We start from the raw sequence: 144,179 nt of genomic DNA, 5'->3' as shown, positions 1-144,179 counted from the left end.
GCCCAGGCTGCAATTACTGAGTTGGACCTGCACCCGCAAAGCACCCAAATTAAGTGAAACTTTTGCAGAGAGCAATTGCTCTGGGAAAGCTCAAAGTTGGGGCACTTCCAAGCATCCGTGTCATTTCAGTGCCTTTAGGGCAGCACCAAGGAAAAGCAGCAGCCAAGTGGGATTTTTTTCTGGGCCAAAACTCTGCTGTCAGCAAGCATTTAGGCTCCTACGTTCAAAGGTTGTCAACCAAAAATCCCCTTCAGTCAGCTGTTGCATTAGAGATGCCCCAATTCCATTTTTACTTTGAAGTCACTGGCTAATGTGAATGGCCCACCGACAGCATGAGGTTGCTAAGCGGTTGTCCTCATCACCCAGCGAGCCCTGACTTCTGTCTTCTTGCTGCAAGCTATGCACAATTCTTTTCGGCAAAGTGGAAAAGCTTTTGCAGGAGGCTTTTAATAGAACTTTCAATTCACTGACCTTGTTTGGATGCAGCTAGGATGGAGCGAGTCTACTCATAATTTGCTTAAATCCCTAGTAATCTTTTTAAGAAGTGGAAAAAAGTGGGAGTGGGGAAGGAAAAAAAAACAACACAGCAACACAGAATAGTTTAAGGTTCATTAGAAGCGCTGCATACAAGGAAGCTGCTATTATTTATTCTTTAAATATTTAAAGACCAGCTTACTATACACAGATTACAGCACCTGAATGATTGCTCATTTATCACTGTAAAATACATAATGCAATCCTCTGTGGTTGCAAAACCAATATTGAAGATGCTATCTATTTTTTCCTCTAGACAATATCTGATAAGAAAAAGCATTACAGGTTTTTTTTTCAATTTGAATCAGAACTGATGAACTGTAAGAATATGGGGTATTCATGCCAAACTAATAACAATAATTCTTTTTTTTTAAGCTCTTTTAGGGCTAGGAGACAAGAATATAGAAAGGCAGTCAGAAAATTTTAAAATTTTGGCACAGTAGATTGCTAACACTTGGGAAAATTAGAGTAAGGCTCTTGTATATTAAATAGTATTGGCCAAATAATAATAGAGTGTTTCTGTATTATATATTGTTATATAATAAAAAGGACAAAGTGAAGCACAAGCTCAGTCTTTTCTACAGTTCAACTTCTAAATGAATAAAAGAGAAAGCAGCTACTGTGCATATTTCACAAGTGTTTTAAAACTATGTTAATGAACTACAGTTGAACCCTACAGAATCCAGCTTAAATGAGTTTATGTGATGCAGGAGAGCCTCTGGAAGAAAATGTATTCCCATGTAACTAACCATGTGACATGAACTTCATTTCCCAACACAGAAATAAACACAGAGGCTTGGGCTGTCACAGTACACCTGGCCACAACACTGGATTACCATATTACAGAAGACTAGTATCATTAGCTGTGCATGCAAACACATAAATGGCATGCTGAGTCATGAAATGCTGCACTCCTGGACCCCAGGGGCTCTAAACATAGCAAAAGGTAGCAAGGATGTCCTAACGTGGCTGCCAAAATGATTTATCTTCGCTGGAGGGATTGGGGTTTGAGGTACAGTTCTAGCTTGTGCTTTACTGGAACAAGTGTCATATGGCTTTACGTACAGAACGGTGCCACACAGAAGCATGCAGCACACACAACACTGGTTCAGCATCACTTTCATTAGTCTTCTATCTACAAGAGCCAAAATACTCTTAGTTTCTTAGTGTAACAAAAATCACAAACTGCGACTGTGTGCACCATACAATAAATACTACATCTAGACTTTTTGTGCGACAGAGGCATGGCCAATTACATGCACTGCATTATCACCTAGAGACACTGAGCACAGATCATTTATGCAAAGTAGTGTACACACATTTAAAAATGATAAAATACAACCTCATCTCTGAAGAGCCTACAGACTTAATAAAATAATTAAATGTAGTTTCATCTAACAACCCTTTTCTAGAATCCTTAATAAAGTCTGTGTTCTCAACTTTCATAAAAGGTTTTCCTTCAACAAAACTTGCCTTCAAAATTAATTGTATCACATTTCCTTCTGTTTTAATACCTATTCTTCTTATAGGTATTTGCAGTGTACTTGCTATTTTGCAGGCAAGACACTGTCTTAAAAACACCCCCTTGAAATTTTACGCTACTTTGTTATTTGGCACCATACAGAACTTTGTGGAAAGCCTGAACAGCAACAGTTCTGCAGACGTGGAAACCCTGTCTTATTCTGCTGTGGTCAGTGAAGACATTTCTCCTTGCATGTATACAATCATATTCCCATTAATCAACAAAATGGAAAGGAGCCCAAATTCTGGAAGCCAGATTTCATCAATGACATCTTTATAACACTACCAGGTGGCTCTATGATTCAATATTACAAGAGATCAGCTATATAAAATGTTTGCCCATAAAGTGATTGACAGCTTAAATGCAACCCAAAGCTTTACAGAACAGCTGAAGGAAACGTGGTAAAATATTACAGTTGGAAAAATAGTGTTTTGTGTTGCTTGTAGCTGTTTCTTTGCTAAGAAACAACTGCAAATACAAAAACAAATCTTAATTTCAGGGTTCATCTGCTCCTGTTATTTGTTGAGGGTGAGAGAGAAGAATCCAATAACTGTAGTCAGTGAAGCAAACTGCGAGCAAGTGGGAGAAAACTCTGGCCTCGAGCTGGTTTTGTGGAAGTACTGCTACCTCCCAAGTTCGCGATTGCAAGAGCAGGCTGGATTGCACCTGAAGAGAAGCCAGAAACCACTCTTTCTTAAGAAATAATCCCCCAAGCAGATATATATATATATAACAGAGAGCCTTATTTCGCGCAGGCATCCTGAGGCAGGAAGAGCAAGGCAGCACACCGCACTCCTTCATAAAGGATATATTTTAGGAGGCGGCACAAAGCTCCCCAGCTTCCAACACACACCGCATTCAGGCACTTCGGCTACAATGTCGTTACTGCTCTTTATTGCCAGCAGGAGTTTTTGGGGAGAGGAGCACGCTTCTCCGCGAAAGCCGGGAAGAAACCGCCGGGAGCCCCGTCGGGGCCGCTCACCGGGCGGCTTCGCTCCCCGCCAGAGCCCGCACCGGGAAGCCCGCGGCGCCGGCCCTGCCCCGACGGCCGCGCTCGCCCCCGCCCCGCGGCGGCGCCCCCAGCGCGGCGGCACCGGCACCGGCACCGGGCCTCGGCCGCGGGGCCGCCCCGCCGCGCCCGCGCCCCTTACCTGTCCCCTCTCCCCCTGCCGGGCGCCCGCGGAAAAGTTTCCCGGCCGGAGGGCGCCGGGACGCGCTGCCGCTGCTCGCTGCTCGCCGCTCCGCGGCACGGCCGGCCCCGGCAGCCCGCGGCGCCGCACCGCACCGCACCGCATCCCGCCCGCGGCCCCCGAGCCGCCGCTGTGACTAAAATAGGCAGAAGCCGCCGGGCGGCTGCGGGCGGCGCCAGCGCCGGGGCCGCCACCGAGCGGCCGCAGCGCGCAGGCGCCTCCCGCCGCCCCGAGGGGCTGCCGGGGCGCGGGGGTCCCGCGGGGGTCCCGCCGGCGCCCTTGCAGCGGCCGCGGGCCTCTCCTCGGGGGCTGCGGAGCCAACGAGCTCGTCTGCGAAACCCGAGTGTCCCCAAAAGTGCCGTGTTTTATTTCCCAGGTCCTTAGCTGTGACTTGCAGGGGGAGGGGGAAAAAAAGGAAAGCTTTGAGGCAAACCGAAAAAGACACCTTTCGTGTTGCTGTCTTGGGTTGTCTGCAACTACTGGGATGCAAATAAGTAAAGATATAATTTTCTTCCTTTTCACCTGCTCACCTCGGTGGCGTGTTTCTTTTGAAATGTGTTGTGGAGGTACAGGGTTGTTGTCGATATGTGACTAGTGCTTCTGTTTATGTACAATCTTCAGTTATTTCATTTCAGAACAAACAAATGCTTCACTGGGAATATAGTTAAAAGTGTTGGTACAATGTCAATACAGAACCCTTTTAATGTGCTAGCCATAAATTTGTTCTGGTGATCACTTTGCATCTTGGGGAAATACAGTTTATTGATTGAACAAAACAGATTACAATTACAAGTTACTAATATACGAAAATCACTGCGTGGCAAATGCAGAGCTCCTGGTATGGCAGAAGCTCAATAACTCAATCCTGTAGTATGAGCGGTACTTATCTTTTAAATAGTGAGCCCAGAGACCCCGCTGTGCTGTCCAGCGGCCAGCCCTGAGGACACCACGTGGGCTGACACCCCCATCACACAGCCAAGCGATGCACCGGCATGACCCTCCACAGAGGTGAAGGGACTGAGCAATCTGTCCGGCGCTAGAGATACAAGGATTAGGGCCTTCATTAGCAACTTTCAGAGTTTTTCCCCCAAGACGTTTCTTTTTTTTTTTTTTTTTTAGATTTTTAGCTCCAGATTTAGCAGAGGAGAAGACACTTGAACTCTCTGAATAATTAGTTCTAAAACTTGAGAAAACAAATACCCAGAATTGTATTACCCAAAGCTACCTTGAGTTACATATATTCAAAACTTCATTATCTGATTGTAGGACTTATTATTTTTGTGAGACAGAAGTCTTTTATAAATTAATCAAGTATGTATTAAGGTTCTTATACTTAATTAAACATTCGAAGGTTTTGCAGTGTCTCTTGAAATCCTTAACCCTGCAGACATGCTTTGTGTGTGATATTGTATAACTTCCTTAATTGTAGCAGTTTCATTTGAGAGATTTCTTCACTAGCAAACCTGGGGCAGTGCTGATTCACATTGTTTCTCTTTCTCTTCTTTGTACTTGTGTGGAGTTGAAGGCACCTGATCACTTATTCAAATTCATCCCCAATTGCCTTAGGCATAAATTCACCCAATACATTTATTTTTCGTTGAGCTGATAGCAAATGGGACAGAGAAATAAATAATAAAAAAAGAATTTCTAAATTCTTTATTTGACCTACTTATCAGATGAGATTACATTATTGTAATACATCATTATTAGATCATTTAAAATATGTTCCTCATAATCTTTATCATAAAAGAAGCAAGAAAGTCTAGTAGATTTTGATGACATATCTGTGAGATACTTTTGGCAGTGTATTTAGTTGCAAGCAAAAATCAAGTCATAATTCTACACAGAAATATAGATCTCCTCTAATAATTCCTATTTTTCTTAAATCAACTCTATATCAAATATTCTCTAACCATTTTAAGACTGAAATTGCATATGACCTTCTAAATTTAGCCTGGCTGTATTATGAATATGTTACTTTAGTGTTCATTGCAGTTTAGAGAAGTATGTACTTGAAGAATAACATAAAAAGACAAAAGGTCAAAATGAAGTACTGATACACTAGCAAAGTAGTCACTGTCTGAAATGCTTTTTAATAAGCCTTAGAAAAGGCTTAGAGCAGGGAATGATTTAGGCAAGGATTTTTAAGTCAAATGTGATTTGAGAAGTCGCATTGTGACTACTTAAAGGGACCTGTTCCTAAAAATGGTTGGCATTTATCTTTGAAAATGATGAGAGATCCAAGGGAGCAATAATAAAATGGCTAAACTGCCACGTACTCAGGAGAGACAAACACAGCCGAGCATGCTTCGAATCAGCCACTTGAGGGATCAGACTGCTCTTGAAATAATTGAAACCACTTGTGCTTTTTTACATAAAATGATGCTTTTTTTTAGAAGGTCAACTAGTATAATAAATGCAAAACCAAATTATAACCAATATTATTCTTTGCAACAGTACGGCGTGATATAAAGGTCACACTTAAAGGTAAACTTATAAAAGAGACTGTGACAAAACTCAGAAATCCAGTCTTGGGGATGGAAAGCTGTTGGAGATGTTCAGGCCCTAGGTCGAGGAGGAGGCACGGCTACGGCAAACGCACTGCGTGGAGGGTGCAAATGCAACAGGCCAAACTGCCAGCAAAGGCCGGCTATAAAGAGTGGCAGAAAACAGGAGATCAGTTCAAGCTGGGCTGAACGGGGCGGCCGTGGCAGGAGCCCCCGGCACTGGCAGGTGCCTGGGGGGCTCCCCGGCCCAGGGCCACGGCTCGGGGTACAACTTCACTATCCGCAGCATGGTCCCATCTATTTCCCAGGTTTTATCCAGTGACTGCTTCAGGAGGGGCTTACAGCATCAGGCAGTTTCCCTCTCCATTGTCCCTAGGTAATTTATTTTTTTACTCTGAAGCGAAGTAATGGTGTTTCCTATATCATGCTGAACTCTAGAAGGTAGAAGTTATCGACAACTATGTTTAGGGGGAGAAGACTTTTTTTATGTTCTTATACTCTTTTAATGCTTAATAAATCTTTACTGCATTTTTTCCTTCCCTGAATTGTCCTTGGTCAATAAAAATAACTTATGAAGCAGGGGGATATGGTAGCAGGTAGCATGATGAATTATCTCTTTAAGAAGCAATGCACTTTTTCTCTGTGGATGTAATACTGTACTTTCCAGGGAGTCACAAGAGGGCAATATGTAGGAAATCTTAGGCATTTTCAAATGAAAATTAAACTCTTTATGCACTTCGAAAAGGCTTTAGCGGACTTTTATAGCGGAGGTCTCCTACAGACCCCCTCCCCCCTTTATTTGTGGGTTACGCTCAAGAAAGAAGAATCAGGACTGCATTTGGGTAGTAAGCTAGCTTTTACAAGCAAGGCATAAACCAAGGCATGTCACAATACAGTATAATCCTCTAGTTCATATCATAGGCAGCCTGCAGAGCCAAACAAAATTCAAATTGGGAAACTTTTTAAAATGCCATTCAATTAACAGCATTCCCTGTCAGGTACAGATAAAATAGTTATAATTTAAGCAAGAGTTTCTTTATGCATCAGTCAAATAAGATGCTAAATAGTTCCTTTAAGTTTTTATCTTTTTTTTCTTTTAAAGGCTTTCAGATAGTAGAATTGGAATCGAATATCCTCAGCTGCACTTCAGGTGGAAAGCGTGAGATGCTTCTCCACCCAGGCTGTCATAAATAAGAGCGTGCAGGATATTGTTCCCCGACCAAGGGACTTCCCATGTGGAGGCAGCCGACTGCAGAGAAGGGGATTCCTTCCTCAGCCTGGATCTTCCTCACCTGAACTCATTTCAGACACCAGCATCTAGAAAAGCCCAAGGAAATCCCTAACATGGGATTTCACTATAACAAAGATATGAGTCAAAATCCGTGACTGCTGCTCACAGAGATGTTTAAATTCACTCGGTGAATTTTTGGCTTTAGGCTTGTGGTAGGACCCCCTCTTTGGTGCCTGTGTGTGGCCAGACTTGCTCTGCTCCAGGGGCTGCCACAGCCATCGCTGAGCTCAATCAGTGCACCTGACTGAGGGGGTCCGGGGGGGACATTGGGCACATGCAATGCCAGCATCACTCGTGCGCAGAGGGCTGAGCCTGGCACAAAGTTCAGCTGTCGTCAAATCTAGAAGGCAGAGAAGGGCTGGCGATTTCTTTGGGCCAAGAAAGAGGGTGCAAGGAACATGTGGGTTGAAAGCCCAGTGCTTGGGGCGCTCATGTGGGAGGGGAAAGACCTGTGTTTTCAGTCTTGTTCTCAAGGTTGTTTCCACATTACATCTGAATATAATTTAATGTCTGGTACAGAAACAATTTAGGGAGTTAGCACTAAAGGTGGACTTCCCACTTCCAGGGACGAGAGCGTCATAACCACTATGCCATGGAGTCGCTGTCTTTCTCAGACATAATCCATGAGAATCCATTAGAGAAGTGTCTCCAGTCCTGGAGATACTCATAATCCAGCCCCGTGGATTATGAGTATCTCCAGGTATTCAGAAACTGTAAAATATAGCTCACTAAGTGCTCATATGGCAAAAAGGAGACATAGGTTTGAATTGTTCCAGACTTCCACCTTCTTGGGTGAGTGCTTTGACTACCACACTGTCACATAAAAGGTTGGTGGCCCACACCAGGCAGCGATGCATCTGAACTGCAGCTCTGTGAGAGCAGGAGATTCACGAGGTTGAAGTTTATATGCCTGCAGAGCTGTAGTTCACAATCCACCCCTGAAGTAGGGTGTCTGCTCAGGACTGAGAATCTAAAAAAAATAGTGTAAAACTAAAAACTCTTCAAAGCATTATGTAACTGCAAAAGACATCCATGGTGAAAATTAAAATATTTTATTATAGTCAGACAAATAAAGCAGATGCTGTCCATCACTATGTTTAAAGGCTCTTCAGACACAGAGATGTTCTCTGATTTCAGATTAATACTCCTTCTTGCTAAACTTCTGAGTTGTCATCAGCCTCCTACTAAATGTTGTCAGAAAAAGGAAGGAAACCTTTAATTTCCAGCCTAAGCTTTCATTTCAGATATCTTTGTAGTTACATAATGTTTTCAATTGCTTTTAGATATACAGTCCTTATTTTTAACTTCGTACTCTCACTGCTCATTTTTCTTTTTCACCTTCTTCCAGCTCTCTCTTCATCTCTTCCCAGAAGCCTCCTGTCTCAATCCTTACCAGTCAAGCTATTTTCACAAGCATTGTCATTAAGAATAGATAAAGGTCTTTTAAATAAATGATTATGTTTGCTTAGAAGGATTCAAATGACCAGTGTACCGACCAATACAAGAATTTTGATTGGCTAGGGAAGTCCATCTTTTTCTTAAAACAAGTTTGGACTAACTCAGAGCTACACCAATTTTAGTTAACACTCTTACAGTATTATTTAACACTTGCTTCATCTGCTGTAGCTCTCATTCTCCTCAGTGTTAAGAAGAGGTAGCTACAGAAAAAGTATTATATTAATCCCAGTGAGAAACAACGGATATCCTATGTCATCAAGTGCTAGCAGTGAACAGAACCAAGTTAAGCCTCCCTAACAGGCAGATTTGCCATAAAAACCCCTCTGGAAATTAAGACATATGACTCAGAATTTGTCAAACAAAAAGCACCCTCTCCAAACCAAACTTTTTACCTTGGAGCATTCAAAGAGAGAAAAATCACACAGCATAGGAAATCCCTGCTTGCTCCACGTAGGTGCAGAGCACTGGCACAGCGGTGTCAGGAATACTGGACTGCGATTCCCACAATCTGTCTGTATGCTGCACACACTGAAGCTCACCTGTGCTGTTGGGGGGCTAGCCAAAATTCATTGCAAATGCCTGTCCTTACATATAGTTGCATTAGTTTAGGTCTAGACTTATCTGCTGAGATTGCTATCAGAGATACTAAGTTGTGGGGCTGACATTCATTATGCTTATCATATTTTGGGTCTGAATGGTGGTTATGAATAGAAAAAGGACTTTATTCTTGTAAATACAAGTTCCTAGTATTACTAACTATATCCGTCATGATCACTATTCTTGCATTTTGCTACAGACACACAGCTTTGCAAAGAAAGCCAGAGATAGCAGGGATGCCGTTATATTTAATTCAAAGGTATAAAAATAGTAAATGGATTCTTTTGAGTGTTCACTTTATTATGTTGCTAATGAATTATAAAATGTATATCATCAAAATAAATATTCTTGAAATTGCTTCCTAATGAATCACTTAGACAATGTGCCTATTCAGTTGTGTCAATGATTGATTATATTCTTGCCTCCTTCCTGGAATACAAATGCTTTTATTAAAGCAATCTGAAGACAGTAAGACAACAGACTCATTCTTATGGTCATTCATTCAGTTGTGGATTGATAGAATATTCCTTCAGCATTTTTAGAGGGTATCTGAACAGCTGCAAGTGGCTATGACATAAATGAAAGTTCATGTCACCTTAAGTGGAAGGAGATGGAAGACATTCTGTTCATCCAGTTTTAGCTTATCAGTGCACAGTCATTAAATACTAATATTATCTGAGCAGTGTGATAAATGCAGAGTGTACCATGCCAGCAACAGGCATCATCAGATGGGAGCCTTTTTACAATGTTCTGATGCATGGAGGTGAATTATTCCAGAATATTAAACATTTCATTAGTTCTCAGCTTTGAGCTATGGCTTTAAAAGTGGCCAGCCTCACAGACAAAAATCATAATCACTAAATACACTACTTACCAATCGGGATTTATGAAGCTCAGTGACTGCCACTATGAAACAGCCTCAGCAATCTTTGTATAGGTGTCATCGTTTTTGCGAGCCTAAAAGGCAGTTGCTTATTTGCATAATGGCATTCATACCATTGCTGAAAGATTAAGATTGATTTAATGAAAGTGGTTATGAGCAGGGAAAATGCTTTTGCACTGAATTTAAATAAGTAAATCCTGAGTTTAGGTATTCCTTTCTGGCTGCTTAGCACGAGACACACAGAAAATGTTGAGTGCCATCCTTTTCTTGGCACTAATGGACTTCATATTAGTGGAAATAATTAATGATGTTGGTTTGTACACCAGCTTATTTAAGTGTCAGTAACCAGGTTACTTCAATCTAGTAATTCAACATGGAAAAAAAAGAAGCACTAGAGGATTAGTTTAATATGTTTCGTCTTTCATGATATGTAGCAACCAATTTACAGTGACAGGAAACAAGGAAGGGTAGAAGTTAAGCAGGAATCTACCACATTTGGCTATCAGATGGAGTGCTTCAGGGTGCAGAGATTAGCTAAAATTCAATGATGTTGAAGGGAAGACCAAAATAAAATTATTCCATTATGAAGCACAACCAGCCATAAAGGATCCATCCTTTAATATACACACTATTAAAAATATTTGATTCGAGTGAAAGTTTAGTAAAAAGGAATACACAGAGATATCTTGTACATATGCTATGGCAAAACAGAATCAATAACTTACAGAAGCAGATTTTAAAAATTTGAATATTTTCTAAATGTTTTGGGTGATAAAGAAAAGGCAACAGCATTTGAGCCAAAGCTGACTGAATCTGATGACAGTGGTCTTTTTCTTCGAAGTGCAACATTTACATGTGGGGAAAATGTCATGTTAAAAAACACAGCAAAGAGAACTGAATTTCTTTCACCTATTAATATGCCTCTTTCTTGTTCAAACCTGCCTTTATTCTCACACACGCGGCTCACTGAATTTAATCTGGGTGAGCTTTCTCCAAACCCATTTCGGAAAAGCAAAGCCTTTCCCTGAGCTCAGGGGAGTTTAGATGCAGCTCTATACAAGGAAAGAGCTGCAGTGAGAGCTACTCAGCCACTTTCTGCCAATTCGGTTTTGTCCGTACCGCTAAGAAGCCTCCAGCTAAGCGTCCGGTGAGCAGCTTAGAGATACGTGAATTTTCTTGTGCTTCCCTCGTTCATTCAGGCACAGATCAAAAAAGATACAAGCGCTGAAGAGCTCGTGCCCTGGCTGTGTGCTGCAGCATCAGGGCGGCTGTTTTTTCCTCCAAAATACTGATCAGGAGCTTCCCTAGCACCAGGGAGCATCTGACTTCTGAAGCTTTCCAAAACAATCCATCCTTCATCCTCTTCACCTCCAGATGCTCTACCAGATCCTGCCCACACGTGGTACCAGGACCTACCCAGTAACACAGCCAGCAAATAAGCAAGAACTGGGTTAATGAGCTCCATTGTGCTTACGAAAACGTATTTCTGTACCATGGAAATCAGCCTGAGGTTGCAAACAAAGCAGAGTATGTCAGATTTGCAAGTATCGGTACTTCATGGTTTGGGGGCTTCTTTTCCCCAAACAGGATGCATGATACTGTGCTCACTGAATTATTCTGTTTCAGACCATAAGGCACATTTTCACTGTATTACCAGTACAAGAATATTACCAAACCAGTACAATGGGATGAAAAAATCAATAAAATAAGGGAGGATGGAGTTCACAATATATATACTATCATACAAGACACACATATTCAAGCTTAGAGAAGAAAATGAATAACAATCTAAATTCAATTTGGGGATTTCAGAAATAGTTTATTCCTTCTGGAAAGTGTCATCCACTTTAACATATTCTGTTATCTTCCTCCTCTTTATTAAGGATATTGTCTTTCAATTGAGTTAACTTTCCTAGTTGCTTAATGACTTGGAATAAGTATCTCAATTAATCCTTTTATAATCTGTCTGTTTTCAGCAAAGTTTGCCCAGACTAATTCATAGTATTTGAGGATTTTTTTTTTTCTTGAGTCTCCTCTGGCATTATCTTTACAGTTTGAGGTGTATGTTTTGCCTAACACATCTAGCCAAAAGAATAACACAAACATAATCCAATTGCAGATAGATAGGCTACAATGTAGGGTACATGGGACTGCTGTCAGAACTTAAGTTGGCCAGAAGTATTTGTGGAAATGACAGTTAAACTGTGTTTTAGAAGACTGGAAATTTGGTGTGGTCATCCTACTCATTAATATAGACTGTCTGCCAAAATGCCAGAAGACTATTGCACATAGGTATTAGTGCACACAAGTAATGAATGAAATGCTACTAAAGCTACATTAATTAATATGCATATTCCACATATGCAATTAATTGCATTAATTGCGTTGATTACATAAGCAGAACATTATGTTTAGAGTATCTGAGCATGGATAACATGCTCAAATACAACAGTGATGGACTGAATATGGAAACCAAAGTGGAGTAAATAGAAAAATGCTCAAATTTTTTATGTTTCTGTGCTAAGTAGTAGACACCTTTCTGAAGTTAACACGCATTGGCAGAAACATATTAGAGAGATAGCCAAGCTAACTTTTGACTACCTAAATCGCAGAGCTCTGAGCATGCTAATTGACTCTGCTAGGGTATCTCTATGCAACACTCAGTTGTAGAGTAGATGTATCTCTAGTTAATCTGAAGCTAACTCAGAGATGTATGTGCTAGCTCAGTCCTAGAGGCATGTAGAAGTTATGACCAGATGTTTTAGTGAAGTAAGGTGGAATCTACAGGGTTAATATTCTATTTTCATTTTTTATTTGCACTGCACACAAAATATTACACAGAAAAAAAGGAAACATGATTTAATGTATCACTTTTTACTATACAGTCTATTGAATAAAGGAACAACACAGAAAAAAAACCTAAAAGAATGTTATCTCTGCAGAGCACCAAAATATTTCCCTATGTGCTGATCAGCTCTTACGTTTATCATTAAGAAATGCTGCAGCATTGACTGAAAGTCTGTAATACACAGGATATCACAAGATCCAGCTTGAATAGTGTGAGAATCTCATCCTACTGCAATTTGCTGGGAAGGGAAGGGAAGGGAAATAAAACTTGGATTTCCGAAAGTCTTTCAACACGGTCCCTCACCAAAAGCTTTTAAGGAAACAAAGCAGCCATGGGTCAAGAGGGAAGGTTCTTGTGTGGATAAATAATTTGGTAAAAGAAAGGAACCAGAGGGTAGAAGTAAATTGTAGTTCTTCATGGTGAAGGGAGATTATGAGAGGAACCCTGCAAGAAAATCTGTAGTAGGACTCGTGCTGTTCAACATGTTTATACATTAAATGGAAGAGGGGTGAGGAATGAAGTTTGCTGATGACAGTAAGTTATTCAGTTAATCAGGATAATAAAGATGATTGTGCAGAATTGCAGGAGACACTTACAAGATTGAGTGGGCAATAAAATGGCAGATGAAATTTGGTGTAGAAAAATATGAAGGTGGGGGAAAAACAATCCTAATTTTGTACATAAAAAGATGGGCTGATTGCTTCCCTCAGCAGCAGAAGCTGTGGGTTATGACAGATAGTTCCATGAAAACTATTCACGCTTGCTATCAGTAAGCAGCCTAAGAGGCAAACCAAATGTTAGGAAATTCCAGGAAAGAAATTGAGAGCAAACTAGACATCATCATCATGCCACTATATGAGTCCATGATTTGCTCATCCCTTGGACACTGCATGCAGTTCTGGTCTTTCCTTCTCAAACAGATGTAGAAAAACTGAAAAAGTTACAGAAGAGGGCAGCAAGGATGATCAAAAGTATGAAACCGCTTCTGTATGAGGAACAATTAGAGGACTAACTAAACAGTCTGAAAAGGAGACAGCCAGGGAGGGGGACTTCACAGAAGTTTATGAAAGCATGAAAAGCATAGAAAGAGGGGATTAAGATCAATTGCTCATTATTTCTTCTGGTAGAGGAATGAGGCACCATCAGGTGAAGGTGGTAGGTGGTGGGCTCAGCAGACATCATGGGAGGTTGTTCCGCACTTGGGCGTCCTTGGGCTGTGAACGCCTACTCACAGGACCTTATGGACACTAAAAGTTTACATGGTCTCAAGGGAACACAGGACAAGTTCATGAAAAACAACTTTACCAAAGGTTGGTAAGTGCAAGGAAAGCACATCTGCCACAGGAGGTCCCTGAGCTGCAAATGGCTGGAAGCTGAAAACGTACTTGGCAGCGGTATCATGTGCGTTTGCCATGGTCTTATGCTCTACCCTAGGAGTACATCCAGTTGTGGTCATGGCTGGAGACAAGGCACTGTTTTAAAGAACCTCTCTGCTCTTATGTTTTAAGAAGCAGTTTTAAACTGTTAATAAAAAGCAGAACTTATTTTAGGCCAAAAATAAGTAGTTCCTGATCTGCAGTTTGGAAACAAAAACCTTCAGTGAATAAAATAATATGCTTTTCCCCCCCCTTCCTTTACCCTGGAGCCCAGTGTTGCACCCTTCAACCCACCATTCATTCCTTGTCAGTCCTAGCTGAAAATACTCTGTGGAAACCCCTTGTTTATGTAGAAGCCTTATTTACGTCTGGTGTGTTCTCTGAACAAATTTCCACCACTCTTAGCTATAGCACAATGCAGTGTTATTAGCAACATTAGGTTCTTCAGCAAACACGGGGCTCCTTTGGCCAAAATCACATTTAAACATGAGACTGATTAGGTTTAGGGCCTGTCAAAACTTCCTCACATTTTTACCACTTCTACCCAGCTCAGCTCACAGCACTAGCTGTCCTTGAAAAATGATCAAGCAAAATACAATTGTCAAAAATAATATTAAACATCATTTCATGGGAAAATAAATAACACTATGATTTGAAGTAAAGCCATCAAACATGGTTAGTACTAAAAGGAACCTAAGGCTAACCGTGATGTGGTTACACAAAGGGCTAAGTTGTATTTAACACCATGTTTGAGGTAGCATTTTTTAGCCTGATACATTTCCTTCTCAAAGGCATATTTTGGTCTGATCAATTCCATTGCTGTTAATGATGGTGAGAAGTTTTAGAAAGCATCCCCAGGGTATAGACAATGCTGTTGAATTGCTTTCCTTCTTTCCTGAGTTTTCTTGTGGAAGGCTACAATATAACTCTTTGTCATAAGCAGTTAATTTGCATCTGTTCTTGTTTCTCATCTGTTGTTCTTATTCCACATGCCTGGAACTATCATACTTTGTCCTTGACATAATGGGTTTCAGCGCATGTGTGCAAAGTCACAGAGAGAGGATTATTAGCTTCTAAATTATGACAAGCAAGAGCAGATGAACTCTTAAAGCAAAAGATCTTATTTCCCTGAAACAATACTAGTGCTAAAATGAAATCAAATCAGAGAAGAAATTAAAAAAAATATGGAATATGAGGTATAGACAGAACTGTTTATAATTAGCTTGGGTTTCTTTCTGTATGGACCAGCTGCTCTTTACACTCTTTGTTAAATAGACCCATCATTCCTCTGTGAAAGAATCTTTTAGAAAAACAGCAAAAAAGCCTTCTTTTCAATCACTGTCTCATATACTAGCAGAAGAATATGCGCTAGAGTAGCAGATGAATAACTGTATGAAGGCAGCAGTCTCAAACAGCAAAACATCGAGGCCCACGGCTTCCAGGCACCTTGCTACGAGTGCAATCCTCTCTCGCATCAGTGCCCCACTCTCTGTGCAAGCTCTGGCTGGGCTTCCACAGGGACATCCACCAGAGTAGTGGACCCAACAACCTTTAAGTGTGAGGTGGATAGCTCACTGCTTAACTCAGTCAGAATATGCCTGTGCATGTCCAAAAGATGGCATTTAAGACTTTTAGGCACTACGAAGTCTAGGTGATTGTGATATGGAGTTAGATGGGGCCTGAGTAAAAACATTCAGGGTCTATATCTAAGCATTGGGCTAAGGTGTCTGCTGAGGCATGGTGGTAACAGCTTGGTGCCAAAATCCCTTTTGTAGCTCTCTGTTCAGGGCACAGAAAAGTAGGAGACTTTTAACCAGGCTTAGGATGAGACCTCCACTTCTTCTGAACCAGTGGAAGATACTTTGTTTGTAAAACAAATGAACACAGAAAGCATGTGAGATAAAAACAACCCAGTATCACATGGGGGACAATATACAATGATTTCACTTTACAGTTCTTTGAAGTATTCACATATGGTTTGTACAGAAAAATGGGCTCATGAAATGGACTCCAAAAGCAAAGACTCAGCACCTGAACAGATGAACTGAGCTACTGATCTTCAAAGTAACTCCAAAGCCACCCTAAAGTCCCTACTTACATTGCTAACCAAAGAGCTTTGCACTAGTGAGCTTCAGCTGCTGAGACCTCCCCCTTTTAAAAAAGTTAGCTTGGCATCAAAGTTCCCTTCATTATCATATGAGGATAAAAAACATTCAAAATTAACAAAATGCCATTTGATAAAGACTATATTCATATTTGTAGTTGCTGGACAGTTTCTATATTTGAAGCCAAATATAGGGAGTGAGTAGCATCTAAATTCTGTGTTCTTGTAGCAGCGGTGTAGTACTAAAACATATTTAAACACTTGGATTGTAAGGTCATGAGTAAGGTCTACAGGACAGGGATATTATGTGACAGACTTGTGACTGGGAACCTGCTTTCAAACCCTACTTGGGCAAAAGAGGTGAAAATAACTGAGCTTCTTTTTGGATGGCTAATGCTCGGGCAACTTGAGACTTTCCTTGTAGCAGTCTCTTAGCACTGCCCACGCAGCAGACATGCGTGTAGTGTGCATTTGTGAGCTGGGGTCGAGCTCCCCTTATGGTCCATGGGGGACTCGGGCTGGAGTCTAGTGCCTGAATAAGGGCACCTGTGGCCTTCGAGATGCCCCGGGGTATCCTGGGTGGCCTCCGGGGACCCCTCCGGAGGGTCTCCTGCAGATCCTGCCTCCTGTCAGCCAACTCTGACCTGTGTGGGTGCCTTGGACAGCCCGGGCTCGCGGTTGGCATGGGACACCTCCCTTGCATGTAGACATCTAAATTTAGGTGTCTTACCCTGGAGCTGGCTCCTGCTCCGAGGAGAGGGTGCAGTTGCACAGACACAGGGATCTAGTGCAGCCTGAGATGTGTCAGGGTGTTGGGGATGGCTGGCCAGCGCTGGCGGACACCACGCGAGCCCTGGGAAACCGGCACACTTTGGGAGCATCTGGAGGCTGCGGAGATGCCCGAGAGCTTCTCAGATGCCACTAGACACCCGTGTGTGGGCAACCGAGCTGCTCCCCTAATGGCATACCATTGCACTGGTATTTATTAGCAGTTGCTGGTTAGCTTGGCTGACACAGGACGATGTGTGACAAAAAAGATTACTTTTCTAAATAAAATTTAAAAATATGTCTTTGTTTTTTTCTGTATCACATAGAGCTGTAAGATGTAAGCATTTCCTAGCTAAGCAATATTTGAACAGGGAGGCCCTCTGTAGATGTCCTACAGCCTCCATTCTTTGTTATATTTATCTAAAACTCTACTTTTTTTTCTTCATGCTTTCAGCCCTCTATTTATGAAAGCAACTTCACTGAAAACACTCTGGAGAAAGTATAAATCATTATGGCTTCCTTGAATTTGTTGAAGTTAGGAGAATTTATATTAGGGAACGATTTTGTCCTTTCAGCTCCAGTTGTCATAGATTCGTCCTGCTGTCTCTGCTGCAATACTCCAGAGGTGCTGAACTATATGCTGAAATTTTATCATACAGTTTATTTAGAAGGTTAAGAACTATTTTTTTATTTCACAGGTTTCTGCTGAGAATTTATCAGGTTTAAAGATTTTTGGAAAATAAATTGTATTTTCTCATATCGTGGTATTTTGATTAATTCTGGTGTGAAACAAAAGTCACTGCATGTCTTCCACAGAATACACAGAATATTTTATGAAAGAAAGACTTGGAGGGATGTAATGTATATATTGTCTTAGAGTAACTGCACTGAAGTGGAAAAACATTCTTCATGTAGCAGAGGCACTGTAGCCTTTGAGACATCATTTTTTTTGTATGTAAAATACAAGATCACTTTTCCCTTTCAGTATAATGGAATTTTGACAGGAATTATGAAGGACAATTTTTCTCCCAGGTTTTAGTACATCATTGCTAAAGAAATGGAATTTTTTGCTTTTGACAAAGTACAATAGCTAATGCATTACTATGCCAGAAAAAAAAACCCATTAGCTAAGACTGAACAAATCTACAAAAGACAATGTTAACGGAGCTGACAACAGCAGTTAATCTTAATTTTTTTTTGCTGTTAGCAAACAAAAAGATATTTTCCATTTCCCTCTAAAGATGTATCCATGAGATTCATTGTAACACTATAGTAAGTGAACAAGAATGAACTAAAAATGGGATAATATAAACCAAACTGTCTAAAAGGCTTAGAAGAAATCTTCCAGTCGGCTGCTGACAACTTTGTTCTGGGTATGCAGAAGGGTCCCCTTCTGTGCAGGGCTGCCCCTCTCCTCCCCTCGACGCCCACGCAGCCTCCATTAACGTCCATGGGAAGCGTAAGGTCAGGGCAAAGGGAGCCCATGTCCTCATCTGACTGCTTGTTTTACTCCTGGAATTATTCATGCCTTTCCCCTGTGCTGTCCACGCGACCTGCAGCCTCACTTTCTAACAGAAAAGGTGGCCGCTCGGGGAAAGCGTCGCCGATGGGAAGTTTATGAGCCATTTACGAATGCGGCAGAGGTCCGCGATGTGCTGGGACTCCCACGCGGCGGGAGGCCGGCAGCTTTTGTGCGACCGCCGCTCTGTACCTGGGAACAATCTTCTTGTTTGTTCAGGGTTTTCTGAAAAATGAAGGTGATGAAGGAGGCTGAAACCCACAGTGTTTCATGCCTGTTTGAGACTCCCACCAGAGGACCAGAATTTTAGCTGCTACCTTTACCTGAGGCTGTACGGGGAAAGTGAAATCAAAAACATGCAGAATGGGGAAAAGAAGAAAATTTGCTGCTCCTGTGATACGGATCCATTACACAAAATAGCCGGAGAGGAATCAAAGTCAGTTTCTGTCCAGTGATCAGAAGCACTGGAAGAGGACAGATACAACGGGGTAGCAACTCGCAGCCAACTATGAGTTTAGTGATACTAAAACGTAACTGCACCCTGCTGGAAATACAACACAGCAGCTTCTCGATCCTGCAAAACTCTCACTGCCGCAAAAACGATAAGCAAGAGGTCACTGATTATGAATGGAAGCTGAGAAATATTCCCCCAAGTGCTACTTCGAGATACTGGCAAGAATTTTGTGGGTGGCACTGATTAATGATGTTGCATGCTAGCTCCTGTTGATGGCTTTTCCATTTTTAGCAGCAACGCAATAGGAAAAATCAAAGGATCAGAAGCAGACCTGTTCTTTAAGAAAGCTTTATAAAATTAAAGGTGGGAACATACCAAAAAGTCTCTCATAATCTTCCGTATGCTTTAGAAATGGCTTGTAAGATTATATAGTCTTATGGTAAGGTAGTTTATGAAGGACTGTAGAAGGCAGAAATAGGAGCAAATTCTTCACTGTCTGGTTGTCCATTGTGATGTGTTCATGACAAATTCAGTGAACTGATGGAAAGAACCTCAAAAAATGTTGGCAAAGTCAAATCATTTCATTTTCAAACTGCTTCTCTTTTGGGATAGATGTGTTTAATTTTTTTCCTGGTCAAATGACATGCTTTCTTCAATTCAAAATGAATTTCAGGAAATGCATTTCAGTGAAAAAAACCCACACTGAATATATTATTTTTGAGTTTGACCAGAAAACTGAAAACCCAGTGTTCTGCACAAATTTAGCATGGATGGAAAATGGAAGTTAAAGGCACAGGCCAAAACTGCACTGGCATCAATGTTAGCATCTGTAGTGTAGTCAATTAAGTCAGAAGAGAGGAGAAAAAAGACTGAAAGGAAATCACATTAATTAGATGGTAATTGTCAAATGGGGTTATAATTAAGTGCAAGCAGAGCAAAAGATGTGTACGTGTTTAAAGGCATTTCCAGCAATAAGAGCTGACATCAAAAGCTTAGTTCTGCCTTGGTCAGAAAGTAAAGACTCAGGAAACTCCTTGATAGACCCTCACATAAATCCAAGTGGTGGGGTTGTGGTAATGCATAAGTATTTACATAAAACCTTGCATAAAAATGTCTCTAACATTCTACCTAACAGAAAAAGTCTGATTCTCTCTTTCAAAACACTGTTTTTCTAAACCTTCCTCCGCATATACCAAGATAAGTCAGGTCATCACAGGTGATGAAGAAACACAAGGACCGAGCATAGAAGTGCAGGTCCTTTGGCTGAAAAATCTCATCAAGGGTGGGATATAACATTCAAAACAAAATTTGAGCATACTTATAAACGCATTCCTTTTTAAATGGCTAAATGGCTTCAGTCATATTCTGCTATGGCCCTTTTATTCAGCGGAGATTGCAAAAGCTCAAAACAGATTTAAAAATTAAGCAAAATATTTCTCTCCTTTTTGAAACATCTTCCTCACCTTTCTCCCACCATCTGTCCATGCTGAATAATCCTCACTACGCCTCATGGAGACCTGAGGGCGCTCCTGGTTAGTTCAACTTTGACAGTAAATTGCGCGTAAAACTGATGAGCCCCGGTCCAGCGGGGACTGCCTTCACCTTTGAGGCAAGGGTTACTTCCAGGTTACCATGATCTGCATTTTGTGCTTTCTGCTACAAAATATGTGGATGTTTTTCTAAGTTTCAGCCATCACAGATGGCGATGTACATTTTTATTAGCCTGTATATGTCTAACTATTTTTTAAATCCTGCACGCAACCCCAATAACATCTTGTGGCAGGGAGAGCTGCAGATTAATCATACATTGCATGAAACTATTCCCTTTCAGCATTTAAAAAAAATTTGCCTCTTTATCTTCTTTGAATGTCTTTTTGTTTCTAGAGAAAGCACAGATTTTAGTACCTAATTTACCTTCTCTACAGTGTTTATTGTTAACATATCTTTCATGCCCTCCCCTGTTTCACTCTTCTCTGAATGAAAAATTCCTAATTTTTCAGTCCTTCCTAACAGGCAGCTGATAGACTGCTTTTCATATGCGCTTTTCCACTTCTGCTCCATCTTTTAAAGACAGAACTAAGGTGGTCAATGCCAAATTTCAGAAGATGCTGCAACTTCAAAAATACATTTGTATTAAAACTGCCCTGTTATTTTTGGGTCTGACCCGAAAGCTGATTGACTAAATGGAAAACTGGCCCTGAGTGTTGTGTTTTGGGTGAGGACAGCCTTGTGCCAGTCAGTTTTCAGTCTCCAATACTGAAAAGCTGGTGAGGGGAACAGTGGTACACTTGTAGAATCCCTAAACTCTTCCATTCTGTTGGATTTTATTTGATTTAAACCTTATCATCGGCTTTGTTTACTTGAAATGAGACTGGAGAAATGTAATGCCAGACAAACATATCCTCTTTGTCTCCTCCAAGGATATAACAATGAAAACTACACGAGGTTTATAGGAGGAGAAGACCAAACGGCCCCTCGGGGCTACGCGTTTGAAACAGCGACTGCGGTAAGTAACTGTTGTAGAGTCTAAGCTGCTGCTCGTTCTAGCAGTTGTACCTCTTCCAGTGTGAAAAGCAAAAGTTATACAAGTGATTTTATTGGCAGCTTCAAGAAATAAGATAATGACAGAACATACACAAGAGGTGGCAGGAGTCTGTAGGGACAGCTTACCTGGATGAAATAACGAAGAAAAGAGGAAAGAAAAAGCAAAAGAAGCTAAATCACTGTTAGTTCCAGTTAGGGGAGCTAATTAAACAGACCAGGGTGAAGTTCGGAGCAGCAATGTCTTGGGTGTCTGGTAGTGCTGACTGTTAACCGGGGACATGCCAGCCCTCAGGAACCCCAGACCCTGGAGGCAAGAGAGAAAGTCTGGAGAAAGGAAGACTTTCCCTTGGTCAAGGAGGATTGGCTTAGAGATCATTTAAGCAAACTTGACACCCACAAATCCATGGGACCTGATGGGATGCACCCACGAGTGCTGAGGGAGCTGGCGGATGTTATTGCTAAGCCACTCTCCATCATCTTTGAAAGGTCATGGAGAACAGGAGAGGTGCCTGAAGACTGGAAGAAAGCCAATGTCACCCCAGTCTTCAAAAAGGGCAAGAAGGAGGACCCAGGGAACTACAGGCCAGTCAGCCTCACCTGCATCCCTGGAAAGGTGATGGAGCAGCTCATTCTGGAGGCCATCTCCAAGCATGTGGAGGACAAGAAGGTGATCAGGAGTAGTCAGCATGGCTTCACCAAAGGAAAGTCATGCCTAACCAATCTGATAGCCTTCTATGATGGAATGACTGGCTGGGTAGGTGAGGGGAGAGCAGTGGATGTTGTCTACCTTGACCTCAGCAAGGCTTTTGACACTGTCTCCCATAACGTCCTCATAGACAAGCTCAGGAAGTGTGGGTTAGATGAGTGGACGGTGAGGTGGATTGAGAACTGGCTGAATGGCAGAGCTCAGAGGGTTGTGATCAGTGGCACAGAGTCTAGTCGGAGGCCTGTAGCTAGCGGTGTCCCCCAGGGGTCAGTACTGGGTCCAGTCTTGTTCAACTTCTTCATCAATGACCTGGATGAAGGCACAGAGTGCACCCTCAGCAAGTTTGCTGATGATACAAAACTGGGAGGAGTGGTGGATACACCAGAGGGCTGTGCTGCCATTCAGAGAGACCTGGAGAGGCTGGAGAGGTGGGCAGAGAGGAACCTCATGAAGTTCAACAAAGGCAAGTGCAGGGTCCTGCACCTGGGGAGGAATAACCCCATGCACCAGTACAGGTTGGGGGTTGACCTGCTGGAAAGCAGCTGTGCGGAGAAGGACCTGGGAGTGCTGGTGGACACCAAGTTAAGCACGAGGCAGCAATGTGCCCTTGTGGCCAAGAAGGCCAATGGTATCCTGGGGTGCATCAGGAAGAGTGTTGCCAGCAGGTCGAGGGAGGTGATTCTCCCCTTCTACTCAGCCCTGGTGAGGCCACATCTGGAGTACTGCGTCCAGTTCTGGGCTCCCCAGTACAAGAGGGATGTGGCACTACTGGAGCAAGTCCAGCGAAGGGCTACAAAGATGATTAGGGGACTGGAGCATCTCTCTTATGAGGAAAGGCTGAAAGAGCTTGGCCTGTTTAGCTTGGAGAAGAGAAGGCTGAGAGGAGATCTTATCAATGTGCAAAAATATCTGAAGGGAGGGTGTCGAGAGGATGGAGCCAGACTCTTTTCAGTGGTGCCCAGTGACAGGACGCGAGGCAACGGGCACAAACTGAAACACAGACACTTCCATCTGAACATGAGGAAAAACTTCTTTACTGTGAGGGTGACAGAGCACTGGAACAGGTTGCCCAGAGAGGTTGTGGAGTCTCCTTCTCTGGAGATATTCAAAAGCCACCTGGACACAATCCTGTGCAATGTGCTCTAGGTGACCCTGCTTGAGCAGGGGGGTTGGACTAGATGATCTCCAGAGGTCCCTTCCAACCTTAACCATTCTGTGATTCTGTGATTCTGTAATTCTTGCAGAAACACCTGAAGAGAAAGTTTGTGAAATCCACGCCAGCGCACCAAGTGTTCCTTCAAAGATAACTATGGGAGCTAGCTGCAGATGGTGAAAGTGCAGAGAAAGTAGGGATTAAAACCAGAGGGCAGAACAGGAATTGTCACTCTGGTACCAAACATTCTCAGTGGGTGAAATTCAGTCCTGTATGGAAAATCAGCACGTTGTCTTAAGTCCCCGTTGCATCCCAGAAAAGAGGTTTGAGTGAAGCATAATCCTTTCGGGGTCCATGTGTGCGGGAAGCATATGTCATCCAACGAGAACAACTCATCTTTAGAAACTGGCTCTAGGGATTTCTGAATTTCTAGTAAGTGATCTGCAACAAAGCAGAGAGAAAATTAAGCAAAGCCCTGAGGAAAGGTCTGTGTGTGCACGTGTGTGTGAGATCCTGGAACAAGTTTGTTTTTGCCATAAGCTTTGTAGTAATTCCTGCATGATAAAGCTCTAGATAATTCAAGGAGTAGGCAAGGTTAAAACAGCAAGGAGGCTGAAGAATGAAAAATGAGCAGGCATAGCATGATTAGGAAAAATGAGAGCACCTTGTGGAGCTTAAAGCAAGTAAGGAAAATAAGATATTCCTGCAATGTGTAATACAGCGCAGAGAGAATTAGATGGGAGACTGAGAAAGACGATGAGGCTGCTGTGAGGTACAGGGTCAGAGTCAGTAAGAGAATTTATGTGCCTGAAACTGGAGTCAGGCTGCCTCAGTTTAGTCTGAAACTGAGTCAGAAAACCCTGCAAATTCATCCACTGCTTCCCCTGAGCAATGTCTCTCATCATTTCCGGGTATCCAGAAGTCTCTATCCCACACGTGGCCTGACCTGGACTGGGCTGTAAGACCAACAGGATGGACTTCTCCTTGGTGCTAAATTACATGCCCTATTTATTCAGTGACAGGGTCAGGCTCCCGCTTGCCTTGTCCCCTGCTGGCCTTGCGCCTGGCCAGCCTGCGTGTGCAGAGGTGGCGGCAGCCCCTCCTGCTCCGACGGCAGGGCTGTGTGGCCCCCACTGAGAGCCCGGCATCCCGGGGGGGGGGGGGGAGATCATGCCCCTGACCTTAGTGAAAGTGCCTGCGTGAAAATAAAGTGGGGCCTTTTTCTGAAGACCTGTTATGAAAATTTCCTGCTTGCTTGTCTCCTCCCTGGACTACCAGCTTCCTGGGAAGCTGGCTTCCAGGTAAGTGGCATTTTCCAGCGAATTTTTTGCTAGAAATAAGGATGACATGATCTCCCAGAAAGCTCGCACAGACTTCCTAGGACGTGAACATAAGAATGATTAGCCTTTCTAGACATCTGTTGTCATTTCAAATAGTGGAAAAAAACCACAAATGAGATGAGCACACTAACAAAAAAAAAAGCTTTGAGTGCAGGGGAAGCTTATACTTAAAGGAAGAGAAATGTTGTCATTATAATTTGACAGCATTCAGGCCTTTGCTGAGGAAAAACAGGATGGCCTTAGAGACTTCAGGCTTCAAATATATTGCCCGAGTTCCCAGGAAGCCCGTTTTCCTCAGCAGCCCACACTGATGTCAGGAGGAAGCATTGCTCTGGCACTTGTGCAGACAGCGCAACCTTCTGTGAGTCGGTGTATTAGTCACTACAGGAACTGGACGATGACAGAAGCATTAACTATACTGGCAGCAGCAAGTGTACTCCCAGGCTTGGCAGATGAGGCCGCAGAGCCACAAGCCCGTCCCTAAGGAGTCCTCCCCGGGGCCAGACTCGCCACCAGGCACCCGCCGGCTCTGCGGTCCCTGCGACAGCCACAAGCCTCCCCACACTTTTTTACATCACATGGCGGTTTCATGTACAGAATGAGCTGCTCTTCCTTTATCCACATGGAGTTATAGAGCTGCCAGCTGCAAGGAAGGCATGTGTCACGGTCGTGGGGGGCTGTGCATGTGCAAGCCCTTGAGACCCTCCAAGGTTTACTACAGGGCGTGCAAAAATGATTACCCCCAGCCTTCTGCCTTAGGGCTGGTGTCAACTGGAGGAGTATCACATTTGGGGACGAAAGAGAGGAAGAAAAAATGTTTCTTTGCCAGAATGATTTATCACCAGCTGTTTGAATCTGACCAGATGTTGGGAACACTGAAAGTCATCTTGAGGAACCAGGATTTATTTGTTTAAAGAGATATAAAACTTTTCATAATGGGCCATATCCAGTTAAGTCAGGAACTACAAGACACAGCCTTTAGCTGCCTGGCTAAATATACATACCTATATATGTGTAGCTTGAATAGCCTGAAATGCAGAGCAAACACCCCTTTCCTAGCCCCGAGTGAGGTACTGTGTTATTTGAATTGGGTAGACTGCATTTGGACAGAAAGGCACCTAAAAGATTTTAAAATCAAACTGGGATGCCCCAGGCTAACTCAGGTGTGGGATTTAAGTGCCAGTTAAGTTGAGTGTATCAATACCTAATTTTAGGAGCCAGGCTCTCCAAAAGAGATGTCAAAATTCAGTGGGGTGTCTACCAGACCTGTATGAGAATGGGAGGAAAGTAAACCTAGATCTCAAAAAGGGATTCGGAGTAGTTGGCATGTTAAGCCTTAAGTCGCATGAGCTAGCTCCTGGAAACACTAAGCACAAGGGGGTCTGAAGTCCTGCAGCCCTCAGGGCATGGACACCTCTGGATAGTCCCTGTTACTATATCAGCAGTTACCTGTAAACATTTAAATCCTATTAACTGCTCATATGACTCCAATCAAGTCTCAGCACATGAATTTGTTTTCAAGCCCTGAAGGCACTATTAGGCCTTACTGTCCCTGCTCTGGGACTCCCACCCCTGCCCTTGGCCTAGGACCCCATTTCGGCTCAGGCCCAGCCCTAGTCCCTGCCTGAGCTGTGCTGTAGGTGTGTGGTCTGCAGCCCTGGCCTAGGTGGACCTGGCCCTATGCTGTAGGTAGCTGCTCTCCTGGCTGGACCCCTTTGGACATGTGTCATAGCTTCTCTCCAGCCCTGTCTCTGGCCCCATCTCCTTTTGGTCCTGACTGCACTCCCCAGGGCTTGGGCCTGGTTTGTTGCTTTGATGTATCTGGGGTTGCAGACAGACCTTGTTGCCAGCACTTGGTTCTGTGTACTGTAGTTAGACCCTGCAGGACCGTGCCCCGTCGGGGAGGGCACAGCTGGTGTTGGGGTCATCCTCAGCTCCTGGCTCCCCTTCCCTCAGGGAGCAGCTGGCCCTCACTGGTCCCTGACACATATAGCAAACAGTCCATCCTTCCTCTGGGAAACCCCAGGAAATGAGTAAGAAGCTCTTGAGCTTGACAGTTATGCTTGGTAATTATAAACTTTTCACAGGGATTGCCATCATGTACAAAAATGTAGGAGTCATCCTGCTAGTTGATGGCAGGGACATACCTGTGGTGTCCAACAGCATCTACCTGTGCTGGGTGTTGTATGAGGTGGTCCCATGACACGCAGGAATGGCTCGTGGGAGCCATGGTGTCCCTTCTTGACTCTGGGGACTGGGAGCAAGGCCATGGCTCAATCTTGCTGGGGAAAGGGGTGTTAAATGGAGGACCTACACCCTCAGGGGAGCCTGTGACAGAGCTGGCATCTGGGCACTGTCCAGGTCTTGGTGCATTGCCACATCACAGAAATTTAGATCCCTGTCAGCGATGTGATGGGTGACTGGAAGAGGAGGCTCAGCTACAGGCTGCTGTGCCTTTACAGCAGGCTAGAGACAACCAAATCTCCTGACCAAAATCTGTCCTCCACTGCAGCTCCACAGCCCTCAGCTGCTAACGGAGGCTGCCCTATGGCATCCTGCACTGACGGTAACCTTGGATCAAGGCCTGCAGAGCAGGGTTAAGTGGCTGAGTGGTCAAATGAGTCAATCTATCACAACCCTCTTCAGGTCACTTGTCCTTTATCCTCAGCTCCTAAAATAACAGCCAAATAGAGAACTTCCACAGTTCAATGACTACAGCTAAGCACCAGCACAATGGTTGGTTCAGGAGCTTGAGATGAGCTACAGCCAACACACTACAATACCAACCTCTGAAAGCTAGGGGGGTACAGCTCTTCCTTCAGCTTCATAGGTCTGTGTATGCGAAAATAAAGATACACAGTTCTTATTCGGTTATCCACTAAGAGATGTGACACTCCTATATTTGGCTGATGATTGTTCCCTGTGTTTCTGACAGGTCATGCTGCAACAGGTGTCTTGCCCCCATGCCAGGGGTATAGCCACTCTGAGGGACTAAATAGGATTTGACTACCCTCTGCAGTCAATGCTCAGATGGATATTCCCTTGAAAAGAACCAAACAGAAATCAATGCACTTTGGTATTAAACCCAAATTAACTGAAAGCATGTTTTCCAGCATGCCTCTTCCAGGTGATGTGCACCATCACAGTGCTTCTTTCTCTCACCCAGCATTGCTGTCCCCAGTTGGCAGAACAGGCTGCTTAATTCTCACCAAAGGGAACAAGCATCAAAAATAACAAATGCTGTCCAAAAACTCTAATGAAATGGTCTCAATAGGGTTTCTAATTCATTAGCTGGAAGCAATTTTGTAACTTTGATACCCTTCCCCCTCAATCTACTTCCTCTGGCAAGTGCAAAGGCTTTGGAAGCCTCCACCATACAGGAAGAATGGGCAGCAGGCCCACGGCAGCAAACTGTTTAATGACTGCATTGTTGTGTGAGTGACTGTCATCTGTGAGAGGAGGATGTTTTCTAGTCTGTCCTTGGCAGCCAAAGCTCTCCAAGCTTGTGCTAGAGGATACTCACATTGTGGAAAAAAAAAAAAAAAGAAAGGGAATTTCAAGAACTTTTTCTTTTTCTTTTAGGAAATTCAAGTGATGGGTGCTATTGCAAAGATCAGATTTGGATCTGCACTTCCTCAGAGCTCAAAGAGGTCTGGGCATCTCTAATTAGGAAAAAAAGTCTCTCTAATTCCAATACAGCAGAAGGTCTGTTTATGTACTGTCAGCAATAGAGGTTTCCCAAGCTCTGCAATTTAGAGGCACTAACCATGAATGTTTATGTCTGCATGCCTATCCAATGAAATGCAAGATGCAAGGTAAACCATACACAAGCTGAAGCTTGGGCTGTTATGAGGTGTCTTAAGTCTAAAGTTTTATTCCAGTTGTATATTCATGATGAAAATACATCTTTCTAACCAAAAAGCTTTAAACTGAAAACGAAAACCAATTTCAGTGCAAAGCAGCAAAATGTTAATTATCTACACAAACAATATGAACTGTGCTTACCAACGTGGCCAAGCTACTGAAATAGATATCTGCACATACCTACATTTCAAGGCATGCTGTACTACAGCAGAACTTCCTTTGAAAATATAGCACTACTGGAAAACAACATATTCTGTTGAGAAATGACACTGTTTCATTTGAAATAAACAGAAAACACTGGGTATTGCTTATCTGTTCTTGTCACAACTCCAAAGGATTCTGAGTAGTGAAATAACTGAACCTTTTATTCAGTTTCTTTCCTGGGAAGGACAGAGCAGTCCACATCACAGTGCTTTGTCATTTGCTGTCAAAATGACACGCTCTTGCTGCACAGCAGGAAATAGCCTAAGAGCACAAAGCAGCACAGAAAGCAGTTTTTCACCAGCTAAACATTCTCATCAGAATTTCTGAAAAATTGCATTAACTAGTGTTTAACTAATGAATAAATTCCTCTGTTACTTAATATGCTCAGCGTTGTTCAATGTCTGCTAGGTGTCAGAGCAATGATTTTTTAGTGTTGCGGCTGTCTTCTGGCACTTTCAGAGTCTGACAAGAGTAAAGGATGTATTGGATGGCGTATATATGAAATGCAATGTATCTTAAAGTTCATCTGCTTGTCTCTTGAGATGTTAGAGGTTATGTACAGGTCTTCACACGGAAAGAAAAGCAGCGTGGAAATGATGGTGTTAAGACCTAAAAGAAATTACCACCTATGAGCTCAGGTGCCTCTGCTGAATTAAGGTATTTCATGCAACTCAACCTACAGCCTGTCTGTAGCTTTACAGTATGCAATCTTGTGCAAGCGGTGTACAGTTATTAAATTTGTTTGTTAAAATCGCATGCAAACCCCCTCTTCAAGGGGTTCAAGAAGAATGTCTCCTTCCTTTTTGGACACAGAAGGCCTGATACACAGTGAAAGTAATGCACATGCACAAATTGTAGGCTTCCGAACAGCACCTGGCAGGCTAGAAACATCAGATTTGCAGAGATGCTGATCCACTGACTCCAGCTCTCACGCAGCATCTGTTGTGGAAGCTAAAAAGCTTTAGCAAAAATCACCATGAATTGACTCTTGCCACTCAGAGTTTCAGCATTAAACTTACCCTGCTGTGGGCAAGGGAGTGAGCAGCGATTTTGTTCCTTGCCTGTGTTACTCCTGTTAAGAGTAAAATCCAGAATTTCAGTATATTTCTGCAGATGCTAGTAACTAGTCTAGCTTCCACTGAGGGACTCCATCACTGGGATTTCTCTATCATGAGACCGAAGACATGAGATTATTCAGAAATGGCTATTCATGGAATAATGTTATGTGAAGACACACCTTATAAAAAGTATCATCTTGGTTATCTCAAGAGATACGAGAAATAGAAGGACATCCCACCTCCCCTTCCCACATGGGCAAGGAAAAAAAAAGCCAGAGGAACACATTTGCTTTCCTTGGCATGCAATAATTGTAAGACAGAAGTAATTAAAAGAACATATGGAGAGACGAAAAAAGTTGCCAAACCTGGCTGTTCAAACAGCATGGACTATCCAAAATCCCAAGAGGTTTGCATGAAGAGGCAATTGCACAGAAGTTGTCTGCTAAAGATTTTCAAAGTAGAAGAGTTTAGCAGAAAAGTGGGTGGCTGTTTATTAGCTTGGCTTCCAAGTCACTCCCTTGGCTCTCCCCGCTAAATCCTACCCAGCTTGGAAAACCCCATTCACAGGAGAGGCTGTGAGGAAGAGTCCATGAGCAGATCCTTCTGTAATCCTGAGGGGCTACCTCAGGCTAAAAATAAATAAATGACCTGACAACACAGATGTTTGAAAGCTGTTGCTTGCAGTATCAAATCCAAAAGTACTGTGGCTCATGTTTCTGTCTTCCCACAGTCAGATGGCAAGGTAGAGTCAAGTCAAGAAAATCCTGGTAAAACAGGGCAAGTCCTAGGTGCCAGGAACAGGTGTCTCCAAATCTGTCTGGATTTATTCTTATATTTATTCTTATATATCCAGAGACCAGCTGCTCTTGTTCTGCTCTTAGATCTTGTGGCTGTATTGCTGGAGAGGGTGCAGTACCTATTTAAAGTCAGTATCTTCTTTTGGTAGCTACCAAAATTTACATTAACTCTGATGTGAGTGAATTCAAATATCTCTTTCTGTGAAGAATATGAAGACTCTCTAAAAGAAGATGCTTTTAAAGTATTTCTGACCTTTTTCACATAAATCAATTCTGATGCCAACATATTCTCACTGGAGCGAAGGCAACCAAGATGTATATTAGTTGTGAAGAATATCAGAAGTGAGCAACATGTAAAAATTTATTCTTTTATTTCCACTTAAAAACAGATTTCAATTCATGTAACATAAGCCTCCTATACGACTTTAAAGATTTTTCTGTTTTTGGTCTTGGCACAAAACATTGGCATCAATTTTTGTAAGGAACATGATTTTTGAAAAAGCAGTTGTGAGGAGGTTACCTTGCCCTGTATCCACCTAGTGAATTCTGCTTCATGCACTGGAAATAAAAGGCACAAAATACAGAGCCTCTCCCTGAAATAGCATTTCCACTGTAGAGAAAAGAAGTTAACCTTGAAATCGGATTAACTGAGATTTCATTACGGCTTTACAGAGAAGGAATGATTTGGTTCCAAGTATATTTAATCCAAACCCTGAAAGTTTAAATCACACTATATTACAAGAGCATTACTTGCTCTGAGTAAATTACGGATTCTTTCTGGAGCCATGACCCTTTCTGTACTGAAAGGAGCAATTCAGCTAATAGGACAGCTCTACAGCATCCTTTTTGGACACCTGTATCCCCTACTTGGCATACCTGATGAAGATCAATTAAAAAGTAAAAATTAAGAGCTTGTTATGGAAACAAAATGCCTTTCTCATTGAGATAACAGCTTTCTACAAGGGATACTCTTGAATTCTTATTTTGTGAGTAGTGTCTTCAGCAAACTAGCTCCACCTTCACTACTTTTGATTGCCACTTAAGCAGAAATGTTTTCCAACTCCCCACACTATTGGTCATCTGACCTGATACTGAGTTATCCAGGGAGTTCAGCTCAGCAGAAAATGGCAGAAAAAAGTGAATTATTTTTATCCTGTGGCAGAAGCATTGCATTTGAGCAGCTGGAGAACAACAAAAAGCATTTTTAACGACAAAGACATGAAAAGATGACTGAGGAGGCTGTTTCCCAGCTTCTGCAATCCAAGGCATGGATACAATTCATGCCTGTTTCACAAAGGTCCAAAGAATGCGTTTTCCACACACACTAACCTGCAAAGCTCCTATTACTGCCCTCTAATGATATTACAGCATTCAATAAAAGGCCAGATGCGGCAACTGTGAGATACTACAAGCAAAGATGGTTTGTGTGTTTTGTTTCTGCCATTGCACGGCAGCTGTTGAAACTTCCCAGATGTCTCGGAAAACAGTTCACATCCCTTTAACTAAGGGGGGGGGCAGGGGGGTGAGAACCTGAACCCCATTTTCACAGCCTGGAGTTAAAAAACCTCTCTCCTCTCAACTCACTAGTCTGATTGTCTAATTCAATGCTGTGATAGAGCACATCAGTCCCTAAAGTACCTGAAAGAAACTGTAATGCCTGAAAGAAGCAATAATGGAATACAAACCCACCCCAGGCCACATCCAGGGTTTAGGTATGGTAATCTCTGATATTTCATAGAAAAGCAGAAATCGTTATTTTTCTCCTGAAATCAAATTATCCATTACAAGGGGCTGGGAGGAATGATTCTTCCTGGATTGTAGAGGGAATCAGCAGAAGCCCCGGAGCGTGAAAGAAACATAACGTAAATCTGGTAAAAATAAACAGCAACCTGCTCCTCTTTTAGAGGCCACTTCCTCCTCTTCCCAGGCTGAGATACTGCTTGCTTAAACATAAAACTCTGAGCTCAGAGTTAAAATACAGCCTTAGGGTCTGAGTATGAATATGACAACCATGATTCTGGAAAAGTATACTAATAGGTTATCCAATACTGAGGAAAGGCAGTGTTTTCTGGAGAGGCAACAGGACTAATAATTGGTAGAATATCTTTTTGCTTTGCAAAATCAAAAGCTAACTGCAGCACTGCACTGGAGTTTAGACAGCTTAGAAGCACATATTCACATCTACTTAATAGCTTTACAGCCTGGATGGGAAAGATGAAATGGTAGTTCAAATCCTGTGTGCCTGTCAAATCATTATGGAATCTGACTATGTGCTCTTGTTGTTCTGCAGCCAGAACTAGATTAAATATATGTTCAGATTTTGGCTTGTTAGAGAACACTCTGTCAATCAGGAAAAACTGAATTTGAACAATCTGGACTGTTTCTTTTTTACCTGTGTCTGGTCTACTGTTGAGAAATAGTTAAAGAACTAACAGCAGACAGGCAACACTATTAAGAGTATCTGTGTGATTTGACAAAGATTACAGTGAGATTCTAAGAATTTTTCAAGTTTTCTGGCCTCCAATTTTCTATTCTATGTGGAAATAAAGGAGGAAAGAGAAAACTGGTGACACTTGGAAACCTCTTTGGAAAGAAAAAACAATTTAGCAACATCATTATTACAGACTGTAATATACTGTCATGAACAACATGAAATATAAGCTTTTTAATAATATTTGACTTAATTACTCAGATTACCTACTCTTCAGTATTTCATGGTTATCACTGAACCTTTTCAATTTATATTCTTAAATAAATTACTGTGTAAATAAAGTATGCTCAGAGTATGGGGACAGTACTTACATTTAATTACAGATGTTCTGGATATATTTATAGGTGCAAAATACATTAAAATTGCTTACATGAAATAAGCCCAACTAGCACTAAACCCTGGAATCTAAATGTTCACAACAGCATTGACAGTAGCTCAGCTATTTATTTGAACATGCTATTTAAAATGTATGTCGGAACGCAGTAGAAAAGAAATTCAAAGAAATGCTAAAAAGAGGGAAACACAGAAGATCAAAACTCCATAGCAGGTTGGATCAATAAAATATTAAACTGCAGTTCTTAAATGTAAGTACTACACCAAGTAGTAGTCTGGTTGGTCTTAAATGGTCTTAAAGCCCTTGTTTTCTAAAAGAGACTGTAACAAGCATTTTGCCTATTCAATCCAATCAAGATTTAGGCATCGTGCTACAAAAGCAAACATATCTGACACCTCTTCTATAACTTTAGCAGTTGGCTTTCCTGCTCCGTGCCCAGCCTTGGTGTCAACGTGGATGAGAAGTGGATTGGTTTGTTTACGGCTTCGGCCCACGACATACTGCAGAGTAGCAATAAATTTCAGTGAATGCAGAGGGACCACACGATCATCATGGTCGGCTGTGAGAAGCAGTGTAGAGGGATACTGGATGCCATCTTCTTCTGGTAGTTTGATATTGTGAAGTGGAGAGTACCTGAGAAGAATACACAAATATTCACATATTTTTTCCCCAAGGTTCAACCAGAAGGCCATCTCATATTGAAATCATTACAGTGGCATCTGATAGCACTTAGAATATTACAATTCTCAGTTGCAAAAATCAGTATGGCACTACTGGCTACTGATGCATGATAGTGGCTACAGTTCTCTGGCTCTCCAATGTGAAGCAAGTACATATCATTAATTTTGGAGAGGCATACGCAGACATCTCACAGCAATACCAAAAATATCAGCAATGGGTATCAGGGAAAACTACAGCAGAAGCTGTGAAGTTCACTGCAGGATCCATGCTGCTGGAAATGGGGAAATCAGTCATTTTTCCAGCGTACACACACAGCCCAGGTCTATGGCTTCTATGGCATGTGGATGGCTTCTTTGCATGAAAATTTGGAAATAGTCTCTGATAGTAAGCTGCAAGTGGTGCAGAGTTATTAAATTTGGTCCCTCCAATGTTCAGACCCCTTTTGAACATGGATGCACTCTGAGGAGTAGGAAACAGAGAGAAGAACTGTAAGTACATGTTTCCATACAGGAAACAGAGAGGAGAACTGTAAGTTTTCCTGCTTTCAATGGATGACTTTGATTCACATTTCTTGAACAATGAATGATCTAACTTACAAAATTTGCTTTCCTTGCAGAAATATTTACATCTCTTCACTACAATAACATAACATAAAAGATGTATCTACATATCTCAAACCAAATACTTTCTGGCATCAGAAATGAATGTAATAGTAAGTCTTAAAGAATTCTATCTAACAATTTCATATATCACTCAGGCAAAGCAACACCTAGAAAGAATGCTGCATTCCTTAAATCAAGAGTAGGATATTATTTTTTTCCTATCTCATGACAGGAAATACAGAAGGGAATTTTGCTTTATTTTTGAATTAATTTCACACCTGGAGGAGTATCCATTAAGTAAGTCCAAATTATTTTTATGAACATGTAACAATGTTTCAATGTTTAATCTAATAGATTTCTAACTTCCTTATTTTCATCTAAGGAACAATGGGAGTGAATTTGTAGAGCTATGATTTGTTTTGAAAAAAGTTAAATAATGGTCAGTACAGAGCACTCTATTTTTAGGATATTTGTAATGACAGCATCTAAGCAATAGTATATAGTATCTTGCTACATTTGATAAGAAATTGCCTGTTGTTTAACAGGAGGCAAAGCAGCTTAAACGAATTTTCCCATCTGGAAAAAAAGAAATAATTCAGGTATTGCCATAAAAGTTTCTAACATTACAGATTGAGATTTTGGGAGACCTACAGTAAGCATGTACATAAGTAGGTATAAAGTGACTCCCTTTTACAGAAGCATTTTTCCTACTAACAGAATGAATTTAAAATTTTGCTTCTGCTTCCCCCCTTCAGAATATCTGAAGTTGCATATGGGCAGGCAAGTTTCACAGCCAAAATTATGAAGATCATTTGGATCAGTTTTGTAACAGTTAATCTTTTTTGGAGAGCTATTAACAAAAGATGAAATATAAAATTTCTGAATTTTTGAAATGATGGCACTTATTCTAACACACTCATCATTAGCCTTATCCAATATGCAGCCCATTTCTGCTCTCACACAGCTCTCTCCCTCTGTTTTTTTTTTTTTTTAAAGAATATTTCCAGGCCTCTCAGCAAGAAGTTAAGAACTGAATTAATATCCTGTTGTGGTCTACTCCCATTCAATTCACATAAATAAATCCTATACACATTGTGTAATTCACAGTGGTGATCGTCTCTCCCCCACTGTAAAAAATGCAGTTTGTGCAGTGGTTCACTGGAGAGTATTCTGTTTTGACAGCCTACCAAAAAAAGGAGTCATAATTCAGAAAAGAAAATCTCACAAGTTGTTAAAACTGTTAGTAGAACATGGTCTTTGAAAATATGACCAGCTGACTCAACGGGGTTTTGAAGACAATCTTTTGTGCAAAACTGACTTGTAAGGAAATTCTGAACCCCCCAAACCCAGTGTGAGAAAGGATGAAATAGTTCTTAGAATAGCTATTAATTATGAAAACTTAAAACTATTGAGCAGACCATGCATTTTGACAACCACAAAAATACCAAAAGGCACTTACTTGCAAAGCCATTCAAACTGCTCTTTACAGTCAGAGCAACCGTAGTCAGTAGTCCAAGCATGACCAATGGTGTACTTGTGGAACTTGAGCATATCCATCACTCCCACTTGGGCAATAGCACAGCCAAACAGGTCAGGGCGCTGATTAGCACAGGCAGCTTCAACAGGGAAACAGCTCTATTAGTATTCATACTGAAAAGAATGAAGTTCAGTAGTGAAAGGTCCACTACCAACAAACTCATGTCAGCCCAACTTTCATAAAGCTGCTTTTTATAAACTGTTTTTTACAAAACATGTAAAATTGTCAAGTTAAAACAATGAAGTAAGAAATATAGATTCCCGTATAATGTCCGAAGCCAAAAACTTCAGTATAAAATGTCTGACATAAAACCAATTGCACTTAGAGAAGACTTGCAATGAATATGAAGTCAAACAGACTTTGAAGCAAAACTGAAAGCAAATATACAAACAGATAAAAACTGTAACTCCCAAAGATGGTATTTTCAAAACAGCAGAAGAGTTATTTCCCTGATCTCTAGGCACCAAACACACAGCACTTTGAAAATCGCCTTCCAAACTAGCAAATTGGGTTGAAAGGAGACATGCACTTTAAAAAAAGTCTACTGTTTTAAATATATGAGCTTTTGGACTACTGAACTGATCCTTTCTAAACTGTTTACTTTCTAAACTTCTAATGCTAGTGTCAACAAAGAAAAGGGCATTAAGGAGCAATAAACCTCTATTTGTAGATGAAAGTTTTCTTCCATAATTACTATGTAAATCCAAATGAAAAACATTTCCCTGTTTTTTCAGATCTTTTCTAGTCAAAGAGGTCTGATAAAAAAAAGGGGGTAATTGCTTTAAGAGTAATGCTTGCCTCATATTATAAAAATAACCACATTTGCCCATCTAGCTCAGTGTTCAATTTACAAGGTGGCTACTGGCAGATGCCTTGGGAAAAAGTGTAACAAAGAAAGCAAATACTGAATGATATTTCCTGTTCCTTTGCCACGTTTGTGCAACTAGTTGTTTAGGTTTTCCCTGAGCTGGAGATTATCCCCAGCCATCCTGTTAAACAGCCATCAAAGCACATATCCTCATAAATGTGCATATTCCCTTTCTTAATGTTTATTCATCTAGCCTTCATGATATCCTGTGGCAACAGTTCTTCGATTCCAATTTCTGTTGTTTGATTTAAATCAGTTGCCTTGTGATTTTACAAATTCCCCGTTGTTGTAGCATGAGAAAAAATGAATAATCATTCTTCATTCAGCTTTCTCATTCCATTATTAATTATTATAAATTCCCCAGATTGGTTAACTTTTTCCCAAGCTAAGAGTTGCAGTTTCTTTGTCTGTCTTCAAAGGGAAGTTATTTCATGTCTCTGATCCTTCCTGTCATCTCTTTATCTTTTCTTGTTCTACTATAACTTTTTTGGAAGTGGAAACTAGAACTCCATGTATAATATTCAAGATGTCCATGCATCAGGATCTTAAATAGAGGCTTAAATGTATGATTTTCTTTTGGTGTTTATTCTTTCCTAATCATATTTAGTATTCTGCCACTGAGTAAGGCACTGAGATTTTCAGATAACTTCCACAGTGAATTCCAGAATCTCTTTCTCAATTCAGAGCCCATCACTATGCATCCACACCTAGGTAAACTCTTTCCCAAATTCTCTATTCTTCTGATTCTCCAATCTTCTCCACTGTGAAAATGGATAATTTATTCCCACTCTTTGCTTCCTGCTAACCAGGATATAGCTACAACGTGAGCTTACTTCCAGCTCAAAAAGAACTTTCCTGCACAGCTTTGTGTGAGGGACCTCGTAAAAAAACTTTCAGAAATCCAAGAATAACTCCTTAACTAGATCACTGTTTCAAGCACCATACTCTGATTCCTTCAAATAGTTCTAACAGATTTGCAAGCCTCAGTGTCAGTCTGCAAGATTCTTCCTTATGTGTCAGCTATTACTTACTGGTTTCAATTGGTCTGCCCATCAGAGAAGTCAGATTTACTGATCTGCACTTCGTGGATCACCGTGAACCGTTTTAAAAACTGGCATTGCAATTGCCCCCTTCTGTTCCTCAGATATTCAGGCTTAGTAGTCTGCAATTTCATACTGGAATTAATTTAGGATCTTGTGTGTGCACCAGCTGGTCCTGGCAAGCCAGTACTTTTCGTTTGATTGATCTATTCCAAAAACTTTTCAACTGATGCTTCAGCTTGAGGCAGCTCCTCAGAGCAATCGCGATAGAGACTCTGGTGTAGGGAACTCCCCAAGCTCCTCAGGAGGGAACATCAATACATATAAGCCATTTAGTCCTCCTGCTCTGCCATTATCTTTCTTTAGTGCTCCTTTTACACCTCACTAACCTATAAGACCCACAGATTCTCTCGCCAGCTTCCTGCTTCTAACGTGCATAAAAAATTCTTATCGCTAATCTTTATGCTGTTAGCAATTTGCTCATCAATCTTCTGTGGTCTGTCAGTCCCTGTCAGAGTTTATGCTCTGTCCTATTTCTTCACTTGCATGTGTTTTCTGTTTCTTGAAGGATGTTTTATGTCTGTCACCTCTGATATACAACTATGCTGATTTTTCCTGGGTCCTTTCTGAGTAATTTTCATAAGTAATATACATATATGGGGTCTTCAATAGTTGCCACCTAAAAGCACTTTACCCTTTTAACTGAACCTTTTGATTAGATCCCTCCTTTTCATGTTACTTCCCTTCTTGAACATAAATGTTATTCTGGTAGGGCAAAAAAGCCGAAACAACTATCATAACACTGAATTTTAGTACTCTTCATTACACAGTGTATCTTCAAGACTTGAACTATCTGCTGCTCAGGATTATATCAAGAATTGCTGTGTCTAGTTCTCTGAATAGTTACTTCAGTAAGAAATTACTTATGGAGGCACTTACCAGTTCTCATTGCATCTCTTTAATTAACCATAATACTTAACTATATGCATTAATAAACTGCAACTTGGTATGACAATTATTATTATTTTTTTTTAACAAAATCAGTACAAAGATAAAATTTCAAAACCTCAGAACTGTTTGCCTAAGCAAACACAAGAGGTCAAACACTGCATTTGCATGAAGGAGGCTTTCACCTCACAGCTGTGCTGCCCTACTAAGCTTTAGGATCCCACTCTGCAGGACAAGGAGGTCTTGTTTTGCAGTTAAATGAGTCAGGAGGCCAGAGCTCTGCACTCCTCAGAGTCACCTCCTGTTAATTAGACTAAAAGGAAACAGTATTTTGGAAGAATGACAATACCCTTCCTTATCAGTTTTTTCTTCAATAAATGTAGAGTAAGAAAATCTGGCACTGGGTCATTACATCTAAAGCATCAGTAACGCTCTCTAGTGTTATATGAACAGCTATTCACTCTTGAGAATTTAGTTCTGCTTTGAAGAAAAATTACTTATAAACATTTCCAGCAGTCACTTAGTTTTATCCAGGCAAGGAAAACCCTTATGTGGCTCATGAAGCATGAGGAAATCCAGCTGGATTGCAGTCAATCTGCAATTGCGAGGGAAGGTTTCTAACAATCATTTTTTCACAGCAATGAGGTCTGGCTTCATCACACCTGTTTTGTTCTGGAATGAGCTGCTCTCTGCAGATGCCACTTGCTTTCGCTTACCTAAAGGAGCCCAGCTGACTAGTTCAGGCAGACACACAGGTTTTTTGATGACTCAACATGGGCAGGGTAAATCCCATCCTGACTGAAACTAAAATCCAAGTAAGCATAAAATACTATTTTCAGAAGCTATGTAACAACTGTATTGAAGTTGAAAGTTTAACTGAATTTTCAAATAGATATTTATGCCCACATAGAACAGACTTGTTCTGTGCTTGCACTCAGTGATGTGCAGACCCTTTAACCCTGTATATATTCATCCATTTCTATTTGTGCGCTTATTTACAAATACCTCTTGCCATCTGTAACTGAGAAGTATATATGCAGAAACCAAAAAAAAACCCAAAACTTTACATGTACTCTAAGATGTTATTTATCTTCAAAACAGATGTTTTCTTTAAATAAGAATGTAAGAATGGCCAAGCTGGCTCAGACAAAAGATCTGTGTAACTCCAAATCCTGTTTCCTATACTAGATGCTAGTTCACTTAAAAAAAAAAAATTAATAAGGCCAGTAGTCAAGAGGAGATAATTAGAGAAGAGTATAAAAAGCAGAGCATCCACAGGGTGATTCTAGAAAATCTGCTGATTTTTTATAAATCAGTGGTTTGTAAACTTTAAATATGCTTTTCTTCTTCTCACTTCATTAGCTTGATTCTGCAGCACTGTCACATGTTTTTCATGTTGTTTTAAACAAATCCAAACAAACTTGAATATTATTCATTATGCTTCCCTCTCCTTTCAAGAATGAATAAACTCCCCCATCCTGCTTTTTCTTCTACTATCTTTAGATAGGGGGATTTAATCAGAGACAAATTTTGTAGCTCTTTAAGTACTGGTTAGACTATGAGATTGTTTTGTGACAAGCTTTTCTGTTTAAGAAGAGGCTATTATTTTCCCTGCATTTAGGACCAGACCAGTGAATTATAGGTGAATAAGATGCATCTGTGACAATGTAACAAAGCTCATGGCTTTTTCAAGTAGCTGCACTTACTTTTTTGCATTTCTCACCAGAGACATTCATGGTTTTATTTGTAGTCATGTTTTAACTCTATAAATGAAATTTATTACTTATGCCTGTACAAAGGCCTTAAATGCTGAATTACCATGTTTTCATTTTCCCTCTGTGAATGAGAATGCATAACTACAGAGAGACTGAATGAGAAACTGACGAAGGACTGCAGAATGTGGAGCTCTGGCTTACACGACAGACCATACAATGTCTCCTGGTGCTATATAAAACATTTCTTGTTATTCAATTATTTTTTTGTAGCCTTAAGAAAGAAAAAGTAAAAACAATTTTTTTTAAAGTATTCTTAACTATTGTGTGACTCTAACACAGGGTTAGCTCTAGCACACAAATCAGGACAGTAATTATAAATATGGCTTTTAACAGTCAGCACTTGCTAAAAACTGCAATATCCCAGTGCCCTATGCAAACAGCAAATGAAGTAGAACTGTATATAACATTTGGTTTATCTTAATGCAATGACATTCTGGCAACTTTTGGAAAGAGGATCTCATACATCTTTTGCCTGGTTACTTTGATAAACTCCAGCACCAAACCCAGGAAAGGTACAAGAAATTCTTACCCACTAAGAGGCCTCCATTTGAGCCGCCATTAATAGTCAGCTTCTTTGGAGATGTGTAGCCCTCTTTGATAAGGTACTTGGCAGCGCACTGGAAGTCATCAAAGCAATTTTGTTTGTTGGCCAAGATACCACCTAGTACACAAACAAAACAAATCCGTTGATTCCATAAAATCCATTTGAGTAAGACGTGTTCAGAAATACCCGGGAACAATTCCAGTTTCATGAACATTTTAATAATTGATGCAGCTGAGAAAGATAGCAAAAATGAGGTTCTTTCAACACAGAGGGTCTTAAGATGATTCTGTCGATAGCTCTAATGCTTTCAAAAACTCTGAATAATACATACCTATACTGTGGAGTGAGTGCCAGGTAATGTTCCTAACCAGTAAAATTTCAGCTAAAAGCTTTGCATTGCAAAATATATACAAAATAACCACATGCACTCCACTGAAGGCTTGATCTAATGGGACTTTAACAACATTAAATTCAGTGATGGTTTCTTAAAACAAGAAAGCTTCAAATTTCCTTCTGTATAAAATAAGCGCTTACAATTTCCTGGACACAGGATGTGTGGGTGGTAATTTACCTTTTTTCTATTATTTGTGTTCAACTTGGATGATATATAGCTATTGTCAAAAAAGGGACTTTAGAGTCACATCTTCTTTTGAAATTTTATTAAAAAACTACCAATATCAAAATGTTTAAGTTAAAATGGTGCAATCCTGTTAAACAAAAGTCCAAACACAATCAGATGTAAGGGGAAATAACTCATGATGGAAAATGTAGGTATAGATGATATAAAAGGTACAATTTCTAGGTCTCAACAAAAATTTTTGCAGGGTAGGACTGAGAAGAGAAAAGATGATCTTGCCCTAAAATCTTTCTACTATTTGAGCAGAAGAATATCAATCCAGAGCATTCAGTTGACCAAATCTCACAGTATCACAATCCATCTTCTTTAGAGGCCTGTTTGGTAAGAGACTGTAAAAATAGCTTCTCCTCAAAGGTTACACATTCTACCCTAGACCTGGTATGGTGAGTTCTTTCTCAGGCAATTAAATGCTAGCAAGAAATAGGAATTGGGAAGAAAATCCCAGTGTTCCTGTAGCAAAGGCTGTAGTCCAGCTCAGTGTGCGTGTGTGTGTAGACATCTGGGGGAAGCGGAACTCAACTCCCTTTCACTTTGTTTAAAAGCTGGGTCTTTAGTCCAAGCTGATTGTCTAGGCTCTCACTGCAGGAACATCCAGGACAATTAATTCCATCCTAAAATAAGAGGGATGAATTATCATCCAGAGGTGTCTCTTCATCTCTATTGTCCATTCAGTGAACGTAAACACCCAGCTTATACAGGATGCTTCATGTTTAGGTTGCTAAGGTTAGATAAGATGACTCCAACCTTTAGTTGTACACATCTCCTTGCAGAACTGGGATCACTGATTTTTTTTTTTTTAATAGATACACATAATTCTCACATTAAAAAAGACCACCAAAGAAAGACATGTTGGGAAAATTAAAATATCTTCAAAAGTGCGTCAGCGAAGGATAAAAATTGAAGAGAAGAACTGAAGAAAATTGAAAAACTGAAGAGAAAATAAAATTGAAGAGAAATCTTACTCTTTGCTCAAAGTTCTGGTCTGGGGTAAGGTCAGAATCCTACCTATACAATTAGGTTGCAAATCTAAGTAAACAGACTTCTGTAGTTGCTTCTAGAATTAACAAAGAACAGATACATATCTAATTATGTAACTGCAATAAAGGACTCAGGTCAAAATTAAACAGGAAATAGGTAAACTAAAGAAGCATTATTATATTAAGATAAATTTTATTAAAACTTATTACAAACCAACAGGCAAATTAAAATTAATAAAGGATGCAAGGATACTTTGTCTTCAGCAATAATATTCTGTATCTGTGAGCATATGTGGCTTCTATTTATGAAATCATTAGATCTTTAACTCAATTGTGAGGAAATGACCCAGACAAAAGAGTTAGAGCAGATGAAATGGTAATATCAAGCTGTAAAGATCTGGGAATTACATTTTGTTTAATAAAAAGTTATAACGAAGTACTCTGATTGCAAATTGCTGTATCATAACCACTACTGTTCTGGCGCATTCACCCTGCTGACAACTTCTCTAGCAACTTATCCACCAAACTCTGGAAATGAGAGTAAAACATCATCATTAAATAATGATGGATGTGTTACTGAGCTTAGTGTGACTCTCTCCAGCTTTTTCCTCTGGTGAAGGAATGCAGAAAATTGTCAGCAATAAGGCAAGTCAACATAGGCAATAAAAGAATCAGAACAAGGACTGGAAGGGGAAAGACTGGAGAGAAATATATCAAAGATACTGAGAAAAGGGGAAAAGACATGGACAAAATTTTGTGGGGAGTTTCCTTGCAGCATCAGTCAGTCAACTAAAAAAAAAAAAGAGGATAAAATGCTTGCCTACAGCAAGCTGGACCTCCTAAGATCGTGTGGAGTGGATGACATGGCATTTTTTGTGTGATACTGCAAGAGTCTAAGCAGGCAATGGTGATGCCTCGTGGGGATCTAGAATTGTGGGGTCAGCTCTCAAAAGCAGAGGACTAGATTTAGGATCTGTAGCCCAAGTACCTAAAGACCTTAACATAGGGCAATGTCTGGATGTAGTTTAGATATCACATTTAAAACAGGTAAAGCCCTGATGACAAACTGGGAGTTGCAAATATGTGGGCACAACTGGATTCTGCCATACATGCATCTGCAAATAATAAAAGTAGTATGTGAAAGAAGCACAGGGCTCCTGCAGTATAGAGACATTTTTGGAAAATTGTTCAAGATAAATAACTGCGTTTTCAAAGCCTGAAAGTCCAGGAACTTGATCTTGTTTTGAAAAAAGGTAATAATTTTCCTGAAAAACATTGTATTTGTGCAGAACAGGACTTTTAAAGTAGGCTGCAAAAACTGAAACAATCTAACTGTAACTCTCAGATAACAATGGGTGAGCTGCAGATTAAATATTATGAGCAAGAAAAAAATGGACTTTCCTACATGAATAAATACAAGGCAAAAGAAGATGTGTGTATGGAAGAGGGAGTGAGAGAAAATGTTGTTGTCAGCTTCACTGCCTGTAGTTTTGTTCCTGTACTTGGACTGATTTACCTTTGTGCCAAGTCTCTCCATATTCACCACCGCCCCTGATGTTAGCCACCGCCAGAACACCCCCGAGGTTTCGCACAAAAATAAGTCTTGATACACTGAAAAATCAAACAGATAAAAGATTATTTTAAATTTCCAACTGCTTATACCTCTACCACCCTTACAAAAATACTTTGAGGGAAAGATCTGTTCCAATATCTATGACAAAATCAGGAATGAGGTCCTCCCTTAATGGCAAACCCAAGTAGCCAGGCTTTTTTTTAATGATTATCCATGGAAATGAAACCCTCTGGAGAGGAACCAGTGCTGTTCCATGCTTCTTGCTTTAGTTCTGCACTTTGGAGGCCAGTGCAGGACAAAAGATGCCCAGGACATATCACTATTCTTTGACCATCTTTGAAGCCTCCAGTGTGGGAAATAAAGCCATGCAGTACAACTGGACGTCCGCAGCTTTCTGAACTGTTCCTCCTCTGCTTTTTCAGCGAAGGGAAGGTTTAGCCCTTAGAAAGCAAAGAATTAAGATATAAGATCAGCACTTGATCTTTGTTTATGAGCAGGTGTTTTCAACTTTTGCTTAATGTAATTTTTCTTTGACCTTTATAAAACTGTATTTGCAAATAAAACCTCTGTTTCTGTCACTGGTTTGTGCTAGGGTCTGCTGTCAAGTTCTGGTCAATCCCCTTTTCATTTGTTTTCCACTTACATTATTAAATACAAAATAGATCATAAAAGCTTAAATCACAAGTTTTGCCTTCCCTAGTATTTCCAGAACCTAGATGAAAGCTAAAGTAATACAGATGTTTTAATGTCAGATTACAAAGATACCGAAGGTATTACTATCCTTTTAAAAGGGATTAAAGTAATTTAAATTATATTTAACAATTAAGAAGAGAACTAGATCCCTGATCCATTAAGGAAATAGTGTAACATAGCAGAAGCTCCAGATGACAAACCACACATATGCTAAGGAGAACAGTAAAATATTCAAAATTAAACACAAAAAGCTTTTTCTTCTCTCTAGTAGCTAGGTTTAAATTTTTTATCTACTTGAAACCTTTGCTCATGCAAGGAACCACTGCCTGCAGAAATTAATCCTATTCAATCACAAGAATAAGGGTTGGGCCTTTATACCTTTAAGTTCCCATACTACTTATCAGAAATGTCTTGGAAGATGCTAGTCTTACAGTGCATCCATCTGTAATTTGTATGTAGTATCAAAGCAAGTAAATTTTTCATAGCTCTCAAAGCAATTATGTATGTACTGTCACATTTTCTTGACAGATAAACCAAGGCTTAAGGAAACAAAAGAAAAGCAGAAGGATAACTGAAGAGATTTCTGTATTTTCATAACCCATCAAAGGAAAAGTCTTCCACTTGGGCTGGTTAACAGTAGCGATCAGGCAGTTCAGGAGCTTTGCTTCTGTAAAGTCAATTCTGAAGTTTGTCACTGTGAATTGTATTTTTCCTTAGATCTCTGTGATACGCTGATCAGATGCAAGATTGATATTCTAGACGCACACTGTGCAAAGGGTCAGAGAATATTAGTCTGTCAAACTCTAGGATGCCTAATTTCTACAGCCTGATACATTGCTGATGTGGAGTAGCCTGACAGCAGGTTGCCCCAAGAGATTATGGCTTCTTAAATTTTGGTGTGTTAGAGACACAAAACCTCCCAGGATATTCTGCACTACTTTTCACTCTCTCTGTCCCTCACAAAATCAATAGAGAGACTTTTTGGTCCAAACTTACTTGATCTGCTAATAATCAAAGATAGCAATTACAGGAATTGCAGGTAAGGCATGAGTTTACTACCCAAATATATTACCCAAGAATATTTAAATAATAAAAATCCCGAAACAAAGTCCATCCTCTTCTACCCTCTGAAAGAAACTGTGTTTATTTGAGGAACCTGCATATTTAACCAAAGCATATATGAGCAACACGAAACCAAACTCCTGAGTTCATTCTGCCCGCGACCTCCTCTAACAAAGATGCTATCTTGATGATAATTTTCAGAGATTTTAAGTGACTTAGAATCTCATAAGATACTTTATTTCAGAAGAGTTCCCACTGCAGTCACTCTTATTACAGGAGGCTAGTCCCCATTTCCCTGAGCGAATGCTCTTTCTGTTGCACATACCCTCAGTGGGATTCAGTAACAGTGGATAAACCCCACAGTTTGGTAACAATCATTATATTGCCTTAATTGTAAGCAAGCATACTTAGTTTATCTGTGCTTACTTTCAGCAACACTACTGGGATTTAGGCACTGCTGAAAATGTTACCCCATCATGTGCATCTAGTAATGTCACTGCAAATGACTATTAATTAAGGGCTAGGCTATGCCACTTGGGTATGGGCAGTAGTAAAGTGAGGCTGGATCCTAATCTGACCGACGTTTTGAGGTGAATCAGCCAAGAATTTACCGTGAGCTCTCCAAAAGTGCTTTTTAAATCCAAGGAACCGGGTTTTATTAGAACATAATCTGGACTCGTTAACTTTTAAAAAGTGAAAATTCCAATTGATCAGACAGCACAAAACACAAGGTTCATACACAACTCTGCTACTGCCTACTGTGTTCTTCCAGGGGGGTTCCTGCTTCCAGGTTTAATTTAATTTCAAGTCAGCTTGGTGGCTGAGTCACAGCAAACTCTGCCCAGTTCCCTCAGATGCCCAGAAAATGCCTTGTTATGTATGGGAAAATCTGGTTCCCTGCTCTTCCCAAAAGTCTCAAAGTCTCTTTTGCTTTTTCTCATCTGCCCTATTTTTCCTTCTCTCCCAGGAGCAGGATAAAGAAAAAGAGTAAAGAAAAGGGCAACAGGGTCAGGAAGGAGCCAGTGCAGGGAGGGGAAGATAACTCCTTCCCTGGAGAACTCTTTCCTGACCCTTTCACTCTTTTCTTAAGGAGCATAACACACAAATCGGGAACAAAGAAAACAGGTATTATTTGTTGCATTATAGAGCAGTGTGAGGAGCTGTGCTTCAGGGAGCACGATTTTTTCCCAGAATTACTCATCTGCTGTCAAGTATTACAGCTGACGGCTGTAGCTTTCTTCTTGGGAGAGATGTTGGTTAGTGCATTGGTGGCAAAAAATACCTGAGTGACTGGCCTTGGTTGCTTTCTTGGCTCTTGTGGAGCAGGATAGAGTGGTAACAGAGTAACAGAAAAGAGTAATCTTGCACTCTGCACCAGTGGTTGCTATTTTGCCTGACTTTTTTGCGGGCTTACAGTCTTTCCTGCACCACGTCCTTGCATAATGACTTGGTGGAATCTGGCCCTGTAGCAGTAAAATATGATTTCACAGTCTGCTACACAATCAATTGTATTTCAGGACGCATTAGAAATTACTTCTATTGTACCTACATAGGCACACACAGAACAATAGAGAGAAACATGTTGTTTCCCATAGGATAATTAACAGAATCCGAGGCATTATTGGTGCATTTTCAATAGTGTTTCACCAGAAGCTCTGCCAAGCCATGGGTGTGAATTCCATCAATTTTAGCTTGCACTCACTGTGCAGTGTGTATAATTAATGACAGTGCTCTAGTGTGCACTATACTAGAAATACTACCAAATATAGCTGTTTGGTCCAGAGGAACATATAAAAGATGTATGCCTGCATTCAAAAATAAAGCACTACTGTAACTGCTTTAATGACTTATCATGACTTAGGTTATCATTCATCTTTTAGTTCTTTCTGGATCGTCTTACCTGTTGATTTGTTTCTAATGCATTCATGGAAAAAAGATTTTATATTTTGTGTTAGCAAATAAATAAAAAGCAACATCAGTTTCTGAATTAAGAAGAAATATGCTTCCCAAGCCACTGAAATGGCTCATATTAACGGGTACAAAATATCAGCTAGGGAACATTTTACTGACTTGAAGAAATACAGAACAGAATCACTGGAAAGGAGAAGTGGAACACTTTGTGAAAAATTAGAAGAGGTTTAAGTTCAAATAAAAATCAGGACTATTTATCCAAGAACAGAGTGGAGGTTGGGATTGTTTTTGTTTGTTTAAGATAAGCAGGCTGCTGTACTGCTCAGTCGCATTTCAGTAGCTATGTCTCAGCTCAAGATCAGGTGAACCACGTGGCAGGTCCCAGCTTTGACCATCCTGTGGCTCCCTTCCAGCCCTTGTGCCTATATGTTTGTCTATAGAAAACGACAGAATCGTGGTGTTTGACCGCGGCTGGGGCAGTACTTGGACCTGGGAACTACTTGTGGAGTACAGCAGTATATACTCCACAGGGACCTAGTCAAAGACTACTTGAATCTCCAGCCTATTGTAGGTAACTGGGGAGCCGGGAGTTCTGCCCTTCTGGATAACTACCCTGTTACAATTTTCCTTCCTTGACCTTGTGTGCCTACTTTTGGAATACACTGCCCCACCAAGTATACATTTCTTCGAGTTTATTAACCATAAAGATGCATTCCAAGGCTTTGGCTTGGGCAGAAAGACTGAGGAGGGATATATGGATATCACAGAGAGAGAATGAGGAGGGGGGTGCAGACAGTCTATGTGTTATTTATGTTGTCAGTGGGATACTGCATTTTGATCTGGAGGTGACTGATAGTGCGTCTGTGTATTTATTTTTAAGGGACTGTTACAGACTCATGTTCTTATTTTATGAACAGTATAATATGGATCCAAGCAGCCACTTGCAGAGCTTACTGCTCCCTCCTCCCATCTTTCCTTTTTCTGGCTATCAGCAGCACCCTCCTGCTGTCTGTGTTGGCTCTGATGCTTGTTGGATTCCTGTGAGGGTCAATTTTTGACTTGACAAAATGGCAGGAAGCTACCCTGTCCTTTTTGCTGGGATATTTTTCTGCCATTTTTGTGAGTTAAATCAGCATAACAAAGGTTCCAGCAAGCAGTAAGGCCAGTGGAAGGGAAGTGGAAGGAGGGATCATGAGACACCTTTTTCTCCTTTTGCCAGCAGCCAGTTCTTGTGTCCTCTGTGCAGTATGTGAAATTTTATCCTAAATCAATGGATACATGATATTTACTTTAAAAAAGAAAATGTGGTGTGTTTTATCACAGTTTTTGGCATTGACAATAAACTGTAATAAATCAGTGCTTGAGCCTAATCTAAAAAGGAATTTAAAAACTATTCTGGTTATATAATCGTGTCTCACAGAACCACAGGAAATTAAAAATGTAGCTTTATAAGGAGGATGAAAAACTTTCAAATAATCATAGGATGCAGGAAGGGAGGTCCATTGTTAGACAAGGTATTTGCTACAGAGGACCACATACTGTAAATGCTACTTAGAAATATAATCACAGTGACCTGGAAGAGCAAGTGCTACAAAGGATTTCTTGAAATGTGCTGACTCTAAAGCAAACTGATAGCATGCATACTTAATAGGCTGGTTAAATAATAGATTATTTTTGTGTTGGTGAGCTGCTCTTCTACTATCTGAAGAACAGCTCTCCATTCTGTCCTTTGTATTTCTGTTTTCCTGTCTTGTCTAGGAATATTTGCTATATATTAAAGCTCTAAGACAATCAGTGTAACTTTTGGTTAAGTCTATTCAAATTCCATTGCTAAGGAAATAAGCCTTTGCTTTTAAGAGACAATCTATTGAATAAAGTTTATGGTTTTTGAGGACTGTTTTGCACATGGCATTTTTGGTTTATAATGCATTGCTTTGTATATGCAGAACCCATATTGTACGCACTTCAAGACAGAATCATCTTTCCTCTTTACCAATTATACAGGAACACAGTATGATTTTGCTTCTGACTTAATCTCCTCAAAAGTATAGAATTAAAATACAGCTAAATTTTAATTATTTACACAGAATTAAATATTTATTTTTAATATTTAGACATAGATAATTGTGTAACTCAGTGAAAAGCAAACCTCCTATGTTATCAGTTCAGCAGAGGGTTTAAATACCTCTTTAACATAATAGGCCTATAAGCTTTTCTAGTGAGCTCACTGACAAAGCAGACATTACTGTGCCAGACCCATAGTCCACCCAGTCCCATCTGTGACAGTAGTTAATACTGGATGTTTCAGAAGAAGGTATAAGTTTCCCTGCTTACCTGTAGCTTGGTGTAATTGAGATGTTGAAGCCTCCATAACCATACAAAAAGGCAGGATGAGAACCATCCAATTTAATTCCTTTCTTGTGAATAATAAACATTGGGATCTTAGTACCATCTTTGCTAGGGTAGAAAACCTAAAAGACAAAAGAAGAAGTAATCTGAAATGCTGTTATTGCTGTAACTCTCTGTTACTGCTGTAAACAAGAATCAGAGGTGATCACTTATATGCTATACAGCAGGTACAACTTCGTGAGCAGACTGTGCATTGATTGCTACAGCCTCTCCCCATCATTTTATATTTGGCCAAGACAGGTTAAGGAATGGACATCACCTGTTTTGTTGCTCGACATCTCTGGAAAACATGTCAAAATGAGACAATAGGAAGGGTAGGACTGTAACATTTTTATACATCATATCCATCAATTTTACATGCAAGCAGATTTAAAAACCACTGCAAAAACAATGCAATACTCTGCAAGAAAAAAAATGTTATTACGAAAACACAAGAACCCCATAGTCCATCAGACATGAAAGCAACAAAGCCTGAGCAGGGAAGGAGAATGATCAGAAATAAAACAGATTTCTAATCTAAAATTTTAATTACTAAAAATTTCTAGTTTTTAAAAATTCAAAGTTTCAGATGCTAGAGCAGCAGTCAACAGAGAGGATACAAACTCGTGGTCAGGTCATGTTTTAGGGAGACCCCGCTAAAGTTTACATTGATAAGAGCAGACTATGTGACTCCCAAACAAGTATATAAAACTCTAAAGGGTTGCTCTTATACTGCTGAAATCATGGAGAATTCTTTTCCTGCAGTCGATGCAGCAGTCTTCACTTGTAAAAACATAAATTTAATCACAACTAGGAGGCCAAAGATATTTAAAAAGTCACAGTATCATATATTTTGTAATAATACATTTGCATTAACAACATTTCTCAACAGTCACTTCCACACACCAAGTTCAAGTCAAAAAAATAAACTTTGAATAGCTTAAGAAACTGTGTATCATCACACCCAGTGAAAACAGCGAAAAGGAAAGGGACTACTGAACACTGGCATATGCATCATAAATTCACAAAAGCAAGACTGTACCCAACAAAAGTGCTTAAGAATTGCAAACAGCACACATACAATAACCCAGATGATCAGCAACCCCAGCTATGCAGATTCCAGAAAAGGCATTTACATCTGCTCATAGAACTGACTCTCCAGTTAGGCCTTAACTTAACCGCTTAAGTTAACAAAAATTAAGGGTATGTTTATCTTGCAGTGACTGCAGCTGATGTAGAGACACCTAAGGCTGCACCTCAGTACTGTTACCAGCATTGCCGTGGCAGCAAAGTGAGTTTAAGCAGAACAACTCCCGTGAGGAGTAGGGTACAGATTTGCTCAGTAGCCTGCCAAAAACTCCACGGGATCTTTCCATGGCACTAGCCATACCAAGGATACTGATTTGAAGTTGGTGCAGGTTTGCCAAGCTGTGGTTTCGGCACTGTATGCATACCCTCCGCCTGTGCCTGACCTCTGAATGTAAGCATCCAAACTGCAGGCATATCCCAAGGGAGGAGCAAGTCCAGCGAAGGGCTACAAAGATGATTAGGGGACTGGAGCATCTCTCTTATGAGGAAAGGCTGAGAGAGCTGGGCCTGTTTAGCTTGGAGAAGAGAAGGCTGAGAGGAGATCTTATCAATGTGTACAAGTATCTGAAGGGAGGGTGTCGAAAGGATGGGACCAGACTCTTTTCAGTGGTGCCGAGCGACAGGACACGAGGCAACGGGCACAAACTGAAACACAGACAGTTCCATCTGAACATGAGGAAAAACTTTTTCACTGTGAGGGTGACAGAGCACTGGAACAGGTTGCCCAGAGAGGTGGTGGAGTCTCCTTCTCTGGAGATATTCAAAACCCGCCTGGATGCAATCCTGTGCAATGTGCTCTAAGTGACCCTGCTTGAGCAGGGGGGTTGGACTAGATGATCTCCAGAGGTCCCTTCCAACCTCAGCGATTCTGTGAGGCAAGTTCAAACCCTCCAATTTTGCCTCCAGAGCAGTCGGCTGCTGCGCAGCTCCAAAAGCAATTGGCATTTAATGATCTACTTGGGCTTCCAACCACCCTTTGCTATTGGAAGGATTGGTCAGGGCACAGGAAGGGCATTACAGTAGACCTGGGCAGCTACAGCTGCAGGAGCGGGATAAAACCACCACAGCGCAATGGGAGGGCTCGCGCGGGGGCAGGGAAGTGCTGTATGGCGGACAGGGTAAGCACGCCCGAGTGCATGCAGCCGCAGCGCAGAGGCCCTCCCTGCTCCTTCCCTTGCTGCCTGGGGGCATGGGGAAAGGGCAGGAGGAGCTCATCGCCCAGACTTCGCAAGGGCCCTGTGTGGTGGAAGAACAGCTCATCACACGCGCCTGCTCTCTGAGGGCTGCAGCAGAGCTGGCCTGGGGGTGGGAGCAGAGGGCAGGGCCACCCCGCACTGGAGTGCCCACCAGCCTCGCTTCCCCTGCTCCTTTCTGTGGCATAGCTTGCCTCCAAGGGTCATCTTCAGCTCTGGCGTAGCGAAATTATGATCGAGCGAAATCAAATACATGTTCAGTTTGACTTATGGGGGAGAAGGGGAATTCACTGATCAGGACATACAAACTCTGGGAAGAAATCAAAACCTGCTGCCATTTGACAGCTGCTCAGGCGATCCCCAGGATGGGAGGTGTGCGTGCATGTGTGGGGGTCTAGGCATCGGTCAATCTTTCCAGGTTGTCTCAAGGAGCACTTCACCGCAGGGTGATAACACAAACCACAACGGATACTTTCCTAATAGCTAATGGATTTTCAGGCATTGCTTAGTAGCTACAACCAGGAGTGCTAACACTGCAAACCTGCCCAGTAAGACAGCAGAACTACCCACTGGAGATCACCTCCCAAAAACCCAGGGTCCACGTAGCATACACTTTCACACATGCCCTTCTGCTACTGTCACAGCACTAGACAGACTTAAAAGCTAAATTCCATGCACACACAAACTGGAATTGCCTAACAGAACTCAATTCACTTCTGCTTTTGATGCATGCATCTATGTGCACATTCTAATTTAAGATTCAGTGTGTCTTATTTTGACATTCAAACTAAACTTCATGTGGGTGTGAATGCAGTTAACTGCCTGTCCCAAAGTTCTGGTTCACTATTTTTCATTGCTTTTTTAGCATCATTACTTACAGCTTCTAGTCTAATTAGAACAAAGCAGAAGTAACAGAAGAATGACATTTTTATCATTTAGTTGCATGCTTACAACCTCTGTGTTTTTAAAGGACACCAAGACCTATCATGTTTTATAAAGCACACAAGATCAACAGGATCTATTTTTATAACTAATGAACCAAAACAGTAATATGATCCTCTGCAACACATTTATTCTGTGCATTGCCTGCAACATGAAACATAGAAACCCACATGGCATGTTAAAAAAAAATCACATTGAATTTTAGTTTAATGATGGCTAAGGAAATATGAAATATTTCAAATAAAACCATGAAGCCTCAGGAGGTTTCAGGAGAACATGTAGGCATATTCCAGGTAAAATTCAGTATTTCAGTCTCATCAGATGCAACTTGTAAAATTTCAAAATAAGAGCCTTAAATAATTCTTGCACAGGTGAAATCAGTGTTTCCAGCTATTGCCACAATGACATCTTTACCCACAAAGTGCTCATCAGAACTCATCACAGTAGAACATAAAAGATTTTCCTTTTAACCATATAACATGTAATATATACATAACATTATATATTATAAATATAGAATTATTACATATTATATAATATACAATGATATAATGTAAAATTGTGTTATATATAATATTGTATATATAATAATATATGATATAAATATTCAGTTGGTAACCTGGAAAGGGCAAGCTCTAAAGAGAAGAATTTCCCATGATCGTATTTCATTCAGTTGAACACTCCAAACAATAAAATATTTGAGACAAGAAAATTGTTGGGGCTAGTGATGAGGAGTTCCAGAGAGACTCCACTCTAAGACGTTATCAATCACCCCTAGGCGTTGCTGGCAATTTATGCAAAGTGAGCACCTGGCCCTCCTGTGTTTCCAGTAAGTTATTGCTGGTGGCCAGTCACTTTCTGATGATTAAAGGATACCACTAATTTTCCTGCCTCTTTCTAACCAAGTTTTTTTTTTTTTTTTTAAAGAAACAACTCTGAAAACTGATTTCAGTAGGGCTTTTATCATCATCTGTTACAATTAAGTAGCTTTCCATTAAATGAAAATGCAACAAAGAAAAGACGCATGTCAAGGTGACACTGCCATTTGCAATTTAAGTTTTCACTCCTCCTGTCTTTGCTAAGATAATGATTACCTTCCCTCCAAGATGAACAAACGGGAGGGGGGAAAATCAATTCAGTGAGACACCAAGAAATGTGAAGCTATTTAAGCTTCTCCAAATAGACTATTTTCAACAACTGATTCAATCTCACCTTTAAATTAGGTGCTATCTCTGAAGTAAGTCCAATGGTTTATTCATGTAACCAATAAAGGGAAGTCCTTCTATCTGAAAGATTAAGGTAAACTGGAAAGGGCAAGCCCTAAAGGGAAGAATTTCCCATGATGGTATTTCATGCCTAATTTTAGAAGCTGACAGCTTTTACAGGAGTAAATGCTCATAAAAGGGTACTACTGTTTTGTGCTTTATCACAGCTAGGAGTGATTCACTTGCACTAGCCACATTGTATTACTCATTGCTCACACACTTTCAAATAAAGACTCTCAATGCAACTACAGCCATTAGCACCCATAAGAAGCGGGCGAATTAACAAAGTGATTCTGAGGGCAGAAGGACTAAGGACAATGTTTCAGACACAATATTATATGCATGATGAAACTCTATATAACTAATATGAGAGGGAGGAGGGAAATGCTAAAAATATTTTCAATCTCTAGCAATGCACCAGCAATGCGGTATGGTTGTTAGGGTACTCTTACCACATGCAACCCTCCGTGCTATTCTAGGAACAGTACAGCAGTACTGTTGGAGCAATACAGCAACCCTGGTTGAAGTGTAATTTCAGCTCACACTAATGTCCCTATCTGTCACACAGCAGAGGGATCTCAGTGCCAGAAAGAATTAGTTTAAATTCAGATGCTGGAACCTGAGGCGTAAATTTATAACCCCTATTCTTAACATGACCCAGGAACACTGTTTGCACACTTACTCGTGAATACAAACTACATTAAGCTATATAAGCTACATAAACAACAATCTTTGTTGTTGTTGTTCTTCACTGCATACATTTTTTTTCATCTTTATTTATATTTTACATATAGATATATTTTATACAAATCTTGGTAATTCGAAGCAGTAACAATATTTTACACCCAATTTTCACCTCAAAAGACACTGGAAGTTTACTTCTAAAACAGTTTACAGAGTAAGTTCTACAAGTAAATACAGTTAATGGCTGAGTGATATGATCTGTAAATTTACTTAGGGATTGAGCAGAAAAAAAAAAAGTTCTGTACATTCATTCCTGTGGAGGTCATTGTTTTTCTAACTATTGCTTGTTTTGAAATATGCAGAATTTGTTACAAGAATCTTCACTTAGAGAATGGGAGAATAATCAGCTGGTGTTGTAGATATAAACCTTAAGTCAAAAAAGTTCTAAGTTTATCCACTTCTGCCCCCGCAATGATAAGACGTGTCCTCTCCTCCACAAGTAGGCAAGAAAGAAGGCTTGGAGTATTTTAGCTTTTGAACAGCTAAAAGGATTTGAAAGAGAGAGGTTGAAGATGGAGTTTTTCTCTCACTTGTAAATAAAAATAATGCACTATTATGCATGCATATTATGCACTATGCTATGCACTTCTTCTGTGAGTAAACATGAAATCAGTGTCTTTTAATATTAAAGTGATACAATCACCACAATAAATAAAATGAATCTGCCTGAATACTCAAATTACATCATATAGCTAAACATACTTAAGACTACTGAAAAAAATGCAAATTTCCATTTTTTTTTAATTCTGTCAGTAATTTGTGAGTATTCAGGTTCACTTTTTCTCTCTTTCAAAGATGTTTTGCCTGCTTACACAATGGAGAGACTGAAGGACAAAAGTAACCACAATTGTCGGGGTGGGAGGAGGGAAGCAGGTATACCCGAAACCACCTTACCTTTACCAAAAAACCCCAACTCCCCAAAACACTCCAAAGCAAAAACCCCACCCCAAATTTATACAGATTTAAAATTAATGTTATAAAGGTAAGATTCAATACAGGTTTCAAAATACTGCTGTAGAACACAAAATAAAAAATAATCTTATCTAAACAGATCTAATACATATATTTTTAAGCTGTGAACAACATACGAATGTCTAGAAACCTTTTACAGTTTTTCTGACTCTCTCATTAATGGCAAAGAGAGTTAAAATCCAATTTAAAAGTGATTAGTTTGGCTTTTCAGAAAGAATTATTTCCTGCAGGTAATACATGAATTTTACATATGAAAAGAAACATTGATTTCTGGAAGTTGAAAACACCTCTAAGTCACAGTAGGCTAATTATCTTAGAAAGCCACTACTGATTCTAAAAATGTCTCTTACAACCTCTCTTTCAAGATCAGTTACTACATACCAGAGATATCTATTCTTTCCATGTCTTTGTGTGCTTGATTAAAACCAGGTAAGAGTCACACTTGTCATCAGACTGACACCAGCTGTGCTAAATGCCAAAGAATTTTACACAGTGTAACAAAAAAGGCATGTAAATCATGACTGAATAATCCTCATTAAAAATGTGTGTTCATTAATTTAAATTTAGAAATACCAAGATGATGCCTTTAAAATGAGTGCTGTTTCAGTGTCTTCTACTACAGTTTTATTGAGATAAACCCCTTTTCATTTGAAACAAATACAGAATGTGGCGGTCCTGTGAAATTTAACAGCTGTTTTCTGCTTCTAGATAAGAATGTCTCCCCTCACATAAACCTGCTGTGATTCCACTAGCAGCCACCACTAAGTTATACGTATTTAGCACTACATTATATGTAGTGCTAAAGAAACACAGTATTATGCTCAGTCTTAACAATAGGTATGAGCGAAGCAAGTACAGCTGTGTTGCAGCTGATCAAAGGGAATGTCTGAATACCTTCAATTTCTGTGACTTCCAAAGAAAGCCTTTAGTAACTTCTGGAATTAGGTCCTAGGATAAATGCACTGGCAAAAACAAGCCATATTCACCTACTTGATTTTTCTCCTTCCTGGAACTGCATTTTATGTATCCAGTTTCACATAAAACACTTCCCTCATTAATTATGAAATGATGATTTTTCATCAGATATATGTTAACTTTCATGTTTTGAAGTTTTGGAAGAAGATGATAAGGAATTTGTAGTAAATTATGCCATGTCACTCACATTTTCCCAATCACGCACCAAATGCTTTGTTAAAGGCTCACCAGTCGAAAAATTCTATACAACTATACTAGAAAGAAGACTGGAAAAGTAAACATGAGTGAGTAGTCCCTGGAGAAAGTTTTTATATCTGGATGGTGGCATCAGGGTGTTCAAATCTGTAATTAGGTACAGAGGTAAATGGTGCCTGAGGCTGAATGATGCTATATAGCAACACCTCCCACTGGTCCCACTGACAGATCCTAAGAGCTGCCACTCAGCACTTCAGAAAGGCAAGTCCCGAAGAGCCTACCTTCACACTGGCAAGTCTGAAAACCTCAGCATTGGCAGGCAGAGAAAAATCCTCTCCCTCACTTGAGATGCCAGGGCAGACATCTCATTGATTCCCACAGAGCCAAGACTCCTCCCACGTGCTGCCTTGGACACAATCTTGCCATATTCCATTCAATCCCCATCACCCTGGACATTACAAAGACACTGATCTGGGGCTGCAGACTACATAAGAAGACTATATAGCATCATAGTAGCATGGACCCAAGTATAAAATGACACCAGAAGCCACTGCCCAATGGACTGTTCTGGCATCCAGACAACGGCCAGGTATAAGAGAAGCCCTCGCTAACCACCAGTTTTTGTATTCACACATGCATGATGGACCAGAAGTCAGAAGAAGCAACGGAGAACTATTACTATTATACAGCAGCTCCATGGGATCTGAGGTTTTCTTTCTTCAGAGGGGAATCCTCATACATCTTTTTTAAGCATCTTAAATTAGCTTCAAAGCAATCCTGTGCTGGTTGTAAAGCTTGCTTAATACAGAACTGGACAAGGGCCAAAGTAAAAATTTACACAGGTAAAACCCAGAAAGAACACCCACCACAGACGATTGCAAAAGCATTATGAAAATAATCAAGAAACCTTTTAGAAGAAATTGTTTCACCGCCCACCCACTGGGACAAAAAGCAGCCTCATGCTGACGGAGGCAAAGTGCCAGGAGATGGTCTTGTAGAAGAAGTCCCTCGTTAGTAAGTTTAGCTGCCTAGCTGCAAATGACTGCTGGAAGGGATCTCACAGGGCGGTGGGAGGAAGAGGGGGAAAGGCAAGAGAAACACACAGCTGAAAGTTCAGAAATCCTGCAGGGCTGGCAAGGCAGAAATTCTTTTTGAATCACACTATTTTCTTCATTAATCAAAAGGCTGCAGTCCCTTTACATAAAGCCTTAGCAGTAAAATGGATCCAACCAGTCTCCTGAACTCCACTTTTGCAACTGGATAGACGTGCTTGCTCCTCTCTAAACATTCATTCTCTGCACCTTTTGTCGCAATCTCAGAGCCTCCTTCAGCAGAACAATTAGCACCTGTCACATAAAGCTATTGCTTTTCTCTCATCATTTCATCTGAGAGGGAACTGAGTGCACAGCATGGAGATACATATTGGACAGATCTAATTTACCTTTTCATATTGTTATTTTAGGTTAAATACACATTGTACTCAGCCAAAAAAAAGTCAAAAGGGGCCTATGAAGTTAAGGTCTCTCTCCTGAATTACCTCTGTGCTTATGTATTCAAGAAATATATTAATATGAAGTAATATAGCATGAGATAACGAAAAGACTGACTCAATGGAAGTAGCATACCATTATAAATATAAAAGTAACAGTTGGCTAGTGCAATTTGCTTCATTAAATTAGGCTTTACTTCATTGAAGAAACTGTTTTGACAGGAGACAGTCACTATAATATCGTGTAGGCATAAGACAACAGAAAACACTGACTTTTACCTTGTTGAAAGTCAATTCAGATTGTAATGATACTCACTATGGGAATAAAGGCACAGTAGCAACTTACCATGGGGTAAGCAAGAATAACAACTTAGGTTAGGCAAGCTACTCCATAATAACTGTTCTTATTCAAGGCTTTATGCTGTGGCAGATGCACACATCTAATTGGACATGCTGAGAAACATAATATAAAGAAACATAAAATATTCAATACTCGGAGTGACCAGCTAATTCAGCTTTACTGCTTCTGAAACCTAAGCTACCTTACTCAGAACTTGCTTGGTTATCTCAATATAGCCCCACTATAATGCTTGTACCAGCCCTAAAATCAAAACGATGACCCGCCCTCCTGCTGGTTTTGATCTCTAATGCAGAGGCATCTAAATTGTACAAGGTGCTCGAATTTCACTTGTAAACCGGCATCCAAAAATTCTTGCACAGAACAAATTCAGTCATGACACTGATGATTAGCAAACCACCCAGCTTGTGTCAAGGCCCCAACAGGACCCACGGATTCCACTTGTGTTGCCAAGAAGCTTGATTTATGACTTTCAATAGCTGGACAATTTCAGAAAGGCAGAGCATCCCTTCTACACTAGAAAATCATACCCTGTTCGTACATGTCAGGTTGGCTACCCAGGAACAAAAGCACCATAAATCACTAAACATTTATAAAAAATCTGCACATAGCTAGTACAGCACTGAAAAAATAGATGATATTCTTCATTTCTACTCTTTGGTTTGAAAAGAAATAGGGATCATCTACACTGGACAATGCGTGTTTCAAAATCAGTCCCAGACTGCTTATCTTGTGAATACTTATCCTGATGAGCTTACTGAAAAAACAGGTCACTTAAAAGCATGTGAAGCACTTTCACTTGAGGATTCTCACTCAATGATTATAGTGACAAATAATTTAATTTCTGAGATTTGAGCTTGAATTTAAAGTTCCCGACTTGTACCCTACATGATTTAAAAAAAAAAAAAAAAAAAAAGAAAAGCAGCACCATAAAAAAAATCCTGAAGAACGATAAAGGATAAACTAAAGACCTAAAAAATGTCTGGAGTGCTAGATCAGAAGAAAATAATTCTAAGGATCAGACACTATTGATTTCAACAGTTGTCTTTTGGTGACCACCTCCTGCTGTGGAGACGGTACTTCAGGCTCATCTATTGTTTTCAGATTTGCAGAGCTCATTAGATGATGAAGAAAAATTGCACAGTGAGTAGCAGGAAGTAGAAAAGAATGATGACTCTTTGTGATCCTGCTGTAACAATATACTCGGGGAAAAAAAATTACACCAAAGCTAGTATAATGCAACCAAGCAAAAATTTCCTTTTATGGTCTCATTCCCAGACAGATGACATAACAAAGCTTTAAAGTACTTCATAACAGGAACACCAAGAAGTGTGTTGATGTGCTTCCGTAATATTGCTGGAACAGAGCAGGAGAAAAATGAAGAAAAGAAAGAATGCCACACTTTAAAGCCGTAAGATTACAGACAGCTTGCAAGAATCTTTTCTTTCTTGGGCAATATGTAAACAACATGGTAAAACTCAACAAACTTTTAAATGAATCAAAAAGATGACGACTACTAATAATGACACTCAACAATCAAGTGTCTAACCATCTACAAGTCTAGCTTCAAATCAACTTCTGTGAGTTCTAACAGTTTAAGAAGCTAGTAAGTGGAAGGAAATGGCAGGGATATTCCTGATGGCAAAATATTTCCTGCATCTTGCCTATTTTCAGCCATTAGCAATGATTAGAGGGCACTATTAATTTCGAAATTTCAAAAGAAAGAAATTTCAGCCAGATAAACTGGCTGAAAAGCAAGCAATACTTGTCAGGAAAAATTTATTTATCATTTTTCCCCCTATCTGCGAGAACAAGAAGCCAGAACTAAGGAAATCATCTATTTCTTGATATCATTCATCTAAACAGTTGAAAAACTAGTTGTTACGAATATTAATGTTACTTCTAACAGGCTTCCCTTGTCCCATAAATTTCCTGGGAGATGTATCAAGGACAGAGCAGAAATAATTAATCTAAAGAAAGATGATATTCTATCAGTACCTCTGCGCAGTGCTGATAAAATCAAATCAGCTGCTAAATACAAACTACATTATCCTTAATAAAATTGTCCATTGATGAATTTGTACTGGATCATAGGCAGACAAATCCCCAAAGAAAAAAAATAATCTAATTAGTGACTGAACTGTTTCTGGGTGAAAAGTACATAACTGCCGCCTGCCTTCCTATTCTTTGAAACAAACATTCATGTGAAATGTGCCAAGATTTTGTCATTTAAAACATTTTGTTACTTCTGGTCTTCTACTATTATTGAGGGCAGGTAAGAGAGACATTTCCTGAACAAACCCACTCATATGAGTGTTCCACATACACGAGCTGACAACCGAATCTCTGGAAGCTTACTGAACCATTTTGTATTTAATCTGTCCTATCTTTTGACTAGTAAATGACAATGTGAGGGAAAAAAATAGCCTGTCTAGATAAAAAGCTATTGAGTAAAAAGCTTTTAAACTCTGCCTTACCTGTTATTAAGCGCAAATTTCTGCTGTATTTAGTATAAATGGAGACTATGTTGTTGAAAGCCTCTAAGAACATCAACACATTATTAGGAGGTTTGATTATGCCATTTTGGTATCTGCCAAAAAAGGACATGACAAAGCCCTTTGATAGAAATGAGAGGTTTTTGGAGAACCTATTTACCAAAAATTGTTTTCTCTCAGTACAAACTGAACTGCTCATAACTATTATATGACCATCTTGCTTAATATACATCCTTTTCTAAGGTAACCGTGTTCACAATGAAAGCAAGAGTTACCACTTCACTTTACAATATATGCTATCATCACTTAAAATGCAGAGTCTGCTCCTAGAAGTAGTCATGAAGTCTCATTCATTTTGCAGAGGCGCCAGGATTACAAAAGACTTGGTTACACTAAGTCTGAAGTGAGTCTGTTTAAGATCTCTGCAACATTTGAAACTGCTGTGTTCCATTAATAGTCATCACTCCAAACTCCACTTGCCTGTTTTCCACTGCGATGATGAACGTTAATTAACAAACAAAAAAACCCCCTAATCCACCAGGCAGTTTTGGCCTTGGGTGAGGTGAGCAAGTAGAAGTTTATCAGGCTGCTGTAATACATATTAGAATGTAGTAATGTAGTAATACATAATAGAATACTTATTTGCATTTTTCATTGGTTATAAATATTACTAATTATACTTTGTTTTTGATTCCTGTATGTAATTAATGCATAGTTATTAGTATTAATCTTCTAAACACATAATTTATTGCTCTGTTCTGCTTTCAAGCTGTGGTGGGTATGGGCCCTGCTATGGCGTGCATTTGCACAGCACTCAGCACACTGGTGAATGTGGCACATGACTAAGACTCCAAAGTGCTGTGATAACACAAGTAAATAAAGAAGCAACAACTTCTATTTTCTTCTCTGTAGGCTGCTGTACCACCTTAAATCTCTCTGTATCAGTTGTATGTCATGCCTAGTACATGACTGCATTAACTAGTTGCTAACTTGCGCATGTTTAGAGTCACAGAGCCTGCAGCTCTGAAATATAAACCTCCCAGTTCTGCCAGATCCACTTCTATTCTGAAAACACCCCAGTTCCTTGGTAACCTACAGGGACATCATTCAGAATGAGAGATTCATCTACTAGAAAGTGTTTAAACAGAATATGGAACTGTACGGAAACTTAATTGCTAACAGGAAATGCTGCAGAAACGAGGAGAGAAGGGAGTATTTTTTTGGAAGGAGGAAAAAGCGGAAGGTAAAACTACCTGAAAAAATAGAATACAATCCAGTAAGGCCAGAAACACAACATACTGTACTTTGGCAGGCACGATCACCTACAGAATGGGGAACAGCCATCTAAAAAAATTATTCAGGAAAGTATTTTGGAGTTATATATAGTACATGCCAAACTGAACAAACGTCTTGTTAGGGAAAAGGCAAACCCTATATCGGAACATATAAACAGAAGTCTCTCACCTGCAAGACATCTAAAATAATCCTTTCTGCTGTATTCAACATTTGTAAAGCCTCAGATAGAATACTGTTCAGTTTTAAACATGGCACATCATATGGGGGCCATCAAAAGCGATGCCAGAGGAAAGAGAGAAAAGTTATAGGAGGTCTAGAAAATGCAGTCCACTGGAAAAACTGAGCATTATTCTAATGAAAAAAAGGACTGAGGGGATATGCAGTGACAGTCTCTAAATATGCAGAAATTTGCTGTAACTAGATCTAACTACTGTAACTGTCTTCTATGTCTATGAGGGACAAAAAATAATGGATTTCAACTGTAGCAAGGGAATTTAGGTGGGATTTTATGGAGGAATACCCTTCCCCCCGCAACAAAAAACAAACAAACAAAAGACCACAAAACTTTTTAACAGTAGTGTAGTGAGACACTGGGACAGATTGCCTACGGAGACTGAAGGTTTTTAAGCACAAGTTAGACCAGGCCAGATCAGACTGGAATGATACAGGCAAAGGTGAAGTGCCACAGAGCCCATGACAGATGAGCATGCTCTAGCCTCAGTAGCCCGGATGGCCAGCTCTGGGATCTATGCACATGCCATTTTGCCACTGCCCTCCAGTCACGCTTAAGCACTGCAGCTTCTGCCTTGTCCCAGTTTTCTGTCCTTTGATTATTACAGCAGACAGCCCAGACTGTCTGTTCCCAATTGCAACATCACCTGCTAGGCAGTAACAGCTGGTTCCCCTCTTCTTGCATGAAAAGCCAGTATGCTGCCTCTTGGACTGCAATGAATTAGATGTTGAGATCCTTTTTCCCCATACTTTATATGATTTCAAGAAGAGAGGCTTCAAATCAAGAGAAATGGAGAAGACAAAGTGACTGAAAGAGAACAAATATCTCCCTTCTCCCTGCCTTCTAGCATACATAAAACCATAAATCATTCAAGAGAGTCTGAAAGCTATCTAGCGAGTTCACATATATGAGAATAAAATCTACAGCAACAACTGGTGAGAACAGGGATACATTCAAAAAGCCAACACTTAACACTGTATTAGCTACACTTCAGAGAGAGACGCATGCAAACATATTTCAGAGCATACACATATATATGTATATTATGTATGTGTAAACACCTATAAACATAGATTGCTCAATATCATATCCACAAATAGGATGAGCTTCACTAACGAGTACCATTATTGTTGTTTTGCAAATCTGCTCTAATTTTAAAACCATCAGGTTTCTACCTCCTGTGGCAATCAGAGACAAATATCTGTGTATATAACTCTTACTAAATGCGAGTCCTCTTCTTTGAAAACCTAATGCTATTTAACACTATTCAACAAACCTACATGATACTGTTACCACAACACTGAAGAAGTCATTGAACTTGCATCAGCATTCTGACAAGCCTGGTTGTCTCAGTGGACTGGTAATGACATTCAGGGCATCTTCCTGCTAGATCAAAGGTTTGAATGTTGGCCCACATCAATGGTGACTGAGGACTGCAATCATCTAATGACCTCTTACCAGCTGTGTGGGTAACACCAATGACTGCAGTCCCAGAGAGATGTGTCCTCAGTACAGCATTATCATCCCAGTTTCACACCCTCCTGGGTAGGCTCAACTAGGCAAAGTAATAGGTGGGCAGGATGGACAGAAAAATCTCCACACTCACAGAAAAGTGCTCCTGCTCTGAACAGAGCATGCAAGCAGTTTGACATTTAGACTCAACAAAGGGACAGGGAAAAGAAAAGTGGTAGTTATCACTTCTTTCTTTCAGCAGAGAACTTTCATGCAGTCCTTAGTCTGGTGAAACTTTCCAGTTTTTATGACTGCTTTGCCTGAGCAAGAACTCAACAACCACAGAGAAGTTACAGAGCAGGGTTTTCTGTGGAAGCATCCTGTGTTTGATCTTCCATCATTTTTGAAACGTGATGGTTCAATTTGCACTATACAAGACACACAAATACCATACTGATCAAAAAATAGTGTTTTGTCAGCATTTAATACTGTTAAAGAAATTGGTGAGAGGTGGAGGGGTGGGTTTTTATTGATGGTAAAGTTTTATCAACTGCTACCTGTGTAAAAGACTAATAACTGTTTTGAATAACATTTTTCAGACCACTTCTGAAGACTCAACCCTTAGGATCAGCAAAAAGAGGAGTAGCAAAACACTGTCATTAAAACAGTGAACTGGATCAAAATATATCCCAAATGCAACGCTTCATCAATATATAACCATGGACAAATCACAGTCTGAATGTTTCTCCCCCTGCAAAATGAAGTTATTAATACTCACTACTTTTGAGGAATAACACTGATAGGCTTAGACAAAAGGGGGAATAAAAGTTGAGAGAATATTCCCACTGAGAATCATTAAATGGAATTTTTACTTATCTTGTGAGTAAGAGAGTTAATTAAAATAGCAATGTGTTCATGGTTAATTACTGGAGGTGAGATCAATCACAGGAGTGAATATGAAAGCTGGGGAAAAATAAGTGAAGGGAAATATCTTCAGTGATTTTAGAAAGAGGACAAAGAACTACTGACATTTGCACTACAACAATAACATTTTCATATTAATTTGTTTGTATCAGCAAAGAACCTACCTACTGAGATTCTTGGAAGTTTAAACACACATATTCATTTAAAGTGTCTGAGTGAATGAAGTCTTTAATCTTCTCTCCTGATGGCAAAATGTATTTAGTCATTTGTTGTAAAAATCAAAACTATTTTTATTCACCAGTAACAATGCAATCATTTAAGACCTATGAGGCTGTAAAACAATCCTTCAAGTTTCCATTACAATTGTGCAGGCTCTTGTAGTATAACTCCTGTGTATACGAAAGGATTCTCTACATCAGGTTCAGTGGTTACAGCTCTGTTTTAATCCATGTTACTTCAGCTTGTGTTTTAAGAAATTCTAAGAAAGAAATGGAGCACAGAATACTTGGAATTAAGTATACCAACTAGCATCTCTATTCATTAGAAGAGTGGAAGACCACTGCTAGTTCAGACAAAAGTTCTAATGAGTAGGCAAGAAGAAGAATATTTCACAATGGGTTTTAGTTCAGCTACTAGCAATCACTTCTCCAGCAGGCATAAAACAAACAAACATTTTTATATCATCTTGAGTAGGAAGGTTCTACAGACCCTCTGTAGCATTTGAATAGGTTCTTCAATTCCCTGTACGTGTCGCAGAAAAAGAAACAATCTAATTATTAAAATGTTGGAACTAGTGAATCTCAAAGCCTATACGATGATCCAGATGAACAGAGAGACTGGTATTTTAATATTAGTACCAGACATTGTGTGGTCTAGTATTGTGCTAATTCTTCCTAAAAGCTGTTCTTTGCTTCTCCATTCCAAACCACAATCCCATTGTTCAGTGTTCTGCTGAACAAAAGCTCCCAACATCCTAAACTGTGCAGTGATCCTCTGTTGTATGTAAGAAGGGGATAAAACAACAGCTACCCTAGACATTTAGACCTTAAAAGAGGATTTCAACTGGATCAGTAAAGAAGGCAATACAATACCCTATCACTTTAACCTCTTACCTGGAACACAGAGATTTGGCTCCTATTCCAGACAACAGGGGAGTATCATGTCTGCCAAAATTATTGCTGTGAATTATCTGAAGTACACTACATGGGGCTGCTTAAAATTAAAGGGGGTAGAGCCATCTGCTACTACTCTGCTTAGGAATAAGGATTTCAAAGTTCAAGAGTGTGTAAGGTCACTGTGGGGAATTCTTCATTTGTTCACAGATACTCTTCTAGGCATACAGTCCTTCACACTGACAATTTCCCTCTTAAAATGGAGTGTATTGTGGCTGTAAATACGTATCATTTCTAATACACAGTCTCTTGGCTTTAAAGAAATATAGGGCCTTAAAATTAGACGATCCCATTTGTATTTAGTATTTTTTCACTGATCTGCATTTAGAAAAAGTAATGGCAGATTAAAGTGGTGTTTGCATCAATCATGTCAGGACTGTAAGAAGCTAAAATCATATAGGCATAAAGCCAGTAGTGCCACAGCTGTTGATGTGATTTTGGTGATGTCTTCCAGATTATGACAGTCCTCTTGGTGCCCAAAACACCATCATTGTCAAAATACTGGCAGAGATCAGAGGCGAAGACTTTGGTGATCTCCCTGGGAGCTGTGATGGAAACAAGCAGCTAAAAGGGCTGATTTCTCCTGGAAGAGGGCAGGTGTCTGCCACACTGTGGCAAGCGCTAGAATTGATAAGTTTCTTCATATTTGCTCCCCTTCCCCCAGTATATCTTAATTTTCTTCCTCACTGCAACACAAAACCACAATGAAATAAGAGGAAGAAAATAGAAACAAACAACAATAAGCAACTTGTTTCACCAAAGTATTAATTCTACCCCCCCTATCCCATTAGATTGAGGCAGGATTCAAACTCCAAATAGTATTAGAAGCAAGAAAGTTCAACTCCTCAAAACTCAACTCCCTTTAGGCTGTGTTGGATTCTCAGGAGGGAGAAGAAAATGATGCCAAAACAACTTTTCCCTGAAGAAAAGGAAAGAATTGTCTCTGAACAGAATGAATGTAAAAAGTACAAGCCTTCCTTCTCTGTTACTGAGAATGTTTTTTCTTAACAGACATAACTGAGGTACTGAAATTCTCTCCAACTCCAGTAACTTAGTCACATACATTTAGTAAAGGGAAAGAAACAACAGTAAGATCATCTCTATATCCACACTGAATAAACAGTGATAGTGTCAGTTCTTGTTTTGCTTGGCAGGTCCGACTTGCTACAACTTTCACAGGACACTGATTTTCCATGCTGCCTTCTATTTTATTTTATTTCAGCGAGTGAATTTCATGCTCATCAAATGACACACTAATAGCAATGGCACAATCCAGGAATAGTGTGGGCAGGTGCTGTGCACAAGTTTCTCCCACAGCTCTGCCAATCAACCTCAAGTCTGACTCATCTTCTCTCAGTGTTATATTTTCCTGAAACACAGATTAACAATTGTGCCAAACTCTATGGTGTGAAGTTCTGTTAGGGATTAGAATGACTGTAGGCTAATTTTCCCTTATTAATGACTCATAATTTGAAATCGGTGCTTTAAGAGGTTGAGGATGGGGGTGAAAGGCTGAACAATAAAATAATAAATTACTTATGAAAATTACTTCCCCTATAAATTATATAAATTTTTGCAAAAGAAAGAGGAGGCAATTCATCCCAGCCCTAAGAAAACGATTATCTTTTTTAACAATCATCCTTCTTTCATCTCTGCAACAGTATCTAAGCCAGCAACTGCTTTTAAATCAAACTAAGTTGTGCCATGAATTTTACAGCTCTTTTGCAAGAGCTAACCCAAAATGCATCTGCCAATAGCTACATCTATTTTTGGTTCATCTCAAACTATTTTAAGGACAGTACTGGAAGGTATTCAAAGAATGGCAAAAGGAGCCAAACAACATTTTAATTGTTGCCATTTCAACACTGCAATCCTGCATACCAGCATAAAAGTAGGTGAGTTCTGATCCAGGACAGAAGTCTGTTTATCCATGATTAAGTGCCACCGTGAGGCGTAAATATGGAGAGGCACGTAAGAGCTTAGTTGGCAAGTTTGTAAAGATAAAACAAAGACTTTTTATTTAAAGCAGCAGTTGAGTTATTTATGCAGTAAACAACTTACGCAAAGTGTTTAGAGTTTCCTGCAAAAATATTTTTTTCTGTAAAAAAAATCATGGATTTAGGCTACTTTCTGATAAAGTCAGCCATTGTAAAGGAAGAAACTGTGCACAGAAACAAACCCACATCTCAGAAAGCATTTTGTAGAGAGAAGTTATTAACACTCTTTAATACATCATTTAGCAAAAGTAGCCAGGATAAATTCTTGATGTGTGGCAAGCTTTTTAAACAGTCTTGATTTTTCATGAAGGCCACATTGATAGTTTTTTTAAGGTAAGGGCATAGACACGAGCTACTGCACAGTAAGTCAGGCTGTGAACTTGCAGTTTGTCAGGCAGTCAAAGCCAACAACCTACGGGCATGCTCATACCCTGGTGTAAATGCCAGGTACTTTGAAACAGCTCACCCTTCAATGCAAAATGGGTTGGCTATTTGTTCTTACTTTCGGTTACCAAAGGGTGAGAACATACTCTCAGGTACTACAAAGCAGCTGCTCTGCCATAAATTTATATACTGCAGTAAACCTTATCACTGGTCCATATTTCTGCAGCAAGGAGTCTCCAGAATGCTTTACAGTGATCCAAAAGAGCAAAAAACAGGCACTGTGGCATTTTCCAATTGTCACTACTTAGGCTTCATATACACATGACACCTCATACTTCAGTTCAAGTCCTCTCAGTTATGTTCAAAGACTGCTAGAGAACAACAACTCATTAAAGTTTCATATATGCTATTCAGGCAAAGCTTGGAAGACTGCTAGGCTTAATGCATATTTCTTCAACTATATGAGAACAAAGGAAGAACCTTGGGGGGGGGGGTTGTGCCTTTCATTAAGGACATTGATCAGAACATAGGCAACAATATTTCTCTTTACCACTTAGTAATTCTCATGGAAATTAAAATCATGAAATAAATTCCACAGTGTTATTTATTCTCCTGTAGTTAACAATTTTTGCCTGTCCTCAATATTTTTCTTGTGTTCTTAATTTTGAGTTTCTTTTATGATTGCCTGAAATGGTTGTCTAAGTTTTGAAATGGCTATGCAAGGCTATCATCTAGGTTGCCAGACAGGCATAAATTGCTTTGATGAGCTGCCATCTCCCTTTCCCTTGCAGGGCAAGATTAGCTTTAGCAGAAGCATCACACCTGGGGCGCCACAAATGGCAGTGAGGACTGGGGTCAGCACCAGCAGGCTGGGTTACTACAAAGATGACCAGGCAGTCCCAGGCCTGGCTTTGGCGAACAGTCTCTTTCACAGCTCGATGGAAACTGCTCCATGGACCTGAATGATATGGGAAAGCAATTTCCAGGAGGATGCCACACTGAGATAGTTTGTGATAAAAGCAATGGGCAAAGACTCCCAATTTTTGAATGGTCCAAGGCAAAACTGAATGGGTAGAAATCCAAGAGTGCTCTTTATGAACATAGACCCCAGGATAACTACACAGGTCACATTTCCCTAAAGCTGGCACTGAGCAGGAGGGAATAAGGGGAAAGCCATAAAGCAGTTATATTGACTTCCACTCCATTATAACCTAGGGTGAAGCTCTGCCAGTGGTGCAAGGGAGTGAATGTTTCCATGGGTATAGCACAGTGTGCTTCCTCCTTGAAATTATCTGTATTACTATTCTACTTTGCATTAATTTAGCATGTAACTGATTTAAATGTAAAATAAGATTTTCATTCTCCAGACATTTCTTTCAAAAAATATGTGATTTACTAGAAAAATACATTTTCTCTAACTTATGGCAAGCCCTTCTAAACTCCTTTTATTATATAAGTATGTGTTCCATTACTATCCCCCTGAACTTGATAGCAGCATTATAACCATATTATGTTCTTTCATAAAAAGAATGCTTTTTTCTTTCTCTTTTTCACCTCACTATCCCCTAAAGTTATCCTGTGGAAGTCCCTGCAATAAATTTGAGTGAGGCAGTAACAACACACTCTCTGTGAGAACATTTTTAGCAAACTGTCCCCTACATAATTCATCTTACTGTCTACAGATGCAGTGACAAACAGATGGGGTTGTTCACGACAACCTTGTGCACAGAGACAGTACCTTCTTTTTGCTTTTACACAACCTATGTCCTGTGTATGTGCCAGATGCTAAATTTAAAATAAGAGGTTAAGAAAAAACCCAACTCTCCTTTAAAGACTCCAAGTCATGTGTCACCATGCCTAGTTATCATTTCTGCTACATAATTTCACCTTGTTTCAAGGCTGTGCTTACTTAAGTTCCATTTCTAGGCACTAGATCTTGTTATACCTTTGTCTATAGAAAAAGAAAATCCTCTATACCACCCTTACTCTTAGCCTAGGGATGCAAAATCCTGTATTTAAAATAACCAAACCAACCTCAAATTTTTCTTCTATAAATTGGAGGGATTAAATACGTTAAGCCTCACAATGTGATGGCTGGTTTTCCAGATCCCTAATTATTTCAACAAAATTCTATTAACTCTCTCTCAAAGTTCCATATTTTCTTTGAAGTCCAGACCAGGGTGCAGTATCCTCTCATGGGCTTACCAAAGCTTTAAGTGGCAAAATCTACTTCTTATGTATATTTTGCACAATCCTTTTAGCTACAATATTTGTGATTGTGTCAAAGCAGTTGTCTGCAAATGTCTCCACTCATTTCTCCCCATGCCGAGTTCTGACAGAGCCAGTTTGTAGTCTATCTACGTCTGCCATTTTAACTCTACTTGTGCAAACTTCTAAATCAAGATGCCTTTGTTGTACCAAGGCAAAAATAGCCTTTAGGGGAATTTGAGCCTTCGACGGTTTTATAAACCAACCATACAATCTTGCCCTCTCAAGAGGTAGCAGGTATATTTGACAAGACCTGTTTTTCATGAAACCGTGCCACATAGGATAAATATTTTTGTCTTTTATTTCTTTATTCATGGAGTCCTGAATCAATCATTAGAACCTTAGGAAACAATTACATCACAACATTACGCAGCAAAAACTACTATTCATTAAGCACTGCATCAGTGTCCCAGGGATCTCATCCCTATGGTACTAGGCAGTGCACAAACAGAAGGGTAGCAGATCAATAGAATGAAATGGCTTGTGCTGAGGATCCAGTGTCTTGTCCAAAATGGTTTAAACATCCGACATTAAAAGCTCTCAGACGTGTACAATCATTCCCTCATAGAATTTTACATTAGGAATGTCACTTACACTTGCTCTATCAAAGTGAGGTGCTCTGAGTGTAATCACACTGATGCAATAACAAACATTATATACTACGGCAGTTCTTGGAAAGGTAGACAGAATGGGAAATTCTTTTACAGTATGAATGAATATGATTTTTCTACTCATAGCACTAGATATTTTCCTGCTTTCCTTCCAAATGATCACAGTTATTAAGACCTTTCATAGTTTGACATCTGCATGTTTGATGCCAGCTATGAATGTACAGATGCGTTTCCTTCTTTCCTCCCAATTTCTTCTTGAGTTCTTAATAGCAGAGATCCACAGTGAGAATTCATGGCAAAAAAATGCTATTTTTTACAGGGGAATGGTAGGAGCAGAGTGAGTTTTATTCATGTTTACCACTTCCCACTGGGGGCCTGGAATGGTGTAGAAGTGCTGGGAAAGAGACTGGCTATTCCAAATATTCTCTACTTCTCCAAAGCCTCTTCAGCCTTACCCTACTACACACTTGCCTAGCGGAGCTATGCTAAGTTGCCCTGATGGAATAAATATATTACCATATGGAAAAGCAGCAGCTTGATGTTAAACCAGTAAAGGCAAAGAATATCACAGCATGGGAAAAAAAAACCCAGAACACAACAGTTGCAAAGTCTCATAAGAAGATGGAGGATTGAGCCTGCTGGGTATCTCCCAATCTCTCTCTAACAAAAATTGGTAGAATTACTTCAGAGCTTTACACTCCCCGCTCAGGACCTCAACCCAGGAGCTAATCAGAAAAGTCTCACTCTTCGTGAAGTGCAGTTTTGTTAACCTCTTGGTAAGTGACTATATAATACAAAGATTCATATTTATTACCTGAATCGTCTGGTAAACTGAAGGATCAAATCCTTTCACAGTCACCTCCCGGAAAACTCTTGGCTCCAGTTCCTCTTTGGTTAGATCACAGTGATATATAATACCTAAAACAGAGAGCAAGTCTGTCAACTTAGTGGATGCGCATTATTAAAAGGACACTGGGTTAGGCACTGTGATGGAGTAATGAATGGCAAAGGTAACTCAGCAGGGTGAAAAACAGTAGCTCCTGGTAAATTCTTTCAGTTAACACAGGTTACCTATACGGCTGAACAGAATTTGGTCTTGTATAATTTATTTTACGCCCTGATCCTGCAAATCTGAAAGCAACGACACTTGTTTGAGTTACCCTTATTATTTTCAAAGGACTGTGCACATGAGAAAATTTATGTATATACATAGTTTAAAGTCCTAGGCTTTAAAGTTCTTTTTTTTTTTTCAGGCTTCAACAGAGACAGAACCACAAAGAAGGCAGCAATCTAGATACTATGCACTCGTATAATTGGCCAAGAAGAATTAATTGGCTAAGTAGAATTTTTCCTTCAGACTATAGTCATCTTTCCTGTGATTCAATCCTGATAACACTTGAGTATATGCCTTACAGTTTACTTCAGAAAAGAAACTATCATTGTGTTTGCACACCCATTAAAATACCACAAAATCCTAATATTCACAGATAAAGTACAGCCATACATATGATTTGTAAAACTAACCACAGTGTTAATTATTCCTTTTCTGCTTTAAAACCAGCCAGTCTCTGTGGAATTTTAAACAATTATTAGGGAAAAGAGCACTAAAAGTTAAGGCAACAAGCCCTCTACAGGAATTCTCACTGTAATAAAATAAACCAAGGTGGACAGGACTTGATTGAAATACTGCTATATTGTGTATATTTTAGATAATTTCAGGAAAACAGAAGTAATTATTACTGAGGTTATGGCTGTAAAAATTATATTAGAACACTAAATAATGAGGAAACATATCTGATACAAATGGATTACCTTATTAAATCACTTTGTGGAAAATCAAAGATACAGATTGGCAAGGGAACACAAGATGAAAACCAACACTCCCAATAACTGATAAAAGCTTTTTCCATAATGGTGAATTAATGGAGGAATAAAAGCAGGACTACTCTAATCCACTGGGAGTTTTTTCCCTTCACTGTATTTGTCACATACAGTGACTAGCAAGCCTAACACAGGATGACAGGTACAAACAAGCATTAAAGCAGTGTTTCCCTGGAAGATTAGCATCCAGAAAGTGATGTGAAAGCACAGAGTAAAACACGGCAGGCAGTCTCAGGCAGTGCAGTCATTTTACATACGTACGGCTGCCCAAGCTTTGGTGAATGTTACAAAGCAGGCAGAATACCCGCACATTAGGAAACCCCACAGTTAAACACAAGCACAGTCATGGACTGCATTTGAGGAGTCAAGAAATATAATGTTACAGTAAGGTTAAGCTGAACCCCTTGTGCTGCATCTCCTTTTTTGTTATATATATATTTTTTAATCTATGTGGCACTTAATACTCAGAACCATAGTAATGTTGGGGCCTGCAGTCTTTTGCTGGGTGCTAAATAAATGCAATACTTCAGAGTGCTCACCCAGGTGGCTGTTAGGAGTGGCCAGTGGAAATGGCCATGTCTCAGGGAATGCCAAAAATAATTTTTATGGCACCAAAGCCTAAGGTTTTAGAAGTGATTTATTCATTCTTTCACATATATGCTTACTATCAGTATTATTACAAGTATTAAATACTAGTATGTTACATCTGTTTCTGTTTTTCAGGAAAAAATACTGCAATTTAATACAACTGCAAATTATATTGTATTATGACAGCAATGTAGGGAGATTTAGTCTAACCAAGGATCAGCCCAATAGCTTTTGTCCAGTTATTCTACTGATAGGGCAGAGAGAAGTTTCACACAGCTTAAAAAATATCCACATACCTACCTAAAAAAATCTCTCTCTGGTCTGCTTTCCTCATTCTTTCCTTGTTCCCATGCATTCTACCTCATTTTCTTTCCTTCCACTTTCTTCTAGATCCCAGGCCCTTTTGCCCCACTTAATGGAGCTATGCCATGGTGAGCTCTCTGTAGACGCTAAGTATACAGAGGGAAAGGAGGAAAAAAAAAAATCGGCCTAAGCAATCAGCAGGCAGTGAGAGCAGCCATGCTGCCTGGCTGGTGAGCTCATGGGACTGAGGCTTTCCAGCCCAGGAGGTGGGATGTGACAAGCGAACCACCTGAACCATTAGGTTGGGGTGAAGTTAGAGACAGAAGCAAGAGTTAAGAGTGCCCTCAAACTCCTCTGCAGTTGGCTGTTGTGATCTGAATGCTGTTTAGAAGTTTGTTTAAAAAAGGAACTGGAAACAGAAGATATCTTATTTCAGGTTGTGTAAGTGGTAAGATAATAATGGAAAAGTCCTTACACTTCTTATCTAAGTTTGAAGCTTGGAATTTCAATAATTTGACATAACTCTTTCAAAGCAAAATCACCAAACCTACCAGAACTAGTATACAGCAGCTTTATAATCTGGCTGTGCTTTAACTGAAACAGAGCAGAAACTATACACTGGTTCTGGTTTCCAACATTTTTGATCATCTCATTATTCACAATCACTGACAGGACTAGAAAAGGCTCAAGATTCTGGGTCCTGTCCTCCTGTCTCCACCTGTGAATCCTGTCCTGTATTAGCTACCCTTGAGACTACACACAGAGAAGATGGATTGTTTGGGGTATAAAGCAAAAAAAAAAAAAATAGAACGGCAAAGTAATTACGTATTTTCTTGTCATATACTACCTTGACAATTGTATAGAAACTCTTTCCTGTTCAAAATCCTGAAACATTTATCGGTCTGATACACATATTTTATGTAGCTCTTTGGACAAGCTCTTGCCTTGTACAATTGTACAAGGAGGATTCTTACAGCAATCCAACTGCATAAAATATCACTGATAGCAAGGATGCTGTAATGAGACTACACATAAATAAATCAGAAAGTTATCAGAGGGAGAATTTTTGTGGCTTTTATTAATGTTCTTCAAAACTGACAAAAATCGTAATAATTCACAATAATTGCAATAATTCAAGCAGTAATTCACAAGTCAAGTGACAATTCACAAGCCTCTCCAGGCTAAAGCTAACTTTTGTGAATATCTCATCTCCTCATTTAATGTTTTATACTGTCTTCTGTGTTATTTTTGGACAATCTTCTTCAACACACTGTTATTTCAGTGTCTTTCAATGCACAATATTCAATGTGCTCTCTTCATGTTTTTGGCTCTTCTGAAAATGGAGTGACAAACATGTTGACCATTCAGTATAACCTAACAGGCTCCTATTAAACAGCTATAAGATGCTACAAACTAAGTAGTATTTTCTCCACCTGTAGGAGGTAATCAGTTTTAGCTGTACAAATCTTCTGAAAGCTTTCAAAGTGTTAATATTGGGAGCTTTAACAAATTTGCAAGTTTTCCTAGATGCAACTAAAACAATTGGCTAATGTAACTGATATTTTAAGAAGAAAGAGGAAACTTTGGTTTGGGACAGTGATAAGATTTGAAGTAGCCTCAGAAAAGACTCACTAGCTATACCACTCACCTGCTTTTTCAGGTGATGAGTGCTTTCATGGCAGCAATCTTTAACTATATTTAACATAAGCACGATCTACAGTAGAACTGGTAAAGTTATATTTTGCTGTATGAAGCAAGAGCTATGCAAATGCTAGAATTCCCTCTCTAGTAAAAGCCAGTTTTGAGCAATGTCTGAATGCAGATCTCTCAAATGTTAACATGCTGTTAGGCGTCAGGGATCAAAGATTTCTCTGCTGGCACGTTTTGAAGTGCACAACCATTACTCACTACAGGGAGGGTGCATTTTTTATCTACATCTTAGATATACCTAATGCCTACTAAACAGAAAGCAGATCACCAGGAAATAGGAACAATATCTAAGGGAAAAAAACAGTCTTACCTGGAGATAAAAAGGAAGTAAACTGATAGAATATTTCCGTGTCCTTCTTTTGGCCACTATATCCCACAATACTGCCAACCTCTAATGGAAAAGTCTTAAGATGTGCACCAGTAGCTAGATCATGAAGTTGCAGGACATTCTTCACATCGTGCAGATAGCACAAAACCAGGAAGCTGGACCTCACACAAGCAACCCATTCTGCAGAGAGTGGAAGAGAAAAACAAAGCCACAGAAAAATATGGTAAAAAAACCATAAGAAAACAACCAGATGTAAACTGACTCTAAAATTCTTTAGAACCCGTAAGTATGTACACCAACCCTTCTGAGAGCTATCTAATTTAACTTGTAAAGCTTGAGAAAATACTTGCCTTCAGAAACAAAAAATGAATCCAAAAGTAAAGGCTGACATTCTTTGGACATGGGGTAATCATGTCTATTGAAGCTAATTTATGGCAATACAAGCATAAAGAACTACTAAACTAGGCATTTTTTCATTTTGAGCATTTATGCATCAATACTGTTCTTAAATAGCTCATATTTCAATGCCAACACTGCCTAAAACATAGATCTCTGTCAGCAATACTTACAGAAATGAACGAAAATGAAAACGGTCACTATGACTTAGACACAAGCTAAACTAATAAGAACGAAGAGACGTGATCCTGTATTGCACATTAAGTGCAGAGCCTAGAGGTTACCATCCATTCTGCTTCTGCCTATTCAGTAGGCTATTCTTGTAAGCAAGCTTTACTGGGTATAAATGAGAAAGGGCTGTTCTGAGGTGATACTCTCAAGATGCTGTTTTCAAAAAAACACCTATTCAAGGAGAAGTTAATGTTATTTAACAGCGTTCTTGAGACTCTAAGGTAGTAGGGACAGGGCACCGCACAGCAAAAGGGAAAAGATGACACTGCAGAAGTAAAACATCTCCTTTTTGCCTGCCCTCTGACAGTCCTGAGCCCCTGCAAAGCTGTGGACCTATGATGTGCAGCTGTGCAGGAATGAGAACTTCTGTTTCACAGTCTTTCATATTCTGAGTAAGTTTGTTCCTCAGAAGAATTGGAAAAAAAAAATCGGAAATGTGAACTTCTTAATGGAATGACAATTTTTTAAATTGTATTTTGGAAAATCTAAACACATGAAGAAAAAAAAAGAAAAAGGTCCAGGCTGGCAATTTCTACAAAAATCCCTGTGAGTCTACTGAATAACTCCTTCAGTCCCCATCTTTTTATCCTGTGAAGTGAATAAACTCTTCAGGGCTTCAACTTTCCCAGAATATATCAGGTGATGTATTCCCTCTTGGTTTACAGATTAGATGACACTTGTGCCATTGGCTTAAGACCCTTAGTAACCACATGACAAATCTATTTTTATTTAATCATCCATACAGAAGGAAGACTGAAACGTCTTCCTCCCTCTTGGAATTTCTGTCATTTAAGAAACTGGTTACCCTACTTTGAAACAGAAGTATTTCAATGTCTTCTCAGTTATGAATTTGCAAATCAAATACAAATAGCCAAAACACAAGGTTAAAAGTCAAGAAAAATATCAGGAAGGAGGGAAGGACATGTTTTTTTTGCCTGTGGGACTAGGTGAGGTATAGAGATTCTTTTCCCTTTTCCACCACAAATGTGCCACTTCTCCCCTGACAAGTCAGACTGGAAACCTGGATTACAGACAAGGTCATACCCCTGGACAATGCCTTCTCTTACCTACCAGAAGCAAAAAAAATAGATAGACTCAAATGAGCAAGAAAAATCAGGTAGGACTGACTAGAGCACACTGTAATGCCAAAGTAGTGCTATGACTTAGGGAGTTCAAATCCCAATACCAGAGGAAAAACACAGAAAATAAAACAGAAGCAAAGCAAAACTGACTGAATTTCAGTTTTATACTGTTTTACATTGTTCACATTTTAACAGTTCTTTCCAGTTTCCTCAAAGCCTTATAAAACCGAATAATCCAAGTTCAAAGAGCTGTACTGTACAGTCTTATAAAAAACATCTTTGTACATTCAGTTGCAAAAACAAAAGTTCAAAGATACATCATGTGCCACCACCATTAAGGATAACAAGCTTTTTCTGAATTGTAGGTCAAAACTCATTACTCTATAAAGCTTAGCTTCTTTAACAGTCTATTTTCCATATACAGTTCAGGTCTGTCATGACCCCCTGGAGCTCAAAGACCTTTGAATCCTAACAGCTCTGTAGAGTCTATCTTCCTTTCAGCTTGTTCCTGAAGGACCAGGGAAATTTAACACTAGTCTCAAATTGTTTTTCTTCAGACTTTTCAACTCCCTCACGTAGTTCTAGACAGTCTGGGAATTTTCAAACCAAAGCCCTAGAGTACCACACTAATTGAATTTTCAACCATGAAGCCATGACCTGAAATAAAAAGATACAGTACAACACAACAATGTTTATAGATTAGTAATCGCTATGTAATTTTAGCTCTGGAGTGACTGAAATCTCTTAAGTGAGGCTAGAGAACAAAATAAACTTCCTAAGCTTAACTGTTATATCCATTTACATATTTTGAAATACAGAATCATTCCTGGCTGTACATACGAGGAGAACATGCAGTAGTTTAAAATATTTATCACATTGTTGTTGCACAGATCTGCCAACATTCACATGTATAATTAGTTTACTAATAAAAAATATGAATAAGAAAATAACAACACTAGAGCAACACACCATTTTTGCCTGCAGACCTGTTCTGCAGTAAGAATGAGCTTACACAAACTCAGTTTGCATTCTCAGTAATACCTGTAACTAAAATCTCCAATTTTATATTTAAAATTTCTTAACACCTGAAGTTTTACAAAACGGATTGTAGATTCTCTCAGAATACCTTCAAAATTATAGATAATCTGGAGCTCTACTCTAGCAAAAATACTGCTCGAGAAATCTTTTATTTTAAAATTAAGTTGTGATGAACCTTAATTCCTCACTGATGACTTGATAAGGCATTGCAATTTAGTGGACACTTTCACTGCAAGTTGGAAGTATATATTACTCTTTTCTTAAAAAAGGTGCAATTGTTCAGGTAAGGCTTCTGGCTTATTTAGGGATTCCTGCTGCTATCGAAGAACTTGCCTAAGAAACAGCAATATTAACTCTTCATCACCCCTCTGGTTTACAGATCAGATGCTCTCAGCAAAGTGTAGATAACAGATGAAAAGACAATGGGAAATGTTTTTAAAACTGCCTATGAGGTTTAGGAGCACAGCTCCCATGGTATACCTGTGCTGTAACTGGTTTTGGTGCATTGCTAACTGCCTCCAAAACACACAGTAATGGAGACTAAAAACAAACATGAAAACCAAAATAAAACAAAACATTAAAGAAGACCTAAAGGAAACAGAAGAAAAAAGACACTTTAAGAACCAACACTTATATACACAGCAAGCTAAAACAATGCTAAAATATAAACCAGGGCTATTTTTTGACTGCAAGCTACAAGCTGAGTTCCTGTTACTTCTATGCTCTGCACTGAGAACTGGATGTACTGTTGAGTTTGTTGCATTAGCAATTAGCTGCCTTGGTTTTGCTCATGCTTTGAAGAAAGCATCCCACATGCCTCTATACTTCCAGGGAACTTTTAGATTGTGCGCTTGGAAACTTCATGTCAGCTTGAAGCCACCTAACTGTACATGGCTAAAAGCTAAGCCTAGCATCCTCACTGCAGGCTCCCTTTATAGACAACGGGCAGAAATAAGCACCTCTAGGAAGAAATTCATTATTTTGGATACCCTGTTCTAGGACACTCTAGGATGCCTTCTGAGATGTTTCTCCCCAATCTTGCAAATCATTTTTTAAAAAGAAGCTAACCATCTGAGACCTTTCCAATATATAGGGTCAATTTATTTCCAGTTAATATCGATGAACAGTGCAGTGAATCCCACCTTTTTTTTCCTCTTTCTCATGCTCAGGTACACCCATGTTCATCAATCCTTCTCCAGCACACTCATACGTATTGCAATACACATCTGGCAAGGGATTTATTTTACAAACAACAAACACATAGAAGCTGCCTATTCCAACCTATCCTCTTGGCTCAGGCATCAATCAGAGTGATGGAAACATTTGGAGACACTCGTAGGTACTGAAAGCAGATGGGAAGAATTATCCTCTGGTACTGAAGATGACAGTGATCACCTACATGACTAGGTTAGATAGACAAAAATTTTCAGTAGAGAAATTATAATTTTTAACAATGCCTAGGAAACTGAGCTCAACTCTCTCTCCTCAGGAGAAAGGGTCTAGTCCAACCTGTCATAAATTCATCTACTACTACTCTCCAAAAGCCATTTTACTTTTACAGCTTTCACTACTAGCAAAGGCATGCCACTAACTCTGTTCCCACAATGTTGCTATTAACTTTTCAGTAGTTTCAGGAGAATGAGGGTGAATCCTCACAATAAATATCTGTGCCACTAACCTTAATTACATAAGCCAGTTCTGACCTTTCACTTCTGCAGCAGTAGCTACAGCACACTAAGTGTCCAGTTGTACCAAATATGCTCTGACGTGGTCAGGATGAAATGCTGATGGAAGAAAAAAACATGCCAGGCTAAACAGGGAAACTCTTCAGCAGAAACAGCCAAGTTACTTCCGCTACAATGTGCTCATGTGTCTACTCAACAAATAATTAATACATTTTAATGGAATATCAAAGCTTCAGCTGAAAGATAGACTTGGAAGGTCATTTTGGGTTTTTTTTTTTTTTTTTTTTTTTTTGGTCATCACAGACAGCAACCATGAAGTTCAGTATCTCTGCAGATTAACAGGTGTGCATGTCGATCTCAGTTAAAATGACCCACAATCACAACTACTCAAGGCTACTTATTGGTAGATTTGCAAGGAAAGCATTAGCAATTTACAGAATAAAATATTAGTCATTCTGAAACGCGAATATAAGCTGATGAGCTCTCACAACAACACATGAAAAGACATGTGCCCTTTCTCTGAGACACCATCCTCAGTGACAGCCTGCCATGTTTAAGTTAAGGGCAAAACTCCAACCGATTTCAGTAGGTCAAGGATTTTATACCCCACCTTCTCTCATATTATGAGACATAAAAGTGAGAAAGAGAGAGTGGAGGGCAAAGCTCTTCTGAAGCTGCAAACACCAGGAATAATGCTTCTTTAAGTAACCAGCAGAACAGGCTTTAATCACCTGTTTTCTGACACAGGTTTTCCACAGTAAACTGAGTGAACATAGCCACAAAACCCCTATCAGAAGGAGCAGAATAAAACTTTCAGTCAGGGGCATGCATCTGGACAACATCTTCTCCCCTAGTGACTGATGGACTGTATCTGGCTTGGCCAGGCCTCAGAAGATGCTTTTTGTAGCTAGGAAACACGGGAGCTAAGCCACTTCCCAGTTTTATATATTTCACAGTACAAGCTTACCAGTCTGGTCCTTTGCATAGCAGCCAGTTTCCTCATCTCTACTAGACTTATGTGCTAGCTGCCTGCACAGAGTAATTTCTTAGGGCTACAAGCAGAAGTTTATACAACTGTTCCTCAGAACATTCATGCAACCCTTCATTTACCCACTCTGAAAGCAAAACTCCCTGTTGTGTAAAAAGCTATGGATATTATTAAAGACAAGACAGGGTAATGGAATGCACAAGTCTCCTGACAACTGAGATAAACACGAAGGATTACTCACACCCATACACATCCTTGACATTCAGGATCAACAATTTTGTGATCTTGATTCCAGATTGCCTCTCCTGGCTTTGCTACAGTGCCAAAAGATAACTCTACTTATCTCAGAATATGTTTGATGATTATGGGTGTTTAGTATCTTGTCTCCACACCACATTTTCCAGTGTAATCTATATTCAAAAGAATTAAATAAAATCTGAAAAAAATGCCTGTGACTTTTTTTTTTTTTAATTACTTTATGCTGCACTTTAGATAGGTGTGGACACAACAGTGTCCCAAAATCTGGCTGAGAGTTTACATTTGTAGAAATGCAGTTAGAAGTCTTTGTTACATTGCTGGAGTATAACGGCAACTTAGTTGCAATAAGCCAAAGCCTTAAGTATTTATGAATTAGCAGGTTAGAAGTATGAAGAAGAAATACTATTTTGCACTTGTATAGCACATTGTAGCTTAGGGAAAGGAAGCACTTTACACCCACTGAGCTTAGGTATGCAGATGTTTGCAAGGCACAGGCATGTTGCTAGTGCTGCCCCTGCTTTTTAAATGGTCAAAAGAGATTCAAATAGTTGTTCAAGGTCACCTCATCTCTGGTATGCTCAGGATTACTGCTTATTTCTTAGTGCTTTGGGGAGCACCTCCTTACTCAAGAGACTCATTCTATTTTTCTTTTCATTATCATAACTAGAGGGCTGAATATGACTGCTTCTTCCGAGTTGCCCCGCACCACAGATATCAGGCACTTTTGGGGGCTGCCCCTCTTCCATACTCTGTTGAGACCATTCTCACACCACAGGTCTGACACAGGTCACCCCCTGTGCATCTCAGCCAAGCAGACTGTGGTGATCCAGAACACATCTCTCAAAATTATTTAACCTTCTAAAGACAGCAGGTTTGTCCTGCGCCTGAGGATTAGGGTCCCAGCGTCCATAATGATCAGGGTACATTTAAGTCTTATAGATGCCTTTTAACTAATTCAGCACACCTAACTGCAGCTATGCTGCCATTCAAACCATCAGTTCAATGTTAAACATGAATCTCTCCAACGGTTATATTTCAGGCTCCCTGAAAATCAAAAGTAACACTTTATAAACAAACTCCAGAGGGGAGAAAATGAGTCTCATCACACACCAAAATGTCCTGAGGCCCTTACTTAAACTTCTTCATTTAAAATAACTGCCATTTATTTCTTCCCCTTCAGCTCACAGAAGAGTTCTAAATTTATCTCAACTCTGTGTGAAGTCCCTGCTGAGAACTATGTAAACCTTAACTTTGTTTAGCGTATGAGGGAGCCTGGTTCAAAGTGAGATCAGAAAAGAACAGCTCTTTACACCTGGTGGTTTTAAGATGAGGTGGGCTTACAACCTCACTGTAGGAATATATTTGTTTTTTTCCCTAAATTTCCTAAATTAGTTTATTTCTAAACAGTTTTGAAGACGAAAAGATCAAAGCCAGTAACAAAAGGGTATTTTGAAGACTCTGTGAAACCAAATTACATGCACACTGCCTTCTAGGCACATGTGTTTGTTTAGTTCTTGGTTAGACCACATTAGCTGCACTACTGCACACTCCCTGAGAATGCAGTACGACACGTCATGGAATTTCTCCTTTTGCTATCAATGGACACTGGCAGAGTTTCACAATTATTAATCCTGACTCATAAATAAAATCTATTTCTATATGTGTGTGGTGGCAGCTTTATAAAATTGAATCCAAGATAACACACAGAAAAAAAAAGGGCTACGGCTAACAGGCAGATCATGCAGACTTTTGAGCTGAGCATCTGTATATTCCAGTAAAAGGACAAAGAAACATTTGTGACCTAGAGCATCACTGACTATAGTGTTTATAAAGCAATTCCAAATACAGCTAATTACATCTGGACAAGCAGCAATACTCATTTAACCTTTGAATCATTGCAGTCATAGCTTTTGCAGAAGGCAATTCATTACATTGCAGTCAAGTGAATTTGACTTTTTGCGATCCAGAGATGACAAGGCTTTCAAGACAATGAATTATTAACTGCCTTCTGCTATAATTATGTCTTTCCAAAACAAATCTTGGAAAGATTAAAACAAGATGACATAATGGCTGGTCTGCCTTCTTTCACTGAGAAAGTCTCCTCTTCAAGAATGAAGGATTCTGACTTCATCAAGTACAAACTAGTGTTTTATTATTTCATTCAGAGCTACAACCTACTGAGCATGATAAAATCCCCTTCCCTTGGTGCTAATACAACTTTAAGTTGCAAGTATCTGCCACAAAAAAAGCAACTGAACTATTCAAACTTACTTTACTTTAGCATTGATGCTAAGATTTACTTAGTATTCATCTTCTTATGGAGACACTTTCAGTTGCTCATTTAACCTGATTCTTTAACACAATCATTCCAAAAAGCTAAAGAGAGAAGTGGGTATGATTGCCTACTCTGGCTTCACATTCATATACAGTAAAATCTTGATGATATGAAACAGACACTTGAAAGTCAGTCTGATGGTTTCATATGACAGATTATGTTTGACTTCAAGTCTGTAAGAGCTGAGTGCCTGTTGTGTTTATAGTCTAAAGGCCACTGCCCTCAGTAAGTGCATTTATCTGAACTTTTGATTCTCTAACTGCAGTTCTTGTTATGCTTGTACAGTTAAGACTGTCACATATAATCCATTAAAGGAGCATTTTATGCATTAAAAAGTTTCTTACGTGTGCACAAACATTAAGTCACCATGACTTTGTGTTTAGAATGAAAACAAAATGGAGCTGAGCTAAATATCACAGTACAGTGAACAGAGGTAGCCTTTTTCTTAAAGGGAAGAAATATATAGCCAGTGCCTATACAGCCAGTGCCCAAAGCTCCTTTGGCTGGCTAGACCACAGCCCAGGCAAATTCCCATGTGGTAAACATATTTCACATTAATAAAGCATGAGAGAAAAAAATTACACATTTCTGTCCCATTCCATTTGGACGCTCTCCATCTCTAAGTCAATTCTTCAACTCAGTCCCACATTGTATATTGCTGCCTCTAGTAACTTAAACATAGCTTCACAGATAGTCAGCAAATTTGTGCACTATCAGAAATTAGACTTGGAAGCAATTTGTCACAACTATTATTTATTCTCTGCCTAGGACTGAGAAGGTAATCCATTCAAGATGCAGATGGTTCTTAATTCAAAGAGTTCACAATCTCAAGATAAAGATTTGTTTCTCACCAAGCTTTGTTTGCTATTTTTGTGATCACCAAAAGTCTTAAAACACTCAAGAGTCCAGATGTTTCCAATGTCACTACAGTTCTGGGCATGCTCCAGCAACACCTCATTCTCTCTCACACATCTGTTACCCGGGACAGGATCTGGTCAGTTGGCTTTGGGGCAGCTGCAGGACCTATCAGACACAATATTATAATAGCTTTGTCCTCCATTTGTGTCATACTGGGGACCAACCTGGTCTAGGTTGTGGCACAGGTGATGCAGGACACACTGAAAAATGCAGAAAAAGATATTCTCAAGAATCTTTTGGTGTCTTGGAAAGTGAGATCTCAAGAGGAATTTGAAATAGTAGCTGAACAGATTTATCTTAGTGGGGAGAGACAGAGAAGTTACTCTGCATATACACACACATATACACATATACAGAACTCTGCTCCTTCTAAAGAGAAGCTCTTCACAGGAGAAGTAGCAAACAATGATTGAGGGTATCTGTACAAAGATGGATTAATGAAAAAGAAATGCATAGTCTTTTTGAACAGCTACAATTAAGCTAGTCAGATAAATCACAATTGTATCTTGCACTGGATGGAGGATACAGTACACAAGTATATACAAATGATCTGTCAAATATTTGTACAAAAAATACCTCAGGGGAGGTTCTTCTATACTATATGAAATTATGTCAAGTACTAAGTTTTAATAGAATTTTTCCGAAAAGGATAGTATTAAAAAAATCCTAAAACTGACCTAAAGCTGAGCCTTAGTTCAGGAAACTTATCACAACACATTTATTTTAATTAGCTCAAAATCAAGGATTTATGTTCTGAATTTGCTTTTACAACTAGAGAATTCCATGCTCTTGGACTTTCCTGAGGCTTTTAAGAGCTATCTGTTCCTCTAATCCCAGGAATGATGGACAAACCTGTCTCAAACTCTGATCTCCATGTTTGCAGTGTGCTGCACTATTGCCAGGCTTGCTCTTTTCCTTGCTTCTGCTTGCAAAGCCTCACTTGCTGTAATTCCTGAGTGTCTGGCAAACATTCACAGCACTGACATGAAGCAGGAAAATACTTTCCCCTCATTTCCTACAGAGTTAAAACAAGGACAGATTAAGCAACTTTACCAAGGCCACACAGGATGAGAGAGCGAGCTATGGAAATGAAACCTGGATTTCTCAAGTCTCGGGCAAGTCTTTTAATCACAGAACATGCATGTCAAGTCTCAAACATTTAAAACATAGGGAAAAAGTAAGGAGGTTTGTGCAAGACATTCAACAGACTGAAGATTGAATTAATTTGGGGGGGAAAAAAAAAGAGAAAATCTCTCACTTCAGATATACTCTTACCTAGAACATCTCTTTCATGTTCAGGGATGAGAACTTTCCATTTAGATTCATCTGGGTCACTGAAGTCAATGTTGATTAACCGGTAATTTGGAGCATGGCGGTTTGTCTTGAAAGTGAACACTGTTCCTTCATTGGTGACATATTCATACTCAGCTTCAAAGTTGTCTATCAGCTTCACCCATTGAAGAATTCCTGTCAGATCAAACACACCATAACATGAATTGCTTATCTCCTGAAACAAAACTGTTTAACACTTGACAGCAAGGTTTTCCTGACAATTGCTGTAGGCTCTTTCTCCAAGAACTGTGGTGACTAGAAGAGCTGTAACTATGGGAAAGACCTGAATATATACTTAAGCATTAGAGTTGATGAGAAAATTTCCAGCTGAATAGGCTGCAGTGGAAAAATGTCAATTTATGGACATGGAAATATAATGGTTTTGAGGAACTTCTAATGAAACACATGCAGGATACTTACAGAACTAGGCTTAGCTCTCCTCCAGCAATTCTGAGGGGCTGCTGGAAAGCTCAGATGTTTGCTACACAGGCACTTCTGCCACCCCAACTGCCTCGGAGTCAACAACGCCAAGTGCACAAGGTTCTTGGCAACCGAGCTCCCAAGCCCCCAGTTCTCCTACAGATTTCTTGGAATGGGGAGTCACAGCTGAGCCAAAAGTCTCGCTATGGCTTTCAAGCTCAATGTTATTTATTTATTTTTTTAAACACTTTTTTTTACTTAATGTTTACTTCTAAAGGAAATTCTTCTGGGTTTTTTGTTTCTGCAAAAGGCAGTTACATTTTCCTTAAGTGGAACGTCTTTCATCCTCCTTGAAAACCCAGATCTTCCCACAGAACGGAAATGATGCTATTTGAATGAGTACTATAAACTTTAGTATCAGGAGTTACCTTGTCATTTCAGAAACAACATTCCCAAGGTGTTATTCTACAGAAGTTTGCCACCACCAAAGAAGGTCTAGAGACAGATAGCTAAAAAGTTAACTACTAGATTTTTGAAGTACAAAATTCCGGTTTCCCTAGGAACTTTCTAGAACATTTCACTCAATAACAGAAGTGCACTTCTCTCTCAAACACGAATTGGCTAGTACTGACTGAACCTAGAGTTGGGACAGAAAGACTCCAGAACTTTTTCTTCACAATTTACTGTTTTGCAATAGATTTAGAGGCTAGTAGAAAAAGATGCAAGGCTAAATTAGATACGTGATATGCCTGCTATATCTACAGCCCAACCATCAACCAAACTCACTGTGATAAGTATTATACATTAGCTTGCTAAAAAACCAAAATCCTAACTAATATAAGAAATTACAGCTTTTATATCCGAAAATAACAGCCCACCCTCTGCCTCTCTACTAAAACTAAAGGTTGGGTCTCTGCTTTTAAGTACAAATCAATAAACTGTGCACAATCTGCTTATGAGACTTTATAATACAATGCTTGCTTTCATAAAACAATGCATCAGCTTATTTTATAACATTAAAAACTGAGCAGAATAATGGAAGTAGATCATAGCTGAGCTGTAATTGCTGTAAGTTAAAAGAAAAAGAATAATTGAGGAAGCAGTGAGATGGCTAAGGTCATTTTAAACCCATTAAATGTAATAAGTTAGTCTAGCCAGGCCTAGTACATTCATAAAGCTTGTATCTCTTAATTGCCATTTTGGTTTAAGGAAAAATTCCCTGTCTCTTCATGCAAAGTGATAGACTAGCCAATTAAACTCTACTTTTTATACTATCACAATACAAAATTTCCAGACAATCCCATTAAGTTAGTAACCTGTTTGTGAGAACTGATTTCATGTGGAATCTTGATTTTCACTGAGGTCCAAAGTTTTGTTAAGAGATTTCATGCTGAGGACAAATCCTGCTAGGTGTCTCAAGTTGCTCAAAGTTCCCAGCTTCTAAAGTTGCATATTCCATTATTTTATCTTACAAAAATAGCTGCATTATTGTGGCATTCTATGGCAAAAACTGTCTTCATGCCCAATAAAACAAAGAAAAAATAGCCTACAATGAACTCTGATATAGAGCAGTGAAACTGCTCTGAGGTCTCAAGTCACACAAAAAGTGTTTTGGTAAATAAAAATTTAATTGCAGTGTAATACCATAACAGCATTGGAACACTTATATTTTAATACCTGACAGAGTGAAACCATTCTACTAAGGAAGAACGAGACTTCATAAAAATGAATCCCAAGACCACTGATTAAAAAACCTTCTTTACGGTATATGGGCACAATAGCTGTAGCCTGCATGATGACAACAAAAGTTGGATTCCGTGGAGAAAAAGGACAATAATGTTACATCTGTGATTTACATTTCTGCATTGCCACTCATTCTTCCACTCCCAAATGAACAGTCAGTAAACAGTGAGAGGGCTGATATTCTACAGGGATACACTAAGTAGTTATGACGAAAATCAAGAGCATTCATCATCTTAAAGTGGGTATTATATAGTCCTTAGAAGACAAATATTGCAGATGTATTATCTCAAAACTGTTGTCCCACTGAAGTGGTTAATTACTTCAGTATCTGGTCTAAGTCAAGAGTCAATAATGAGGCAATTGCAAACAGCTGAAAGGGACAGTAACATTTGTTACTGTAGAGATTATTTGCTGTTGTTTTTCAGCAAGAGAAAGAAACCCTTTGCAATAAGATATATTGGAGGATGCGTCTCCAGGGCTGGTTTCAGCTGACTGAGTTGTGGCCTGTGATTGAAAGGGATGTTCCAGTGTTGCCTTAAATTGTTGTTTTGCTCTCTCCTTTGGGCCAGGACTAACAACCTGGTGACCAGCACAGCCAGTTCTTGACACTGATACAGCTGAAAACTAATCTGGTATTAGTGGTAGGGGCTATAGCAGTTATTAGCTGGTTGAGCTTCCTCAGCCTGTTTATCACCAGGTCATGCCGGTGCTGGCACAAGGAGGGGGCAGGCTCATGCAGCTCTAGCAGACTGGCCTAGGCTAGCAGGAAACTGCAACCCTAGGGAGCAGTCTAGCCATGCAGCTGAGCTGATCTAGTAGCTCATCATCACCAAAGAGTGTTGTCTTTCCTCCTCCCATTACTCCTAGCCTGCTACTTCTCTTCCACTCACTGAGCTGTTCCAAGGAATTAAATGACTAAAAAATTGTGCTACAAAAAAAGTTTTCTGTTTCACTCCCTGAACCAGCTCACTGCTAGGTAAGATGAGTGCCAATACATGCACGAGGCAGAGAGCGTAAGAGAGAGTGCGCACGCAAGAGAGAGAGAGAAAACAAGCAGGAACACTCTTTTTTCATTAGCAATTGGCCATAAAATAAGCTTGACTGCAGCAAAACTGCACCTTCCCATTTCTCCCTCCTCCTCCATCACCTTCATGCTTGGTCTGGTATTTGTCTGAGTGACTAGTAAAGCTGAATAGACTAGCTAATCCAGCAGAAAACTAGTCTCTCTATTGTACAGAGTTTGTTTTCTGCCAAATTAGTGAGTGCAAACACCTAACCTTATGGTTAGGGGAGTGAAGATGCTGACTCAAAAAGAGTGGACAGTGCCATGTAATCTGAGAGCATGAGAAAACAGAAGGGAGATCTCTCCTTTTCATGGCAGCACCTGTTTAGTCTGGCCATCTCTTTCATCCAGCTGCTCCCTCCAGTACCCAAGAAGCCCAGGGCAAGACAGTTGTTTTTTTTTTCCCTTTCTCCTTTTTTTTAAATTAAAGACCAAGCAAGCTAACCTCCTGGTGAAATGCGCGAATGAACACAATCTGATGTGCATACAGAAAGACAGAATCTTTGGCAAGGTAAGTATCAGGAATATGTCTACAATAAGTCTGTCTCAGGGCAAATATAATAAGCATAACTTCTATTTCTTCATGCATATCTTTTGTTTACATGTGTGACTACTGAGTACTGTGAAAGATACCTGTGTGAAGCCTTCACCTGGCTTGAATTCAGTCTGATTCTACAGTAACTGGATAAATACTCGAAGTCTGGAGAGCCTTAGAGGCATAACATTTGAAGAGAAAGAACCGAGAGCCTTAACAGTGCTCACTTCCCTACAGCATATTCTCTAGAGAATCCCTGGGCACACTCTTACAGGAGCTGAATGAGCTCGGTGCAGAGCTGTTAATAAGTGTCAGCAGAAGAAGAGGATCTTCCAGTGATCAGAGGTAACCAGAAAAGCACTCTAGCATGCAGTGAGATATGGGAAAGTGTGCTTGATCATGCAGAATACCACATTATAATAGCTACTGAAAGAAAAAAAATAAAAATAAAAATAAAAGATGACAACACACAATCCAGATGGGAGAACACAAAGCCTCCTGAGTTGCATGTTGCAACACTAAGTCATGTGCACCAATTCATGAAGGGACCTGAGAAAGTCAGTGAGATAATAAATATGCAGCTGTAGTCAAAAAAGTAGACTCATTACTGAAGTGCATAATGGCTAAGGAAACGCAAAGCTGAACTGCATGGTTTCTCAAAGACAACAGTGCACCTGGAAAAGGTTCAACAGGGATGAATGGTAGATAGCCCCCTTGGAGCCAGACAAGATGCAGAAAATGGAGGTTCAGAATAAACTTAAAAAAAAAGAAAAAAGGCCTAAAACATCATTTTCATATAAAGTGACCTATGAAAATACCTTATGCCTTACCACAGAGAAAAGATCAAAGCACAGGAACATGATAAAAATATATAAAAGAATGGATGACTGGGAGCTGTGGTACTCTGACACAAAGTCTGGGCAAGGATGATGGACCTGTCAAGGGCTATGACCTGCAGCCAGTTCTCTGTTATATGACTGGAAACTCATCAAGGGACCAGCACACTCATTGTTTTCAATGGCCAGAAGTACACGCACACATTGCATCATATGACTGGATGGACATGCTCTTGCTGATCAGATACATGATCCAAAGCAAATGCGTCTATCACATCACATGGTGGGCACATATTCAAGTTATTAAAACAAGAGGGACTACAGAGTCTCTGAAACAAGGAACGGACTGTGGACCCCCGGAACAGCTCACGCAAACCTTCTCACCTCTGAAGAGCTTCAGAGAAAAGGGAAGGAGGGCCCAGGAATGGGAGGTTGGCTACCCTGATCTAAATGCAGATGAAAGAGTCTCGTCTCAGTCTCAAACTCAGAACAGCCTTTCAGTACCTCAAGGAGTTATGAATAAAGATTTTAAAAAAATCCTCCAAAACCCACAACTTTTTATCTAAACCTGTAATTAAAAATGGTCATATAGAGTGAAAATGAATTAAAAATATTTAACATTAGTAATTTGACAAGCTGCAAGAAGCAAAAACATTTTTTGTTTTTGTATTCACATACTGCTTGTTTGTATTATATTGTGAAGTAAGAAAAAGTCTATAATTCCAAGATGACAAGACAAAACAAGTGGAGGGCGAAAAAAAACCAAACCAAAACAGGCAGTCAATCCAGTCTTCTTTAAAAGAAAGAAATGGGGGGGAAAGTGCAGAAGAGGATCTTGATAAAGATTTGCAGGTTTAACCAGACCACCTCTGAAAACGTCCGCCTTTGAGGAGAGCCATTGAGAAGCAGCATTTGTAGTCCAGACTCCCTTAACCTCAACACCAGAGCCACTGAACACTCAGATTACAACCCACACGAGCCTGCAATAAGAAAGATTTATTACAGAGAGAAAAATCACGAGGTTGAGTACTTCTCTACTATAGCTATAACTAATCCTTTTCTCTAGCAGTCCTTCCACTAAAACATGGTACTGAAGAACTAAACATGCCTGTGCCTATATACTTTATGTCAGCCAGTTATCCATCATCAGATAATTGCATTACAATAGGAACTGTAGGTAGAGGATTTATAACCTTTATTTGATAGTCAATAAAGTTTGCTCCACACAACAGAAAATCATAATCATACAGAGCTGACCCTTCTGCAATGTTCAGGGCAAAAGCAACATACAGTGTACAGACAGAACTTTCAAGCAAAAATTTTTTTCATCAATACAAAACCAAAAGGGAAATTATGTCAACAAGCAGCACAGATTCAGGCCTCAATCCTGTTCTGACCTCTGCACACAGCAAAATGTTCATTGCTCTGCTGAGGGCTCACTGTATGAAGAAGCAGTTTCGTGGCTGAATGATGACAACTACAGAAGCAGGAAAAACTAATCTGAGTGTGATTATAATCAGCAAACCGCGATTGTAACAGCGAGAATGACCACAGCGAGCCTGCTATCTACCCTTTTTCAGTAAGATATGGTATAGTGTCACTGTTCATTGGCTCACGAATGTTCCCAATAATTCCTTTCATACTTCATGTTTCATGGAAAGGCCAAATATGATTCATTTGCAGCAAACAACATATTGACTGTGCTGGCTGGAGAGACAGGGTATATTGATCAGCTAATGGAATTTTTTTCTCTGATGCTGTGAAACAAGTTTTATGGACAAGGTAAAAACTCTCAGTTGCCCTTTTTATGTACTCTAGTAGCCAAACATTATCAGATAAAAGTATAGGTGTTAATCTCCATAAAGTTATATTTCATTCTAAATTTCATCAGTTATACTTTTTGTTTGGCAAACAGTTTCTCTGAAAACCCGGAAGTGCTGAGGATGTTCAGAAAGTGAACCAAAACGATTAGTTCAGCATGATGGAATAAGCAATCTACTACAAAGAGCTATGTGGAATTTCATTAAGATATAAGCATTAAATAGGTAAACTTAGTAAGGATCCTTTGTGAGGATCCTAGTTTTTCAACTCTTAGATTTTAATTTGATTTAATTTTTCAGAGAGGCAGTGAAAAATAGGGATATAAAGTGCTTGTCTCTAAATCGTAACTAACTGGAGCCTTAAAAAAACTTGGAAAAAAAATTTAAACTCAGCCAGTAGTTCTCAGCCTTAACAGCTGAGCTCCCACCTGGCTACAAGTCTGACTTTCTAAACTGAAGCAATTTTGATAGCAGTTCATCAGTTATTTGGAATTCAGTTTGCCTTTCATCCAAAACATCAAAATCTGCTGGATATTTGCAGTCAGGAAGATTTTTGAACAGAGTGAAAATACAAATTAAAACAAAAAACCCTTTAAATCTAATCTGCTAATAGAAAAGCCTTAAATACAGTGAGTTTTGGTTTTGCTGTTTGCAGTACATATTGCAACTTCCAGCATGGGTATCTGAGTGCAAAACTAAGTTTAGAGCAAGTGGTTTTTACATACGTTTTATATTAGAGTTACAACATATCCACTTCCTAAATTTGAATAATCAATCATTTGGTATTACCAGACTTGGAGACAGAAGAAAGAAAAATGGTGTTTTAGTAAAATACTTTGCTACTGACAGATTAATCAACTTATACATCTATACAATAGCACATCTTAGTAAGATGCAAGAGGACAGTAACTTCATCCTCAAAATTTCAGTTCCAAAAGCAGGACACTGCAAAAGCGCCTTATAAAAGCATCAGTTCTAAGTTATTTACTTTCATTTTCCATGTTTTCTCCATTAATTTTAGAGAGGTACATGTTTTATTGAAGATTTTAGAAATAACTGTGTGTCTATGTTAGGTCTCACGTCCTGTAAAGATAAAAATCTTATTTTTAATAAAATCATTATACTATTTCCTTCTTACCTCACTGCTTTTTTAAGGTAAATTTTACAGTGTCTTTATCCACTCTGAGTTCTGGATTTCTTTTCATCTTTAGTGCCAGAAGGAAAACAATACTTAAACCCTATGCAATCTAGGACTCTGTTAGTGGATTACTTGCCTTTTTGAGCCTTAGGAAAATGGATCAAAATCACTTGTCCCCTCATTTCTGCTTTTTATGTTCCCCACTGACGAACAACTCCAATATTTTTAAGAGAAAACTCCTATTTCCAAAATTTTTTTTAAAGATGCATCTGCATTCTTTATAGATTCCGTTTTCCAGTAATAACCTATCAACATAGCCTGCAATGCATTTAAAATGGCTTAAAATGTCTATTCATATACACATGTGTATATACACATACATGCACACGTATATATACACACGCATACATGTTAACTTTTGAACACCTTTGCTACAACAGAAAAATACCTTTTGCCCTTGGACTGTCAATCTCTAACTGAAAATCTGGTGCACTTAGAGGTACCTGACAATCCCTTTCCATCTCTGCAAACCTCAATCACAGGATACATAAAGCCTTTCATAATGGGAAAAAGCAAAGCCTCATGGTGCAATTTAAATTTTGTCTAATATTCACCTCTCTGATTTTAGTATTCTCTCATTTATATTTCTCTTTTCCTTCCTTGGATTTACCCTGCCCTGTAATAGGCAGTGTTCAACTATATCAAGTTACATGGCCACAATTCACTATGGGTATTTATTGGGTGTATTCTTCCTACATTTCTCATCAAAGAGCATATTGTATCTCATACTGATGCTTGCTGGATATTTGGATATAATAGAGAATCCAGTATTTGGCTGCTGTCATCTTTTAGAACATGTTAAAGCAATCTGGCCTTACTTTAATACAGCTACAGTACTCTCAGCTTTCAAATAGTGACAAACAGCATCTTCCCATGTGAAATTTCTACTCTGAAAGCAGAGAAGAGCAGATCATGGCTATACGTTGATGTATTGTGCCCACCCTTCCAGTCTGTCTCAGAGACTCTACCCTGAAAGTATAAAAACTTGCCTAAGAACCTCAAGGCGTAGCAGAGAATTCTATTAGCAAGACTATTCCAAACTGAAATGGTTTTACTTCAGCTGCAAAATCTAAGCCAGCAGACTGATGTTAATCTCTTCTTTCCTACCTCCCCTATCAGCAGCTAGATCAACAGTACGTCTTCACTCGATCTGTATTTCCTATCTGCTGGAGACTTTTCTACAAAACTACTCTGAAATTATGAGCCAGCTCTGGAGTTCTATAGACATTATCCCCCCTCCAAAAGCGCTCTCAAAAAAAACCCAAGAACAAAAACAAAACAACCCCCCCCCAACCAATCCAGCCACAAAACATCAGAGGATGTTTTAAGTTTTAAGCTTACTACTTTTCCATGAAATCTTTATTATTCTCTATGAATACACATTTCTGTGTATGTATATATAAATAAATATATATCTAAGTAAAAATTATATAAGTTTTTATACATAGAGAGAAAGAGAGAGTATGCCAGTTCATGTTTGGTGAAAGGTATGTATGCCACAGATGTCTGAAGGGTAAGCTACCAGTGTGTATAAAGGAACATTCAAAAGCATTTTCATGTCACCTAAGTTCAATGTGAAAATCCATAACAAGACTGCAGTCGTGCCAGACTTCACCTTTCTCTCTAGGAAAGACACTAACAATTTCATCCGTTGAGTCTAGAGGGCTTTAGGAAAGCAGATGATTTTCAGCACCCTATCTGGCAAAAAACCAAAGGGGCAGCTTGCTTAATTTCTCAGCCACCAGTCACATTATGAAGACAATCAGTAGTAAGTTCCTAACCAACATCCCCCTACATTTATACAATTTCCAATGAATAGTGACTAGAATAAATATCTGAACAGATAATTTAGGAGCCTGGGAGCACCAAAAAAGGAGAGTGAGGGGAAGAAGAAAAGGCAGGAGGTAATGATTCTCACTTCACAACACCTGCTCACTGAACACAAGGAATGTTTAAGTCCAATTTGCAAATCTTGCAAAATGAAATATAAGCCTAAAAATAACATTAAACTTTAAAAACTTAAAGGAAAACTGTTTAAAAGCTTCATAAATTAAATTTTTTAAAGAAATAAAATAGATTAGTAAGATTTATTTCCAACTTCTAGAAACCACCACTAGGCACTATCACAGAGTTTTGATGTTATTCTACCTCTTAATATACCTAATAAACATTAGATAATCCATTAGTGAATAAATACATTAATCATGCAGTGGCACAGACCCTGAAAATCCACATCCTCCAACATGTCAAGTACCCCTGAAATTGAGGAACGAGATAAGATGTTGAAAACTAGCCATTTATTCCACAATTGCTTTCAAATTCAGTCCAACATAGATACTCTCATGGCACACAGTATGGTTCAAATTGGAAGATTGTTTCAGAGCCCTAGAGGTATGACCATAACAGATCCTGTGAAGTGAATGGCAGTGCACAGCCCTTCACTCAGACATCTACTTGCACATCAGAATCTAATTTTGTTTTGAATCATACAATATATGGCTTCGTCTTAATCCCTCACTCAGCACCAAGCAGTGATGCAAAAATCTCGTTTTCTTTCGCCTCTTCCTTTTTTCTTCAGAGACACAATCTTTTAATTAAGCGTTACATTCTGGTTTCTGAAGGCAAATAAGCAAAAGGCAAATTTGGATTCTTTTTGAAATTAAGATCTCAATCTCTTGGGACCTGGCTCAGTTTATAAATGTCTGGGGAGGGGGAATAGTGGAGGGAGATATTAAGCAGTCCCTGAAAGGAACACAACTTTGTTGTGTTTGTAATGAGAAGACCCTCAGTACCATTCATCAAGTGGATGATGGCTACTCACTGACCATGGAAATTTAATGTATTTGGAATTTTACAAATAAATAAATGGAAGGAGGCAATATTTATTCCTCTGAGTTGAAAAGTTCAGACATGTCAAGACATATCAAAGACTAGCCCAGAAGAAAAATCAAGCGCTTTTATGAGCAGAGCTTTCTCCATCACTTTCCAGGCTTCTGTTTTACTTCTATTTGGATGATCACTCAAAAGACAAAAGGAGAAAAGATGCTTTGTTTTGATAGCATTACAGCTCATTTCCTCACACAAGAGGCCAGAGCAACAGAAAAATAGGAACTGAAGGCGATCTCTGTAACACCACACTTTCTCCAATACACACAGAGAAAAGCACAAATACATAACCTACGGAATAACTTCACCGCAAATGATAATAAACACAATGTCCAATCAGACATTAGCGACATGAAGATCTCTTTGTTCAAATTAATTGTAAGCTATTGAACTTTGTTGCTAATGTTTTCCCTCCAATAATAGAATTGCATCAAAAGCAAAACTGTTTGGAATTGTCATGTCATGAATATGAAACTGTTTTCTTAAAATAAACACTTTTTTTTTTTTTTTTTTGCTGAGGCTTTGACATATTTCTCAAGACTCAGCTTGCTTTCTTCGATTTGTGAGGGAACTAGGATACAATGGCCTTGTTTTAATATTGATTTTTGAAAGTTTTTCAAAAAGTTTTTCAATCACATGGAAATATTTTCGAATAGAAAAAGCCCTTTCCCCACCATGTCCCACTTTTCAGATGTCTAGTGATGTCTCACTATCCTTTCTTTCTTTTCTTTTTCATTACAAATGTTTTGATCCACTCTTTCAGGCTATGCAGCACCTATTGACTCATCCCTTTGATGTTATCGTATATAGAACTGTTTGTTGCTTTTTTCACTTTTTTAGAGAGCCCTCTAAACTGCAGGACTAAACTAAAATACAGAAGGCCAGATAAATCTCCTATTTTCAACAGGAAGCTGACAAACATCACCTTTGCTTTTCCACCTGCCCTCAAGCATATCTATGCTTTCTCCAGCGTGCCGAGGGGGGGGGGGTGTATGTGGAGAAGTGCCCTTCCAAACAAAAGAACAAAATAAAAATTTTTTACAGCTGATAACTCTACTCTTAAATTCTGTCTGGCAACCTGCCTCTGCCAGTCTAGTACAAAGCACTTCCAGCTGACATTGATTAGGCAACTAGCAAGCTGTGAACTTCAGTTGTTGCTCAATTTTTATTGCCTCTTTCCAATCCAGTGGTTCTCAAATATTTTAGACTAGCTTCCCCCGCCACCTCACCCTGTTCCCACCAGACACAACTACCACTCTCCAAACACCCCCAAGTCTCTGCTCCCCAGTACCCAAGCATAATAGTTCCTACCACTGCTCTCTCTCCTCAAACTCCTCGCACCCTTAACTTAACCCTTCACAAGCTTGGGTTTAGCTTCTATCTAGTGCAATCCCTTCAAACCCAACACAGCAGGAGCTACCTGCACTTTCTGACTGGCCAGCTCTTCAAACGTCTGGCATTCCAGAAATTACAGCAGCCTTTCCTTTGCTACTCCCGGATCTTGTGTGCCCAGAGGCCTCCTCCACTTGCCACCCTGCTCATATCCCTCTTTTTTCCCTCTGTTCTCAAGCTTTGGCTCCCCCAGGGAGCTAAAAGTGCGGCTCTGGCCAGAGTTCTGAGGCAGCGACTCCTAAATCAGCTCAGCAGCGCCTACTACATGATTTTTTATTAGGCTTCCTAGGTGCTGCCATAATACAAAATAAAGGAAAAGGTCAACATTAAGAACATCTTCAACAAGACCAATTGGCCATAGCACGTTGGTTTAACTTTCTAGCCAAGGCTGATTAAAGAGCTTTCATTTACTTCTCTTTGTACCACTACAGATTTGTGCTAAAGAAAAAAAAACAAAACCAAAAACCTTAGAACACATTTTCAGAAGCATAAATAGTCAAGGCTGACAACTGAATTGAAAAGGACCAATCTCATTTCTACTGAAAAGGAAAAGACAAAATTATTACTAGACACAGAAACATGAAGAGACATGGTAAGGAAATTTTTTTTTTTTTTTTTTTTTTTTTTAAGTGTAATGGAAGGTTTGCTAATATATAAATGCTTGACTGCTTTGTATCCAGCTGTTCAGCTACTATGAGACATACTTGCAGGTATACTGAGAATACCAGTTAAAGCAAAGTGATTAATGAGAGAAATTTTCTTTTTTGACTGGTTCAATGTACAAGCAAACTCCAGAGCACTGCAAGCATTCTGGAAGACAAATTCAATAAAATAGCCACTAAAAAATTGTGCCTTATAATGCTCAGCTAGCATGCTTTTTTCTTTTTTTTTTTTTTTCCTCTTCCTCTTTTTAAGAAAATGCTTAGCATTTGATCATGTTAAAAGCTTATTTAAAAGTCAAGGCTTGAAAAACTCACTTACAGTTTGTCAAGATGAGAAAGGAATGCTAGAGTCTTGAAGGCCCACACTTCAATTTCTGATGTTTTTCCCCAAAGTAGAAATCTAAATCAAAACAAAACCCACCACCCTCCAGCAGGTAGGCTAAACAAAGCATAACCTTTTGGATATGAGCCCACAGTGCTGTCCTGCATGACCCAATGTATATTGGTCACACCTCTACTACTGAAATTTCATAAAGCAAAATTAAACCATATTATTCAGTTTTGTGACTGACAAATAATGGTGGAAAACTGACAAGAATCCTGACATTTTCATTTTCCCCAATCTTTCTAAAATCCTCCATGAGCAACCAAAGAGGCAAGCATGAAGGGAAAAGGCCATATGCACAGCTGGTTCAAGTGGAATACAGTAAGAGAGCTGTTCCAACATCTTGAAGAATAGCCCAGCTGTCTTTTCCCAGTAGCGTATATGGGACTTCTCATAGTATTGTGAACTATGAACCCAAGTATCCAATCCTGAAGAATGGATTATTTGCAGAAAACACTTTGGTATGAGATAACATAAACCTTTTTTTTTTTTTCCCCAATGTGAAATTGGTTAAGTTAGTCGCAAACATGACATTCCAATTAGTAAACCTGGTCATTCCTAATACACAGGGCTTTGTGGTAAAAAATAAGCAGCAAACTAGGTTAATTTGGTAGGATTCATGATGTGCATGTGGTAGTAGGGGAAGAGGGCAACCAATATCCTCCAAACTTCTTAACTTTTCAGACTAAATCAAAATTCATGTTAAAAATAAGTATGTATTTGTCAGAAGTTACTTATCACCATGATTTCCTATTCTCAAAAGGAGTATTTTTGGCACAAATAGCTCACAGTGACCCAGTTAAAAACCTACCAAATACACTGAGCATTTGAAGAGTAAAATGACTCAGTCTGTACACAATGTGAAGATTGTGAAGGGGAGAGGGGAAGCATGAAGGACATTTTAGCTAACGTGAGAAGCTGAAAAGATGCCCCCTGCGATATTACTGGAAGGAAATGAAAATGCTGCCATGTCTTCCCAGGGAAAACTAACTAACGAAGATTATTACAGAAGTTCACACTGCAAATTCAATTAACATATGGCTGTTGACAAAATATTATGAGTATTCCCTTATAGTAAAGTGCAAAGGGCTAGCTGACAAACTTAAAATTTCAAATGTAGAAATTAGTCAAATCTGCACGACTTCTCTATTTTTTGAACATTTAAAAGCTAGTCTACTCTCCTTTATTAGATAGCAAAGTATAATGATTTGATCTCTATTCAAGAGTCAAGGTCATTTCTTACTCAACACAGGGCGAGTTAACTTCCACTGGTATATATTCACTGAAATACATCAAAAAAAAAAACAATGAATGCAGAAGACACAGCTGCCCTCAATACAGCAGAACTAATACAATGTCATGCTTGCACAGAGCTGTTAATGATATCATTATCTTCTCACAATTTAAAGGGAGCACAAGCAAAGGAAAGCCACAACTCATGCCCCACAAAAAGTTAATGTGTTAACTCAAGATTACTAATGCAATAACAAAGTGGCAAATATTGGGCAAATGATGTCAGTGTTTCATAAAAAGATAACTTGTCAGAAAGTTAAGCGAGAGGATCCCTCTACAACAAAGTGATTTATTTTGGACTGGCTGACATCCTCGATGTTGTGTTAAAATGCAGAGCAGAGCTGAGAGAGATGCCAGCAGATGATCTCCAGAAGTAACATGCCTTCCCAGAATATTTAAAACGTCACTTTATAGATTTTGATTTGATTAAAATATGCAATTCTCACAGCCCAAAAGTGTCTCACAAGACAATCTTCATAGCAACAGACTCCTCAGGTAGAAGAGATCGCAACTATTTCACAGCTTCTATCAAGCTACTGCTATGATTTGCCACACTGTTTTTCAGACAGTCATTGCCACAAGCTAAAAGGCTCAGCTGAAGGTAAAGAATGGCACAAGTGCAGAATTTCATCCCTAGAGACAACGTCGGCAGTCAGAGCAGAGACAGTACGTGTTCTCCATGCTACGCACAGACAGTAAGGAATAGGCCATGGAAAAAGAAACACACTTCTGATCGTCCTCTGCTGTCGTCAATCGGTGTATTTCATGCAGAATATTTAATCAAGAAATTATAAAGCGATTTCTTCAAACTATAATTAATGCTGTGGTTTAAATAAAACCTTATCTAATAAGGACCTATCAAGTCTAGTAGCTAGCTAATATCCCCCAGTTAGAGGGGGAACAAGAGATCATTGTTTGAACATATGAATATACTTTGGCGGACCCAGGTCTCTATAGATAGCTTTATCCACTATACTATTTAATTTACTTCTTTGCTCTCTTTAATTTGTTTAATTTTAGTCTCAGGCAAAATGTGTGCACAGGCATCACTAGTTTTAGAATCTTCCTACCAAAATGCTTTACTTGCACAATGCAAAAAAGCCCCAACAAAATAAACACAGTCACAGATAAAAATTTTGAGGAGTGCAGAGGACTGGGAGGGAAAAGACATACTCATATCTTCATCAAAACATGTGGCCTGCAATTCTTAGTCTCTCAAAAAAGTCACCTAAATCTTTTAAGCAGCTTTCATTTAGAGTCAATAAGCTAAACTTTGACTAGTCACTCATTACTTTAATTCCCCTACCTTCATCAGTTTTTGTTTGCTTGCATAAACAGAAAGATGCAAGCTATACTGGTTCAGAGCAAAGATTCATCTAGCTCCCACAACAGCATGGACAAATACTTAAGGAAGAGTAAAAAGGCAGCAAGAACAAACACTGCTCCCCTTGATACACCTGCAGACTCCATTTTCAGGTTGGAAATTTCCAGAACCAGATATAATTTTCTACATATTTACTAACTTGCAATGGATTTTGTTTCCATAAACATGTGCATTTTCCCTCCGAATCCATACAAACTTTGAGCATCCTCCCTATCTTCTGGTAAGGAGTCCTACAGATCTACTACCTACTGAATGAAGAAGCAGCTCCTTTTGTTTGTTTTGAACTTGACTCTACTGACTTTATTTGATACCCCCTCATTTTTGCAATGGAAAAAAGAGCAAATAGTCAACAACTCTATGAACCTTCTGTATGCCAATCATGATTTCACAGAATACCATATCCTCCTCCCTCAGGCATCTCTCTCCATTCCACACTGAAGGGCAACTTGCTTAATCACTCCTCATACACTGTTCCTTACTATTAATCACCCTTGATGCTCTTTTGAGATTTTTTTCTAATTTTGTTGCATCTTTTTGATGAGGGCAGCATATACTATACAAGATGTTAACAAAACATGAATTTATGTTGTTTCTCTGTTCCCTTCCTAATCATTCCTAACATTTGATGTGCATTTTTAGCCACTACTGAAATCAAGCTGACATTTTCATTGAACTGTCTATTACAGCTCCAAGATCTTGTTCCCAAGTGGTAATGGTTAGCTCAGAATCATTTATTCTACAAATGAAGTTAGGACTGTTTGTCCCCTGTATGTCACTTCATACATATTCACACTGACTTTTACCTGTTGATTTACTGCCTGCCTGTAAGCTGTACAGTTCTTCTGAAGTACTTCACAGATATTCTTCATCCTTTACCTGAAAAAACTTGGTATCATTTCCAGTCTCTGTCACCTCACTGCTCACCTGTTCTCCAGGTCATTTATGCATACGCTGAACACTACAGATCTCTGCTGTCCTACCCTACTGATCTTCCTGGACATCACAGATCTCCATTGTCCTAACCTGCTGATTTTCCTCTACTAAAAGAGCTGACTATTATTGTCTCTCTTTTGTATCCTATCTTTAGATTGGTTATTTATCCATGCCCATATTTTTCCCTGACTCTGAGCTGACTGTTGTCCTTAAAAGCCTTTGGTGAGGGACTTTGTTGTAAGCCTTTTAGAAATCCAACAAGTACAAACTGAATCACTCATATTCAAAAGCCTGCTGACCCTTTAAAAGAACTCTAATAGGTCTGTAAGATAAGATTTTCCTTTATAAAACTCAGGCTGACTCCCACCTACACCATGTTTATTTAGGTGTCTACTAATTCTATTCTTATACTTTCTATCACTTGCAAGTCTGACATCTGGATGACAAAGTTGGTAATTTCCCTCAGTTTCTCCTGGAGTCCCTTAAATTTTTTTCGGTCATTTTGCTACCTTTCATTTCTTGGGTACCAGTTTTAAGCAGGAGGCTACACAGTACTTCAATAATTCAGCTGTTTTACCATTGTATTCTTCTAGAACTCATGGGTGATTTCCTGTAGATATATCTGTTCCCATAGATTTATTACTATTTTGTCAAATTTTTCCATAACCTCTTCTGTAGTCTACCAGTGTACTCAACTATAGCCACCTCAGTTTTAGATCAATCCTCTGATGAGTCCTCCCTCTGATTAGTCCCATTTCCACTTCTACCTCTCATACCCACAATGATCACCCAAAAGGCATGTAAGTGTGCGGTTTAATTTTTCATTGTAAGCAATTTATGGACTACCTTTGGATACTCTACAGATTAGCTTGTGGTACCATATGCTGAGTAAAGTCTGCATGGTATCCTCTAGGTACATAACTATTCTGTTACATAAACATTAGTCCTGATAAGGCATCACAGATAATTCACCCGAGACTTAAAAACTTGGTACTCTATGGAAAAAGAAAAGATTCAAAAGAGTTCATTGCTCAGTAGTTCAGAAGCAAACGTGCCCTGCAATGATCTCCCTATCACAAGATCCCCCTTGGCTCAAAGATTTTTATTTTTTTTTTAAATGAAGGATACTAACGTGAATCTGTGTTGACTGTATCTGAAAACTATTTAAGACCATCAAGAAGACAGGACAAAGTCTAAGGACAGGACTTTCAATTTGTAAACTTGGTAAGGAAATGGACTGCCCATATAGTACCATCTTTGTACAACACAACCCTTAAACTCCACAGTACTGTATTTTGAAATGTGTTTAATACAGGAGAGAGATGGCAGCCTGGAGAGATGGCATTAATACAAATGTGCCATACTTGCAAAAAATAGACTGATCCCATTTCAACATGATTACATTGGTAACAAATGAAAAATCAGAGACAGAAAATTTATCTCACCAAGCAGGAACACTTACAGAGAGTTGGTGGTTTTTAAATCTGGACTGCACACTGAAAAAATATATATTTTAACTTATAAACAAAAACTTGACATGGAAGCTAGTGAGATGTATAAAATGTCACAATGGCCATTCTGAACCTCTGCAAACCATAAACCACTTACAACAGGAAAGATTTTTTTTCAGTGGACTGCTTAAGTTATCTCTTCCAGCTTTTCCAAAACCCAGACCACACAGAAAGGACCCAAAATTAGGGAACCTAAGTCTACTTCAGCCTCTCCCCAGCACCTACATGCCACTTCAACTGTTGAATCCAGCCCATCATCTCCTCTAATACATCTAGGGTCTAGAAGTGATTCTCACATTACTTTGAATTGATTGTTGCCTCTAACACAGAATTCAACAGTGACTGAATTCCTTCAGTGAAGCATAATTTAATAACCATCCATCCACATTTTAGATCTCACTGCAGTCAACAACGCAACTTGCTGCAGGATGAGGCTTAACGAACACATGAAATCAGAAGAGACTTAAAACAATTTAGCCTACCACTTTACTAACACCCCATTTATTGTCCAGTTCAAGAAAATGGGCATACAAATCTAAACCCAAACACAACTACCCTATTTCAGAAAAATCCTTTAAATCATAGATCTCCACAGTAGCAAACCCTCCTTTAGTATTGGATTCCAGTGCATTTTCCCAGCTATGATGTTTAGACCTTATAGCAACTCAGAGAACTCACTTGTCTAACACACTATGAGTTGTAGTGTACTTATGACTGTCACTCCTGGAACAGTTAGTCAACAGGTTATTCAAGGAGCTTTCTGGAAATCTGGCTGTAGTTATTACTGTCCCTTCTCCAGTTCTGAATTCATAACGCATGGCTCAGTTCTGCCACTGGGCCATCTCAGGTCTCACAAATCCCCAGTAATGACAAAGCCTTGGCCAAGCCAGTAACAATCCAAGTACACAAATGCACAAAGTACAAGGTAAGGGTGCCGTTCTTACCTATTTTTGAAGTGACAACTAATATTAAAATACTGAGTGATGTTCTCAAGGAATGTATGCAGTTATCTGTACGAACTGAATCTATACCAGAAGCCCATCAAGTCCAATATAACACTTCATTCATATGATCAATTCTCCTCCTCAAAAGGACAGGCACAGTTGCAGTTTTACAAAATCTTACTTTTTCTCTTATTATTTGTCATTATTTTGTGTCAGGGAATTAATTTTTTAATAAGAGTCATATTCCTGTACCAGCCTTTAAATTTATGTTTTTGAACTAGATTTATTTTTGAACTTTTCTGTCTGGATCTTTCTGCATTCTCGTCTGTTATCTTAGCTCCCCCAATGATAAAGCAAAATAGTTTACCTAAGAAACTCAAAATTAATCTGTTAGACCAAATGGAATATTCACAAGGTAACATAATGGATATTTCAATGTATTTAACGGGGGAAAAATGGAAAAAATCATGTCCTCATATAAAAGATTACAAAGCATAATCAGAATTTTCTATGCAATGAAAAGACACATTTCAATCTTGCTCCATCTATTTATTTACAGTTTACTTACAGGTTTAAGAAAAAAATAGTTCTCTGAGCACTGAAAATAATGAAGCCTGGTCTACAGATTTGTATAAAGTTGCTGGTTGACGTTTTAGCTCAATTTACATTAAGATTCAGCACAGGTAAGATCTCACCTGATTATTCATCAATTGACACAGATGAGAGCTGCTATGAATGTCATAACTGAAGGACAAACTCCCATTGACTTTCATGTCTCAGATAATCCACAGGGCAGACAACCCTTTACTCACAGTATCTTAAGTCTATTAAGGCAAAATTTCTACTGAAACTTTCCCCACCTCTGGAGCATCCATAATGTTGCTCTTTTGAGCGAATCTTTGAGTTACAAGAAGACCAGATTTATGCCGCTGCCCTTCCCTTAACTGATTCACTTAACAAGTTCTCGCCTCTCCCTCGCCACCTGACCTCCCAGGCATTCTGTGAGGGTTACCCCACTGGGACTCCTACCTCTCCATCATATTTGATTGAAATTGGGAGCCAGTAGTTCAAAAAGCATTAGAAAGGCAATTGACAAATCGTGTGGAATTAAACACCTTCTACTTTCAGACTGTTTTCTATGGAAATAAGTTAAGGAACAGAAGACATACATACATACAGATCCATTAGGGAAACCATGGTAATATTCCAGCAGTTATTCTAGGTTATCTCATCCTGTGCTACTGTTGTATCCTGCAAATTAGTGCTGGGACATAGGTCAACATAGACTAAAACCTAGAGAAAAAGGGAGAGATGGAAACCATCCTGTAAGATCACCTCTCTGATTCCTCTCTGCTATCCTTGTTTTTTGACCAGGAGGCAACATAAATTTCATCCAGACCAATTTCAACTGTATTGCTTCTTTCCTCATTTCTGTCTATCACCACTGTCACCATCTCTTCAGTTCTTGAATAGTCCAGCTGAAAATATGTCACCTAATTACCATGGGTCTAAACTGAATGCCAGGTTATTAAAATCACTGGCTGTGGAAGAAAGTGACACAAAATAGGCTGCTGTGTCAAACCAACCTGGCTACATATACATGAGTATATAAAAGAGAGCTGGTGTTCAGCCCTGAAGCCTGGTCCATGACTGCCCACAGTGTTTAACTGCTAGCTCACTCCCCGTCACATTATTGGTTTGTGCCAATTAGCAGACAATGCGTGGTCACACTTTGGGGACAGTGTGCACCAAAATCATTCCCAACAGGCAGCCTGGGTGTAGTCGTGATGTCCTGGAGGGAAGAGAGCTTTGGCACATGCAGGTAATTAGGGAAGATATGAAGGGCTAGGGACTTCTGTCAGGAGGATGGTACTGAGAAGAACACAGCCATGAACCAGGGCCACATTGCTCCTTCCCCTTCTTTGGTTTCAAATTCTGTGTGAGGGCTCTGTTTCGGCAACAGCAAAAGGTAGTAGAAAGCGTGTTGACTGGGACATTCATAAAGGGGTGCCAAAATCTCAGACTTGCTTTCTCCTTTTCAGGAGATACAACATAAAAGATACAGGTAATACACTGACATAAGATGGGAGCTCCCTTTTATCTGCCTTCAGTTCATTTCTCAATATGTGATCATTGTAATATTAATTATGCAACTTGTTGGTAAAACCTTATCTAGAATCTGTTTATTAATTGCATTCAGAAATGTTATTAGGAAAATTAGAGCCCAACTGCCCTGGAAATTGGATTCTTGTCAGTTTGAAGATCACTGTGTGTGAAGAGGCACACTATGAAAATGTACCACATAAGTCTTTGAAGAGATATTTTCTTCAATTCTGTCATTGCTCCCTAACATCTGGTGTTTTTTAACTTGGATTTTTCGTTTCCCATAAAAGGAGAATAAAAACACTTTGGGATTGGACAAGATCAAATCATAATTACAAACTTTCAAAACAGACCAAATACTGAGAAAGCAGATCATTTGGGTCCACCTTTGCAGGGGGAAACTACAATTACTGGACTTTTCACTGTTTTAATGAGCCAGACTACTAGACAAAGTATGAAATAACTAATGATAATAAAAATCTACCAATGCAAAAACACTATGCAATGAAAGCATCTCTTAACTAATCAAACTCAGTTTGGATTAAATCAAGATACTCATCTGTCCTACAGAATTAATAATCATTCAGGCTCAGGAAAAGGAAAAAAATTCTCATTTTATTCAAGAAATGTGTTGATGACAGTTGTGTTATTGCTGAGAGATGTCTCTGCACAGCCTTCACTGAACAGAGCAACTGAGTTTTTTTGAGTAAAGTTGTATTGTTTTCAAGAACCTACACTTTCAATTTCTTACATTCCTACTGACTTATTTAAGGCCTCAGCAGATCCTGAGTATGTGTTCAGTACTCTTAAAACAAAACTTTAATCTTGAGGATTGAGGGCCTAAGACAATCAAAGTTAAAAAAAAAAAAAAAAAAAACTATCTCTGTCATCTTTCCACAATAATTGTCTTGAAATGAGGGTAGCCATGACTACCTTAACAATTAAATGCTGAAATGTGTCACTTAAGTCAATTTAAAAGCTGTGAAACATGACTGATCATAATAAACGTAAGTGGGCAAGAAGTCAGCCACTTGTGGTTCCAATAATACCAGTCTGAAGGAAACTAACATAGAAGTTATTATCAACACTGCAAAAATATTCAATAATTAAGAAATGTGATGCTTCCTGAAGGAAAAGAAAACCAGCAATTTTTCAGTATAGCAGATAAGGACAGACTGAACCTAGGTCTGATGCAACCTTGCAGTAATACTTTGTTATGTTGTCCTGACATCCTCCCTTAGAAACTTTATGCAGAATCCTCCGATACAAACTTTACCACAGGTATAAAAAGGACAGAAGGCTGTTTCAGGGGTGTGTGTGTATGGGTGCGTGCGCATATAAAAAATATATAAAAATGTGTATACACACACACACACACTCTTAGCAAATACCCTGCCATTTTCACCCTTCCCTCTATAAACTTGCACCTAGCCTATAGAAATAGCAGATGTTCTCCTCTCCTTGTAGTTTTTGCCTATTTTAGTTACTGACATGAAAGGGAAATGCTTTCCCACCTACCAGGCCCAAGAAATTCTGTTTTTTCAGAAGCTGAAAATGTTAATAACAGCATTTACTTTTAGTTTTCAAAACTCATTTTCTTTACTCTTGAATCATCAAAAATATATACTGGAATAAATAAGTAATTACACTAAATTAAAAAAAAATCAAATTGTCCCAGGTTATTTTTCTTGAATCATGAAACATGTGAATTTACCTCCCAATAAAAAGATAAGTTCCCCTATCTAAGGAATAAACTACTGGTCTTTACCCCCAATGAATCATATTTCATATGTATCCCTGCAGCTTTCCAACAAACCTGTCATTTTAGCATTCAGCTGAGGTTGCAACTCTGAACTTTATAACTTTTTCACAGCCATTTGTTAGCAAGCAGGCCAAAAAAGCAGCATTTATTGTTGCTGCCACTGTCTCAAAGAAACAGTAACAGAACTACAATTAACTCCACAAGGCCCTCAGTACATTAGAGGGAAAAGAAATTCGCTCTTCAGTGCTCACCTTTTGACTATGAGAACATCTTCCTTTTAAAGAAAACTGTTATACAACGCAGAAGTCTGGTAACCTCTTGCCATAGCAAAGCAATGCACTGCTAGCAATCAAAATCAAGAAAGGTGCCCCCAACTTAGTTAACATGACATCTTGACATTGGTTTTGTGTGTAATAAATCATAGATTAGAATGAGTTCTTTCTATTTCTGTGCAATTCTGTCTAAAACACAGAAAATTCTTTAACTCACAGCTTGACAGTTAGCATTTCAAATAACGCAGTGGAATGTTTACCTTGGGACAGAAAGCAATTATTTAAAAATAGAAGAAATTTATGATTACATAATTGAAAAGTTGTCTACAAACAAGATATGTTACAGAGAAGCATTAAAAACAATCTGCTGAAGCGTGTCAGTCTATAATTAGAGTTTTGCCACAGGCTTCAGAACAATCAGGATCTCATCCATTACCTTTTGCTTAGAAGTTGTTTTCAATTCCTTACAAAGAAATAAGCGATGTAAGTAATGACTGCCATACAAAACATTATCACCTGTTACCTTTCAAAAAGGCTTCATTGCCTTTTAGGTTCAATGTCTTCTGAATAAGCCTAAAAAAGTTTGAGACTTGAAAAATCTAAACCATAAGCAGAAGAAAGTTTGCTAAGAACTAGTGCATTCTTGGATCACCCTGGACTGAAAGAGCAACTAGGGAAGAGAAAATGTGTCTGAAAATCTAGATTATTTTTCTGTATCAGATACCATCTAGGACATTGGAAAAACATTAACCATCCTACTTTTCTTTAATTTTTTTAAAAGTAAAATGAACTATTCTTAGATACTAGAATGGATTTTTGTACAAGGAAATCATTGTAAACCATGTACAAAAGCTCAGATTAAACATTCAACAGTTATGAAGGAAAAAAGCAAGCAGTATCTTAGTTATTAACAAATGTGTGAAATCTTCTCATTCTAAATAAATACTGTTCTGAAAGATGGAAGGATAATGCCACATACTTTAAAAATACAGACACTTTTCTAAATAAGAGTCTTGATTCTCTTAACACTTCATAACAAGTAGCATTGTTTGCCACTTACTTTGCTTGTTGTACCAAACACTGCATTCCATAGATACCATAACAAAACCATGTTTTACAAGAATATTGCCTTTTCTTAAGACAGGTGCTTCCATTATGAGACACCTAGAGAATTACTTAAAATCCTAACCCACTTGAACATACCTTGAGATATTACTGAGTGGCCTGTACACATTGACAATTAAATGCAGGTCTTAATTCAAGAAATAGACATTAAACTCTGTTTCAGTCATATTCTAGACCTGCTTAGTTGCTTGTCTAAAACAGTTCACAATGTAATTTGGCATTCATTTCTCCTAATTTCAGAAGCAAGCTCTTCTACACTTGCTGTCCCAGAAAAATACAAGTTGAATTGAAATTGCCCCTCTTGTGGTCTAGACTGATAGAGCCAAGAACGAAGCTTATGCATGTTATTGCTTGCTCAAATTTATGGCTCTGAACCACCAAAGGCTGGGGTACCAGTGGTTCAGGATGCTTACATTTGAATGGAGAACCATCTCTAGTAAACATCCCCACATGTTTACTGTTAGATCTGCGCTTACTTACATGGAGACAGAAGGACATGGGTAAAGATAAGGGCCTTCACACTGAAAATACATTTGCCAACTTTGTGAGACAGATATGAAGAGTTCATAACTTTATAAAATAGAGAATATGCTCGAACAGTTACACCAAGATGTCCTCTTTTTATAAGAAAGAAGGAAGAGTTTGGAGGGATAGGAAAACTCCCACCCAGCCCAACAGCAAACAAATGGGAAGGCAACTCAAAGACTCTGGTTCAGAAAAAGAGATTTTTTTAAAGCAGTATTTTCAAAGCCGGAACATGCCACTACTAATTTGTGCAAGTACTGCAGTATTAATTCATAAAAAGAAACAGTGTCTCCAAGTTAATATCACTAGAATGGAAGTCACCAGGAACAAAGAACTCTAATGTGGTACTTCCCAGCATTTTGTAAACTCTCAGTTAAGGATTTTTAAAGTTATCTAATTATTTACTAAAATGAAGTAGGAAAATAAAGAAGTCAATGTATAGAAAAATATAAGCTCAAATTTAGGCTATCTGCTTAGAAAGCCTGGAAAAGGTCAAGCTGTAAGTTTACCTTAGACCAGGCAGTACAAACTAGAAGGTTCATTATCTCATCCATGGTCTTTCAAGGCTCCATGCTAGTATTCTCATCAAGATTGTCCAGTGTATCTATAAATGGGAGGGTGAACATGGGAGGAGAGAGCTATACTTTTTATGCATTCCATCTCTAGCTGGATAATGTGAACTTGAATGACAATGTAATTTATCACTTAGGGAAATGCTTCACTGCAGTCTCATCACTGTACTAAGCAGTTATCTATACTGTTTTATGTTTTTAATAAAATTGCATGGAAAGCATCCTAATAATTTTCATTAGGCCTGCCATATTCTATATTCAAGAGGACATTAAACAGCTACTCAGTTATCCAAGACAGGTCTAAAGTAATTAGAAAATATTATTTGTAAAAGAGGAGAGTGACACGTCCACCAATAAAATGAATAAATTCCCTGGAAAGAAGTATAAAAGCATTAACTAAGCCATTTACTTTGAAACTATCATTACTAACATTTAACTCACCAAATTTCAAACTAGTGTACTAAGGTCTGCTGACCAACTAATTAAGGCAAGACCACACAACCACGTGGTATAGTAACAGCACTCGACAGAGAGAAACAAAATATACATCCCATATTCCAGAGCTGCTATCAGTTCTAGCCACCCTCATAAGCCTCAAATATTCTGTTTATGGGCAAGAGAACAAGTTTCTTTAAATCCAATATTTAGTAAGAAGCTACTACAGTATTTATTCTATCCCCAAAGATTTCAAAAAAAACCAAAAGCAGCAATGAATCCAGAAGAACTAAGCTGTTGTGTTCTGTGCAGAGTGCATAATAAGGAAGAGACTTCAATAATCCAACATTCTGGAAACACAAAAACATTGATCAATAAAACAACTAACTCTACCAGCCATCAACAATAGTCGTAAGCAGCAAAGTACTGTGCTTTCTGCTCATACTATTGAGGCTAGAAGACCAAATATACAAAAGCCAAAAGCTAATCCAGCTACAATTCAATGAAACAAATAAACATGTATTTCAAACATCAGTAGATGATGCTACAGAGCAAAATGTTATTATCATAAAATATTTAAGAATCTTTGTTTCCTAGTACTGTATAGAGAAAAAACAAAGTTATAGACAAACCAGGGACCTTTTTAAAAAGGGAGACCACTATATCAAAGGAAAGACATCATGTATTTTTGAAATGTGGGGGAAAAAAAAAACATGGAAAAGTACCAGTGGTCTAGAAAACAAAATGAAACATATACTGGTGAAGGATGCTTATATTATCTCAATTTTTTCTTGTGATTTTTCAAGCACACTAAAGAACTAAGAATGGATTTTTCCATCTCCTGATATATAACAAAGGAACCCAAAAGTTAGCAGCGTGCATTTCACATACTCTCTGCATTGAACAAAAAAGGTTAAGCAATATATATATTACATTATATATAGTATATAATAGTTTATATATATTACATGTATCTATATTTTTATATATAAAAATATATATAAATATATAAATAATTCAAATTTTATGTTGTCTTAAAATGAAAAAAAGTTACAAAGTAAGAAAACATGTACCTGATATACCCTGAGACTCTGTTTGTAGGTCACAGTACCACAGCCTGTTCACTGGATCACACCCTTCTCGGATGGACAGCAAAACATATCGACCATCATCTGATATCTGCATGAAATTACAGAAAATTAAGACATTCCATTCTTTGGAAAAAATTTCCAAGTTGAAAAGTTAGTCCCTATACTCCTAGCAAAAAATTAATTGATGGTACAGTTAGTTGAATAAACAGATGTATATGCAATACCAGAACTCAGCAAAAATACTGACCACTTACATCACTAAATAACTCATGTATAGTCTGCTGACATTTCAAGAGATCAAAAACAAACAGCTCTGTTTTTCCTTCCTTTAATTAAAAAAGTAAAAAGTTTACAATTACTAAGATAAAAGCATTCCAACTAAAAAGGAGGATCCTAAATGAATCAGCGTCAAAAAAAATTTGTAGGATTTTAGGAGGCAAATAAACAACATTTCTGCTAATGTTTGTTTGTTTTAAAAGATCATATTGAAATGAAACCTAAAGAATCAAAGACAACATCCAGGTGGTTACTCAGACGGGACCAAGATTTGAGAGGAGAGAGGAGTTCTTTGATGTGTTTCTCATTTAGTTGGAAAGCTACAAAAATCAAAAAGGGACTTTGCATTATAGTTAAACTAGTACTGAAAGTAATGCAGCACAATAATAAATATCAGCCATTGACAGCATTTTTCTATCCAGTCAGAGCTACAGAATGAAATGCATAGTACTGAAATACAGGTATTGTTACAAAAATCTCACAAACACCTATTATATTCTTCTAACATAGGAGTCAAGGGAAATAAGACTAATACTCAGTGGTCTGACAGCACTGTTTTATTCATGTGGCTTATAAAGTGTATCATCGCCACTTCAGAGCGTGGAGTTCCCCTGAAATATAACAGCTCCTTAAATGAAACCTTAAACCTTTTTTTTCCCCCAAGTTTTAAAAATCCCTTGGTCCCGCTATGGTGATTCTTACATCCTGCTGAAAGAACTGGGGAAGAATGAGCCAGAATTGAGATACCACAAACTGCTCAGCTTGCCCTGCAACTCCGCAGCGCTTCTCAGATAGTCCTCTGCTGTGCTGCAGCTAACTAGCAAATGAAGCCATCAGTGCTTTTGCCCTTCACATAAATGCAGGTTTACAACTAGTTTACAGCACTAATCTGACATTTCAGTAACACAGACGGACTCAGTATAAACAGAGTAAAACCTGCTGGCAGGAAAAAGAAACATTTAAAAATATCTCTCATCTCTCCACAATCAATGTGTTCATATGAAGAAGTTTATGTAAATTCATTATGTCAGCTGTAAAGCACTGCTTAATCTTGTGATCAGCTGAATTGCCAGGCTCCTACTGAACTACAGTAATCAAAGAGAACCCTCCTACACCAAAAAAAATCTTTATGTAGCGCAAACAAAATTTCATGATATTCCAAAAAAAGATGAGGCAGCCACATCTGCTGATGTAGGTGTCCAGTTTCTTTCTAATCATTGACTATGACGGCAATGTTCAAATTGAATGTTAAATTATACAAGGGCTTTTTTCTTTTTCTTTTCTTTCTCTCTCTTTTTTTTTTTTAAACTTAGGCTCTCTTTTAAAAGACTCAAGGGTGCTACCAGTAGTTTTTGTCCAAACAAAACTTCTGAGTTTCTTGTGAGGATAAAGCAAAACCTTTGAACTTGAACTTCCAAATTCCTTTATCAAGATATTAATTCCATTCAAAAAGAAATTTAGCCCCCCCACAGAATCCTATTGAAATAAATCGGGCCCAACAGGGGCATGGGAAGGATCAGCCACACAGATCTCATTGAAAATCAGTAATTTGGGATAAACATTGATTTACATATTTTTAGAGATGCACTAGAACTGCACATGCCCATCAATCAGAGGAAAAACTGTGCTGCCAAAACTGCTAATATGGTGTGGAAAATGCATCTACCTCAGTGAAATCTCTGTATTTTGAGCCCTATGTAAGCACTCCATTTCTAATGCATAACCTGCCAGCTGAACTGAACCTACAGAAAGGAGTTTGTCACTAACTTCTTAGAATGGGCTTTCAGTGCATCTCACAGATTTACATAAATTGAATGCTGCCTCCACTACACCAGGTTTCCTCACTATGCTTCCTTTCTCTAGCGATGCCAAAACGGCCGGTCTGTGAGTCTTTGAACATCTTAGATATGTTAAAAACCAGCTTCATTCAGCTCAGCCTTTCAGGATACTTGATCACCCTTAGACGTCTAATGCTGTCCCTGCTTACAATGCTAATTCCTGAGTCAGTAAATCACTAGCAGAGACTTGTTTACATCAGTAGACAAGCACAGTTCAAGGATTTTATCACTCACCTTCAAAATACCAGTGATCAGGTATCAAAGGGTGGATGATTCTAAGGATGTGGTAGGATTCATCATGGTTACAAATGGGCTAACCAAAATGTAGCTGCTTTAAGTGGCAGGATGGTGAAAACCATCAAATTGGCATTTTGCATAAGCCAAATATGCTTGCCTTGCACAGGTGCTTTGCCAAACTATTTTTTAAAAAGGAAAAGCAGAATACTGACTTCTAGCTCCAGGCTCATGGCTTCAGTTATTCCCAGCACCACGTACACCAGAAGGATTTACCAGATGCTAGAGCTCAGCTTTAGATTTTTGATGTCTCATTCCCAAGAACTTCCAAGGGTATCTGCTACAAGTCCATCTCTTATAGAGCTAGAAAAAGGCTGGCAGCTTAGTCTCCCAGAGAGTGACTCTGAATGAGAGCCACTTCATTCACAGCAGACTTTCTCTCAAGTTTGCAAGTGATGGAATTAGTTTACTAGGTGTTTTCTGTCACAAAACAGCACAAAATGTCTTAGAAGCCATCTGAGCTGGTGATTTGCTTCATTCGTGCTCATTTGCTTACCATGCCAAATTAAATGAAGCTCACAGTGTTTTCATTTTTTGCTATTTTTATTAGGTTTACACACAGAAAAATCTAAAGGCTGCTGTTAAATGAACATTATGAGCTACACCTGTATCATAAATTTTCAGATGAAGCTTCTTGTTTTGCCTCTGCATGAGTATGTATGCACACGATAAAATTATTTCCAAAATGGTCTCTGCTGTGCCCATATAATCACCAATGAAAGCTTCTTTCTACTCAGGCTTCTCAAACACACCCTTTTTCCTGGCAAAGCTTTTGAAAGTGCAAGTCTATGAAGGGAAGGCAGGAAGTAACAGCAAGTCATCAATTTAAAGCTTCCCTCTCCCGGCATGGCTCCTCTGAGCACATTCCAAAATTACCAGATTTAGATGTTTTATTAAAAACTGATGCAGGAGGCTATTTCCCATCCACACTTTCCTATGACAGTCTCTAACAGAAATTTAAACTTACAGTCACAAAATAGGAATCTCATCTTCAAAAACAAAAAAAAGAACACTTACTCAGGGATTTTAATTACTTGTTAGATTTACTTTGGTTAATATTCATAACATTAATTGTGCAAAATATTCATAACATTAGCTATGCAAAATAAATTTCAGAAGAATTAGGCCTTATCTATACTGCTATTCAAACAGATCCACAGTTTTGAGGATGCAGGAAGGGAACTTAATAGAAGACAGTGCCAAATCTCAGTACATGAAAGTTAACTAGAACTTAAACAAATGTTTCCAAGTTGTCTTCTTACAAAGCATTTTATCAGCAACTAATTATATTGCTAAAAAAAAGAGTCCATATATCTGAAAGTTTACACAGTCACTCAGAAAAACACACGTAAGATTTCTAGGGGACCGAGAACAGCATTAAGAAAACAGCTAAGATAAATTTAACAGGGCAGGCTGCAAAATTGAGACTTTTCACCTACTCCTTCCAAGATAAATTATACCCCAAAACAGAAATCAAGATTAGACAACCATTTTTGAGAGCATCTTCAGTTTTGTTAGGTTTCAGTTTTAATTAAACTAGTTGCTGCTATATGCTGCTTAAACGACTATTAATACTTCCAAAAGCACTAAGCTTCCTTCTCTTGGTAGATAAACAGCAACTTGCCTGATATGTTCTTTTCCTCTCCTCACCAACTCATAAAATATTACCAGTGAGTGTTGCATACCAACATAAATTTCCGTTAAACTCAACAGTATGATGCATAAAAGCCTTTCAGTCATGGTTAGAACCCACACAAATCTGTTTTTTAATGTTGTGAATTAATGGTTAACAGAAGACTACGCTTTATCCAAGAAACTTATTTGCAAGTTTCTGTTGTTGTTGTTGCAAGGGCAATTCAGAACTTCCAACGACAGCAAATTTGAGCGCATCTAATGAGTTTTTCCTTCCACGTTCCCAGCTGGACTAGTGAAGAGCTGATAGCAGTTTATGTTTAATTTGAAGCAGGAATTCCCAAAGCATATTGCTGGTGGGATGCCAATTAGGTCTATCACTGTCGCTGTTTACATCAGTGAGTTCTATAACCCGAGGGAATTTGACAAAGCAGGACACAACACTGACTGCAGCATGCTAAAATGTTTACTATTATACTGCAGATTTAGACATCCACATTGCAAAATTACAGTTTGATGAGCAAATTTTGGCAGCTGTACCAGCTTATGTAGTCTCTACCTCTAGCTCTTCCATCTGCTATGGTTACTTGTACCCACCCAGGTTCATTTCCCTAGTCATGCCACTACAGCATTGATTCAGGTCTCGTTCAGTGTGCAGCTGCACGAATGTCTGAGCTGACACACTGCAGCAAGCAGCTGGAAACAGGAATAACATGGACAGAGATTGCTTAAGGCAGCTTAGATGGTGCTGCTGACAAATGTGTAATCATGGCCTGAATGCTACTGACTTTTCTGTATTGTAAACAGACGAGTCAGGGTTTCAAAATGAAAAGAAATACTGTTTCCTCACTATCATTTGGCTTATACTTAGACGACTACATGTTCTTCATGAGGTCAACTTTCCCTTGGCCCACAAAGTTACAAGCTGAAATTTCAAACTAGCTTCTCACTCAAATCTTAGAATGCTTTGATGGTTCAACATAGGAGAGACAGCTGTAGTTTAAGAACCGACGGCTTGGATCAGAAGTAAGTTCTCCTGGTTCCCCACATCCAAGCTGAAAGGGAAACATCTCAAGAATTTCTGTGAGAGATCTGGAGAGCTAGTCAGTGCAAATTTCTCTCAATAAAGTAATTTCTATTGTTTCAAACAGCACACACTGTTAAAAGGTAAGGCAGTTCTACAGCAATTAAACATCTCAGAATCACCAACAGGTCCTGTCAAAATAGGACAGAAGAAATCCTGTAGCCTTTTAGCTGGAGCTGAGCTCCTGAACACCTTAAATGTTTTTCAAAGCCTTCAGCAAAATAATGATTATATTGGCAGAACACAGCACCAATCTGTAACTCAGCACTGGTAAAGCAGGCACTATCATAGGGAACTGTGAACGAAACTCAGGAATGTTTCAAAGAGTTAATGTTGGCATAGAGTATGTAGTTTTGTTTCTGTTCTTCAGTCAAGTGGCAGTTTGAAGGGATTAGATCTGTTATTCCTGGAATAGTCACTGTGACCATGTTCAGACCGTACAAATAAGTATCAGTATGATAGTGTTGCTCACAAGTACTATTTTGTTTAGTCTTTCAAGGATCAAATTCTTTTAAGTAACCTTTCTCTGTAAAGATTTTACCTTTTAGTAGCTGATTTTTTTCTTTTTACTAGCAGTTTTGTTTCAATTTTACCTGTTCTCTCCCTTTCCATGAAAAGTAATCTCTGCTTAGAAAAATGTTAAGAGATGCTAAGGTCTACTTGTGACTTGGATAAATTAATGGATATCAAAAGAAGAAAAATTAAAGTCTAAACAGTGCATACAAGTAAAATGAATTTTCTAACTACTTATGTTTTTTTTCCTTTACAAAATATTGTTAATTCATTATGCAAGTCATATAAGGAGCCCAAATGAGTTGCATTTTCTGCATTCACAACAGCAGTAACAATCTGAGATCTACAAAAAAAAAGAAATTAAATATTTTGTCTACTACCAACACATTTCAGACTGGAGTTTCATACATAATTAAAAAAAGAACAAACAGGAGAAGACTGTAGGGTTTTCAGACTTCCTGGCTTTACACATTACTCATCAGCTAAAACATCCATGAGAGATAAAGTGCTTTGCTTCTAAGTAAAGGGGTATGACAGCACCCCCAGTAAAAATTAATGCTAGTTCTTTGAATACCACCTGGGTAGTCACCACTGCAAGATTTAGGATAGTGAAGAGCTCTTTATTTTTAGTTCACAAATAGGGTCTTTCGAATGCATAATATTAAGACAACTACACATTTTACTCCTTTTTAAGCTAAGCAATTGAAGTTCTACCACCTTTGCTCGTTCTATTACTGAGGTGGAAAAAACTAATCACTGCATAATTCGCTTCCATATAATGAGCTATTAAAATATTAAATAAGTAAAACTCAGGTATTAGAGAACATGCCATGTCCAGGATAAGATAAATTGTCTTCTGCTGTAACTCCAGACATTAACACTATTATAATCCACATCCTGATCTTCATGTGTGGTTATTTTACAAACTACTGCTCTTCAAAGACTAGTGTCCTCTGCATATCAAATAAGGTAATTGTCATTGCCATCTAATGCATTTATAATGAAACAGAGCAAACAAATCAAAGCTTTCAAGTAGAGCCAAATGGTCATATTAAGAACTGGATTCTGTGCACTCAGAAAGTAGTCAAGAGAAGATCAGACCCTCCTGAGAAAGCAAGATGCATGGCAATAAAGATGCTATGCATGACATTAACAACTAAGATTAAAAACTCATAGCACCAGTAAGCTACATTTTAACATTGCTGCCATTTCATTATATGCTATGTATACAACACTTTAAAACCACCCAGAGTGACTGACCAGAAATCTATTTTTTTTAAATGTTCATCTGAGGATTGTACCCAGCCATCACTGTAAAATGGACCGATGATAGCTGTTGCTTCCTGAATTTTACATGCATGCTGCTCTGAACCTGAACAGAACTTGACCCAGAAGAATCTCCATGCAAGAGGACATTTTGGATTGATAAAGGAATTACCTGCCTTACATTATTTATCAATATTTTAAAGCTTCCTATCAAATGAGTAAAGTGAAATCCTGAACAAAACACAATCCTTCTACAGAGGGAAAAATAAAAAAAATCCTGCAGAATTTGCCAGAGCATTTGATCAGCAAAAGATGAAAACAATTACGCTGTCTAAACAGCCTCAAATGCTCTAACGTCATAGATGTGTGCATGCTCCTGTGCCACAAAGTTCTGTTTGTACGATGACAAAGTCAAGAACCCCACTGTTATCTCCCAGCATTTCAAATTCCACTTTTATTAACTCACTCCCACTAAACTCACTACTACTAAAAAGCAAAGCTTTTTCCCTTCCTAGAGGATGAAACAATTTTTCATTAGGTAAAATGATTTCTTTTCTTTTCTTTTTTTTTTAAATAAAGGTATATAAAACTATGCTCTGAAATTATCTTTCGAGTGGTGTGCAAAGTCACTTAAGCCTACATAGAGCAACTATTGCATTTTATGTTCTAGAAGTCTTTGAGAAGACTAAGATTGGTGCAAGAACTCCCTTTCACTAAGCAACCTCTTGGACTGTCTGCACAATCCAGGCCCCCAAAGCTGGCACTCTATGGCCAAAAATGCTTATTTTGTCTTTTATTTGCATCATACTGATTCAACCAGCTTGATCTCAAAAGACCTAATTATGGGTGATTACAGGTACACAGGATTTCAGGATCAGGCCCAAGAGAAACTACTTACTACATTTTGAAGAGCAGGATTGACATGTGGTATGCTGTATATGGCCTGTTTATATGTTAATAAGATGCTGGCGTGTTCTCTCCCTCCATCCCCCAGGTTAGACAAATTGCTTTGGACATTAATTCAATTCCCTGATTTCAGGTGTGGTTTCATTCTTGGATGTCAGATACAATAAATGAAGGAGAATGTGCTGGTATAAAGCACATTCCTATCCATATCCTTCTTAGCCTCTGCTAAACCTGCGGTTGAAGGAGACGTACCAAAACCAGAGATTTGGGATTTTGACCCTAGATCATCATGATTACAACTGTTCCAATTGTAACAGGACACTGGACAGCCTTGTTCGGAAGCGAAACACAGCCATAAGCACATGCATGTTTACATGCATTCCCTTTCTTAAATCTAGCACAGAGCAAAACTATCAGTCTTCTGAGGTGGCAGTCTATACACATTACACAAGATTTCTGCTTGGGCTTTCAGCTTGCTTTTCAGCGCACTGCAAGTTGTCTAAGCCCCAAGGCAACAGGAACTTGGCTATATAAGAGACTACCTTCTACTGTAGCCCCACTTACAGCCAGAAAGATTGCCTGGGTGACGGTAAAACTCTCCAGATCTATTGCCAGGGCTAAAAGAAAATATCCACATTCTATTCCAAATTCAGTGTTGACAAAGATAGCATATGATTTTACAAAAACAAAGAAAAAACACCCCACAGCCCTGTTTTGTTCAGTAGTGAGTCTCACTTGAGCAAGCTAAAAATGTTTTGAGCCCTCTGCCTGCATCCTGCTTATTCTTCCCCTGTGGATGTTGCACTTCCATGTCTGGCAAAGCTTATTCCTCTGCACTCTGAATTTCACTTGCAAGATCACCTCCCCAGTTGTGAACCACTGGTGTCAACTGACAGCTCTAAACTTTTCTTATCAATTTAGAGATCGTGCACAGTGCGTGACAGACAACATAAAATGATGTACTGTTTCAGCACTGGAGGAATTGGGATGGGAGGGTTTCTGTTTTATTTTTTCCTCTCTTATTTCTATTTACTTTCCTGCCAATACAGACTTTTAACACTATCAACTGTGAAAGGTTCTTACATAACTTATTGTTTAACTTTCAGAATAACAGCCTGACTGTGAAAGAGATATATGCTATATGAGTCCAAAGACGAAGTAAGAAGATGCTGCATAAAAGGAGAGGTGGAAGCCAAGAACGCTCCTCTTCCAGAGAGTAGCTATGACATTGCAAAGGTTTTAAAAATCTTCATACCAGACTGCCCTCTACTGGGATGTTATTCAAACAGGTTCCATCTCTGCTTCTTCCCAACTCCCCCACCATCCTAGAATCTGTACCAAAAATATTTAAGTATTTTATAGACAAATGAAGAGATTCGATAGCTGCTTCTTCTAAAATGATCTAGCTATAAAGTCTGACTGGAAATAAACTGAATTTTTTCCTCACAAGCAATTCATTCAAGTGAAGAGCTGGAAATATACCCATACTTCTATGCCAAGACCATTTTCAGCATCACAGATTTTGTTTAAATCAAGCATACTAGTGCTGGTGTCGAATGAGTAACGAGGCAAAAAAATTGAAGCTATCCTATGGCGTGTTGTCTTGTAAATGTATTAAGCTGACAGAATTTTACTCTAGCCTCTTTTCTCCTAATCAGTGACCCAGTTTCTTCTCTCCACTGAAAATACACACCACACCAGCTCTCTACACTGCATCAGAGAATTTTTTTTTTTTTTTTTTTTTTTTTTTTTAAGTATAATAGCCATATTACTACTTTTACTGTCTCTCAAGGATCTCCTTTTAGGGTCCTTTTCACCTGCAAGTAAGATACATCTCTCCTTTATCCCACAGTTGTCAGACCTGCAATTTCTGCCTTAAATCTGAGCATGGAAATGGAAGCTCTGTCCTTACTATAAAGGTATGATAGTTCATATTTGACTACCCATACAACCAATTGTCTTCACTGGAGCTTGTATAAAACACAGGAGAACCCAACTTTTTCTGCCAATTTGGCCTAGCAGGGCTCTACGTAATAAAAATGTTTGATTATTAATGTGACAGGAATACAAATGAGCAGACTTCCATAAAATGTTGAGCTGTGCAAAGCTGTATTTTAAAACCAGTGGCAGCATATTAGCATGAAGGAATAATATTTAGAGCAAAGCCAATAATCCTTATCGTTTGATTTTTTTTATTAAAGTGATTTTAATTTTTTCAATTATTCTGTGGTCTTCCACTCACTCAAACTCTACTTTAAAAAACTGACCAGAAAACTTGTTTGAATGGGCTAAAGAGAAGATTTTTGACCTATTCCACAAGGGTGGAACCACATTTTGTAATTGCAGGGGTCTTTTTTTTTTTTTAAATTGCAGAATACTTGTTTTTTTCCTGACCATTAAAATCCATCTTTCATTAATATCAGGATTCACAAAGCCACATTTTACAGCTGGAGCTCACAGGACAATCCCAGAGTATCAGCTGTCTTAAAGTACTTTCACTTCGATAACCTCGTGATTATTTAACAAGGTATCCCTCTGCCTTACCAATCTATTTTAAATTAAAGAAACATTTCTTCTTAAATACCAACATCTCTCTGGAAGATTATACCTCCTAGAGGTCAAGAAAACAGTCATAAGAAGCTACGTAATTAAATTCATTAAACAACAATCCACAGTAGTGAGGTGTTTCTCTATTCACTACCATCCCTACTTTCCCAAGAAAGTGTTTTCTATTCATGGGGGGTTTCAATTCAGGTGACTTTGGAGCTGGTAGCTGCCTTGCATTATATTATTTTCCTATTCTGCAGCTGGAATTACTACTACCAATCCTCTCTTCCTACTCCAAGGATTTTTCGATCATTTAATATAAGGGTTATATATTCTCATTAATCACATAAAAATTACCTGAGACATTTCGTATCTGAAAAAAAGCCACTTCTTTTCTTTATGTTTAAGCTTGTCTCAAGATTTTTGTTCACAATAAGGAGTCAGGAGATGCAAGATGGCTGTTCCTCTATGCCCTGGCCAGGTTAACTCTTTGGTACTCACTATATGCACCGTATTACAAAATTTCTTCCATGGTCCTCACATTCAGTTCTGCATTTCTGATCTTGAAATGCTCCAGCCCTGCTTCTTCAACTTAGATAAGAAAAGGCTGTTAGCGTGCTACCATCTTAAAGAAGAGTTTGCTAAACAAGACCCTAACCTGTAAGTCAAGCATACCTCTGCATCTAATATAAGAGATGAGATCACTTTCCAGGTGATTTAGTACCATCTGAGACTGCAAACCTTCACTGTTCTAAAAAGCTGTATATTCTAATGAATCAGACAACAATACTCCTCCCCCAAGGAAAATAAATTTGCCTTCACAACAACATGCGTAGTTCAGCTCATGACACTACAAAAACGATAATAATAATATGCATCACTTGTGTGAATCAGTGGATACATCACTACAAGACATCTGACACCAAAAGAAATAAGCCCATTTATTTATGGAACTGGGGAAAAATAAGGATAATGGTTTCCAAATACCATTTTATTGCCAGTTTAACTCAATGGAATTGACTAGTTTTTAAAAGAAAGTCCCAAAGTCCCATTTGCAATTTTACAATGATGTTCAGGTGGGATGGAAAGGTGTCTTTCATAAATAGATGAGATAATGTAAAAAGATTCTTTTTATCTGTAGGTTCTGTGAATAAATCTGATTTGTATAAAGAAAGCTCAATGCAGTCTCTTTGCTTAGGAGTCTTTCACGTTCTGGTTCACTGTCTGATTTTTAATTTGACTGCTCAAATTCTTCGTATGAACCTTTGTTTTCTGGCAGCCCAAAGAAAACTAATCCCCAATATTTTCATGGGTTGACATGTTGAGAAGTGAGGCTGCGTTGATGATCACATTTTTAAAAAGACATACTCTCAGAGCAAAGTAATTATTGGGACTGAATACCCCACTCAAGGCAAAAATATTCCACATTCATCACAAATGTCAGGCCAAAAGAGAGCCTATATGGAAGCAAAAATGTACTGATTAAACATGGTAGGCAGGAGAGTACAAAAAAAGTCCAACAGGATATTATCCTCCTTTGGAAAAACATCAGCTTCCTTATTAATAGAAAGCTCACTACATTCCAACAGCACTTAAAACAGTGTACTAACTTAATGAAGCGCTGTTAAATCTAATATGAATGGCAAAACATACATTAATTACAAACCTCAGGGTCTTTTGAATCATTCATGGAAGTCAGAATAGAGCATGGTTACCTATCATTAAGGTTCCCTGGAACATTCCACAATATACTTCTAGTTCAACAAAGTAAGTTTAAGAAATCAATTCCAGCAGTTACCTGTTTCATCTCCGATATCACAGTATGCTCCACATTTGTGCCAGTACAAGGAATTTAAACTTAAGAGTCTCCACCTGAGCATACAGTATTAATGGAGACTACAATCTGTATTCTCCACATGAATAAGTAAAATAGTCATATTTGCTTTTTCATATATAGACATATTTTCTTTTAAGGAAAGATACTGGGAAAATAAATGTGTGACTGAGTATTCAGACATTCTTATTATTGGGATAAGCTCTTTGTACAGGAAATGAAGGCTGGGGCTCAACACCGACTAAGAAGAAATCAGAATACTGACAAATGATTCCCGTCTATGCTGGAATTTACATCAGGCTATGTCCTGAAAGAAGAAAAAACGTGATTGTGTCATTACAGACAAGGGTTGATTTAAAGCAGACAAGACAGTCTTATTTTCAGCCATTTTTAGTTGATGATTCTTAGTTCAATGCTTAACTCTCTAACCCTAATAAAAAGCATTCTTTTAACAAAATGTTTTTCATCTCATACCTACTACCAGCTGTTAGACAGAATCTGAAAAACTGAATATACTGATGACAAGCTTCAGGAGATGTACCATACCTCGGCTCCACCCATCCATTTTGGTTCATCAGGAAATTCAGCACATAGGATATCTTCTGACTGGTTGGTTCCCAATACATGGTAATGCAACTTTTGGTGGAGATTAGTGGAGGTCTCAGTGCCTAGTGAAATGCAGATGTTTAAATCAATTAGTTCTCAAAAAAATCCAACAAGATCCAAAAAAAAAAAAGAAAACCCTTAGAAACTTCTGCATCCCTTTCAAGAGGAGTCATTCAGCAGACAGAACTATGAATAGTTTGAGTCTACAACCATTCTGACTTCTACACAGGGAATTGAGCAAAACCCTCCAAAAAAACACCTCCAAATCATATGACAAAACAGTCCAAACAGTTAGCCTTTCCCTTTATTGCAGACAAGACATTCTTTAAATGTGAGGATTTGACATTTTAGGCTTCACTTTCCAGAAATACTAAACAAGTGAACAAAAACAACCCTCCCACCCTTTTATGATGTTTTTGTTTCCATCTCACATGAGCCAGTTAAGGGGAAGCTTATTGCTAATTAACACTCATACACACCTTCATATTTCCATCTGGTAAAAATCAAAAAGAGGTGTTTTAAAACGCTGCATGTAGCACATCTTGATTTTTTTTTTTATTTTGTTCTTGCAACAGTTTCCAATGCAACACTTCAGCTTCTGAGCCACAAGCACATTTAAAGGTAAATAACACAAATGAGTGTCTAGTTTGTGAGTTTTGCCAAACCATAGTCTGCAAGAGTAAAATACAGGGCCAAAGCCCACACTGACTCCAAGGTTTAACAAAGAACAGAGCTCCATAAAAGAAACTTTTCAGTAGCACTGCCTTATTAAGGAGCTGTTAGATTCCTTCCCTATTGATGCTCCCCAGTAAATTATTCTCCTTCCTGTGCTATTCCCTAAGTTTTCCTAGCACAAGCATTCGGAGCTGCTGTGCAGTGAACCACAGATGAATAATCTGGTGGTGTAACAAAAACCCTCCCTTGTGCCCCAGGTTGTTCTTCATCAGGTCAACTTCCCAAGACAATTCACCTACACAAGTTCGTAAGTGGCACAGATCTAAGTGAACTGTCATTAAACATCCAATTTCAGCCAACAATACCCTGCATGAGATCTGGGTAAATCATTGTGGAAAAAAAGAAAAGGAGCAACAAAATTTTATGAAAATGACAGGGTAGGAAGTGACACTAATCAAATACAGGTTCTGGTCATACAAGACATAATTCTTTATGCTGCAGATAGGTTTCTGATGTTATCCCTACGACGGCAAGAGGAAGCCCAAGTGTATATTTATGCTTTGTTTCTGTTATTGGGCCTTTTGAAATAATTAGCTATACTAGTTTATGCAATTAGATACCAGATTGAGTTACTATTTAATGTCATTTGAGTAAAGAATCTTCCTGTGACAAACTGCCCTAGGACTTTATCACATCAATTTATTGAAAAAGGCATTTTGTTTACACAAAGCCATACTTACCATCACTTTTCCCATCTTGTTGTGGATAGCAGTTATAGAACATGCCTTTTCCATCATGGGTCCATGCCATGCAACTGAATTTAACTCTCTCCAATGTATCTGGAAGATCCTCAGGACCTTCCACTTTCATAAACTTAACAGTAACCCAATCAGAACCACTAGAACTCAGGCCGTATGCAAAGTATTCACCATCTTCACTGAACGCATAACCTAGGAAATCAGAACCAAACAAGATGAAGTAAGAAACCACAAGAGATCAGTATTTTCAAAAAAGTGTTTATTATACTGCCACAGAGTTTTTCAGTATATATTGCATGCTAGCCAAATCCCGAGGACAGGAGAAAGTGGGGAAGCAGTTAAAAGAACTGTATTATTAGAACACTGATAGGAGAGGTTTTACTTTCTAAAAGACAGTGCAAGCAACTATATTACTACTATCTGGGATTCACAGCACTTTTCCAGAGTCTCTGTAGATTTCTCAAATAGTTCACATATCTGAGTTTTGGCATGCATACTCAGGAAGTACTGTCAGCAACATTGCTTAAGCCTAATATCTGAATTATGATTGGAATAACAATTCTTCTACTTCTACGAGTCTGCGAGGAAGAGGTAGAGGCTGAAAACGCGCACAGGTACGGACCACAGAGCAGGATTCTAAGAAAATAACATTACCAAAGTAGTAAACGTGAGTTGAGATGAAGGGAATACATTCTCAAATAAAGCAACTACCACTCCAATACAGGAGTCGCTGAAAACTAGACCCTGCAAAGGCATGACTACTGAAGCAACTGGGGGGGGGGGGGAATACTAGCAAGCAAATGGATTAAATGCTGGTATTCTCAGCTCTCAGATTTGTTTAGTTCTACCCACACTTTGAGGAAAACATGATTCTGAAAAAAATTCAGAAGAGCTTCCACCATAACTGACAAGGATCAAATTCCTTTCAAATCAGCTCAAGTGTAGTGAAAAGACTGAATTATCATAGGCCTGAACAGACCTGAAAGTAGCTACTGGAAGGAGAAAAAAAAAAAAGACAAAAACCCCTCTGCATTTAGAAATTGTAGCTTTGAAAGGCACCACTGTGCCACCCTAACATATTCACCCACCTAAGAATGGCTATTCTGATTCAGAACACAATTCCACCTAACTGACCTCAACAGTAACCATATGGAGATGCCTACAAGAGTAAGAACAGTGCAAGCACATGTAGTATTTCCCTGAAGTATTTTTACAGCCTCTGAATCTTTCTGCATTTGAGACTTCTCGTCCCTGAAGTAGCTGGTGAATAATCCTCCATGGTTCTCTCCTCCTTGACCATATCCAGCTTCCCTTTAAACCCCCATTAAGCTTTTTGCATCAACAACATCTACTGACAAGAAGTTCTTACAGTATGAAAAACCATGTTCTTTTATTTGTTTTGGACTTCACTCCCGCTGCCTTCATGTGACATCCCCTCATTCTTGTTCCTGCTTCCACAATAAGCTAGCAAGGAGTGGGGAAATGGACAGTGAACATGAGTTAAAGCCCTGGTGAACACAAGTCATTTTGACAACTTAACACTATGTTCCTTCACAGTCTCTGCTGGCTTATATTAAAAATGCGAACTGATTCATATATGTTAGAATTTCAAGTGAATTAGTCAATACCAATACATAAACCCTTTTTCCTAGCTATGAGCAGCTTCAAAATTAGTCCATGTTTCAGTGGAATCCTGTTCCACTATTGTGAAAATCGTGAACTATGTGAAAAGAGATCTCAAGAAACTGAACCAAGTTAACTGTGAACACAATGTAGCTTTAGAAGCATTCTTCATAAATCCACCTACAGTTATTGTGACTATTTTGATGTAAACAAGCCACTCTAACCATACTTTTACAGGTGAAGAGTTGCAAACCATTTTCAACTTCTGCTGAAGACCCAGGCTTGTTCAGTAGGAACTTCTTTCTCACCAACCTCGTAAAGCCACAGTGCCATCATCAGAAAGCTTATTTGGATCAAGAAAAACTTTGGCATCAGCATCCAAGGAGTCTTGTACATATAATACTCGCTGGTTCTGCAGTCCTGTATTGTAAAAGTGAAAATACCTAAAAGAACAGAGGAGGGCAAAAAAAGTAAGAAGAAACTGATTTTCAGTTAGGCAAGCAAGAAAAGCTTGTGTGAGATTGTCAAGAAACCAATAAGAGACAGATAAATATGCAAGCGAAACACAAGCTCCACAGCAGAGTAGGAATCATGGCCATCAGGGAGTTAATCACCCTCTGAAGGTGCCTCCCTCTTCCCCTTAGCACAGAGGAAGCCCAGATAGCAATTTCAAAGCCTCTGAAGATGAGAGGAGCCTTATCTCAACAAGATATGGATTGTATAGGGTGCATCTAAAACGTCTTCTAAAAATAAAAGCTGAATTTGCCACAATGCCTTTCAAACAAAGCTCTAAATATTCTGTGAACTCCATGTAACTGTTACAAAGCTCTTGCAACCTTAGTGTTTCTTTGTTATAAGTATTGGCACAGGTTCCCAACTCCTATGTTCTAAATGTTGTCATTCATATACCTGCTTTCATCTGTATCTGGAGGTAGACAGATGTTTGAATGAAAGATATGAAATAGTTTCATCCGTATTTCCCAAGGTCCATATGACCATAAGTGTTTTGAGAGAGCTGCAAGAATGAAGAATTGCAAAGTTCTCTTATGTAAGGGGTGCTGTTCATATCAGAAGACATTATAGACAGGCAGTAAAGAAATTAATAATTACATATTGTGTAATTCACAGGTAGTACATTCTTCCTTCATAGGACTTCTCTGAGTTTTATTACACAATTTTATTTATGACTTCATAAAACAAATCAAATAGCAGCTTCACCTGGTGGGGGAGGGTGGAAGTTATGGAGGAACGTTCAGCTTCCAAACCTAAACAAAGTTCACATATTCCCTTAGAACGTCCAACACTTGGATACAAGCACTTGAACCTGGGCATTTTTCCTTTCTGCAAATTCCTCAGAAAAGCTCTTCAGATATTGTCCTTTGGCTACTATTCTTCATCAGGAAATTGGAGTAATTCAATCTGAGAACTTCGAAATATCATGGGAAGCTTATATGGTTCTTCCAACAGAACAGTTTTTCCCCTCTTACAAAGCATTACTTAACTTAGTAGAGCCTTCCTGATCTCCCCAAATAGCGTGATACAGAAGGTTTGGGCAAGTTTTTTAAATCACCACAATTTAAGTTCAGCGCATGCCAAGAAATAGGGCTGGTCAGAGAGGAATTCTTAGGAAAATTAAAGAGATATCTCTTAAAATCAAAGTTACGTGGTATAAATTAAAGCACATTAAGCTCTTTGAATAGCTGACTGTCCTCCAGGAAGAACACCTTCATCAAATTAAGACCTTTTGTCTCCACTGAAGACTATGTTCATCACAGTCATAAGCACTTCTGCAATGTCAAGTCTTATCAACACTAATGGTACCCACATCCAGACATGTAAGCACTGCACAGGGAGAGAGGCTCAGAGAATCCAGAGCTGTCACTGATCAAGCCTGCTCCAGAATCGGATTCAGCATAGCTATGTCTGCACTAGTATTGCATCTGAACTAACAAGCTTTGCCTGATTCTCTCAGCAAGGCTTACTACCCTGGATGCAGCACTGTCCTTCAACAGTAGGCACAGTAGCAATGTAAACTGCTTTCGGGCTTAACCTAGTACCTCTATATATTGATATGCTGCGCCATGTAAGTGGCAACTCAAATCAATGCTAGCTTGGGGGCACTCCCTCCCATATACTTTTTACACATAGTACAGACTTCCCCTCCACTAGTAACAAGAAACCAGGCTATCCTCACAGCACAGGACAGATAAGAGCAGCAGATCTCTCTCAAAATCAGTACAGAAGTCTTAAGGCAAGAGGGGATTAACATCTCCTGCTCTTTCCTGTGGATGACAGTGAAAACATGCCTGGCAAATGTGGTTACTCACTCAAAGACACAAATGAACTGAAAATACTGAAAAAGGCTATCTGTGTTTCCCATGACTAAGAAAGGCTGGTTGCATTGTTCTTCTCTTTCAACTGCTAAAGAGTCTTTTGATGTTACTAAGTTAACCAGCGGTTTCATCCCTTTACTCCCTCTCTCTAAAATATTACTAGAGCATTTCTGAAAAACATTACATAAAACCGAGCAGCAGCTGCGGTCTCCAGACCTCAGCAAAGCCCCAGAAGCACCATCTCTTTACCTGGCCACAGAATTAAAATAGGAATACAAGCAGGCTAAGTGCTGGAATACAGAAGGGTGTTTTTTGCATCAGCTGCCTTAACTCCTTATTTTTTTCCCCTGTCCACTGCAGATACAGGAGTAGTTTTTCTCCACAAGGGAATTCCCATTGCTTTTCCCAGGCTATGGCTAAATAAAAATCCTAACAGTTGCTCAAAATAAGCCCAACCAAAAAGCAGTATTTTAGTAAATATTTGGAGAAACAAAATGCATGTGATAGACCTGTGTTGTTTTCAGGATGAGGTGCCTTTAACTATACTGACAATGACAAACCCTGAAAGCAGCTCCTCAAAATTTTGCAACAGCTCTTCTACAAGGTTATTTGAGTTTAATCAACCTTCATTATTCTCCTTAGAAAAGGAAGGAAGATCAGGGCACAGGAAGAAAATGCATCTGGGAATTAGAGCCAGTCCAGCACCTTGGGCTCTACACCACACAACCTTATATTAACATTGGCTTAAACAACTACTTTTTCTACTTTCCAATAATAAGAATAAATGTAAATATAATTTATTATAACTAGTGGTTACTTTTGAATTTCTTCAAATTCATCACCACCTACAAAGACATTCCTCACATACCTTTTTCCTTTCTTGAAGTGGCAGCTGTACTTTGGATAGTCGTAGAGTTCTGTCATTCTTTCTTTGAAAAGTCCTCTGACAGGACATTGCTCAAGGAAGGGTACTGTAAGCTTGTTCTGAGCCTCCACAAATGCCTGAAAGGAACCCCCCCCCCCCAAAAAAAAAATGAACTCAAGCTGAAACACATACTTCCTACGGGAAACACTATTTTCTGATGCAGTGCATCACAGACATCTTTCCTCTGCCATATAAGTTGTGCAACGTCACACCAGAAGAGTCTCAAACACTTACCTTCATTATGCCACAATACTGTAATGAGATTCTGATCTGATGTTATATCTTGAGTAACTTTTTTCCAGGGCACACGCAGGGGGATTCAGTGGTCAGGCCAAAGACAAATCATATTCCTGCCATTCTCCATCAAAAAATCCCCAAAGCTCTTGCTTTCAAAAACTGTCCTTATATTTGCATAAAAGGCATATATAAAGCCAGCTTACTAACTTACCTACTTCACTTACATCACAATAAATATACTGTGCTCCAATATTCTATGGTGAATAAACTAGAAAGAGGATAAAGAACAAAAAGGGAGTGCATTTTGCCCACAAAAAAGACAATCACTTCAGGAGCTGTGAAGGGCTAGAAAATGATACCAAATTTCACATGCACCATCTGTCCATCCTATTCACATAAGACATAGGATTAGTCCCATACAGTATTTCTTGGAAAGGTCAAAGTATTGGGCTTTGCCAGTAGAGAAGATGCATGTTTTCCCTGTCCACAGGTCGATTTTCACTTACAAAAGACAAGAATATCTAACCTCTGTGAAGAGAACTTAAAGAAGTCAGGTTTCTTAAAAATCACTCTACCTCATAGTCACAAACACTTAACTAAAATGGCCCAAACCGTTACCACTCCAGCTGTTTGTAAGAGGTTACCATTCCCATGGCATGGATGGAAAAACTGTACTATGTTGGTTCTTCACCATCTCTATTTACAGCATAGTGCATTAATATAAAACTAATATCTGAGCATCTTAAGATAACAGGCTGTGAACCACAGCTGTTAAGGAGCAGACAGGCAAGCTGTTTTGCTGTCTTTAATACGGAGTAGAAAGGACAGGATACATAGTATGGAGCTGTAACTCACAGCCAGACTCAGCAATGATGGCTGCAGCATCATGCTCAGAATGCAAAAATGTGTCACAAAAAGGCAGCAAGGCCTCCAGCCTGAAATCCAGCTCTGATCTCTTGCTTACACCAGTTCATTCCCCAGCTCCCTTTAAAGAGGGGGTTGTTCCTACCAGTCCTGACCACATTCCACAACTTCTGTTTCACCCTTCAGTGCTCTACAATTGTTCAATAAAGCAAGCTGCTGTATAAACTAAACAGACTGCCTCACACACATGTACCACTTTTAATCAATGTTTATCCATTTATCAATTCTTCAAGTGAGTAAGGGACAGACTAAAATGCAAAATTCTCTTCCAGTAGCATTTTACAGACATTTCACACAGACAAAAAGTGACTACATGAGGGAAATTAATGGACAGATGCTCTGTCTCCACCATTTGCCTTGCTGCCACAGCAGTATATAGCCAAGAGCTGCATTACATGCCAAGCTCTATTTTCAGAGACTTGTCATGCTGAAAGGTAAATGAGAAAGTGCATTAATTATGGTCCATCTCCACTTGAGAGGCATTTGTTCATGTCTAACAAAGCATAGAGAAACTCATAAGCTTTAAACACCTAAGTGCAGAACCAGTAATGCTCTAAGAGCACCTTCCCGAGTGCTGAAACACATTAGTTTAATAATGTGTACTGGTTATGTGCAAGTCACCATTCAAGGATGATGCAAGAAACCAACTACGTGACTGAAAAGAAAAAGATGCTGAAGGCTAACAATGATAATATCTAGAACTTTACTCAAAATTAGACTCCATGCATCACTGCGGAACAAGTCTGGAAATAATTCCCTGAGAAAAGAGAAGGAAAGAGGTGAACACATTGCCAAGGGAAGGCAAATTTTTGCTTCATGTTCTCCCTTGGAGAATCACACTGGCATAGATGGCTTTAACATTCAGCACGGCAGCACAGCACATCCCAGTGGTAAGTAGAACATTGCTCCAGTTAGAAAAGGATGCAGCCTTCACATAATACCACTGTGACCAATGCAGATGCCCATCAGGTGACAAATGGACTGATCGAATCTTCCCAAGAATTATGAATAACTGAATTTGTTTTCTCCAAATGGAAACACATGAATTTCAAAGAGCAAATACGTGAAAATTTAGACAGCACACGCTATACAGACTAACTATTCAAAGTGCTGTGACATTCTCAGAGGAAGAATGCTTTATAAAAACATGTATAAAACATTGTACAGGAGATAGCAACTTTTTTTGGATGGGCAAAGGTGCTTTTCAATTGCGTTTAGTAGACAGAAACTGGCATACATCTTTGTTTTACTCATCAATAACGTGGCCAAAACAGTAACGTTGCTGCAAGGGAACCGTGCATTTTCCACTCTAAGTGCACAGCCACACTTTTACTACATCTGCTTTCCTCTTCCTTCAAGTGTCTATAGCACAACAGTATCCTTACATATTAACTGCTGCACTCACAACTGAATCGCTAGTAATTTTGCTTTTATGGGAACTTAATGTAAATTCCTTGTTTCCACCCTGCATGCACCAAAGATTACAAGACTATTCACAAAAGGAAATGTCACTCTATCCAAAATAGGAGCTAGGACTTGCAGGTTTCAGAGAGTTCTGCTAAGAGAGAATTCAGTCCAGTTTGGAAACACACCTTTCTCACACTTTTGAGCAGGAGGTTGCACTCATGTTCAAAAAGCAATACATAATTGAAATACTGCTCTATGTAAAGTACAGGAGCAGATGTTGCCAGCTGAAACTCTCACAGTAAATAATCCATCAACCACACTGAACTGAACAGATGCCATTCAGGGTACAGGACTAACAGTAGTTCTCCCTTCTACACATCCTCATGAGCCTACAGAAAAAGATTTGTATTTTACCTGTAGAAATCTACAGCTGGCAAACTATCATCAGCCTTGAACCAGCACAGGATTTGCTGGCAGAAGAAAGGACAGAAGGATCAAAGTAAGGCATATGCTTATGTATGTTCCATAAAAACAAACTTTCAGAAAAGAAGGTAATTCTGAACTGCAAGAGAATTTCTACAGTGCTATAGTAAGAGTAGAGAGGTTCTACTCAAGGCTGAGATGTTTGGCCACCTCTTAAGCAGGTCAACTGTTACTTAAAAAAAAATTATATCCAAGTTTCAGCTAAAAAACAACTGCAACAAAAACTATTAACCATGCTTTGTTACAATCCATCAGCTCTCTGGATCCTAGCATGCTATTCTCTCAACATGATAATTTTCACCCAAGAAGAAAACTGTCAGATGCACTCACAGTATAAAGTTCAAGAAGGAGTCTTACAATAGAAATTGTTTTTAAAGAATTACCAGTCTTTGTTATTACTCTGTAAAGAATTTACAGTTTAACAGTTACCCCTAAATCTCTATATATCTTTCCACTAAAAGGTAGTTCAATGCAGCTCCTACAACAAAGCACATCTTGTGTTAAACATTACAATATAAAACTAAGCAGATTTCTGGCAGCTTGCCTTTTTAGCATTTATTTTAGCACTGCTTTAGCATTTACTAAAGCAAAATTCAAAGTGCAATTGGAAACCTATCAAAACATCTGTGAACAAAACACAGGTCAATTTTAATTACAAATTCATTTAATTAGAGTTTTGGGAGTTGCAGTTCTACTTTTAATCCAAACATAGCCCTGTTCGTAACACCACAACTCAACTTTGTTTCCTACATGATCTCTTTCATCCCTTGCACACCCCTTACATCTGAAATAACCTACGCATTTCTGCCTGCACATTTTTTTAGTGCAATAAGGTATTGTATATGACTGGCAAACTTACAGTAGCAAGACTCCTCTGTAGACTAAAATAGTGCTTAATTTCCAAAAAGCGTAAAAACAAAACAGAAAAGTCCAGCTAAGCCAAACCCAAGACACTAATAAAAGAGCAGTTTTGCAGTTGTGGCCTATGTGTGGCCACAAAAAACATTTTACCAGTGTGGCATAACATTTCAACTATGCCAGGTAAACTTCTTCAGTCTGTCTTAACAGTCAATGTATACCTCCAAACACTACTAGAGCATGAACCCAGTTTCTACATTTCCTTTCTCCAAAGTGAGGTAGGAATTCCCTCATCTGACCAGGAGCTCAGTTTCTGTTTATGTATCTGGGAGAAGGAATTTTCGTGTACTTGTAACTGTGCATAACTACTTCCACCAAACATGCAAGAAGAAAAAAAGGAATATAATAAGCACATAGATCATGAACATGGAAGCAGGTATTTCTTGAACAATAGCTCCTCTACAAGAGTCTGAGGATGTGGCTTTATCAGCTCCACGATGCACATATGCCAAGAAACAATCCTGCTTACTCCTCTGCTTCTGGCTACAGATTTCAATAACCTCCTTTTTATAGCAGCCATACACCACATATAGAATAAGATCATGTTAGTGACCTGACTGAAAATTTTCTAGAGCTATTTGAATTCTTGCCTAATTAAAAGTAGCTGGTGTGCCACTACAAAAGGAAAGATCCCATTCTTGAACCATGTTCTCCCCTTCCTCCTGTATTAGATCCAACTATCACGTGGCCTTGGAGCAATCTGGATTAAGCATGTGTTCCAACAGAAAACTAACCTAGCAAAGCCTTCACCCCCATAATCTCACCCTGTGGCTGCAGGATGGCTAGACCCATACAAGACCCACACAAACATTCAGACAGTGCAAGAAGGGGAGGGATGGCAGAGGAACAACAGACTCACCTGCCTTCATGGAAACCTGCAAACTACAGTGGATCAGATACAATACCACCTGCACGCTTATCTCACAACAAAAATACCCAATTAAGCCAATCACAAAATCCCACTCTTATGTTCACTTGTTAGAGAGTTAGCAGCTTACAATTAGAGCCCACAAAGTCATTTGAACTAGCCACAGAAAAAAATGACTATGATTCTTTATAGCTGTTCTGGATAATTTCTTTTAGTCTCAGTCCTACTAACTTGTATAGTAGTCAGGAGGACAAACTGCCACGCAAATTCCAGAGTTAAAACTAATCTCACTTGCCTGTGCTCCTTTCTTCATGCTTCAAGAAATATCAGAGTCAATGTTTTATTGACTCACATCAACACAGAAACAAAGTGAGGCCTACCACCCTTTTATTTTTCATGACCACGTCAATACTCGATATGAACATTTCTGCTAGGCCTAAAAATAGTAGAATCCTAATGTATTTGTCTCTCTACTCAACTGTACACACCAAACATTTTTTGACTATTTGTGTGCAACAAAAGTTTGTTAACTTCATAAATGAATAAATAAGTTTAGTCTTCACTCTTACCATAAACCTGAATTTTCAGAACTTACACAATTACACATACACAGATCAAGCCAGCATGTTGTAAAGAGGGGCTGAACCTTGCTCCTTCACTGCAAATGAGCATGAATTTCAGAGGAATTGTTCTTCCAGTTCTGTACTTAAGATTTAGAAAGTTAAAGGTAGCCTACTGATGAAGGACATACAAAGGGCATTGTGACCTTTCCCCAAAATAGATGGAGGCTTGGGATGTTAAGGAGTGCATAAAAAGAGCGACTTGGAGGAAGAACAGGGAAGGACACAGATGTCAAGGTCAGTGATTTGAAGACTTAGGCAGCCTACAAAGCACATGCCAAATTCTCTCTGAAGCATGCACAGTCAGTCAAGTACCCCTATGCCAGCGCCTGATTATTGTTTAATCTGGTAGATGCAGAATGGCTATTCTGCAGGAGTCCTGCAAAACATCAAGAACCCGGAGATAAAATTATTAAGAAAAGCTAGCAAGAAAAAGAACAGCTGTCAGCAGCCTCTGCTTCAGAGCACAAGAGAGTGAGTGATAAAGCAGACAAGAAGAACTTAGCACTTTCAGACTGTTTTCTTCTATCTGTCTCTTCCAGGAAAGAGGTGGGACAGTGAAATAATTTAATTCCCTTTGTTCAGTAACTGATGGAACTTAGGAAAAAGATCACGTGCTCAAGTACTTACACATACTGTAATTCTCTACTTTTTGCATCACTCGACTACAGCATTGCAAAATTCTGCTGAGGTGTGTGTTCTCTGGAGCGTAGGCAAGTGAGATTTAACAGGATTTTCTTTCCAGCAATGTGGCACCTTGTGTCTGGGCTGCTGCATTTTTAGAAAGATGTTAAAATTCCCCATTTCTTGTTTTGCCTCCCACATATATACTACGACCTCTGGAGAATGAGGTTTTCTCTCCCTCAGCTCTTCTCCCCCAACCTTTCCCAGTATGAGGTTAAAGTATCGAACATGGGGACACCAAGGGTCACATCCTGGCATTTTTTTTCAGCCCATCTCTCCCACGGGATCCTGAAAACTATTTTTATGGGTATTTGTAAGGCCTCCATACAATAAAGACATAACCATACCTCCCCACACATATACCCTTCTGAATTTGGAATGAAACAAAATTATCCTATGTGTACCATTTCTTAAGGACTCCAGAATCAAAAAACCCCCAAATACTTCAAACTTATTACATGTCTAATTTTCCATGTTAACCCCATGGCAGAGTATTTCACTAAAAACTGAGCCCAGATGAACATGTTTAATCCAGATAAGTCTTTGTAAATGCCAATGTATTTGTAAGCAGGCAATGTGATCCTGACAGCGCACATTTTATCTTACACTTACAGCGAATTCTTTTCAGCTACCCTCTAGCCCATCAAAACATATTATGCAAGCACATATATGAGAAAACCCACAAGGAGTCTCACTAATAGAAAGCTACCTGTTAGGATTTTTTTTTTAATTAAGATCCTGCTCTTCATCTTTGTTTTGACATGATCACTCACACTGGACAGATGCCAGTGTTTTGGATCTGGGATTACAGTTGTCACAAAGTTAATAGCCATTCTAGGGGAAACTTTCCTACCCCTGCTGTCACCTTGCTTTTGTTTCCATCACCCTTAAAACTCTGTGTGCCATGAATATCAGAGCAACTGTTTCACAGTCACGTTTTCTTATTTTTCAGGAATCTCTCTCAGTACAACACAAAAGATGAGCTTCAGCAGCAGAGTCTAGTTATACTGGACTGCTGGCTGCAAACACTGCAACATCTGTAATCTGTAATAAATGCCACTATTAAGGCCTACTTTCAGGAGGAAAAGGTGGAGGAAAAAAAAAGATATATAGTTGTCACTGTACAAAGAAAGCAAGCCAAAGAAAGCTTTCTTCCCAGGCTTTCTTACCTATCTTATTAGGGCAATTTTAGATTTTACCTAGGACAGTAGTTACAGTGTTCCAGAATCAGAATGTTTACCCTCAGTATAACAAAACCATCTTGAACATTTGAATCATCTACAAAAAATGGGTGCAAGATAAATAGGACCTTAGTTTTCCAATTTCTGTTCTAGGTTATATCTTTCTGAACCGTTCCAGTCTTTCCAACACATTAACACAAAGGTACAAGATAAGAGCATTGTTCTGTTGGTGCTGTAAGATATCAGACTGTACTACGTTACACCTACGCTTACAATGATAAGTTTTATAAAACTATGGGCACATACTTCAAAAAGGAATATCCATGCATCACACCCACAAAAGAGATCTATGTCAAAACAGCCATTCTCATACAAAGAAAGCTTACCTTTGTCTGTTCGCTATCAGGGTCTTCAAGCCAGCAGTATGGGTCACTTATTTTACACCCATGGTAATCCAACACCTGAATTTATAAGAGACAATACTTTAAAAAAAGACATAACACACACAAGCAAACTCTATTCATCAGGGAATGCTCCACATCAAAATGAAGGGTACTTGAAATTTCACAGCAGCGTTCAGTGCTAAAAAACAAAGGAAGAAAAAAGTAGCACCTTGTTCCCATGTGAGTTGCTAATATTACCATTCTTTGGATGGTGGAACCAAGGCAGCAGAAATATTCTCAGAAAAAAAACCACAGAGCCCCAAAGAAGCACATAACATCAACGTAAGTTCTCTCCAAAAGATAGATGAGCAAAGTAATTAAAAAGTCTGCCCCAAATCCAGATGTTCAAGTGAAATCACAAAACCCAAGTACTGGAAGCACCTAAAATGAAGTTTCTGCATATGCAACGTACTGTCTCTCTGGTTGTAGTCCTCCTACTATTGCTACTCAGAAGCATGTAAGCAAAGTACATATACAAATAAGAAACAAACAGAAGATTAACCTGTGTGGTTAGCTTCATCCACTCCCTTTCTCCAATATACAAATTAAGACTAGAGATCTATTGTCAGGAGTTGAACAGTTCAGCCTTTCACTCAGCTATAAAAGTAACTACTTAAATCTTTCCACCTGTGATAGCTGCATATATTTTGGTTTAGAAGTGAGGTTAGCTCTGTAAATAATTCCTGGATTGGAGCCTAACGCACAGTCCGTTGTAGAAGGAGGAGGAAGACTCAAATGATTTTAAACAAACTTACACAGTAACCCAAGTTAGCTGTCAGAACCCAATGAGATAAGCCATTTTACAGATATATAGAGATATTTGTTCTTCTGCATTCTGCACCAGCCTAGATTAAGGCCTGGATTTTCCAGAAATTCCTGCTGATTTCGGGAGCTTTAAGTTTTGCCTTCCCGACCTGACACAACTGGAAGCGGCCTGGTTCTCAGCCGCGAAACCGCCTCCCTCGAGGGCCCGCGCCGCGGCTGGCGCTGCTCGCGGGGCGGCCCGGCACCCGCCGTTGCCGGGGCGCGCTTCGGGGGCCCGCCTTAGCCACACGCACACCGTGCCCGCAGAGCCCGAACACGCGAACTGGGAGTTTAAAGCCTCCACGGAAGCCACGAGAACCCATTCCTCTCAGGCTGACGGTTCACACCGACCCGCCGGCCGGGCCCTGTCAGCCCACAGACGGTTGGAAAAAAAAATCCTTTAAACTGAACACATTTACATTTTAATTATTAAAACTGAGCAAGGCTCTGAAAGCCGAGGAGTCACTGAATTCCTCTGGGCAGACGCTCTCCCCCCCCGGTGAGGAGGGGGCCGGCGGGGCTCCCCTAACGGCCGGGCCGGGCCGGGCGGCGCCGCGGCCGCCCTAAGCCGGCGGCTGCGCCGGGGCGGGCCGTACTCACGGCGGTCTCATCGCGGTACACCTCGGGGTACTGGAAGGCCTGCATGGCGGGCGGCGGCGGCGGCAGGAAGAGGAGGAGGAGGCGGAGGCGGAGGCGAGGCGAGGCGCGGGGGCGGCCGCAAGGCGGTGGCAGCAGCCGGCAGCGGGCGGGCAGTGCGGCCCAGGAGGAGCGGCGCCGCCACATGGCCCCGCCCCCTGCCGCCACCTCCGCCCGCCCGCCCCAGCCGAGAGCGCGGCGGCCGCCCTGCCACGGCGCCCTCTGCAGGGCAGCCGCCGCGCGGAGGCCGCCGCTCGCCGCGCAGGCGCCGCTCACCCCGCCCCGCGAGGGCGGGGCGCCCGCGGCGGTTGGGGCCGCCGTTGCTTGCCGCGTCCTGCTCACCCCAACTGCCGCGGCGCGCGCCGGAGGGGGGGGTGTTTCCTTCTAGCCACGCGGTTGGCGGGCTTGGTCTTCCTTACAGTGAATTCTTGGGTGAAAAAAATAAATAGATTCGTGTGTTTGATTCTTTTTTATTCCTCGCGGCTCCCTCACTTGGACGCTGTGATTTCATGGGTGGGGGTGGGGGAGGATTAGGCCCAGCCAGGGAGCTGCCTTGCACTCGGAGCTGCCTGTAAAACAGCAGCTGCCTTTCGCCGTTTGGGGCTCAGGGCGGCTCCGGACCGAGTCCACCCAAATCAGCGTGTTCTCGGCAAAAGCGCTTCTGGAGAGGCTGCTAGGTACTCCGTGTCACTGCGTGAAAGAGGTGGTCAGGCTGCCGTCTGAGCCCTGGCCGGGACCACGGCTCCGGGCGTGCGGCAGGGCTGCCTGGCACTTGTCACACTGCAGCAGGACCAGGGCCTTCAGCCCCACACAGGCCCTGAGCTGCGCCGCTGGGCTGCATGAAAGTGCACCCGGTACAGGATGACTTTGGGCTCATCAGCCAGGTGTTTTACAACTGTTTCTTGCGTCAGCCGGCTTCCAGCCATTTTTCTTTCCAGGTGGTAACCTAGTTGGCTCTCGTACCACGGAAAGAAAGGAAATGTGCAGAGGATGGGGGGGTTCCTTGGCTAGCAGCGTGACTAAATTGCTTTTCTTCAAAATGACTCTTGCTTTGAAGTTACCGCTAGCAG

General features: G+C 39.3%; 2 protein-coding genes and 1 long non-coding RNA gene across 9 annotated transcripts in view; 1 reads left to right on the top strand and 2 right to left on the bottom strand.

Annotated features, from left to right (window-relative positions):
* The window catches only part of LOC106489705 (uncharacterized), a 27,094-nt gene extending 25,321 nt beyond the window's left edge, over positions 1 to 1,773 (top strand). For all 4 annotated transcript variants that reach the window (XR_010883791.1, XR_010883792.1, XR_010883789.1 and 1 more), the window contains exon 6: positions 1 to 1,773. This exon is cut by the window's left edge. This is a non-coding gene — a long non-coding RNA (uncharacterized lncRNA).
* The window catches only part of POPDC3 (popeye domain containing 3), a 14,691-nt gene extending 11,370 nt beyond the window's left edge, over positions 1 to 3,321 (bottom strand). The window contains exon 1 of the mRNA XM_067293921.1: positions 3,208 to 3,321. The gene's annotated coding sequence lies outside the window, so the exon portion shown is untranslated. The remainder of the gene's footprint in view (positions 1 to 3,207) is intronic.
* Positions 3,322 to 31,071: 27,750 nt separating this feature from the next.
* Positions 31,072 to 143,154, bottom strand: PREP (prolyl endopeptidase). Of its 4 annotated transcripts, XM_067293920.1 has the most exons (15): positions 143,074 to 143,154; positions 141,613 to 141,687; positions 133,848 to 133,981; positions 130,959 to 131,089; positions 129,006 to 129,215; positions 127,531 to 127,652; positions 114,777 to 114,882; positions 87,848 to 88,039; positions 77,624 to 77,821; positions 73,646 to 73,749; positions 50,725 to 50,861; positions 44,668 to 44,762; positions 41,523 to 41,654; positions 36,285 to 36,441; positions 31,072 to 34,175 (listed from the first exon to the last, which is right to left on the bottom strand). In XM_067293920.1, the coding sequence occupies exons 1-15, from the start codon at positions 143,116 to 143,118 to the stop codon at positions 33,881 to 33,883; spliced, it is 2,133 nt and encodes a 710-aa protein (XP_067150021.1). In that variant the 5' UTR covers positions 143,119 to 143,154; the 3' UTR covers positions 31,072 to 33,880. The 4 variants fall into 4 exon arrangements, with proteins under 4 accessions (XP_067150021.1, XP_067150019.1, XP_067150018.1 ...); XM_067293918.1 differs by lacking the exons at positions 141,613 to 141,687; positions 143,074 to 143,154 and adding an exon at positions 139,992 to 140,012; XM_067293917.1 differs by lacking the exons at positions 133,848 to 133,981; positions 141,613 to 141,687; positions 143,074 to 143,154 and adding an exon at positions 131,556 to 131,767.
* Between the last annotated feature and the right edge of the window lie 1,025 nt (positions 143,155 to 144,179).

This window comes from Apteryx mantelli, chromosome 3 (assembly GCF_036417845.1).
Source record: "Apteryx mantelli isolate bAptMan1 chromosome 3, bAptMan1.hap1, whole genome shotgun sequence".
In the NCBI taxonomy this organism is placed as follows: Eukaryota; Metazoa; Chordata; class Aves; order Apterygiformes; family Apterygidae; genus Apteryx; species Apteryx mantelli.
Note: the sequence above shows the minus strand (reverse complement) of the source record. Positions and strands in the feature narration are given on the sequence as shown.

Coding starts and splice junctions, on each gene's coding strand:
- PREP (XM_067293920.1), bottom strand. CDS start 143,118: ATGCAGGCCTTCCAGTACCCCGAGGTGTACCGCGATGAGACCGCC. Junction 129,216..130,958: donor TGGCACTGTGGCTTTACGAG/GTTGGTGAGAAA, acceptor CTGATTTCCTAG/GTTATGCGTTCAGTGAAGAT. Junction 73,750..77,623: donor TACTTCCTTTTTATCTCCAG/GTAAGACTGTTT, acceptor TCTCTGTTTTAG/GTATTATATATCACTGTGAT.